This window comes from Salmo salar, chromosome 12, assembly GCF_965601325.2.
Source record: "Salmo salar chromosome 12, fSalSal1, whole genome shotgun sequence".
Classification (NCBI taxonomy): Eukaryota; Metazoa; Chordata; class Actinopteri; order Salmoniformes; family Salmonidae; genus Salmo; species Salmo salar.
The window spans coordinates 69,082,792-69,204,687 of NC_138302.1; the positions used below are offsets into that span (position 1 = coordinate 69,082,792).

Consider the following 121,896-nt stretch of genomic DNA (forward strand, 5'->3'; position numbering starts at 1 on the left):
CTGTCATTCAGGGTTGTGTGAATAATTCATAGTTATTGGAGAAAAGCTGGACTGAGAGGAGAGCGTGTGTCCATCTCAAGTCCCTGATGTGAGTTTTTAAGCTTACAGAAGTCACAGGGGTCTCTCTGTCAATACTGTCAGCCTAATATCTCCTGTCCATTCTCATTGACAAGGCAAACACACACAAACACACACACACACACACACACACACACACACACACACACACACACACACACACACACACAGTCATGCATACAGATACAGTGGTACTCTGTAACTCAGTTAGTAGAGTATGGCACTTGCATCACCAGGATAGTGGGTTCGATTTCCAGGACCACCCATACGTAAAAAATGGAAGAACCTATGACTGTATGTTTCTTTGGATAACAATGTCATGTATTATTATTATATTATACCACACACACACACACACACACACACACACACACACACACACACACACACACAACACACACACACGTTGGACCTGTGACTGTGACAGGCCATGCTGTCTGCATCTCCTCTCAGAGTCAGGGGAAGGAAATGGAGAGGAATGCTAAGATCTAGGAGAAGCCAAGCATACAGATTCATTCTGGGAGGGGGGGGGGGGGGGGGGGGGGGGGTACGTCTCTAACAAACTCTCTTTCTTTCTTTCTTTCTTTCTTCCTTCTCTTCTTTCTCTCCTCACCATTCTCTCTCTGTCTGCAGAGACCGTGTGTGTCAGCCAGCCAGGCAGTAGAGCATCCCATCTGTCTCTCTGTCTCTCTCTTCCTTTTTCAACCTCTCTCTCCTTTTTCCCTTTCCACATCCTGGTCTTTCTCTCTCTCCTTTTTCCCTTTCCACATCCTGGTCTTTCTCTCTCTCTGCTCTCTTTTCTCACTCTCTCTAACCCCGTTTTCTGTCTCTGTGAGTCCTTCTTCGCATTATTTGGGCATTTAAAAGTTCCACATACTTCCGTCCCTAAACGTTGAGGAGGAGAGAAAGGCAGAGAGAGGGTATGGAGGTGTTCAGTTTGGATGTAAGAGGTGGGAGAAGGAGAGAGGGAGAGGAAGAGAGAGGGAGAGGAGGACTAGTTTAATTGGCTCAAAGAGATGGTCCTAATAAGGCAGAGAGAAGGATGTGGAGAATTCCAATGAGTGGGAGAGAGGGATAAGGGAGGGATGGGAGAAGGGAGAGAGGGATAAGGGAGGGATGGGAGAAGGGAGAGAGGGAGAAGGGAGGGATGGGAGAAGGGAGAGAGGGATAAGGGAGGGATGGGAGAAGGGAGAGAGGGAGAAGGGAGGGATGGGAGAAGGGAGAGAGGGAGAAGGGAGGGATGGGAGAAGATTAAAGCAAAACTGGGGCCTAAAAGACCCGAGAGATGGATAGAGAAAATAGGTGAGAGAGAGAAAGGCAGAGAGCAAGAAAGAAACCGTCCTGGTGAGTGTGTCCATTTGTTTACAAGTTCTCCTGCGGCAGGTGTCAGCAGAAGAAGGAAGAAGAAGAGAGAGGAGGGAGAGAGAGAGAGAAGGGAGAGAGAGCGATAGAGCGAGAGAGCGAGAGAGACATCGAAGAAAAAAGGCAATTACCCAGGCCGGTTTGGAGCGTTTTGTTTTGTTTGTGGAAGCAGCATTGTGTGTCTGGCCACTAACGAGGCCCACCGAGCTCGTTAATAATAAATTGGGGAGAAGGTGACTAGAACAGGAGAGGAGGGGAGGACATTCAGGCTGAATATGGTATCACGGTGTGATGTTTGATATCTGAGCACACACACGCACATACGTACAAGCATACAGGTAATTGCCAAAATAAAGGAAACACCAAAAATAAAGGAACTGCTTAAGGGCGTTGGGCCACCACGAGACAGAAAGCTTCAATGCACCTTGTCATAGATTCTACAAGTGTCAGGAACTCTATTGGAGAGATGCAACACCATTCTTCCAAAAGAAATTCCATCATTTGGTGTTTTGTTGATGGTGGTGGAAAACACTGTCTCATGCGCCGCACCAGAATCTCCCGTAAGTTTTCAAATGGGTTGAGATCTGGTGACTGAGACGGCCATGGCAAATGGCTTACATCGTTTTCATGCTCATCAAACTATTCAGTGACCACTCGCGCCCTGTGGATGGGGGCATTGTCATCCTATGGGGGCATAGCCATGGTAGCCAAAATAATGTCCTGCTAGCATTTTTATACATGGCCCTAAGCATGATGGGATGTTAATTGCTTAATTAACACAGAAACCACACCTGTGTGGAAGCACCTGCTTTCAACATACTTTTTATCCCTCATTTACTCAAGTGTTTTCATTATTTTTACATACACGCATGCACATACACGCATGGGCGCGTGCATACAGACAGACAGACAGACAGACAGACAGACAGACAGACAGACAGACAGACAGACAGACAGACAGACAGACAGACAGACAGACAGACAGACAGACAGACAGACAGACAGACAGACAGACAGACAGACAGACAGACAGACAGACAGACAGACAGACAGACAGACAGAGAGACAGACAGAGAGCTTTTCCCAGAGCATATTGTACTCAGACTTTAGTTAACCTGTTATAAAATGTGTCTTACCTGTATGTGTCTATTCCCCATCCATTGTTTTCACTCTCCTACTCCTTTATCTCACACTCATCCCCCTGCCATTCCTTCCCTCATTCGATCGCTTTCATGCTGTGGGGCTGAGAGGAGAGAGGGGGGATTTAAGCTGGATTTGCTTCTCTGGATCTGATGAGACAGCTGACCACCACGATAAAGACATCCATTCCCACTCTCTCTCCCATTCCATATCCTACAGTATGTAATGATATAGGGGTTTGTGTGTATGCTCTGTGTAATGCCGCATGGCCACCGTTCGTTCTTCTACGTTACAGTAAATACATGGATAGCTGTTGGTAGGTACCGTGGAGTATACACCTCTCAACTTATACAGCATGGAAGATCAATTTACAGCTTGAAAATGGACTTGAAACGGTGTGTGTGTGTGTGTGTGTGTGTGTGTGTGTGTGTGTGTGTGTGTGTGTGTGTGTGTGTGTGTGTGAGGGGGGGAGAAAGAGAATTATTACTCCCCTCACAGTGGTGTCCAAATGAAGCCCCTTAGATTCCTCCAGATTTACACCCCCCTGAGGAGAGAGGGGGATCAGACAGTCTGCTAGAACCATGGATCATTGAGGGGTGTGTGTGTGTGTGTGTGTGTGTGTGTGTGTGTGGTTGTTTCTAGTTGATGGAGGATGGGGGAGCCAACCATAGTGACAGTGATGATATGACTACTTCTCCACAGTTTTACCTTCAACTGTTTTCACACTCTCCAACCCGTCCTACTCTTTCTCTTCTCCTTCTCTCTTCAACTGTTTTCACACTCTCCAACCCGTCCTACTCTTTCTCTTCTCCTTCTCTCTTCAACTGTTTTCACACTCTCCAACCCGTCCTACTCTTTCTCTTCTCCTTCTCTCTTCAACTGTTTTCACACTCTCCAACCCGTCCTACTCTTTCTCTTCTCCTTCTCCCTTCAACTGTTTTCACACTCTCCAACCCGTCCTACTCTTTCTCTTCTCCTTCAACTGTTTTCACACTCTCCAACCCGTCCTACTCTTTCTCTTCTCCTTCTCTCTTCAACTGTTTTCACACTCTCCAACCCGTCCTACTCTTTCTCTTCTCCTTCTCTCTTCAACTGTTTTCACACTCTCCAACCCATCCTACTCTTTCTCTTCTCCTTCAACTGTTTTCACACTCTCCAACCCGTCCTACTCTTTCTCTTCTCCTTCTCTCTTCAACTGTTTTCACACTCTCCAACCCGTCCTACTCTTTCTCTTCTCCTTCAACTGTTTTCACACTCTCCAACCCGTCCTACTCTTTCTCTTCTCCTTCAACTGTTTTCACACTCTCCAACCCGTCCTACTCTTTCTCTTCTCCTTCTCCCTTCAACTGTTTTCACACTCTCCAACCCATCCTACTCTTTCTCTTCTCCTCTCTTCAACTCGTCTTCTGCATTGGGACCTTCCTCTCTCCCTCCGTTACTAGGTGCTGTCATATGGAGCAGTCCTCTATCTTCGTCAGTGTATCATACTGTAGTTAAAGGTATTGGGCTGTTGTTTATGTAGCTGTCTTTTTTGACACTCCCATCCCCAATGCTTCCTTCTATTTCTCTCTCTGTGTCTGTTTCTCACTCTCTCTTTATTTTCTCTCTCTCCCTTTATTCTTTCTCCCTCTTTACTCTACAGTATATTCCTCTCTCTGTCATCCAGTCTTTCTGCCTGACTTCTGCAGACACTGGGAGCAGTCTTATTTGGAAAAACAAGCTTGTATTCCTCCTTCCAGCCATTTAGCCTTTCTCTTTCATGTCTCCTTTCATTTCTCTCCTTTTCCTCCCTCGTTCCTGTCCATCCTAACAAAGAGGACGTGAGATGCATTTTGCCCCTGGCCTGCCTAGTTGCTTATTTATTTGCCTTGCGCAAAGGTCTTACTCCCCTCCTCCATCTTTGTCTCTCTCCCTTCCTCTCCCTCTCTCCTCATCTCTGTCATGATTTGAGATGTGTCTTTTCTAACTGTCTGTCAATGAAACAGATCATATTATTTATAGAACATTCTACAGAGCTCCCTACAACTAGATGTACTGGTGCCTATTGGGCAGTTCAAATGGTTGATTGGGGATCCCTTTGCTCAGGAATGTGATAGTTTCTCTTGAGTGTGTTCTGTAATTTAGTATTTTGTTGTATTTGTAAATTGTGTATATGCAGTACTCCCTTGTAAAAGAGACCTTGGTCTCAATGGGACTAGTGATTAGAGGTCTTCACGGGTCCAAAAAGTTGGACCCGTTCCGAAATGAATCCGTGGCTTTCCCACCCAACCTGATATGCATAAATACATTTAATGGACCCGAGTACAGTCAGACGAATTCAGAAAAGGCCGTGGAAAAACAGACCCGTGCCGGTTCGGATCCGAGAGATCTGTTCAGATCCAAGAGATCTGTTCAGATCCAAGAGTAGAAAGAGATTGAAAGAAACCTCCTACCGGACGCTGCCAGCGCCATCAATAAACAAGCAATATTGGCCAAATGATCCACAGTTATGTGTATAGGCCTAAGTGTCCACTGTATTATATTAATATATAAAATATAAATATAAGGGAAGAGAAGCTTAAGCCTAGCCCTGGAGCGACCGAGCTAGAGATATGTCGGCGCCATGTTCTCGACACCGACATGCATTTCTTTATACTTGTCAGATACTACTGCTATACAGATATAGCATACAGAAGGAGGTTAATTCGTAAATTTTCGATCTGAATATTTTTTTTCTAAAGATAAGCATGATATTGTTAGATTAAAAACCTCTTTGGGATAGGCGTACCACTAGCGCTCGGCCTCGACAACATCCGGTGAAATTGCAGAGCATATTAAACATTCATGAAAATACAAGTGTCATACAACATTTAAAAGCTTAACTTCTTGTTAATCCAGCCGCTTCGTCAGATTTAAAAAGGCTTTATGGTGAAAGCACACCATGCGATTATCTGAGGACAGCGCCCCGCACACAAAAGCATTACATACATTTTCCAACCAAGCAGTGGCATCATGAAAGTCAGAAATAACAATAATATAAATCACTTACCTTTGAAGATCTTCATTGCAATCACAAGGGTCCCAGCTACATAACAAATGGTCCTTTTGTTCGATAAAGTCCTTCTTTATATCCCCAAAAAAGTCAGTTTAGTTGGCGTGATTGACTCAGTAATCCACCGGTTTCCCTCGTTCAAAATGCATACAAATGAATCCCATAAGTTACCAATAAACTTCTTCCAAACAAGTCAAACAACGTTTCTAATCAATCCTCAGGTACCCTGATATGTAAATAAACAAAAATCAAATTTAAGACGGAGAATAGTATGTTCATTACCGGAGATAAATAACGAAGTGCGCGCCCTCACCGGAACACGCTACAAACACTACAGCCAAAATGGGAGCCACTTACAAAAACTACAAATTCTAGCTCATTTTTCAAAAAACAAGCCTGAACCTCTTTCTAAAGACCGTTGATATCTAGTGGAAGCCCTAGGAACTGCAATCTGGGTGGTATACCTTTTATATTCCCAATGACAGCCATTGTAATCAGTGGTGAGCTGAAAAAAAAGATTCTGGATGGATTGTCCTCAGGTTTTTGCCTGTCATACCAGTTCTGTTATACTCACAGACATTATTTTAACAGTTTTGGAAACGTTAGAGTGTTTTCTATCCAATACTACCAATTAAATGCATATCCTAGCTTCTGGGCCTGAGTAACAGGCAATTTACTTTGGGCACCTCATTCATCCAAACTTCCAAATACTGCCCCCTATCCCGAAGAAGTTAATTTGGCCAAAGAAAATGGGTCAACAACAAGAAAAGACAGTTTCAACTTAAATTTGCCAACAAAAATGTATCAACAAAATGAAACAAAACACTTTTTGCATATATAAAGAACTGGTTTCGATTCTTAAATCAGCAAAGACATACAATAATAACAATGATAAAACAAATTATAATAAATACAAGTTAGAAAATTGCATCGAACATGAATAGCGAGGTCCACATATAGTCTAATTGAGCATGCCAATGTTCTTCTCATCATTGGCCACTAAAACCTGTCCCGACATTCCCCTTTTAGGCTTCTTTTCACCATAATCTAATTATGGTTAATTTTACTTAAATGAAAAAGGCCTCCATCTTTACAAACAGCAGCCTAGGTCAAGGCTTATTTTACTCGCTCTCTCTCTCTCTTCAGCAGCAGGCACAAGTGACTTGAGCAGCCGGAACCAGTTTCAGCTGGACATAAGCTATACGTTTTATTGAGTTGCAATTGCCTGACACAGTTAACAAGCTCACACAGTTCACATCGACTCACACACATTACATTTACATGGGTCCATTCAGGTCCAGTCAGTAAATCAATTTTAATTGCGCATACCCGGAACTTGTGGCAATTATATCAGACCCGACCCAGATCTGAGACAAAAGTCTGAATTTAGGACCCGGACGGGTCCTGGGTAGGATCTCGGAATTTCGGGTCTGTTGGACCCATGAAGACCTCTGCTAGTGGTGTGCAGTTTGCAAATTATTCGTTCTTTTTGAATGTCTATTTTTAATGACTCGAGAGTCATGCGTTGCTTGTTGTCGGGAGCTCTGTAGATTGTTCCATACATAATATCATCGGCTTCATTAACAAACAGTTAGAAAGACACACCTCAAATCATGACCGCGAAGAGGACAGAGGGAGAGGAAGGGGGAGAGAGAAATAGTTCATTTTAGTTGTTCATTTGGTCTGCAGGCTGCAATGAGTCCTGCAGCAGGATTGATACACGCTCCAGAGACGTGTTCCGACTAACAACTACCTGTCATATATTACGCCTGTAGGAAAATAGATCATGCTGAAGGCAGCATAGAGAAGAAAAATACATGTTTAGAACAAATAATTGATTGCATGGTGCAGGAATAAATGAAATTAGTTAATTATTGAATGTTATGATGGACACAGCTAATTGAACCAAAGCCTACAGTTGAAGTCAGAAGTTCACATACACCTTAGCCAAATACATTTAAACTCAGTTTTTCACAAGTCCTGACATTTAATCCTAGTAAAAATTCCCTGTCTTAGGTCAGTTAGGATCACCACTTTTATTTTAAGAATGTGAAATATCAGAATAATAGTAGAGAGAATGATTTATTTCAGCTTTTATTTCTTTCATCACATTCCCAGTGGGTCAGAAGTTTACATACACTCAATTAGTATTTGGTAGCATTGCCTTTAAATTGTTTAGCTTGGGTCAAACATTTCAGGTAGCCTTCCACAAGCTTCCCACAATAAGTTGGGTGAATTTTGGCCCATTTCTCCTGATAGAGCTGGTGTAACAGAGTCAGGTTTGTAGGCCTCCTAGCTCGCACAATCTTTTTCAGTTCTGCCCACCAATCTTCTCTAGGATTGAGGTCAGGGTTTTGTGATGGCCACTCCAATACCTTGACTTTGTTGTCCTTATGCCATTTTGCCACAACTTTGGAAGCATGCTTGGGGTCATTGTCCATTTGGAAGACCCATTTGCGATTTAGCTTTAAATTCCTGACTGATGTCTTGAGATGTTACTTCAATATCTCCACATAATTTTACTTCCTCATGATGCCATCTATTTTGTGAAGTGCACCAGTTCCTCCTGCAGCAAAGCACCCCCACAACATGATGCTGCCATCCCTCGTGCTTCACGGTTGGAATGGTGTTCTTTGGCTTGCAAGCCTCCCCCTTTTTCCTCCAAACATAACGATGGTCATTATGGCCAAACAGTTCTATTTTTGCTTCATCAGACCAGAGGACATTTCTCCATAAAGTACGATCTTCGTCCCCATGTGCAGTTGCAAACCGTTGTCTGGCTTTTTTATGGCGGTTTTGGAGCAATGGCTTCTTCCTTGCTGAGCGGCCTTTCAGGTTATGTCGATATAGGATGCGTTTTACAGGTACACTTCCAATTGACTCAAATTATGTCAATTAGCCTATCAGAAGCTTCTAAAGCGATGACATAATTTTCTGGAATTTTCCAAGCTGTTTAAAGGCACAGTCAACTTAGTGTATGTAAACTTCTGACCCACTGGAATTGTGATATAGTGAATTATAAGTGAAAGATTAGAAAAATAACTTGTGTCATGCACAAAGTAGATGTCCTAACCAACTTGCCAAAACTATACTTTGTTAACAAGAAATTTGTGGAGTGGTTGAAAAATGAGTTTTAATGACTCCAGCCTAAGTGTCTTCCCTGTGGCTCAGTTGGTAGAGCATGGTGTGTGCAATGCCAGGGTTGTGGGTTTGAGTCCCACGGGGGGCCAGTACAAAAAAAAAACACATGACATGTATGCATTCACTACTGTAAGTTGCTCTGGATAAGAGTGTCTGCTAATTGACTAAAATGTAATGTAAACTTCCAACTTCAACTGTATACAGCCTCCGCTTAACAAACTTGAACTTGAGAATGAATCATTTGGGGTGTTGCAGTTCTAACAACAGTGTGCTTACAACCCTCATGTCAGTCAAACAATGCATTCTGCCAAGAATGGTTCACAATCTAGTCCAGTTGTGGACACAACTAGACCTTGTTTCAAATGTTACGTCTGTGTGTATTAGGCTGTATTACTACTGTGTGTGTATTTGTGTCTCTGAATGTTAGGCTCTGTCACTGTCTGGTGAAAGAAGGTGATGTGCTGTTAGAGTAGGATACATGGTGGAGCCTGGAGGGCTGTAACTCTGAATGTCTGTCCTGCCCCTACACCTCCTTCCCTGGCTCTGGAACCAGTGTGAGGAAAACATTTGTAGTAGCATTACTTTAAATGATAGGTATATACAATTCTGTTACTCTGGTTGTGTAAGTTGCTGTTTTCACATAACTCTGTACCTAATCCACCACGGCTGTGCACATCTTGTGTTCTTACCCCCACCCTCTGTACTCTGAAACAGTTCTTAGTACTCGCATGAGAACACAGAGGACTCTGAATATTTGGCCACCTCATCCAGTAGATATCTGTTGGTTTGACACATTGAGACAGTTGTGGTGGAACCAGCCATGACTAAGCATTTACAGGTCTACTATTTCAGACCTCTGTTTGTTTCTGTATGTCAGAGCTCTCGGCCCAACACTCAAGAGTGTGGGGTCAACCAGCCTCATTATTGCAGAGCTCTCAACAAATCACTTACGGGTGGTTCGTCGACCAGCTTCATTATTGCAGTAATTCGTCGATATCAAATAAAGATTGATTGTTTGAAGAATTATCCAAGTCTCTACCACTTGATTAGAACTTCCACGACATTCTTGGATACGAGGATGAGATATGTAACTTCACTTGCTGACCGCTCCTGAGGACCTGGGTAAACATGCACGGGGGATTCCAAATTGGGATCTCAGAGAAGACGCACTCCTGAAGGAGCAGCTGAGATCCGTCTAAGAATCCAAGAGGCAGCAGGGTGGGTGGATACCATATCCCGAACATAGAAACATTGAGAGAGGTGAGCTTGGACAGTTCTCAATAGTTTAAGCCCCTGTTTTAGGGTACGCCCAGAGCGTGGATCTCCTAGTGGGGAGGCCATGGCTGGGGTGGCTAGCAGGACTGGGCTGAGTTGATAAGAGTGTTTTTAAGTGAGTTAATCCTTAAACATAATTGTTTAACTAGACAGTTGAGGGCTAACCAAAAGTCCAGGGCCATGGCTGCTTGATCTCAGCAGGACTGATGAGGTTGTGTAAGAATAAAAGTCCAGGGCGTGAGTTTCTCCTGAGTGGGTTTCTTTGCCTGGTGAGTTCATTCCTACTGTGTTTTTATTGGTGTTTTTAGTTGTGTTTGAAGGGTATGCCCTGGGTTACATTAGTAAGGTGTTATTGTGAATGTTTCCCTTTACCTGGTACATCTCCTTTGGTGGAAATTGGAAAATATGAATTAAGACTGGATTTCTGGGAACATGTTACAAACTTAAGTAGAAGACATGGGTACTCAGTAGGCAGTTTTGCATATTTGTATAGGAATAGAAGACGCTACACTACGGTGATTGCCGTGGGTGATGAGCCTGTGTGGAGACAACACCCTGCATTTGGACCTTTAATAAAACAATATTTTAACGGGGACACAACTACTCCCCTATGGCTCGGTAGAGTCTAGTTAGCAGAAGAAAAAATAATTATAATGACTGTTTTTTTCTGTTTTTGTGTTTTCTGTGTTTGTGTGAGCGTAAAACAGGAACCATGGGAGCACAAGGGAGCAAAGGAGACGGCCTGCCAAACCCCCTGACGGGACCCCTGAAGGTTATGGCAGATAAGTGGGGAAGGGACGTTCTGGACCAGGTGCAATTGTGGCATAGGGAAGGGTTTTTTCCATTGACAGGGACACTGAGTGTGACAATGTTAGAAGAAGTAAGGGGTGGACTAACAGAACATGAGGGAAAGAAAAAGGAAAAAGGGATAAAATAGACTGGGCTAAATTTAGGAAATGGGAGAGAGAGGCAGAAAGGCATACAGAAAGACAAGACCCATTTAGGGGTCTGCCGCGTCAGAACATGGCAATACAGACTGAGGGGGTAGATAGGAAGGGGAAAGAAGAAACCGTGAGGAAGAATAGGAAAGATGATGAGAGAGAGTTTCCCCCTCCCTACTCTTCTCCTCCTAACCTCTACCCAGTGTTGCCAGTGGACGATGGGCTGCCCCTCCCTCCTCCTCCGCCTGCCCTGCTGGACCCCCTGCCACCTACTGCACCAGTGCTTACGCCCCCGCCCTTACCGCAAGCCACCTCCCCGTTGACAGATGTGGTTGCCAAACCACTCACTGGCCTGGTAGACATGATGGGAGGAACTCCAAAGCTGTCAAGAAATAAAGAAGTTGCTGTGGGAGCCAGAGCAAAGGAAAGAAAGAGCATTAACCCCTTCCCCCAGATGGGAGGTCCGAGCAGCTCGGCTGTGGAGGACGACAGCGACACATCACAGTCGGGGTCAAAGTCATCTCCTCCCCCAGTGAGTAGAACCAGACTACAGAAGAAGTTGACACTAGAGAGGAGAGGCAGGACACACATTTTAACAGCCTGTTGTGTGGATCCAAAAGACGTGGAAGAAGAAGGAAGAGAAGGTGATGACCCAGAAGCTACAAGCTGCTCATTTGACTTTCTACCAATGCCAGGTGCCAGCTGAAGGAGGGGCTGGGAAGGGTCATGGGGGTAAGACTAAGCCGGGAAACTGTTTCACATGTAGGCAACCCAGCCATTTCTCAGCTCAATGTGATCAAGCACTTAAGACTGGAGCTCAGATGGGTGGAAGAGGTCGAGGCAGGAGTGGACCAAGGGGCAGAGGAGCGCCAAGGGGGGCCCCTAGAGGACATGGGCCAGCAGGAGCTTCAGGACTGTGGCATCCCCCTGCCCAACACCATGGCAAACGCCACCAAACTAGTGGCCTGGGCCACCCCTTCAATCTCGGCCTCAACAGCAGTGACGGCCCCAAGAGGGCCCCCATGGAAGAGGCCGACCTGGGCCTGTTATACTCACAGACATAATTGTAACAGTTTTAGAAACATTAGAGTGTTTTCTATCCAAATGTACCAATTATATGCATATCCTAGCTTCTGGGCCTGAGTAGCAGGCAGTTTACTTTGGGCACGTTTTTCATCCGGACGTCAAAATACTGCCCCCTAGCCCAAAGAAGTTAACAACAAGATAAGCTTTATTTTGATGTATTGCACTTGTGATTTTATGAAAGTTAAATATTTATAGTAATTTAATTTGAATTTGGCGCTCTGCAATTTCACCGGATGTTGGCCAGGTGGGACGGTAGCGTCCCACACCCCCTAGAGAGGTTAACCCCTGCACAGAAAAAGCTCTACCTGTTTGAAGATAGTACTCCTCATGTGTCCCTTGCAAAATCAGACAGAGTTGAGCGGGCGGATACTGGGGTATAGATGAAGGGTCTGATGGGAGCTACAGATTGGGAAATGCATCCAGATGGGTCAGCATCTTCACCCAGCACACTAACATTTTGTTACCCATTTAACTGGGATACTCCAGTTGAGAGGGGTGTACATGGACTTGACCAACCTCCATTCGCCAAATACATCATGCTTTTGAGTGAGGACTCACCCTTGTTGAGGGGTCCTGACTGCTTATGGCAGTGTGATTTTGGGAGAATGAAGTGGGTGGAACATCTTGTGGTAGCACCTAAAATCACCCACCGGCCCTCCAAAGCACAGTATCCACTCAATCAAGGGTATTCAATCAAGAGTATTACCCCTATCCATGTTTATTTGGTAGAGAAGGGAGCGTTAGTCCTGTGTCCAGAGTCACCTTGCAATACCCCTATCTTGCCAGTAAGAAAAGCCTCAGGGGATTGGTGTTTTGTTGAGTTTGCCAGTTAAAACCTCTTACATCTAGACGTTCCGCTAGCGGAACACCTGCTCCATTATCCAATGATGGGCGTGGCGCGAAATACAAACTCCTCTAAAATACAAAAACTTCAATTTTTCAAACATATGACTATTTCACAGCATTTTAAAGATAAGACTCTCCTTTATCTAACCACACTGTCCGATTTCAAAAAGGCTTTACAACGAAAGCAAAACATTAGATTATGTCAGCAGAGTACCAAGCCAGAAATAATCAGACACCCATTTTTCAAGCCAGCATATAATGTCACCAAAACCCAGAAGACAGCTAAATGCAGCACTCACCTTTGATGATCTTCATCAGATGACAACCCTAGGACATTATGTTATACAATACATGCATGTTTTGTTCAATCAAGTTCATATTTATATCAAAAACCAGCTTTTTACATTAGCATGTGACGTTCAGAACTAGCATACCCCCCGCAAACTTCCGGGGAATTCGCTAACATTTTACTAAATTACTCACGATAAATGTTCACAAAAGGCATAACAATTATTTTAAGAATTATAGATACAGGCCTCCTCTATGCACTTGATATGTCCGATTATAAAATAGCTTTTTGGTAAAAACACATTTTGCAATATTCTAAGTACATAGCCCAGGCATCACGGGCTCGCTATTTAGACACCCGGCAAGTTTAGCACTCACCATAATCATATTTACTATTATAAAAGTTTGATTACCTTTTGTTGTCTTCGTCAGAATGCACTCCCAGGACGTCTACTTCAATAACAAATGTTGGTTTGGTCCAAAATAATCCATCGTTATATCCGAATAGCGGCGTTTTGTTCGTGCGTTCCAGACACTATCCGAAATGGTAAAGAAGTGTCGCGCGCATGGCGCAATTCGTGACAATAAAATTCTAAATATTCCATTACCGTACTTCGAAGCATGTCAACCGCTGTTTAAAATCAATTTTTACGCCATTTTTCTCGTAGAAAAGCGATAATATTCCGACAGGGAATCTCCTTTTCGGCAAACAGAGGAAAAAAATCACAAAGGCGGGGGCGGTTGGGTCAGGCGCATAAACCCAGAGTCCCTTGATCGGCCACTTGAGAAAGGCGATAATGTGTTTCAGCCTGGGGCTGGAATGACGACATTCTGTTTTTTCCCGGGCTCTGAGCGCCTATGGAAGACGTGGGAAGTGTCACGTTAGAGCAGAGATCCTTAGTAAAAGATAGAGATGGAAAAGAAGTTCAAGAAATGGTCAGACAGGCCACTTCCTGTAAAGGAATCTCTCAGGTTTTGACCTGCCATTTGAGTTCTGTTATACTCACAGACACCATTCAAACAGTTTTAGAAACTTTAGGGTGTTTTCTATCCATATCTAATAAGTATATGCATATTCTAGTTACTGGGTAGGAGTGGTAACCAGATTAAATCGGGTATGTTTTTTATCCAGCCGTGTCAATACTGCCCCCTAGCCCTAACAGGTTAATGAGGCTGTCTATGTTTGTGCCCCAGTGGTTCCCAACCCAACTACACTGTTGTCAGCAGTTCCAGCCACAGCTAATTGGTTTTCTGTTGTGGATCTGGCTAATGCATTTTTTTAGCATTCCGGTTGCACCAGAGTCACATTTCTGGTTTGCCTTTTTGTTTCTCGGGTGCCATTATACGTGGACGGTCGCGCCTATGGGCTTCACCGAATCCCCCGCAATTTTTTCAGCTGCATTAGTGAAAAAAAGGTTTTATTCCCCCGGAGGGGAGCACTCTAATACAGTATATTGATGACATGTGCTCTGATTGATCTCTGAGACCTTGGAGACGTGTGAAACTGACACAAGAGCTCTGTTGACTATTCTAGCAGAGAATGGCCACAAAGTATAAAAAAATAAGTTGCAACTTGTCTCCCAAACTGTAAAGTACTTGGGACATGATATCACCAGGCAGCTGGGTCCAGAGAGAGCAATTCTCTGTCCCACAGCCTGTTACCAAACAGCACATGATGTCATTGACTGGTATGGCAGGGTATTGTAGGGCATGGCTGCTTGACTATGCTGAGGTTGCCCAGCCTCTCTCTGACCTCATCTATGGCCACAAAATGGCTATGAATGACAAGATAAAATGGACCCCTGAAGGGCTGACTGCCCTGATGAAACTGAAACAGCTCATGACTACCTCTCCCTGTTTGGGTCTCCCTGGCCATTCTAAACCTTTCAATCTGTTTGTGTGTGAGAAGAATGGTTTCATGTCACCTGTGCTGACACAAGATCATGGGGGGAAGCAGAGACCAGTGGGTTACTATTCTAAGCAATTAGATAGTGTGGCGAGAGGTCTGGTTTGTTGCTTGAGAGCAGTGGCTGCGGCTACTGAAGCTGTACTTGCATGTGCTGACATTGTGGCTATGTGGCAACTAACTTGGCATGTTCCTCACGTTGTTCATGCTCTCATCTCACAGACTAAGATGGCTCATCTGACTTGAGCAAGGCTGCTCCACTATAAGAATGTGCTGCTAACCATGTCTCATGTAACCCTGAAAAGATGCACTGTGTTGAATTCAGCTACATTGTTGCCAACTGAAGAAGAAGGAGAAACCCACGACTGCACAGCTCTAGTTGAGCTTGTCTCAAAACCAAGGTCAGACTTAACTGATGTCCCTTTGTTGAATGCTGAATTGGACATTTTTGTAGATGGCTTGGCTCAGAGATCTGAGAAAGGGAAACTATTGGTTGTGTATGCAGTAACCACAGCTGCAACCACTCTTGAGAGTGCTACATTTCCACCACATCTCTCAGCGCCGGTTGCAGAACTTCTTGCACTCACAAAAGCTTGCATACTGGTGAAAGATAAGTCAGTTACTATCTACACTGATAGCCAGTATACATTTGGGGTAGTACATGCTTTTGGTACATTGTGGGAACAGTGTGGGTTCCTCACATCCTCTGGGAAAACTATTTCTCCCTCAAAATAACTTTTTGAAAGCTATTCTTCTCCCTTCTGCAATAGCTGTATGTCAATGTTTGGCTCATACTAATTATTTTGATCCTGTCTCCAAGGGCAACGCAATGGCTTATTTGGCAGCCAAAGCAGCAGCTGTGTCACTCGATTTGCCTGTGTTGGAGATGATTGTGGTTCCTGTTCAAAATCTCTTCTCTCCTACTGACATCTTTGACTTGCAATCCTCTGTAGGTCCTGTCGAGTTGAGGAAGCAGAAGAGGTTGTGTACATATGACAGGTTGCAGAAACTGAGGTTGGATCCGGCTGGGCTCCCAACCCTACCACGTTCGTGTTTTTCCTACCTGGCAAAGTTTGCACATGGCCAGGACCATGTGTCAAAGGGGGGAGTGGTAGATTTTGTAAATCATTTTTGGTTTGCACCTGGATTTTCTGTGTTTGCTGAACAATATTGTGCAAAATGTGTGATTTGTATGAATAACAATGCAGGAAGGAGGATTCCCATGCCTGTGTCTGCCCAACCCCAGAAGGGCAATTTGAACATGTGATGATGGATTTCATTGAGTTGACACCATGCCAGGGGTACAAATACTGCCTGGTCAGACCCTTAAAAGGAAGATGGTGAAACTCATGGCAGAGACTGGCCTCCCCTGAGTCACAGTAATGCCCCTGACACTGATGTTTATGAGAGGGCAAGCCCACAGGATGACTGGGTTGGCACCTCATATGATACTGACTGGCAGACCTATGAGAATGCTAAACACCCCTTTCCCACAGAACAAGCTGACCCTGTTGGTCTGCGATGATGATATGGTAAGTTACTGTACTGCCCTAAACAATGTTCTGAAGGCTATTTTTCACAGGGTGAAAGCAGCATTGCCTCAGCCATTGGTGGGGATCCTGTCCCAGCTACAGCCAGGTGATTGGGTGGTGGTCAAGGATCTGAGGAGGTGGACTGGACCATTCCAAGTATTGCTGACCAATCCAACCACTGTTTGTGTGTCTGAGAGGTCTACGTGGATCCATGCCAGCCACTGCCGGAAAGTGCCTCACGTTCCAGCTGAGGATGTACCAAAGATGAGCGACTGCCAGGTGCAGTCTAGATGGCCATGGGAGGACCAGGACCAGACTCTACGCATCATGTTTGTTGCTTTCGTGCTCATCCTCCTCATTACAGCTGGAGTATGGATGCAGGGAACAGGCAAACAACAGAGAGCAGAAAAGCTGAACTCAACCAACTTGACCAACTTGACCGCAGTCCCATGGAGGACTTAAATAACAGCCACTCTCGCCCCTCCTGGGGTGAAGCCCCCTCACAGGAAATGCTCTTTCTGCACCATCTCCATGATTGGGAGAACACTGGGGTTTTTCACCTGAATCACACTGCTCTAGCTATTAACCTGACAGACTGGTATGTGTGTGGGCATATCCCCTTAGCTACCACAGTAGGGGTTCCATTTAGGGGGGTAGAAGTACATGAGCCAGTTTGGGTATACTACTTGGCCTGGAACCACTAGTCAGGGGCTCCAAAACCTGCTCTGAGTATAGGCAGGCTGAGTTCCCTAACATACATTTTACTGGCCCATCCCCATTGGTATTCAGCAACTATACATGGAGTAGGAAGAAGGTAAACGGTAGTAACCTGTTGGGTACTTCCCCACCCTTTATGAAGGTTGTGAAAGGAGGGCTAGCACGGATGTGCCTGAAGAAGAATGCAATGGTTAGATTATTTGACGCAGGTAACTGCTCATGTGCCTCATTCTGCCTGCCTTCCTCGGAGGCCTCCGCTAACCTAGCATACTGTAAATTTGGCAATATGTCTGGATTAGTAATGCTGGATTGGATGGATGCCCCGATGGGGTATAGCTGGATCTGTGGTCATAAGAGCTGTCCTTGGTTGCCACGTGATTGGCATGGTTCTTGTTATGTGGGTGTGCCAGTACCAGTGATCACGTGTATGACCGCACGTAAGGTAGGAGATGTGTTAACGATATCCCATCCGACAGGTAGACGGGGGAAGCGCTCACCTGAGAAAGTGGCAGTCTCACCTCTGGATATGTTTTTCAGGGGCCTCCTGCCCTTGTATGGAACTGTTCCTAATGCCCACGAAGTTAATAAGTTGTTTCACTTGCTTAGTAAATGGATTGCTCTGAAAAGAGAGGGGTGGGACCCTTTTGCAGCGCTGAAGAGTATCTTTGTGGCATGGGGAGCTACAGTGTTTCACTGGTTAATCTATGGGGAAGTTATCTTACTGGTAGTCATGGCAGCAGTAGTGTGTGTTAGGAAGATCTGTGCGGAAGCAGTAGATCTCACTCTTAACATGGCACTGGTAATGGGCAATGTGGGTGCTAGAGTGGTGCCTAATGCAACAGTGGATGGTCAGTATATGAGTGACTTTCCTGATCTTTTCCCCATTTCTGACTATCTGGAGGATGAGGGATTGCTACAGGCCAGTGCCCCTCCTCTGGATGTTGAGTCTGGGGAACCAGTGCAGGTCATGATTCATACTGCATGCACAAAATGCCCTAAGAAGGGTTTCTGTTATTGGTGCAGGAAAGGATGGAAAAAGGTGATAAGCATTTGCACCATGCTGACCCCTTGAACTGAGCTAGATGCCAGAGAGATGACTGTCCTATCTGTTGTGATGAGGCCTGTGTTTAGACACTGGTTCTCCTGTAAGTTAGGGAGCTTTTATTATTTCTGTTCCTTATTTCTGTATTTTCCCCAACAATGTATTATTCTGTATGATTAAACATGTGCAAGTATGTGTTGAGGAATTAACCTGTTGGGGCTACAGGTTAGCAATGAACCCCGAGTCGGGATTGCTAACAAGGCTGGAAATTCAAAACATCAAAAATCTAATAATTTCAATTTCTCAAACAATCAACTATTTTACACAATTTAAAAGATAAACATCTCCTTAATCTAACCACATTGTTCGATTTTCAAAGAGGCTTTACGGCAAAAGCATAAAGTTAGATTATGTTAGGACAGTACATAGCCACAAAAGTACAAACATCCATTTTCAATTCAAGGTCAGGCGTCACCAAAAGCAGAAACCAGCTAGAATTATGCACTAACCTTTGTCAATCTCCATCAGATGACACTCCTAGGACATTATGTTATACAATACATGCATTTTTTGTTCCATCAAGTTCATATTTATATCCAAAAACAGCATTTTACAGTAGCGTGAAATTCAGATTTTTTCTTCTCTGAAATGCTTCCGGTGAACATAACAAAATTACTATTCGAAAACATTGGTAAATTATAATATTGTCATTCAAAGAATAATATATTATCATCTCGTAATTGCTACCGAATGGCCAGATCTCAAAATAACTTTACTGGGAAATCACATTTTGCAATAAACGGGGTGCTATGCTAAGAACAATAAGCTATGCTATACAGTTAGCATCATCTAATATCGATAATAACATTGTAAATATCCCCTTACCTTTGATTATCTCCATCAGAAGGCACTGCCAGGAATCCCAGGTCCGGAACAAATGTGGTTTTTTTTGACAAAGTTCATAATTTATGTCCAAATAACACCAAGTAGTTAGGTTCATTATGCTCCCACAAAACGTGGTGGGGGGGGGGGGGGGGGTGTAAAATCACGCCGAAAAGCTAAAAAAAAACTAGTAAATAATCTATTTACGTTCGTTCAAACATGTCAAAAGTTGTTTAGCATTAATCTTTTGGTCCATTTTTAACGTTAAACATCAGTAATATTTTCACACAACCTATCCTATGTCTAGATAAACAATGATGACAAACTCACGCTTCTCAGATTTATGCGCAGGCGCAAAAAAATGAAGTGATGACATGTCAACTTCTTTGCATTCTAATTTGCTCTCTGTTTATCATAGACGCTTCAAACAACTTTATAAAGATCGTTGACATCTAGTGGAAGCCGTAGGTGTTGCGAAATGAATCCTTTCTCACTATGGTATCTATAAAACAATGACACTAAATAGTACAGTCACAAAATTCACATTTTTTAAAATCTATTTTTCACAGGTTTTTGCCTGCAATATGAGTTTTGTTATACTTACAGACACCATTCAAACTGTTTTAGAAAATTCAGAGTGTTTTCTATCCGAATGTGTTAATAATATGCATATCCTAGCTTCTGAGTTGGTGTAGGAGGCAGTTAAAAATGGGCACATATTTTTTTCAAAATTTCTCAATACTGCCCCCGAGCCCCAACAGGTTTTAAGGTCGTAAACTCAGTTTCCCAACGGAGGAAGCTTACATGGAAATAAGACACACGACATTTTGATTCTGGTTTTGATTTTCTATTTTTCTTATTTTTAGTAATTCATATACTCTGCAACAAATGTTTGTAAGATTTGCCATGTTACTGTTCCTATCTTTCCTGGAATGAACGTAGTCCCTTTGTCAAGGTTGTGCACTACTGGTATGAAGTCAGGTGCAGGAGAGCAGTGAGTTGTGATCAGGCGCACTTTATTTGTGTCACGTCCTGACCAGTAGAGGGAGTATTTGTTATTGTAGTTTGGTCAGGACGTGGCAGAGGGTATTTGTTTTATGTGGTTCGGGGGGTTATGTGTATGTAGAGGGGTGTTGTATTTATGTGTTCCGGGGTTTTGGTGTATGTTCTGGGTTTTTGTGTTCTAGGTTTCTAGTTTGTATATTTCTTTGTGGTCTGTGTGGCTCTCGATCAGGAACAGCTGTTCATCGTTGTTCCTGATTGGGAGTCATATTTAAAGTGCTTGTTTTCACCTGTTTAGTTGTGGGTAGTTGTATTTTGCACTGCTGCGTATAGCCTGTAAAACTGTCGTCTGTCGTTCTTTTTGTTTTCTTCGTGTTCACTAATTAAAGAAATATAATGATGAACACGCAGCCCGCTGCGCCTTGGTCTCATCACTACGACAGCCGTGACAATTTGGCAGAAGCACAAAAGACAGATGCAACTGCGTCCAAAATCCTCCAGCCACAGGTAAAAGTAAATAAGCGCGAAAACACTCACAAATATACAAATGTATGACAAATACATACAACGGGTCAAAATACGATACCCGGGGGAAAAACCAGTCTGGCACATCACACTAAACACGTAACAAAACTATTTCCCACAAAGACATGGGGGGGAACAGAGGAATAAATACATGCAGTGTGATTAGGGAATGTAAACCAGGTGTGCAGGGAGCAAGACAAAACAAATGGAACAATGATAAATGGAGCGGCGATGGCTAGAAAGCCGGTGACGTCGACCCCCGAACGCCGCCCGAACAAGGAGAGGAGCCGACTTCGGCGGAAGTCGTGACACCCCTAAGAGGGAAATGTGGGATAAAAATTAGTATTACTTTAAATGATAGGTATGTACAATCCTGTTACTCTGGTTGTGTAAGTTGCTGTTTTCACATAACTCTGTACCTAATCCACCATGGCTGTGCACATCTTGTGCTCTTACCTCCACCCTCTGTACTCTGAAACAGGTCTGTTTCAAACAGTCTCTCCTTATCCTCTCCTCTATTCTAGGAACAAACAGTTCTTAGTACTCACATGAGAACACAGAGGACTCTGAATATTTGGTCACCTCATCCAGTAGATATCTGTTGGTTCGACACATTGAGACAGTTGTGGTGGAACCAGCCATGACTAAGCATTTACAGGTCTACTATTTAAGACCTCTGTTTGTTTCTGTATGTCAGAGCTCTCAACCCAACACTTAAGAGTGTGGGGTCGACCAGCCTCATTATTGCAGAGCTCTCAACAAATCACTTACGGGTGATTCGTCGACCAGCTTCATTATTGCAGTAATTCGTCGATATCAAATAAAGATTGATTGTTTGAAGAATTTTCCAATTCTCTCTCACTTGTTCAGAACTTCCAGGACACCAGGTCTTACCACAGAGGAGGGTCTCTCAATCTGCCGAAAGGCCTAACCTAAACACACACCCGCACACACCCAACCGCACACACCCGCACATACACCCACGCACACACACCTCTTGGGTGGGTAGATGAGAGCTGAGTGGACCAGGTCAGATCAGATTGCGTCTATTCCCTCTTCCCCCCACCCCTCAGTATACCTCTATTCCACTGTCCCTCTTTGATGACATGAAAATCCCCACTGGTGCTCCGTCTGACCTCCTCCCTCAGGGCTTCCTCAGAGTGACTGACAGCTGTCAATCAAAGTCAAGCCCTCAGCATTACAAGGGAAGAGTTGATGGACAGCCTGAACCCCCCTCTGGTGTTTCCCTGTCAGAACTGTTATCATTGTCTCATTGTTCTTCTCTTGTTTATTGTTAGGTGACCACTCATTCTATTGTGTGGCTCTGGTACATTTAAAAACATTATCATGTTAGAGTAATAAAGCATTCTATCAATCCACAGCATAGACTACCAGTATGTTGTTAAGTCTGATGGAAATTATTTAAAGGACAGTCACTTATTTAGTAGACTGTTGTTTGGTAACAACATTCCCGAGCAACAGTAAAACATAGTGAAATAGTAGCTATACAATTATTATTATTCAACTTTTCCCTCCTGAATTCAGAACTATTGCTATTTTAATCAGAATTACCAGCTAGCAGCATAGATATTGAATAACAATTGAACATGACATCAATCTAAGCCTGATTGTGTGACATGTTAGTGATACTCTCATTCTTCTCATGGCTGCCAATGAACATCAAATGTTTACTGCTAATGAACATCTCCATAAGCTTTGTAGGAAGTATGTAATTAATTAGGCCTTAATTGGACTTGACTGCCATAATCGTGTTGAGTGTGTTAACTACCTGGTCATTAACTATGGGAAACCGGGATTGAGCTATTGTGGTCTGTGCGTGTGTGAATGTGTGCGTGCGTGCAAGTGTGTGTGTAATGTCAGAAATGACACCAGGACCAGCTCTGATCCATAGACTGGTTCTGCTTTGATCAATTGGACCTGTGTGTGTGTGTGTGTGTGTGTGTGTGTGTGTGTGTGTATGGTTTGGTCCAAACCTCCTGCTGGTCCTGATGAAGACGAATGGGCTAACAAGACATTTCAGAATTCCTTTTTAGAAGGGGGAGGGTGAGTGCATTGTGAAAGTGGGACGGGGGATTTATTGTTTCTTTATCGTTCTGACCAGTGGATAGCCATTGCCGTCTCATGTTCCCTCCCCAGTTCCTCCCAGCACCCTTGTTCTTTAATTACAGTTCCAACCAAGTCCTTATTAGCATCGACATACCAACCATCGTGCATCATTGTACTGGGGAGTTGGGGTGCGATAGGGGTGTCTAAAAGGGGGTAAGGGAGGTGGGGGGACCAAAATGTCACAGGCATGTTGATTTTTCATTCCATTACTTCTACACTGCCTGGGAGAGGGAGGGGCGGGGGGGGGGGGGGGGGGGTGACGGCCAGGAAGGAAAAGACGAATAAGGGTGTGATTAAGGTGTGTAGATGATGGGAGCGAAGGATCAGGGATGACAAATGGAGAAATGGAGAGATCCACGGAAAGAGAGGAGGGGTGGGGGGGAGAAGAGACATTAAACGGTGTGGGAGACCTAGAGGTGGGGTGGGGCGGGGCCCAGTGTTTAAACATGATGAATTAATGAGAGAGAAGGGGAAAAGACAGACTGGAGGGAGAAGAGTGCAGAATGAGAGGAGAGGAGAGGAGAGGTTTTCAAAAGGAGATTAGAGGAGAGGAGTGCAGAAGGAGTGCAGATGAAAGGAGCAGAAGGAGAGGAGAGGAGAGGGAGGAGAGGAGTTTAGAAGGAGAGCAGAGGAGAAGAGTGCAGGAGTGCAGATAAGAGGACAGCTGATGGAGAGGAGAAAAGAGCAGAGGAGATGAGTGCAGAAGGAGAGCAGAGAAGATGAGAAGAGAAGAGAGGAGAGGAGTTCAGAAGGAGAGCAGAGGAGAGGAGAGCAGAAAGAGAGCATAGAAGAGGAGTGCAGAAGGAGTACGGAGGAAAGGAGAGCAGATGGAGAGGAGAGGAGGGGAGGGGAGAGGAGTGGATAGGAGTTCACAATGAGAGGAGAGGAGAGGAGAAGTGAGCAGAAGGCATGCAGAGGGAGAGGAGGGGAAAGGAGAGGAGAGAAGTGGATAGGAGTTCACAATGAGAGCAGAGGAGAGGAGTGCAAAAGGAGTGCAGGTGAAACGACAGCAGAAGGAGAGGAGAAAAGAGCAGAAGGAGAGCAGAGGAGAGGAGTGCAGAAGAGAGGAGAGCAGAAGGAGAGGAGAGCAGAAGGAGAGGAGAGGAGATTAAAAGGACAAAGAGGGGGAGAAAACAGTGACAAGATAGATACAAAGTAGAAGGGACAGTATGACAGAATTAAAGAGAGAACAATAAAACTAAGGGGTGGAGGAGTGTGAGAGAGGGATGACTGAGTTATTATTCAAAACATATATTTGCCTGTTAACATTAAATACACAATGAAATTAAACCCCTGTCCAGGTACACACATTAACTCTGAACTCTGCTGTCTCACTCTACTGTGAGAGAAATAGAGACAGAGAGAGGAGGGGGACCATACATCTCCAACATGATTTATCACCGCATTGTCATTCCCAGAGAGAAGAGGACAGGAGAGTAGAGGAGAGCAGAATGAGAGCACAGGAGAAGAGTGCAGAGGAGAGCAGGAGAGGAGAAGTAAGCAGAAGGGAGGGAGGAGAGGAGAGGGAGGAGAGGAGAGGGAGGAGAGGAGAGGAGAGGAGAGGAGAGGGAGGAGAGGAGAGGAGTTCACAATGAGAGCAGAGGAGAGGACTGCAGGAGTGCAGGTGAAACGACAGCAGAAGGAGATGAGAAAAGAGAAGAAGGAGAGCAGAGCAGAGGAGAGGAGAGGAGTGCAGAAGGAGAGGAGAGCAGAAGGAGAGGAGAGGCGAGGGGAGAGGAGAGGAGATTAAAAGGACAAAGAGGGGGAGAAAACAGTGACAAGATAGATACAAAGTAGAAGGGACAGTATGACAGAATTAAAGAGAGAACAATAAAACTAAGGGGTGGAGGAGTGAGAGAGGGATGACTGAGTTATTATTCAAAACATATATTTGCCTGTTAACATTAAATACACAGTGAAATTAAACCCCAGTCCAGGTACACACATTAACTCTGAACTCTGCTGTCTCACTCTACTGTGAGAGAAATAGAGACAGAGAGAGGAGGGGTGGCCATACATCTCCAACACAATTTATCACCGCATTGCCGTTCCCACTCTGAAATATCGGCCTATTAAAACATTCATTGAGTTGATTAAACTGCAATAAAATCTAACATAATTTGTACCGACAGTTTCAGGGCCTGATTTATTAGTCTGGCGCTTTGTATCCTCTCATATCCCACCCAGTCCTGCCGCTGTCAGAGACCTTTCACACACAGGATAGCAGTGGGGAAACAGCAGATCTTGCTGCCACCCATTGGTGGCTTTAGAGTGCTGCAGCTGCATGCACTGGAACCCAATAGCCTGTCTATTGGAAGCAACAGACAGATTACACTGAGTGTACAAAACATTAGGCACACCAGGGGGCGGAAATCCCGGGGGGGACGGGGACCCCCCCATCCTGGGAAAAATATGATTTGTCCCCCCCCAATATATCACTGAAACATAACTATGTAATTTAAATAATACGCAATGAAAGCAATTGTGCTGATTATAGACACTTAATAGCGCGTTTTTAAGTTTCAAAAGATTGCGACCCCCCCACCCTTTGCCTCACAATGGTTTGATCCACTGCTAGTTCCTTAGTTGGCAGGTAACAGAGGGGTCGTGTCTACTGTCTGAAAGGCACTCAATGCACGTAACTGCCATGAGGTTCATCCAGTCAATCGCACACACACACTAGCTGAATATGCAGAGCTAGTGCGCAAATATTAACTATTAAGCTAGCTAGTACCTATTCCATTTATGTGGCGTCGTCAAAGATGGAATCTTTGCTATCGTCAATTTATTCCAAGATCAGCATGCAGATGATGTAAGTTAGTGCTTCAAAGTCCCTGTGATAAGGTTAGCGATAAACTGAAGTCCAAACTGAACAGAACTACACTCTCTTCTACCATTGTCTTAAAACCTCTTGAGGATACCCTAGGATAGCGCATTTTGAAAAAAAATCGTTCCCATTTTCAACGGCCTACTAATCAAACTCAGAAGCTAGGGCATGCATATACTTATTATATATGGATAGAAAACACCCTAAAGTTTCTAAAACTGTTTGAATGGTGTCTGTGAGTATAACAGAACTCAAATGGCAGTCAAAACCCCGAGACCGATTGAAACAGGAAGTGGAATTCAGAATTGTGGACTCGACTTCTCATCTTTCCCTATAAATCACACCGTTAACCATGGTTCAGTGAGCACTTCCTATTGCTTCCACTAGATGTCGCCAGTCTTTTCACAGTGGTTTGAGCCTTATACAGTCGAAACTCAGTGAATGAGACGCGTTGGAAATTGGTCACAGGGGATGGGCCATCACCATTATGACGCCGGCGGCCATGTCTACCCCCACCTTTGGAAACGGTTTTAAAGGCAATGAAATCATCCCCCTCGAATCTTATTGGCTCTCTTGGTGTTACAGGCCCTGAAGATTAATGTTTTACAACGTTTGACATGTTTGAACGAACCTACAGGCGGGAGAATCTCATTTTATCCGGAACTTCAGCCCTGCGCTTGGAGAGAGCCATAGGACGCGCTACCAACAGCAGGCTAATGGAATGTGAAGTATGGACTTTTTGACCGAAAATACATCTGTTGTGGACCTGGGATGCTTTCTGATGAAGACAACTAAAGGTAGGCGATTATTGACAATATTATACAAGATGAGATGTGACATGCGATTGTTTCCAAGATGGCGCCGAGCTCTGTATATTAGCTCATTTTCTGAGTATCGCATCTCCTTTTATCGCAAAGTGTGATTACCCAGTAAAGTTAATTTAAAATCTGGTATGACAGGTGTTCTCAAGAGATATTCATCTATAAATGTTAGATTGACAATATAAATTTAAAAAATCGTTATCGGATAGTAATTTAGGGAATTGTAGCATTGTTTACCGGGACGCATTTGAGGGGAAATTATTTAGTCAACGTCAGACGCCGATGTAAAATGCTGTTTTTATATATAAATCTGACCTTTATTGAACAAAAGAATGCATGCATTGTATAACATGATGTCCTAGGGGTGCCATCTGATGAAGTTTGTAAAAGGTTAGTGCTGCATTTAGCTGTTTTTTGATTACATGTGATGCAAGTGGTTGGTCGGAAAATGGCTATGAAGCTGCTTTTTACGATGGACTCATCTAACATAATCTAATGATTTGCTTTTCCTGTAAAACCTTTTTGAAATCGGACGACGTGGGTCGATTCAGGAGAGGTGTATCTATAAAAAAAATATATATATATTATATATATATTTTTTTAAATTATGATATTTTTTTTATGCTAATTGGCGATATGATTTTTCGCTGGATTTTGATCCCGCTGACGGGATGAGACGCTGGAGAGGCTAAATATATTTAATGGTCTCGTTGCAAAAGCTAAATTGTCGCAAGGGAACTTTCATTTATTTATTTTATTTCACCTTTATTTAACCCGGGTAGCAAAGATTATAGCAAACACCACTGAAACTGAATTGGTGCTCGCTAGCTTTGCAAATTCAGCTATTGTTGGAAGCCAGCCAATATGAAACAAACTATTAAAATTACAAAAGGTTGCAGCATATGTTGTGTAAATGGTGAACTCATACAGCTGTCAACTCAATCCGTTTCACATTTGCTAGCTACCTTTTAGATCGAAGCCCAAATAGAATGATTGAAGATGATAGAAGCCCATCTCCTACTGTAAATAACCTACACACTGTGTGTGTGTGTAGCCACCCAGCCAGGTAGAAAAATGGCAGAAAAATAAAAAGACGGACATCAGAGTATTTTTCAATACACCAAAACGCATAGTAAGAACCCTAGTAGCCTAATATCTCAAAGACTAGTTGATAAAATGTTCATAAGAAAGAAATGAAATTCTAATGGAAATGTTTCACAATGATGTCATTAGGCAGAGCAGGCAACAGATGGCACACAGACAGCAGAGTTTGGGACAGACATGCAGGGACAGACTGGCAGAGACAGGGAGTCTCAGGTAAGTTTGTTGAGTCTTTGTTTGGCAACATTATGAAAGGTTCTCAATTTTTTTTTACTTGTAAAATAGGAACATAATTGGAAAATGCCATGGATACCCCCACTCTCAACTTAAACTGGTGACTGAACTAAGATTTGTTAAAGGCAATGGTATTGCTGTTGTGATTAGTTGTGTAGTTTTGGGTACCGGTAGTCAGGAGTACGGCAAACACCTTATTTCTTTGGTTCCTCAATATACATTTACCATATTACAATGTAGGCTATGTGTTACAGCACTACTTTTGGTGTCCCCCTCAGGAATTGCTCTTGAGAAAATGTCATGTAATTGTCCCCTCCAAAGTTGATATCAGATTTTCGCCCCTGAGGCACACCTGCTCTTTCCATGACGTAGACTGACCAGAATGGTCCACCACCCAAAGGACATCCAGCCAACGTGACACAACTGTGGGAAGCACTGGATTAAACATGGGCCAGCATCCCTGCGGAACACTTTAAAACACCTTGCAATCCATGTCCCAATGAATTGAGGTCGTTCTGAGGCCAAAAGGGGGTGCAACTCAATATTAGGAAAGTGTTCCTAATGTTTTGTACACTCAGTGTATAAATGTTTTAAAAAAAAAATCTCTCTTTGGACAGACGCATGTTACATAACTGGTATCGTGTAGGATGTGACTACTGACAAGAAACCTTTTCTTCTGGTGAGCAGATTTTTTTGTCACTGATTATTTGAACAAATCCTGATTTCGAAGATGTTCGCATCGGAAGAATATTTTCTAACACGTCTTCATCCAGAATTGAATCGAGCGTCTGACACAATTACGCCTGATTTTAGTTTCTGTGATTATGAAAATATTAGCTACTAGGATCGGTGTTGAAGAAAACCTCATAAGCATATTTATCGTAGTATTGCCAATTTCATGATTAGAAATATAGTAATTTAGCCGACGGCCTAACAGCTGAACCGCTTGTCTTTTGCACTTGTTGCCTCAATTAATAAAATAGCAAAATAAATGTTTTTGAGTGCAACCTCTCTACCAACAACTAGAAATGTGATCATGTACTACGGTTGTTCATGATATAGAGCTTGTCACATTTATGGCCAGCCTAAGCCTAAATACTCACCAAGTCCATTACATTCATCCCACTTAGCCTTGTCTAAAAGGGCTCTAATGCAACAACATACTGTACATACAGTGCATTCGGAAAGTATTCAATACTTTTTTATATCACATTTACATAAGTATTCAGACCCTTTACTCAGTACCTTCTTGAAGCAGCTTTGGCAGCGATTACAGCCTTGAGTCTTCTTGGTTATGACGCTACAAGCTTGGCACACCTGTATTTGGGGAGTTTCTCCCATTCTTCTCTGCAGATCCTCTCAATGTATGTCAGTTTGGATGGGGAGCGTTGCTGCACAGTTATTTTCAAGTCTGTCCAGAGATGTTCGATCGGGTTCAAGTCCGGGCTCTGGTTGGGCCACTTAAGGACATTCAGAGACTTGTCCCAAAGCCACTCCTGTGTTGTCTTGGCTGTATGCTTAGGGTCATTGTCCTGTTGGAAGGTGAACCTTCACGCCGGTCTGAGGTCCTGAGCGCTCTGGAGCAGCTTTTTATCATGCATCTTTCTGCTCTGTTTATCCTACAGATGGCGACCGAAGTCAGCCTGCATGCGCCCGGCGCGCCACAAGAGTGCAATGGGACAAGAACCTTACCCGGCTGGCCAAACCCTCCCATAACCCGGACAACTCGGGGCAAATTGTGCACTGCCTCAATGGGTCTCCCGGTCGCGGCCGGCTGCAACACAGCCTGGGATCGAACCCGGGTCTGTAGGGACGCTCTAGCACTGCGATGCAGTACCGAAGACCACTGCGTAACTCGGGAGGCTTGACCTCTATTTAGAGTCTCATAGAAAAGGGTCTGAAAACTTATGTAAATAAGGTATATCTGTTTTTTATTTTTAATACATGTGCAAAAATATTTCAAAACCTGTTTTTGCTTTGTGATTATGGGGCATTGTGTGTAAATTGATGAGGGGGGAAAGTATTTCATCCATTTTAGAATAAGGCTGTAACATCACAAAATGTGGAAAGTCAAGAGGTCTGAATACTTTCCGAATGCACTGTATATATTCAGAAATGTATTCATTAACATATTATTGAAGGAAGCAGGTTAAATTGTTAGGTGCTGTATACAGTTGAAGTCGGAAGTTTACATATACTTAGGTTGGAATCATTAAAACTCATTTTTCAACCACTCTACAAATTTCTTGTTAACAAACTATTTTTTTGGCAAGTCGGTTAGGACATCTACTTTGTGCATGACACATGTCATTTTTCCAACAATTGTTTACAGACAGATTATTTCACTTTTAATTCACTGTATCACAATTCCAGTGGGTCAGAAGTTTACATACGCTAAGTTGACTGTGCCTTTAAACAGCTTGGAAAATTCCAGAAAATTATGTCATGGCTTTAGAAGCTTCTGATAGGCTAATTGACATCATGGGAAAATCAAAAGAAATCAGCCAAGACCTTTTGTAGACCTCCACAAGTCTGGTTCATCCTTGGGAGCAATTTCCAAACGCCTGATGGTACCACGTTCATCTGTACAAGCGATAGTACGCAAGTATAAACACCATGAGACCACGCAGCCGTCATACCGCTCAGGAAGGAGACGCGTTCTGTCTCCTAAAGATGAAAGTACTGTGGTGCGAAAAGTGAAAATCAATCCCAGAACAACAGCAAAAGACCTTGTGAAGATGCTGGAGGAAACAGGTACAAAAGTATTTATATCCACAGTAAAACTAATCCTATATCGACATAACCTGAAAGGCTGCTCCGCAAAACCACCATAAAAAAGCCAGACTACGGTTTGCAACTGCACATGGGGATAAAGATCGTACTTCATGGAGAAATGTCCTCTGGTCTGATGAAACAAAAATAGAACTGTTTGGCAATAATGACCATCGTTATGTTTGGAGGAAAAAGGGGGAGGCTTGCAAGCCAAAGAACACCATCCCAACCGTGAAGCACAGGGGATGGCAGCATCATGCTGTGGGGGTGCTTTGCTGCAGGAGGAACTGGTGCACTTCACAAAATAGATGGCATCATGAGGAGAAAATTCTGTGGATATATTGAAGCAACATCTCAAGACATCAGTCAGGAAGTTAAAGCTTGGTCACAAATGGGTCTTCCAAATGGACAATGACCCCAAGCATACTTCTAAAGTTGTGGCAAAATGGCTTAAGGACAACAAAGTCAAGGTATTGGAGTGGCCATCACAAAGCCCTGACCTCAATCCTATAGAACATTTGTGGGCAGAACTGAAAAAGCGTGTGCGAGGAAAGAGGCCCACAAACCTGACTCAGTTACACCAGCTCTGTCAGGAGGAATGGGCCAAAATTCACCCAACCTATTGTGGGAAGCTTCTGGAAGGCTACCCTAAATGTTTGACCCAAGTTAAACAATTTAAAGGCAATGCTACCAAATACTAATTGAGTGTATGTAAACTTCTGACCCACTGGGAATGTGATGAAAGAAAGAAAAGCTGAAATAAATCATTCTCTCTACTATTATTCTGACATTTCACATTCTTAAAATAAAGTGGTGACCTAACTGACCTAAGACAGGGCATTTTTACTAGGATTAAATGTCAGGAATTGTGAAAAACGGAGTTTAAATGTATTTGGCTAAGGTGTATGTAAACTTCCGGTCTCTCTATCTCTCTGTGTGTGTGTGTGTGTGTGTGTGTGTGTGTGCGCGCGCGCACGGGCAAGTGGGTGTGCAACCAGGTCAAATGATGTTCTGTGGAGAGGACCTTAATTGACCCCAAAGCTAATAGGACAGAGAGAGAGAGAGAGAGATACAGAGAGAGAGGGTAGAGAAACAAAAAACTGAAATGTTGCGAAAGTTTTAGCACACAATCATATTAAAATGCAACCAAGTGAGTTAAGTTATTTTAATTACTGTACATAAGTTATTTTAATTACTGTACATTTTTCAGGAAGGTCTGATGAAAACCGTATAAATCCATATTTCCCAGCATTAGTTCTCTGTGGTTAGGAGTGGAAGTGTTGTGTTCAGAGCTGGGGGTCTATTGATCCACATGCTTTATTACCCTACACTGGGAGTGTTAACACTGTCCAGGAAGATGGGAGGGGAGGATCACCTGGAAATGGTGCTATCGATCTCGGCTCGCTGCCACGGGAAAGGCTTCTATGACGGAACATCCTCCAGGGATACGTGGGATCGGGAATATCTACCAACAGAGAACAGCGCTGCACAGGGGACACACAACACATCTGGCATGTGTTGGGTTTTTGGGGTCCGAAGGGACATCTAGTATTTAGTCTATGTTATGTGGGTTTTTGGGATGAAGGGACATCTAGTATTTAGTCTATGTTATGTGGGTTTTTGGGATGAAGGGACATCTAGTATTTAGTCTATGTTATGTGGGTTTTTGGGGTGAAGGGACATCTAGTATTTAGTCTATGTTATGTGGGTTTTTGGGGTGAAGGGACATCTAGTATTTAGTCTATGTTATGTGGGTTTTTGGGGTGAAGGGACATCTAGTATTTAGTCTATGTTATGTGGGTTTTTGGGGTGAAGGGACATCTAGTATTTAGTCTATGTTATGTGGGTTTTTTGGGGGAAGAGTTTTGTGGTGTCTCAGCTAGCGTCCCATATGGTACCCTTTTCCCTAAATAGTGTACTACTGTTGATCAGGGTCCATAGGGAATGGGGTGCCATTTGGGATGCAGACTCATGTGTCATGTCTGCATCGTTGACCTATTCACTGTCCAGACACCATGATGTGACCTATTGGCTTATTAGTTGTCATAACAAGTGCCTCGGTGCAATTTACCGTTTCATCATGGCCTGTCTTAACATATTGTCATTCATTTTGTAAGTTACTGCCTTTATATTGCACATGGTGAAGTAATGCTTGACAGCATCCAAAACAACTGGAACAAAAGAGCGTGCCGTATAACACATCAAGACAGAATGTCACATGTGAAACATGATCTCACAAAATTGATTCTGTACATTGTCCAACTTCTGCAAATTCTGCAGTGTAAATATACAGACCAGGCTGCACCTAGAATTTATATAATATGGAACATAGTATGGAACCCCCTGGAATCAAATTAGTATAATCATTTAATCACCATTTTATTCATCAAAGTACGTGACTTCAAATCAAAAGACTTCTGGGGTTTTTGCATGGGCTGCATCTCATGCCACTACATCCGCCGGTGTCGGCCATTCGGCTCTGTGGTGGAAAACGGCAGACTTACCAAGGTGTTTGTGAGACCAGGAGACATCCCGGAAACAGGTCTTCTAACAGAAACTTCTGAACAGCTGAGACACTTATGAACATGAACGTGTCATCCGTTTTGCTCTATGACGCCCACCAGCTTCACAATACTGGTCCAAAGGTCATCTGGTGAATGTGCAGTAAAAATGACATCATAGGTGGACGGGTCATTCCACTACATAAAATGTAATGAACAATTCCTTCGCTATCTCTCAGATATAAGAAACATACTTCAAAACATACATCCTTTTGATTTATTTTTTGACTATTTGTTTTTCCATGCATGAATGTGTTATTCAATGTATTTCTATAGGCTAATAGCAGTAAGACCAAATTCAATGTTTCATCAAATCCTTTTTTAATATATATGTTTTAAGACTTACAAGGGTCCTAAAATTGTAAATCAATTAACTAAATGGGCCATGGTATGAGCATCGTAAAACAATTCCACATGTTAGCTTGTTGTGGAACTTGTCGCGAGTCAATGAGAAGCGGGAGGAGGACGGTGCCAGGCGCAACACCTGGTAGACACCAGGGTCATAATCAATCAAATGGACTGAAACATTACTTGGACTTGTCCAAAAGAAAGCACTCGTATTCATTTTCCATTGCACATTTTTTTTAAACTTTTTCCATTGTGTGCCCTGATGAATACAACCCCGTTCCTCTGGGGTCATGTGTGGAGGGTGGAAACCCTGGCAGACTGACAGCCTGGCTGGCTGGCTGACTCTTATACTGCAGTCACCCCATACCTCACTGGACTCCAGGCCTCTGCTATGTCAGGCTGCTCAAGCAATCCACTGTCAGAGCCAGTTTGCCCTCTGCTGGGGTGAGTGGAATCAACAATGTCAATACTGTCTCAGTCTATTCCACAGATAAACAACAACCCAAATAGACACTTAAACACTGCTGTATCATGGTGCAACTGCTGTCATCATGGTCAGCCCATCCCCAGTTCAAGCAAACCCCTTTGGCAGGCCAGGCATCACCTGAAGCATCTGAAATCCCCAGGATAATGACTCTGTGATGAAGTCAACTGACTCCTGTTTTTTTTATCCTTCCAGTGCCCAGTCAGTGCACGGTGCCCATCGCAGTGACATCAAGACTATTAATACAGATTGTCATGTCCGGAGGTGTAAAGAGGCTGTGGCAGGAGGATGTTGGACTTATGTGCACTGGTGGTCCGCTGGGGTCTCTCCTTTGGACTGGTGACCTTCGTGGTCCGCTGGGTTCTCTCCTTTGGACTGGTGACCTTCGTGGTCCGCTGGGTTCTCTCCTTTGAACTGGTGACCTTCGTGGGGCTCTGGGTTCTCTCCTTTGGACTGGTGACCTTCGTGGTCCGCTGGGTTCTGAAGGCGGTCCGTCTACGTCCAAAGGCCACCTCAGTTAAAGGTAGGTATCATGATGTTAGTATGTGGTGGTGAAGGTTAGAATCTGTCTGTCTGTCTGTCCGCCGGGTTTATGAACAATGTCTATTTGTGTACTAGAATGTAAAGTATGTGTATTTTTGAATTGGTAGGTCTATGACTACTGTGGCAAACCTCTTCAAAGTTAGGAGCGTTTGTCACAAATTAAGTGGGAAACTGTCACCAAAGTCAGCCCAGAATGAAAGTTATTTCGAACATGACAGTACCTGTGTGTTTGTTTCGCTGTCCTGGTCCACCCAGGCCGCAGGTAAGGTCAAGGATAGCAGGTTTCGGTACACAAATCTGGTTGTCGGTAGGTCCAGGTCTAAACGCCAACAGGTAAGTCCAAAACAGTCCAGCTCGTACACGGTAAATCCAGCCAATGTAGATTGTCTCTTTCTCTATGGTTCATAGATCCTTCCCGCCCTCTCTCTCTCTCTCTCTCTCTTCCTGTTTTTTCTTGACCTTTTATCTGTGGGTCGGCTCCACCTTCTGAGGGTTCCCCTTGCTTCTGGGAATTGTAGTTTTGGCAGTCGGCCATTTTGTGATTTGTAGTTCTGATCGGGGTGGCCATTTTAGTGATCGGGCAGAGCCCGTTTATTAGTTCTCACATATCTGCCATTTATCACTCGACCCCCTTCTTTGCCACACTACGTATGTCTGTGCATGTGTGTGGTTAGTGTGTACCACAGGAGGCTGCTGAGGGGAGAACGGCTCATAATAATGGCTGGAATGGCGCAAACTGAATGGCATGTATTGATATCGTTCCACCCATTCCACTCCAGCCATTACCACAAGCCCGTTCTCCCCAATTAAGGTGCCACCAACCTCCTGTGGTGTGTACGTGTGGTGGTTGTACAGTATATGTACAGTACGTATCTCTGTACTATACCATTTGTGTTGGGTGTCTGTGTTCTCTTGTTGGCAGGCCTTGGGATGACTAGGCAGTTTTACAGTAATGACAGCAAGTGGTGAGGGGGTAAGGGTAGGGGAACTGCACTTCATAGATAGCAGGCTTGTATCCCAGTCAAGCTCAGACATCCTGTGTCTATTTAAAGATGACTATTAAATAGTCTAGGACAGATTTGTGATATGGACATGCTGACTGTACTGTACATTCAAGTATATTATACAGTATGTTTGTATCAGCATATTAAAATATATTGAAGTAAACAATCTACAAGTACTTGCAATTGTCTCAAATTAGTACCTTTATTTTTGTGGTTGTATTTTTGTTACATGTCTCTATTTGGACTTCTATTGCTATTTAATTCTTAGCTGAAAACAAAGACTGTCTTGTAGTACATGAGTAAGTACAGTTTATGGACTCCTACACACACTGCAGTCCACAGACAGGGGAGGTCCTCCTGAGTTACTCCTCCCTCATTGCTAGTAAACACAATAGACACACATCTCAGATCAGATCTGCTTCCCATTGACTGACCCACTGAGACCCTAACAGCACATGAATAATCAAACAGTTATGAACCATTCTGGAGCATGCACACAGACTCACAAATGCACACACACACACACACAGTGGGGTAATGTGTCTACTTTCTATGGTGGCTTTCTATGGTAACTAATGAAGTGGAGGGTGTGAACCACTGAGACAGACAGACATGATAATGACTGGCTTGACACACACAGATAGGGTGTGTGACGACATTAAAACACATACACCGTCTTCAAAAACAAAGCATGGGTTTTAGAAAACTAATTTGGAAGTGGGAACAGTCAAAATAAATGCTAGATAGATTTGTTGGCGGTAGAGAAGGCATATCAGGTGTATCGTGACTCGGGAAAAGACCCAGATGCAGACATAGGAGGCAGATAGTTCGAATTGCAGGCAACAGGCAGGTCGAGGGCAGGCAGAGGTTTGCAATCCAGGAGAGTCAGGCAGGTACAGGACGACAGGCAGGCTCAGAACAGGAAGACTAAAAACGAAAACTTGAGAAACAGAAAACGCAGGTATAAATACACAGGGGATAATCGGGAAAAATGGGAGACACCTGGTGGGGGGTGAAGACAACCACAAGACAGGTGAAACAGATCAGGGTGTGACAGGGTGAGATACTTAGTTGATTCTTCCAGTGCATAGCACCATCTGATGTAATGCATTAGTCATGGTATTAGCTATTTAGTTAGTTAGCAATTAGGAAAAGTAGAACACTAAATGATGTCTATTGTGGGAGTAGTGTATTTATGCATGCATTTAGAATAAATTAAATGTTTTATTTCTAGCTGCTTTAATGTTTTTACCACATGTTATCAAAAGACGTACAGTACATTTATGCTTCAATTGATAGGAGTTTGATTTGAGGGTACCCATTCATTCTTTCATACACTCCCATACACTCTCATTACAGTCACCTCTCAAGTTAATTCTCAACAAAGATCTCTATTCTAACAAACTCTCATCCATGCTATGTATTGATAGGCTCGGTGTAGCCTTGGACAGCCTATTCTGTGATTGCTGCCGACCAAGCTTATTTATTTGTATGAAGGCATAGGCTGTGACGGTGGTTAGTTTTATAATTAGTTTAAAGTGAAGAGAGGTGTGTGTGCATGTTTTTGCACGCAAGTGTATGTGCGAGTGATAGGGTGTGTGTGTTCTCATCACGCGCATGCATCAGATTCCTGCCAAGCAGGGTGGTGGATAAACTGTGTCCCACTGTCCCATCCAGTCACTTTCCCAGTCAGGCAAGCAGGGAGAGTGAGGGGAGAGGAGAGAGACATTCTACTGCACTATACCATACACTATAACAGCAGGGCTACCAGGATCAAGGCTAATTCTTCTCTGCTGTCTTTTCCTTCCTTCCCTTATCTGGTCACAGGCAGTTCCAGGACCATGGCACACCCTAAAGACCACAGCAAGATGGGCATCGGCCGCTCCATCGCCGTGCTGACCTCTGGAGGCGATGCCCAGGGTAAGTGGGGCTGGGCGGACCAGGGCAGGTGGGTGCCAAGGGACTGTTCGGGGGAAGCATCAGTTACAGGGGCAGACAGTCCAAGGGAGGGCAGACAACCCAGAGGCTTGTTGGTAATCAGCAGGTGGCTGTGCCGGGCCAGAGTTATATAGGTCTGTGGGAACAGTTCCCATGTGGGGGCAGCAAACAATGAGATATTACTTTAAGTCAACAATTCCCATAATTCCCATTCATGCTCAGAGCTTGTCAATGAATTTGGAGTAGGGAAACAGTGGAGTGTAGAAAGGTAAAGTAAGAAGTGATTTCTAAACGTAATTTGTGTTGTCTGAAGTTATGGCTGGAATTCAAGTGTGATGCATAGACTGACTGGACTACAGAAATGCATACATTTTTGTTGACAGTCAGATGAGTCACAGCACATATACCGTACCGTAGCTCAACTAATAGAAAACATGCCTCTTATTTGTGTGGTTTAAAATTCAACTGTGTTGACGTTTTGTTTTCAGTCACAGTTCCAGTCACACAGTTTGCCACAGCCACCACCACGGCCGAATAAACTGTAATGATTGTGGAGTTCTGACATTAAAAGTTCATATCGTGTTGGTGGCTGTGATATCACATTATTGAACATATGAGACGTCTTATATGGCACGTTAGCTTCACATAGAGACCCCTTCTCTCGGTTGTCACTGAGATATCTTATCAAGTTCAAAAAAGGGCAACGTGAAGTCTTCCATCCGAGGAGGTTGCCAGGGTCACCAGAGCATTTGCAGTGGGTGTGTCACAATCTCTCCTTCCTTTTGAAGTGTGCACTCTTTCACTACTCCCCCAAATGTAAAATCATTGGATTGGTGTAGGCATGGGTAGAGGGAGTTTCCTTATACCAATCATTTTGTTTCAAATCGAGGAAGGGAAGTGAACATGCGCACACTTTCGGAGAAAGGAAAGATTATTGGGATGCACCCAACAGTCTTCCCCCTGACCTTTAACTGGATGATGAATACCTCCCCTTTGACCTTTTGGGATGTCTGCCACTGACCCCACATGACCTTCTGATTGGAGCCTGTGTCAGGGAGCTGTCTGCCTTTCTGAACTTTACATCATTATGGAGCTGTCTGCCAACAACTAAGTGGCTCTAGTTGGCTAGCTGCTTTTCAGGGTTCTCTCCATGTTCTCTCTTTTATTTCATGTTTTTTCTTTCTTGTCTTCTTTCCATATTCTGTACATACACCCTGGCTACTCTGTCCTTTAAATATTCACCCATATCTTTCTCTTTCCCTCTATTTACCTCTCTTTCCCTCCCGCTGTCTCTCTTTCCCTCTCGTTCCTTCTCGTCTCTCTGTATTTTTTGAAGTGGTGCTAATTTTAGAGGCGTGACCTTTGTCATATGACATGGAGAGGAGGAGGAGGAGGAGATAAGTGGGCCGCCCTATCCCTCCCTCATATCCCTCCTCAATCCTCTTCCTCCTCTTCCACCTAAACCTTTTTCTCTCTCCATCATGTTGAAAGGGGAGACACTCTTGGCACCTCAATACTATCCACATGTGTTGCCCTTTAGAGTGGAGCTGGTGTGTTGAGACAGTGAGCTAGTTACATTTCCTGTCTTCCCTGTCTGCCCTACCCACCCAGCCTGCCCTACCCACCCAGCCTGCCCTACCCACCCACCCGGTCTGCCCTACCCACCCACCCTGTCTGCCCTACCCACCCACCCTGTCTGCCCTACCATACCTGTCGTCTCTGTCTGCCCTACCCCGTCTGCCCTACCATACCTGTCGTCCCTGTCTGCCCTTTCAGTTCCCTGCTAGTTTACTGACACAGACACACAGGCAGTTGCAACTACATGCCCAGGAGAGCTTGAAAGTGTTGCATTGTCATCCCAACTGTGTGGATGTGACAGGTGTGCTCTTCATTATTCCACTATGCTATGCTATGCTATGCTACGCTATGGTTCCCCATCAGCCATACATCCTGACCATGTGAATTCACAATAAAAAACTCTGGACCCTAGTACATAATGATTATTATGAACTGGTATATGTACACATTACAATTTTTTGTTCAGCAAAATCACTAAAATGAGACAATGAATCTGTTAAAGGTCCAATGCAGCTGTTTTTATCTCAATATCAAATCATTTCTGGGTAACAATTAAGTACCCTACTGTGATTGTTTTCAATTAAAATTGTAAAAAAAAAAAGAACCAAAAATAGCTTCTTAGAAAACAGAAATTTCCCAAGCAAGAATTTTGCTAGTACTGTCTGGAAGTGGTCTGAGTGGGGAGAGGAAAACCAAAAATTTGCTGTTATTGGGTGCGTTCATAAATTCACTCTGGTTATCTACTCCGATTTCCGAGCACTCTTGTCTGAGTGTGCCAGAGCGCAGAATAACGCGCAACACCTGTTGAGTATGCGCAACACCCGTTGAGTGTCAGTAAACGTCGGAATAAAAATGAATTAAATTGTTGCCAGCAGCACAGTTACAGTCACTAACACTCTAGATAAAATTAAAACCGCCTGACCAGCTCTTCTAGGGTGATTTAAAATAGTCAGAGTGAGGTTTCTCTCATTTGTGTCTGGAAGTAGCTAGCAAGCTAAGTAACTTTAGCCAGTTATCTTGGTTGCTTGACTGCCGCTGTGAGGTCAGAACGCTCGGATCAACCCTACTCCTCGGCCAGAGCATCCAGTGTGCGCTCTGAATGCTCCGAGATCGAAATGCTCAGAATTTATGAACAGGCAATCTGACAACGCTCTGAATTTCTGAACGACCCAAAGCACACTCTGACACACTGGAGGCAATTTACGAACACACCCATTGGTTGAGAGGTTTGGAATTCTCTTTCTTATTTGTCTATTAACTAATTCACTGCATGGTGATGTCACCATAGAAGGCCAAACTACATCCCACCAAAACATGCTGAAATTTCAGGTGGTCTATTCAAACAGCTCTTACACTAAAAGGGCATTATCTTAAGTTTCAGAATTTCACAGTATTATTCCAAAATCATAAATATCTATAAAACACAGGAAAATCTTTTGACTGCACTGGGTCTGTAAGAATGAAGTGATACAGTGGAGAGATATACTATATATACAAAAGTATGTGGACACCCCTTCAAATTAGTGGATTTGGCTATTTCAGCCACACCCGTTGCTGACAGGTGTATAAAATTGAACACACAGCCATGCAATCTCTATAGACAACCATTGGCAGTAGAATGGCCTTACTGAAGAGCTCAGTGACTTTCAATGGGGCACCGTCATAGGATGCCACCTTTCAGTTTGTCAAATTTCTGGCCTGCTAGAGCTGCCCCGGTCAACTGTAAGTGCTGTTATTGTGAAGTGGAAATGTCTAGGAGCAACAACGACTTAGCATCGAAGTGGTAGGCCACACAAGGTCACCCAGGCGGGACCGCCGTGTGCTGAAGAATGTAGCACGTAACATGTGTCTGTCCTCGTTTGCAACACTCACAACCGAGTTCCGCCTCTGGAGCAATGTCAGCACAAGAACTGTTCGTCGGGAGCTTCATGAAATGGGTTTCCATGGCCGAGCAGCCGCACACAAGCCTAAAATCGCAATGCCAAGCGTCGGCTGGAGTGGTGTAAAGCTCGCCGCCATTGGACTTTGGAGCAGTGGAAACACGTTCTCCGGAGTGATGAATCACGCTTCACCATCTGGCAGTCCAACGGACTAATCTGGGCTTGGCAGATGCCAGGAGAACGCTACCTTCCAACTGTAAAGTTTGGTGGAGAAGGACTAATGAGCTGGTGCTGTTTTTCATTGTTCAGGTTAGGTCCCTTAGTTCCAGTGAAGGGAAATCTTAATGCTACAGCATACAATGACATTCTAGATGATTCTGTGCTTCCAACTTTGTGTCAACAGTTTGGGGAAGGCACTTTACTGTTTCAGCATGACAATTCCCCTGTGCATAAAACGAGTTCCATACAGAAATGGTTTGTCAAGATCAGTGTGGAAGAACTTGATTGGCCTGCACAAAGCCCTGACCTCAACCCCATCAAACACCTTTGGGATGAATTGGAACACCGACTGCGAGCCAGGCCTAATCGCCCAACATCAGTAATTCTGCCTCACTAATGCTCTTGTGGCTGAATGGAAGCAAGTCCCTGCAGCAATGTTCCAACATCTAGTGGAAAGCCTTCCCAGAAGAGTGGGGGCTGTTATAGCAGCAAAGGGGAACCAACTTCATTATAATGCCCATGATTTTGGAATGAGATGTTCGCTGAGCAAGTATCCACATACTTTTGGTCATATATTGTAGTTTCTAACGGGCATACAAGCCATTGTGATGGTTTACCTTAACCTTCGTCTGGGGTTCTGACCTGTTATGGTGAAGTGTAAGTACACTGAACAAAAATATGAACGCAACATGTAAAGTGTTGGTTTCATGAGCTGAACAAAAAAGATCTCAAACATCTTCCATACTCACAAAAACCTTATTTTCTCTCAAATGTTGTGCACAAATGTGTTTACATCCCTGTTAGGGAGCATTTCTCCTTTGCCAAGATAATCCATCCACCTGACAGGTGTGGCATATCAAGAAGCCGATTTAACAGCATAATCATTACACCTATGAACCTTGTGCTGGGGACTTTAGAATGTGCAGTTGTGTCACACAACAATGCCACAGATTCCTCAAGTTTTGAGGGAGCGTGCAATTGGCATGCTGACTACACGAATGTCCACCAGAGCTGTTGCCAGAGAATTGAATGTTAATTTCTCTACCATAAGCCACCTCCAATGTCGTTTTAGAGAATTTGGCAGTACGTCCAACCAGCCTCACAACCGCAGACCACATGTAACCATGCCAGCCCAGGACCTCCACATCCAGCTTCTTCACCAGCGAGATCGTCTGAGATCAGCCACCCGAACACCTGATGAAACTGTGGGTTTGCACAACCAAAGAATTTCTGCACAAACTGTCAGAAACCGTCAAAGGGAAGCTCATCTGAGTGCTCGTTGTCCTCACCAGGGTCTTGACCTGAGGGTGAGCGGTTTGCTGAGCGGTTTGCTGATGTCAACATTGTGAACAGAGTGCCCCATGGTGGCGATGGGGTTATGATATGGGCAGGCATAAGCTACAGACAATGAACCCAATTGCATTTTAACAAAGGCAATTTGAATGCAGAGAGATAACGTGATGAGATCCTGAGGCCCATTGTCATGCTATTAAGCTGCTGCTATCACCTCATGTTTCAGCATGATAATACATGGCCATGTCGCAAGGATCTGTAGACAATTATTTTAAGCTGAAAATGTTCCAGTTCTTCCATGGCCTGCATACTCACCAGACATATCACCCATTGAGCGTGTTTGGGATGCTCTGGATCGATGTGTATGACAGCATGTTCCAGTTCCCACCAATATCCAGCAACTTCACACAGCCATTGAAGTGGAGTGTGACAACATTCCACAGGTCACAATCAACAGCCTGATCAACTCCATGTGAAGGAGATGTTTCACGCTGCAGGAGGCAAATTGTGGTCACAAGAAATACTGACTGGTTTTCTGATCCACACCCCTACCTTTTTAAAAGGTATCTGTGACCAATAGATGCATATCTGTATTCCCAGTCATGTGAAATAAATCTTTGAAATTGTTGTTTGTAGCCTGTTTAGCTTCCATCTAAACCAGTCACTCAGGGAGGGACTAATCTGGCTGGTGTTTCAAATCAAATCAAAATGTATTTGTCACATGCTTCATAAACAACAGGTGGAGACAAACGGTGAAATTACTTACGGGTCCTTTTCCAAAAATGCAGATTTAAAAATACAAATAGAAATAGTGACACAATAAATAAATACACAGTGAATAACAATAACAAGTCAAAATAAAATGGCTATATACAGGGAGTACCAGTACAGAGTCGATGTGCAGGGGTACGAGGTAACTGAGCTGTAGCAGCAGCGTGTGTGAAAGTGTGTGTGAGTGTGTGGCGTCTCTATGCATGTGTGTGCATGTTATTAGTGTGTGTGTCTGTTGGGCTGTCTGTTTGTCAGTATGTGTGAGTGTGTGGTTAGAGTCCAGTGTGTGTGTGCATAGAGTCAGTGCAAGACAGTTAGTTAAAAAAAAGGTCAATGCAGGTAGTCCAGGTAGCCATTTGATTAATTATTTAGCAGTCTTGTTTAGCAGTCTTATAGCTTGGGGGAAGAAGCTGTTCAGAGTCCTGTTGGTTCCAGACTTGGGACACTGGTACCATTTGTCATGCAGTAGCAGAAAGAGTCTAGGGTCTTCCTCTGACACCGCTTGGTATAGAGGTCCTGGATGGCAGGGAGCTCAGCCCCACCCTCTGTAGCGGCTTGCGGTCGAGTGCCCTGCAGTTGCGGTACCAAGCAGTGATTCAGCCAGTCAAGTTGGCTGCATCCCCTATATAATCATTCATATGTTAAGTTTGTAGCACACAGTATGCCAACTTAATCATAGCAGCTACACTGTGTTGTGTGTCATAGTTCAAAACCACCTGTGCAGGTGGGACTGTGTCAGTGATGTTCTAACAGCCACTCTGTGCTGCAGGTATGAATGCTGCTGTGAGGGCCACAGTCAGAGTGGGCATCTACACTGGGGCCAAAGTCTACTTCGTTCATGAGGTTAGTACCTGACTTGTATCCCCCCCCCCCCCCCCATCTCATCAACCATTTTATGTTACCCATTAGTCTATAACTGTTACTATTCCCCTTTTTTGATTATTATAGTCTACAGCAATCAAGGAATTCCTAGTCGATCCCCAAACATTTCTGTAGAAAAGCCAACAATATAAAGGGAATTTCTTTGTATTTATTTTTTGGATCTCTTGGCGGTAGGTGCACTTGATTCAGAAGCCCTGCGCACCGGGAAGGCAAAGTGTTCCCATTTTGAACCATTTCATTCAAACTCAGCTTACCCAGCAGACAGAGAGATCTGTGCTGGCCAATCTTATAGCTCAAATTACAGTGCCTACAGCTTCCACGACCCAGTCCATAGCAAAGTTTGATACTAGCCTACATTACATTTTCTTTAACTTTTAAAACCATGACCAGAGAGAAACTGTCAAAGACTACAGCTAAGAGCTGCTGTTTTTATGAGTGAATTCATGTCAGTTTTTATTCAGCACTGTCAATACTGTTTTTATTCAACACTATTACAAAACATAAAATGTGTGGAAAACCGTCTAGACTTCCGGGATACTCAAATCAGTATGGTATGTTATGTTTGGTATGGTTACGTTAGACAGATGGTTACTCAAGTCAAAAGTGAAAGGATAGGCTGGATAGGTGTATAATGCGAACGTCTAGCAACCCGAAGGTTGTGAGTTTGAATCTCATCACGGTAATTTTAGCATTTTAGCTAATTAGCAACTTTTCAACTACTTACTACTTTTTAGCTACTTTGTAACTATTTAGCTAACCCTTCACTTATCCACATCCTTAACCCTTTAAGCTAACTCCTAAACTTAACCCTAACCTTAACCCTAGCCGAGCTAACATTAGCCACCTAGCTAGAATTTGTAACATATCATACGTTTTGCAAATGTGTAACATATAGTACGTTTTTCAAATTTGTAATATATTGTATAATGTGTAAATTCCTAATATATGATATGAATTATAATTCATAACATATCATACGAAATAGGTGGTGGACATCCACAAATTAATACACACCATACGAAATGTAACATATCTTACTAAATGGAGTATCTTGGATTTACAAATAGAATAATACAAAATCCATGATTAGAGGGGACAGGATGTAAACCAACAGAGCTACGGACAGCAAGGCCTGGATTTGAGAAAGGTGATCTGGAATGAGCCTCTTACAAACTCATATTCCTTTTTCCTTGCCTGTTACCTTACCGTAAAGATCTGTCAGCTAAGGCACCTCAGTTACCTTGGGTTTCACCTTAGATCCTCCCGTAACTGTGAGTGACAGGTTTGTGTGTTCGTCTCCAGGGTTACCAGGGTTTGGTGGATGGAGGTGACAATATCAAACCTGCCACCTGGGAGAGTGTGTCTATGATGCTGCAGCTGGTGAGCACACATACAGTATACACACACACGTGTGCACAGGCACACACACACACACACACACACACACACACACACACACACACACACACACACACACACACACACACCACTTTATCAAATTACCTCCCCCCTCACTCTCCTTTAGTTTCTGACCAAATGTGACCTTTCAGTGAAAAGGGTGGGATCCATCCTGTGTAACATGAACTGGTCCTAGATCAGTGACCCTCTAGTCAGTAGGAGCTAGTCAAATGCCAGGGTTCACTGGATTTAATGGGATTCAGAATGATAGGCTGGGGTTTCACCTCCCTCCTTTCCTCCACTTCCCTTCCTCCTTCCCTCCCCCTTGGTCTCTCTCCTTCTCGCTCTCTCTCTCTCTGACACACACTATTCCTGAACCACAATCTCTCTCATCCCTCTCTGCCTATATCCCACATCCTGTCCTTCTCTACTTCCTCCTCCATCTCTCCCTCTTATTTAGCCCAACTGAATGTGTTCTGTTGGCATGTTGTCTCGTCTCAGGGTGGCACTGTGATTGGCAGTGCCCGCTGTATGGACTTCAAAGAGAAGTGGGGGCGTCTGAAGGCCGCCTGCAACTTGGTCAAACTGGGCATCACCAACCTGTGTGTGATCGGTGGTGACGGTAGCTTGACTGGTGCTAACCAGTTCCGTACAGAGTGGAGCGAGCTGCTGGCTGACCTGACCAAACAGGGTGAGATACCTAGGCCACCAACAAGACTACATTACCAAGCACCCTTTACTCCAAAGCACCCAACTATCATAAAACATAATTTAACCCACTACACTTACGTAACTCTCCCAGTCACTTTTTAGATTATCCTAAGAGGGGGGATTAGGTCATTATTCATTATGATCTTAAAGCCAAAAATGATCCCAGATCAGCACTACTAGTCATAGACAATTTGTGAAAACTGGCCTAAGCATCTGTACAGTCTTTGAAATATGTGGCTCCTTATACTGTAATTCAATGCCTCCTTGTGGACCCAAGTAATTTATCCAAAGCAACTTAGAATAGTGCTTGCATACAGTTTGATATGGGTGTGCCCAGCGGGAATTGAACCCACGACCCCAGCGTTGCAAGGGCCCTTCTCTATCAACTGAGCCACATAGGACTACAAGTAGTGCATTAAATGTGAGAGCTGACTGCTAGTTTGTGTGTCCACCACCAGGTAAGATAACGGCGGAGGAGGCTAAGCGTTCTTCTCACCTCAACATCGTGGGCATGGTGGGCTCTATAGACAACGACTTCTGTGGTACTGACATGACCATTGGCACTGACTCCGCCCTGCACCGCATCATAGAGGTGGTGGACGCCATAACGACTACTGCACAGAGGTACACACACACACACACACCAATATTAAGTCATTTGTAAGCATCAGTAAATCATGATTTTTGGGGGGATTCTTGAGTTTTTCACATATTTCTGTTGACAGTCACCAGAGAACCTTTATCCTGGAGGTGATGGGCAGACACTGTGGGTGAGTGCCTGACTGTGTGTGCATGCGTGTGCGTGTATCTGTGCGCACGTGTGTCTGTGCGTGCTTGTGTATGTATTAACATTGCTGTCTGTCCTCACAGCTACCTGGCCCTGGTGACTGCTCTGGCCTGCGGTGCTGACTGGGTGTTCATCCCAGAGATGCCCCCAGAGGACAACTGGGAGGAACATCTGTGCCAAAGACTGATTGCGGTACCACACCTCCTCTCCTGCTCCCTCTATCCCTCCATCCTTCTATCCCTTCCCCACCTCTTCTGATTGAGCCTCTATCTTTTTGTCCCTCTCCCTGGTTTTCTCTCTCTCTTCCTCATATAATAACACACGAAACAACGTTCTCTCTCCGTCTCTCTCTCAGCAAAGGGAGCGTGGTTCTCGTCTGAACGTCATCATCATGGCAGAGGGAGCCCAGGACCGTAAGCAGAAACCCATCACCTGTGACCAAGTCAAAAATGTGAGCGATGGCATTACACAGTCAATTGAAGTTGTCCCTAACCACTGAAACAGGTAGTGTCCCAAACGGCACCCTATTGCCCCAGCCAGAGTCCGATATGTTTCATCCCCCTAATGGTAAAGGTTATAAGGGGCTAGGGTAATATCACCTTTGATCAATTGTCTCGCTCTGATCTGACAGAGGACTGATGCTGTAATCTCTCTGTGTCACTCTGTACAGCTGGTATCCAAGAAACTTGGCTTCGACACCCGTTCCACCATCCTGGGGCACGTACAGAGAGGTGGCACCCCCTCTGCTTTCGACAGGATCCTGGTAATCCATCTGTCTATCACCACTTTGTGTCTGTTAATCCGTCTGTCTGTGCCGGTATTGTTTTTACTCTGTTGTCTACTCTTTCTTGACCTTCAGGGTCATTTACATAGCGTCTATAATGTTCCTGCTATGATAATCGATCCTTCATTCATTCATTCATTCTCTCCCTCCATCCCCCAGGGTAGCAGGATGGGTGTGGAGGCTGTAATGGCTCTGTTGGAGGCCACCCCAGAAACCCCAGCCTGTGTTGTCAGTCTTTCTGGGAACATGGCCATCAGGCTGCCGCTCATGGAGTGTGTCCAAGTTGTGAGCTATACACCTATGCCACATCAAACTGCATTATTTCCTCTCTTATTGCTGAGAAAGCATATTATCGACATCGTCTGTTAAAATGTCTTCCTCTCTCTATTGCCCCCCCCCCCTCTCTCTCTCACTCTCTCAGACTAAAGATGTGACCGTAGCCATGGCTGAGGGGAGATTTCAAGATGCTGTGAATCTCAGGGGAAAGTGAGCCTTTTATTTTGCCTATTTTCTTTCCTTCTTCATTTGGACTTAGTAGTGAGATGAAAACCATTGGTCATTTTCTTGTTTGTAGGAGCTTTCAGAATAACTGGAACACATACAAAATGCTGGCTCACTTGTCCCCTCCAGAAGTGAAGGTGAGTAACTGTATCATTTTCATCAGGTTCTTTTTCTTGCTATCTTGGTCTGATATTTGGGCAACCTGGTTGCACATTTGAAGGCGTTATAGGGTTGCACCCAAAATACATCCTCTCTCTGTCTTGTTCTCCCCCTCTCAGAGCAACATCAATATTGCCATTGTAAATGTGGGCGCCCCCTGTGCTGGGATGAATGCTGCAGTGCGTTCAGCTGTCAGGACTGGTCTCATCCAGGGACACCAGATGCTGGCTGTACACGATGGCTTTGATGGCCTGTCAAACGGACAGGTGAGACATTCCACCAGGAAAGATGCCCCTGAGGATTTCTTGTAGTGGACAACTTGTATGTTATTTTACATCTGATCAGATGAATGGCATCATCAGGAGCGTCAGTTCATTGCCAAGTTGAGCTCCATCTGCACAACTCAACACAAATAACACACACACACACACACCATACTAATCTCTCTTTCCTCTTCCCCAGATTCAACCTATCACTTGGGCTGAAGTGGGTGGATGGACTGGGAAGGGAGGGTCCAATCTCGGTACCAAGAGGTGAGACATCTCCACAGAGCACACGCACCAATGCTTAGGGCCAGGGAAAGCTCACAGTCGTGTGTTTAGGAGGAACCCAGGGTCCTACTAAGAACAATAGAAACCTCTATTGATATTTAACTCTCAATGTTTCTCTTCTCTGGTGTGTAGACACCTGCCAGGTAAAAACATTGAGCAAATCAGCCTGAACATTGCCAAGTTCAACATCCATTCTCTGATCATCATCGGAGGCTTTGAGGTGAGGATCGAGGGGTTCGTTCAGAGAGTATTCGGATGGTACACTATTGATTGAACATATTCAGTGAACATAAGCACAACAGTTAAAAACGAGTATCATGAATATTGTCTTGTCTGTTGATGCCTAGTCCAGATATACATGGTATTGTGTGTCTCCTTGTCAGGCATATCTGGGTGGTCTGGAGCTGGTAACAGCCAGGGAGAAGTACGAGGAGCTGTGTATCCCCATGGTGATCATTCCCGCCACCGTCTCCAACAATGTTCCCGGATCAGACTTCAGCATCGGCGCTGACACTGCCCTCAACACCATCACCACGGTAAGACAAACACACATGAAGGATTCAAACATTTCAAAGGACAAAGATATCTGGATGGATATGAAAAGCACCTTCTCGGTACAGCAAGGCTGCCCATGACCGCTGACACAGAGCATTACCTTGTTAGCTACTTTGCCTTTGTCCTATGCAAGCCTGCATTCTGAAGGCCACGTACAGTCAGCCTATGTATATGGGCGAGACTCCCAAATATCAGCACCACAAGTTTGCACTGATAACTAAGGCTGTTCAGGCGTGACACATGGAGATGCTATTTCAGTAACTTAGCAACAAAGGTCTGCTCCATGTAGGAGTCAAAAGAGCAGCCTACTTCCAAAATATGCACCTCCCTCCGGCCTTCCCCACAACAACAATATTTGGCATATTTGGGATACAAGAAAACACCTTATTATCAAACTAGCCTCCTCTGACAGGAGAATGTTTGTGGGACACACACACTTTTACATTTTAGCAGACACTCTTATCCAGAGCAATTAGGGTTAAGTGCCTTTCTCAAGGACACATCAACAGATGTTTTAACTAGTTGCTCTGGGATTCAAACCAATTACCTTTTTGTTACTGGCCCAACACTCTTAACTGCTATGCTAACTGCTAGGCTACCTGCCTAACATATGACAATACCCAGATACACAGCCCTCCTCATACTAGCCTTTCTTTCTGTCAGACTTGCGACAGGATCAAGCAGTCTGCTGCTGGCACCAAGAGGAGAGTGTTCATCATTGAGACCATGGGGGGATACTGCGGCTACCTGGCAACCATGGCTGGCTTGTCATCTGGGGCTGACGCTGCCTACATTTATGAAGAGCCTTTCCATATCCGTGACCTGGAGGTCAGGGGGCACACTGACAGAATAACAAAGATGGATGGATGCTGTGTTATATTTCAAACACAAAAAATGGGGACATTGGGATGTTGAATCATCTGTTGTATTGTTTTGTTGCAGCTGAACGTGGAGCATCTGATAGAAAAGATGAAGACCTCAGTGAAGAGAGGTCTCATTCTCAGGTAGATGTGCTCTCCTCAAAAACACATCCTTGTCTGATATCCCTCAGACATTATCGTTCTCTTGTTTCTCTTGTTACCGCAAATCCTCCTCCTGCCCACAGGAACTCTAATGCCAACGACAACTATACCACACAGTTCCTCTTCAACCTGTACTCAGAGGAGGGCAAGGGCACGTTCGACTGCAGGATGAACATCCTGGGACACATGCAGCAGGTCTGATGGACACTTCTTCTAACTGTTTAATGGGCTCAACTCTAAACCTGTAGTAATATAAGGAATCAGTTCATCTATATATTCATATGGAAATACATCTCTCTCACCATCTCTCTCTCTTTCTCTTTGCTCACCACCAGGGTGGAACCCCCACTCCCTTCGACAGGAATTTTGGCACCAAGATGGGAGCCAAGTCTGTCCTGTGGCTGACTGACAAGCTGAAGGAGTGCTACAGACACGGTGAGGATAATTTCGTATTTTATTAGGATCCCCACTGCAAAGCAGCAGCTACTCATCCTTGGGTCCACACAAAACATGAAACATAATACAGAACACTAATAGACAAGAACAGCTCAAGGACAGAACTACATCAATTAAAAAAGAAAGGCACATGTAGCCTACATATCAATACCAAAACATACACACAAACTATCTAGGTCAAATAGATGAGAGGTGTTGTGCCGTGAGGTGTTGCTTTATCTGTTTTTTAAAACCAAGTTTGCTGTTCATTTGAGCAATATTAGATTAAACTAATTTCTGTGCAATAATGGCTCCATATAATACTGTACGCTTTCTTGAATTTGTTTTGGATTTGGGGGACTGTGAAAAGACCCCTGGTGGCATGTCTGGTGGGGTAAGCGTGTGTGTCAGAGCTGTGTGTAAGTTGACTATGCAAACAATTTGGGATTTTCAACACATTCATGTATCTTAGAAAAAAGAAGAAGTGATGCAGTCAGTCTCCTCAACTCTTTGCCAAGAGAGACTGGCATGCATAGTATTTATATCAGCCTTCTGATTACAATGAAGAGCAAGACGTGCCACTCTGTTCTGGGCCAGCTGCAGCTTAACTAGGTCTTTCCTTGCAGCACTCGACCACACAACTGGACAATAATCAAGATAAGACAAAACTAGAGCCTGCATCTCCTCATCTTTACAACCATTGAATCTATATGTTTTGACCATGACCATTTACAATCTAAGGTAACACCACGTAATTTAGTCTCCTCAACAGACACACCATTCATAACCAAATTCAGCTGAGGTCTGGAACTTAGGGAATGCATTGTACAAAATACAATGCTCTTAATTTTAGAGATGTTCAGGACCAGTTTATGACTGGCCACCCATTTCAAAACAGACTGCAACTCTTTGTTAAGGTTTTCAGTGACTTCATTAGCTGTGGTTGCTGATGCGTATACGGTTGAATCATCATCATACATGGACACACATGCTTTGTTTAATGCCAGTGGTAGGTCATTGGTAAAGATAGAAAAAAGTAGAGGGCCGAGAGAGCTGCCCTGCGGTACACCACCCTTTACGTGTTTGACATTAGAGAAGCTTCCATTAAAGAAAACCCTTTGAGTTCTATTAGATACATAACTCTGACTCCACGATAAGGCAGAGTTTGAAAAACCATAACACATATGTTTATTTCAACATTTACATTACATTTAAGTCATTTAGCAGACGCTCTTATCCAGAGCGACTTACAAATTGGTGCATTCACCTTATGATATCTAGTGGAACAACCACTTTACAATAGTGCATCAAATCTTTTAAGGGGGGGGGGGGGGTTAGAAGGATTACTTTATCCTATCCTAGGTAACAACAACAACAACAGGTTATGGTCAATAATATCAAAGGCTCCACTGAAATCTAACAGTCCAGCTCCCACAATCTTCTCATTATCAATTTCTTTCTTTCAATCAATCATCAGTCATTTGTGTCAGTGCAGTACATGTTGAGTGCCTTCTTTATAAGCATGCTGAAAGTCTGTTGGTAATTTGTTTACAGATAGCATTGAATTTGGTCAAACACAATTCTTTCCAACAGTTTGCTAAGAGCTGGCAGCAAGCTTATAGGTCTGCTGTTAGAACCAGTAAAGGCCACTTTACCACTCTTGGGCAGAGGAATTAATTTGGAGGAAAAATACTTTCCTCTAGGCTCAGATTAAAGATATGACAGACAGGAGTGGCTATAGAGTCAGCTACCATCCTCAGTAACTATCCATCTAAGTTGTCAATGCCAGGAGGTTTGTCATTATTGATCGTTTACAATAATTTTCCACCTCTCCCACACTAACTTTACAAAATTCAAATTTGCAATGTTTTTCTTTCATTATTAGTTTTTTATGCATGAATATGACGGCTCACTGTTCGATGTTGGCATTTCCTACTTAAGTTTGCCCACTTTGTCAATGAAGTAATTATTAAAAGAATTGGCAACATCAAATGGCTTTGTGATGAATAAGCCATCTGATTCGATTAAAAGTTGGTTGAATTTGTCTTTTTCCCATCGTTTCATTTACAGTACTCCAAAGTTTTTTATATCGTCATTCTTTATATCATTGATCTTGGCTTCATAATACAATTTCTTCTTTTTTTCTTGTTTAGTTTAGTCACATAATTTCTCAAAGTCAGCCAGTCAGACGTGCAGCCAGACGTGTTAGCCACTCCTGTTGTCCCATCTCTTTCAACCATACCATTTTTCAGTTCCTCATCAGTCCAGTTCTAACTGCATGTTTATCAATAATAGGAAGAAGCAATTGAATAAATGCATAAAGTGCAGTGTCTAAATGCTCCTTATTAATCACATCAGACAAAAAATATTTTTGACATCATCCACATAAAGAGTCACAGCAAAATATTTTGTATGCTCTCTTGTACACTATTTTCAAATCAAATCAAAGTTTATTTGTCACGTGCGCCGAATACAAAAGGTGTAGACCTTACAGTGAAATGCTTACTTACAGGCTCTAACCAATAGTGCATAAAAGGTGTTAGGTGAACAATAGGTAAGTAAAGAAATAAAACAACAGTAAAAAGACAGGCTATATACAGTAGCGAGGTTATAGAAGTAGCGAGGCTACATACAGACACCGGTTAGTCAGGCTGATTGAGGTAGTATGTACATGTAGATATGGTTAAAGTGACTATGCATATATGATGAACAGAGAGTAGCAGTAGCGTAAAAGACGGATTGGCGGGTGGTGGGTGGCGGGACACAATGCAGATAGCCCAGTTAGCCAATGTGCGGGAGCACTGGTTGTTCGGCCCAATTGAGGTAGTATGTACATTAATGTATAGTTAAAGTGACTCTGCATATATGATAAACAGAGAGTAGCAGCAGCGTAAAAGAGGGGTTGGTGGGTGGCGGGTTGGTGGCGGGTGGTGGGACACAATGCAAATAGTCCGAGTAGCCATTTGATTACCTGTTCAGGAGTCTTATGGCTTGGGGGTAAAAACCGTTGAGAAGCCTTTTTGTCCTAGACTTGGCACTCCGGTACCACTTGCCATGCGGTAGTAGAGAGAACAGTCTATGATTGGGGTGGCTGGGGTCTTTGACAATTTTTAGGGCCTTCCTCTGACACCACCTGGTGTAGAGGTCCTGGATGGCAGGCAGCTTAGCCCCAGTGATGTACTGGGCTGTACGCACTACCCTCTGTAGTGCCTTGCGGTCAGAGGCCGAGCAATTGCCGTACCAGGCAGTGATGCAACCAGTCAGGATGCTCTCGATGTTGCAGCTGTAGAACCTTTTGAGGATCTCAGGACCCATGCCAAATCTTTTTCGTTTCCTGAGGGGGAATAGGCTTTGTCGTGCCCTCTTCACGTCTGTGTTGGTGTGTTTGGACCATTCTAGTTTGTTGTTGATGTGGACACCAAGGAACTTGAAGCTCTCAACCTGCTCCACTACAGCCCCGTTGATGAGAATGGGGGCGTGCTCGGTCCTCCTTTTCCTGTCGTCCACAATCATTTCCTTAGTCTTGGTTACGTTGAGGGATAGGTTGTTATTCTGGCACCACCCGGCCAGGTCTCTGACCTCCTCCCTATAGGCTGTCTCGTCATTGTCGGTGATCAGGCCTACCACTGTTGTGTCATCTGCAAACTTAATGATGGTGTTGGAGTCGTGCCTGGCCATGCAGTCGTGGGTGAACAGGGAGTACAGGAGGGGACTGAGGACGCACCCCTGTGGAGCGCCAGTGTTGAGGATCAGCGTGGCAGATGTGTTGCTATCTACCCTCACCACCTGGGGGCGGCCTGTCAGGAAGTCCAGCATCCAGTTGCAGAGGGAGGTGTTTAGTCCCAGGATCCTTAGCTTAGTGATGAGCTTTGAGGGTACTATGGTGTTGAACGCTGAGTTGTAGTCAATGAATAGCATTCTCACATAAGTGTTCCTTTTGTCCAGGTGGGAAAGGGCAGTGTGGAGTGCAATAGAGATTGCATCATCTGTGGATCTGTTTGGGCGGCATGCAAATTGGAGTGGGTCTAGGGTTTCTGGGATAATGGTGTTGATGTGAGCCATTACCTACCTTTCAAAGCATTTCATGGCTAGGCCCAGCTTTTGGAACTTTGGCTTTCCTGGATATAGCCTCAATTTTGTGATCACTGTATCCAATGGGTACAGCTTTGGTACAAAGCTATACAGTATTAATAAAAATGTGATCGATACATGTGGATGATCCTGTCCCTGTAGTGTTTGTAAAACACCCTGGTTGGCTGATTACTAACCTGAACCAGATTACAGGCACTGATTACAGTGAGAAGCTTCCTCTTGAGCAGACAGCTTGATGAAAACCAATAAATATTCAGGTCCCAACAAACTTTTCAAAACAACATACCGAGCTCTCCCTTGTTCAACAGGAAGTGGTTCCACACTCCCATCTGGAACCAAATGTCTTTAAGCTGATGGAAATGACTTAATTCCTTCAATCACCTCGAGCGAATTACTGTCTCCGGGGGGATGATGATGTAGACAATTACATTGATGGAAGCCACAATATATCTGCAATATTAAAGCTGATCTAACGTCTAAAAATACATTTTTCAAAAAGCGAATAACTCTTCCTTGCTCTCATCAACAAGCACAATGCCCTCTTCTGTGCCCACTACCCTTGGCCTGGTCCTAGATAGGTGTTTTATCCAACTCCTCTGACTATTGTTGTCCTGCTATAAGAGATGAGCTGGATAAAGCCCATACAGACAGGTCTAGGACCAGCCAGGCTACTGCCCTCCTATGTTGATGCTTGCCCTCTTTGTGTCCCCAGGTCGTATCTTTGCTAACACACCAGATTCTGCCTGTGTGCTGGGCATGAAAAGGAGATCCCTGATCTTCCAACCCCTGGCTTCCCTCAAGGAAGACACTGACTTTGAGTAAGTCCTAATCCTCCCTCTGTTTCCACACCTCCTTCTCTTTCTCTCCTCCTTCTCTTTCTCCCCTCCTCTCTCTTTCTCTCCTCCTCTTTCTTGTTTGTGACTCTTCATCGTGTGTTCCACATTGAGTTCAGCTGTGTTTTAATGATGAGCAGTGGTAGGTAAGTGCTGTTGTTTGTAAGTATGTGTCACGACTTCCGCCGAAGTCGGTCCCTCTCCTTGTTCGGGCGGCGTTCGGCGGTCGACGTCACTGGCCTTCTAGCCATCGCCGATCCACTTTTCATTTTCCGTTTGTTTTGGCTTTGTCTTACACACCTGGTTTCAATTCCCCAATTACTTGTTCATTATTTACCCTCTGTTCCCCCATGTCTGTTTGTGAGTAATTGTTTATTGTATTGCGGTCCGTATTTGTGGCCTTGTATTTATACGACGTGTATTGTTATATTATTGAGTAAAATTGCTGTCATTACTCATATCTGCTGTCCTGCGCCTGACTCATTTCACCAGCTACACACAGACGCATTACAGTATGTGTCAATCCAATCAGAACTATTGAACCAGCCCAGGTTCCTTCTATCATTTATCTTATTATTCTTCTTCTGTTTCTGGTTTTCTTTTTCTGATCCCACTGTTATTCTCCTCCTCCTTCACACTCCTCCATTCTACCACCCTTTCCCCTCACTCCATGCTTCTCTCCTCCCTCCACAGGCACCGTATCCCAAAGACTGAGTGGTGGCTGAAGCTGAGGCCCATTCTGAAGATCCTGGCCAGGTATGAAGCTGTGGAAATAGACACCTCTGAGGCGGTTACCATGGAGCACATCATCAAGAAGACAGGCGAAATCAAGGGGGGCAAAATGTAAACAAACCAAATAAACACACACAACCTCACATAAACACATACATACACACCCTTAGTCTTGCACCTAGACCCGCCCGCACTTATGAAAAGAAAGGAACCTGAGGATCTGTCTTTTTCAGCCATCTATTTCCTGTGTGAGGGGTGCAAAATCCACTTGTCATTTAAATCTGGCTGGACTGATTGCTTTCATTTTAATCCTGTGACTCTTTCATACTCTTGCTTGTGCCTGTCGTTTTTACCCATTAACATTACGACCGTGGAAATGTTTGTAATGACCTGTCAAACACATCCCGGTAATGGCTGAAAGGGGCTCAATGGAAAACATTGTATTTCCGTTGAATCTAGAAGAACGCTAAACTTTGTCTGAGACTAAACGCATAGTCTCGACACTTGCATCACAAGAAAGAGAAGAAAGATAACTTTATTTTGATTGGTGTACATTTTGTGCGGCACTGAAAAAAGTTATAATTTAATACATTTGAAAAGTTTACAAAAGAGATGCTCTAAAATGAAAGCAATTTCCGAAAAGGAACACTCGGATTATAGAAATACTATGTCTGATCTCGCAAACGATGTAAAGTATGTATAGATAGGTGTAATCTATTCTAAGACATATTGCAATTTGACAATAAATGTAATACCTGAATTCCCACCAAATCCCTGAACTCCATTATTTGTCCTTGCCAGTAAAAATGTTATGTGCTATAATTCAGTCAATATATAATGGATACATTTTTTTCAAACGGTTTGGAGTATCTTCATCCATTGTCCAACTGATTGCATTTATTGGAATTGTTTTTAAACCCTTCTAACAATTTTGTTAGTAACTAGTAGTTAGTTGCTAGTAACAGTCAACCATTCAGTCAACTGATGGGTGTATCATGTCAGTACAGTACTAGTGGTTATGAGGAAAAGACTGTACATACAGTTTGTTGTGTGGAGCTTTGAACTATCCTACATCACAGAAGTCATTCTGCAGCTGGCATCCCTTCAACAATACTGTGCAGATCTCTCAGCAAAGTCAGAGTCTAACACATCTGAAAACCACAAACACCCACAGTGTTCTGTTTCCTGTGTCTGGTGTACTGCCTTCTCCCCTGTTTGTATGGCAGAACAGTTTAGAACTTAATACTTCTTTCTTCCATTGAAACTGAACTAGGACATGTAATAAAACATTATGTTTAGTTTTCTGGACTATTTAAAATTTGACATGATGAAAGATCATTTCGAAATTTACTATGTTTATTGAAAATAAAAAATATTGAATGTTTAGTGATAAAAGGGTATCAATGTATCGCAAAGAAAATCTAACTCATTTTGTGATGCTTTTTACAACAATAACTTCATTATCTTTTATTAAATTATGCCTAATAGGCTGACTAAGTACAGCCTACCCCAATAATAAAGTTGTTATGCATTTAGTAATTTAATAAATACAAAATGTAAGGTGTGGGCAAAAAGAATGATTCAAGGCTAGATGGTCCTACACTGATTGGTAACAGAGATGATTATGACTGACAGAAGAAATGAAGATTGTAAGTCGCTCTGGATAAGAGCTTCTGCTAAATTACTAAATTGTAAAATGTCAAAATGTAGACCGTGGCACCTACTGCAAGTTCCCCCGGTTTCTGATGTATGAATCATGACAGCGCAACCATGACCATTTCCCTATTTACTCTTTCTCCCTTAGCTACAAATGTTACTGAGTGTACTAAAGGAGTGTGTGTACATAATAGTATGTCCTCTTTGGGGGGAATTCAGACCAGAGTTACACGCACGTAAATGGAAATGAATTCCTTTTTATACCTCTTTTCTTTATAGGGGAGTGGGGTCTGTTGAGCCATTTTTTACATTCAGCATCACTCTGTCAAGGGAAATATGGTATTCTTTCTAACAAAGATATCTACATATATTTCAGGATGTTGTGTATCCCTGGAAATAATCAGAATTCATGTAAACATTACAGTTTTGAAAACATAGCTTGTCCAAAAAAAGTGGTCTCTTGGTGCAACTTACCCTGGGTAAATTGATCCTCCGGACAGGGAGAGTTAAGCCACCTACAAATTTCTGTGCTGAATGAAATATTACCACTACCTTTTTAAAACTATCTTTATTTCCCAAACACTATTCAACACCATCACAATCGCTGTCTTTTAATCATTTTAAGCATATTTTAACACAGCACCAATGACATTATCTCTCCATCCAAACTAAAATCAAAATGGTGCATATAGCTATATCTGCAGTACCACCTAAAAAAACACTGTACTTTTTAAAATACTTTATCATGGGCCACGCCGTGTTGTTACATCATATCCCAGCAATAATGCTTTGCATTACGCCTGGGAAGAAAACACTTAAATTTGCTTAACTTACCCCAAGGCAAACATTTTGACTATATTAGCCCACACAGCTACAAGGATGCATTTTCATGCTAGGTTTAGGACATTGAAGCTTATAAAGACCCCAACTGTTAAAATGATCTACTTTGGTTTAGATACAAGCATCATGAAACCTCTAACACAATAGATTAATTTTACTCTGGCCTAACTTCCTTACCACTCTTCAGACTCCATGAAATTATGACCTCTTCCTAAATATTTGGTCAAATTATACATTTTGTGTATGGTTTGCTTGAAACAAGGGTGGCTTAACATACCCCTTTGGCTCAATTTACCCCAGTCTCCCATATGCATATTCTGACATTGAATTTAAAGGGGGCTGAACTTCCTGATTTAGCCTCAGTTTCAATTCTCCTCATTAGAAAATGCAACTGAGAACAATTTGTGTTTTGGAGACGTGCTTTGGTGTGGGTGTCTCTAGTGTGTGTTTGAATGTGGGAAGTGTTTGTACTTTCACTCTGCCAAAACAGTACACAGTTACAGTCTAACCAGGTCTTGTGTCTGGAAGTAGCCTAGACTAGCTAGCAAGCTAGCCAACTTCTTTTGCCAATTAGCTTCAGCTGGCTGAGTGAGACTGTGGCAAAATTGGTTTGACTTTGGATAGCCTATCTGTGGTGCTAGTCAATAAATTACACAATGTAAATGGGACAATATTTTCATGTTGTACACCTTTTAGTTGTCTCATTAAATGCTTTCAATATGTGTATATGCATTTCTAAAATGTATGGTTGGTTTGAGGTTAAGTAATTGAAATGTGGAGCTATTGACATTTTTAAATAATATTGTGTAATTTACTGATGGTCCATAACTAGCCCCATAGGGAAATCGAATGTCAAACCAAATTGACCGTGGGCATTATGATCTGGCCGCATGCAGCTGCGCTCCGGATTGATGATTACTTGGGCGCTGCCAACTGTGGGCAGGATTTAAAGCCCAACTCAAAGAGAAAACTGTTACAATACCCTTCATTCCATGACATACACATTTTTCCTAATTATCGCCAAATCTCCGTTTTGGACCAGACTGACTTTATGACCAAAATGATCCTATTTACACTTTGTAGTACATGTTGACACTAAAATATTTTTTTTTGACTCATATCGATGCCACATAGACCGTTTTGAAAACAATAAGTTGCTTATTACGTTCAGTTGCTCTTAAAGCATGGGGAAACGCTAGTGCCAGCCAAATATACGTTTTGGATGGAGACTTATCCACAGGAAGTAGGGGTGCTGAGGGTGCTGCACCCCCTTAAAAATCAGAATAAATGTATATATATCTATATCATTTTATTTGAGGAAAAAATATTTATTTACAAAAGTAGTGCACTGAGCCTTTACTAGTCCTGTATTAGCGGACCGATATAGCCTTCTGTAGCGTGGGCAAAAAAAAATACTGATTTTCTTCAGTAATTATCAGTTGGAGGGCCGGTCAGGCGCACATTTCATAAGGTCACAAAGGGGCCATTAAGTCTGAATCGGCCCCTTTGTGACCAAAGGCTGTCACCCAGCTAGTCAAACAAGCTGCAATATTTGATCTGCGGTCTGTAGTTTGTGTTAATCAACGCCTGACCCATTTCAGACACCAACCAACTTCCTTCCCAGAACATCTGTAGCGTGTTTATGAGAGAGAGAGAGAGAGAGAGCGAGAGAGAGAGAGCGAGAGAGAGAGAGAGAGAGGAGAGAGAGAGAGAGAGAGAGAGAGAGAGAGAGAGAGAGAGAGAGCAAATCCTTAATGAAGCCCATAGATGTGAGGCTATGATGCCCTAAAGACAAGTTCTAAGCAGGCCTTGAAATGTATGTGTAATGTATGTACAGTAGGTGGATGAACGTTGGGTGTACAGTAGGTGGATGAACGTTGGGTGTACTGTAGGTGGATGAACGTTGGGTGTACAGTAGGTGGATGAACGTTGGGTGTACAGTAGCTGTGGATGAACGTTGGGTGTACAGTAGGTGGATGAACGTTGGGTTTACAGTAGCTGTGGATGAACGTTGGGTGTACAGTAGGTGGATGAACGTTGGGTTTACAGTAGCTGTGGAAGAACGTTGGGTGTACAGTAGCTGTGGATGAGAAAGCAAGTGTTTGTAAGCGTAAGAGTGATATTCAAATCACTACAATTATTTATTACGATCATAACAATATTGGAAGCTCCAGGGAACGTTTCTGAATTAGAAATAAGGTTTGGTTTAGCTTTGAGTTTAATTTCTCACATTAAGGAGACGTGGCTCAAAATTATTTAGTGATTCTTTTTCTCCTTATCGAAGAGGATCGACTACAAAAACATGACAAAATGAACATTGTGGGGTGTGTGGTTGACAACTTGTGAGAACTCAAGGGGAAGTGGCCTGTCTGCTGTGTTCTGTGCCTGCCTCCTGCTCCCTGTCTTCTCACAACTCTCTCTTGACTTTCTCTTTCTAGAAGAAGACTCTCATCCACTCTGTCTATCGCTCACTCCGTTTAAATCCTCAGGCAATGGTTGGGATCTTTATATTAGGGACCTTTCTCTTGTACTGTGTGGGACAGAACCAAATTCAAGGTAAGTGCATTCCCATCTACAACTACTAGTCAGGGTTGGGGGTATATCATTTTAATAGAGGAATTGACTTGAAATTCTTATTCAATAATTACAAAGTGTAATTTATTTCCAATGGTGTTTTTGAAATCGTTGAGTAAGAATTCACTTCTGGAATTGACAAGCATTGACCCCAATCCTGGTACTGGTACCTGGCACAAGGCAGACATGGGTAATGGCAGGTCCGTTATGAGAGCAGTATTTCCCCAATATTAATTTAGCAAACCATAGGCGAAATTGCCACGGGGAACAGGCCCTTGCTTTAACGGTCAACTTTGGGCACGAAAACAGTCCAACTTTCAAACAGAAATGGGGTGTGCCTTTGGTGGTTCATCAATGTGTCTTTCTGGTCATGGGCGCCACAACCAACGTAGTTAGTTCGTTAGCTAAGATAGCTACTTGTAGCTATCCAGTAACTCCTCCAGTATGTGTTGACGTCATTTCAGAGGATTGGTTTTTGGACGGAAGCTGTAGAGATCGTTAAGAAACACAGGAGGTTGGTGGCACATTAATTGGGGAGAACGGGCTTGTGGTAATGACTGGAGCGGAATTAGTCGAATGGTAACAAATACATCAAATACATGGTTTCCATGGTTTCCAGGTGTTTGATACCAATTCATTTGCTCCGTTCCGGCCATTATCATGAGCCGTCCTCCCCTCAGCAGCCTGTGGTAAGAAATGGCAAATACCTTATATTATTCATCCATTTACTTTAAGCGTTAAATTACCTGGTATGACGGTGTATTGATCAATTAAACAGTTTAAATACTTTTTATTTAGTTTTACGTTTTTGCCCAAAGTCAACCTAAAAAAAAGTAACTGTCCAGTGTTTCCAGATTTCTATAAAATATGACTTATCCTTAATTAGAATATGAGTGAAATAGTTTTCTTTCCAAAAAATTGTAATTAAGTATGTTAAAAAGCCGCTTTTCTGTGTTAGAATGGTGTGGTAGTACCCCAACAACAGGCTGGTGTGGGCGTTTACCGGTCATTAAAAATAAATATGCAAGTAGACCCCTGATTGGTCAGCTCACATCATCTTCTATGAGGAAATGGCAAGCATTTTTTAAACAATCTATTTGAGATATATGTTTTGTTTTCCTCCAATTTATGCTTTGGCCACAAATATGAGTATAGGGTCAACAACATTATTTGGGTAGGAGTTAGCAGAATATTAACTTTTAAAGTGAGATTTTCACCAGAGAGTTACTTTAAAACTGCAACATTTTCTCTCAGCCTCATGGCAAAATGTGTAAAGTAGCAGGAAATTAACTTAAAACTGCAACGTTTTCTCTCAGACTCATTACAAAATGTGAAGAACAACATTATAAGACTGCACATTTTTCTCTCTGCCCCATGGAAAAATGTGTTGAAATGCAGGAAATTTGCTGTTTTTCCCCAAAAAATAATCAGTTAGGGGGGCCTTCCACTTATACTTCCACGTATACTTTCAAAATCCCCCTCTACATCCCCCTCAACATCCCCCTCAAGAGAGGCATAATAGAACTGCAGGAAATGTGTTTTAAAATGTCAAACAGAGGGGGTATCACCTGGATCCACCGTCTACTGTTCATCCACCCCAATATGTACACCACAATTTCGCCCTTGTAGCAGACCCTCCTAGACCTCTGCTGTGAATTTGTGCCTGAGAGAGTCAGGGATCATTACTGATGTCACTGTTGTGTTTGGTGTATCAGGGGTCCCCCAAGGATGTGTGTCCCAGCCCTCATGTTCAGCTTGCCTGAGGAGCCCTGGATGTGCCTGGTGCAAACACAAGGTCAGCTTTATCATGCATCATCTGGCTTGCTGCTGCTACCTCATTTCTTTGTTTCAAACTGTTGCATGTTTTATCCTTGAGTGTTGCTATACTTTGGACTTGATTGCTTTGTGAGTTGGCTTCTCTGTGGACAAAATGTGGGACAACGGCATTAGGGAATTCACACTGTAGGAGCTACTTACAATAGGATCAAATACAATTATTTGTCACGTGCGTCGTAAACAACAGGTGTAGACTAACAGTGAAATGCTTACTTACGGGTCCTTCCCAACAATACAGAGAGGAAAAAAAGAAGAAGATAAACAAGGGGAAGTGGGTCTTCACTGCAGACTGAATGGTGAAAATCTTTTGCAACTTGGGTGAGATCATAGACAATGATGTCCCATCAAGCTCATGTAAGATTATGTGGATGTTATATTTTCAATAGCTTCTACAGTTTAGCAGACATTTTACTTACAGTTATGGGTTGAATTATACAGGACCTTAAATTTAGTGGTGGAAGAGATCACGTGACGTGTCAAACACTTAAAAAAAAAAAAAAAAATCCTGACCTCCTGGTGATAAGAGGTGTGAAAGGTTAGATTGACGGAAAGCCAGTTAGGTCAAGTGAATATTTACATTTCTCCTTCACATTGTCATACATTTAGAGGAAAAGTTATTTTCCAATCGTTTCGTTCTGAACATATTTTTGGTTCTGTTCCACTGTTCCGAAGAGCAATATAAAGTTCTGAACCATTTTAAACCAAAAACAAGTAAAAATGACATTTAGCTCAACATTAAATTACTTCACCAATGGATAGAGCAGCTTGCTATGGAGCGGGCAAGCTATGTACATACATTGGACAGACAAGTGTAGTGTAGAGTATAACATTCGAATGAAATTTTGCGGGTGAGGAGAGTGCTGGGCATGAAGCGCTGGGCATCTTGTTGTTATGACATGCGTTATCTGAATTAGGCCCACCGTATTATACCTACGGAGGAGCGGCTTCTATGAAGGAACTTTGAATGTCTTTGAACTTCAGAGAGTTGGCTTAACTAACATTGGACCAGAGCTAGCCGTTGATCATGACTCTCAGTTCCATTACATTACACATAATGCCACCTAGAATTTTCGAGAGCAAGACCAGAGCTAACTAACAAGCTTGTGTGTGCAGAGCGGCACCATAATTAAAATAAAAACACGTCTTACCTTTTTGTAATTAATAAATCCAATGTGAAACGTGAAAACTATAGTATCCTTAACTAGCATTGAAAAGATAATCCATCGTTCTCTAATTAAAAATCTCTCTACCTAATTTCTGAATCACACCTGTAATTGTCAGTAGCTACAGTAATCTATGCATGGTTCGGAGGGAGGGGAGGGGCAGGTAGCCTACACACACACACACACTGGCAAAGATTTTCAGCTGGCAGGTAGACACTGGAATAAGTTTATGAGTGACAGTGAGGTCTTTGTGTAGGCAATTTGTTGCATGTTTTGTGGGACTATAAAAAAATGACCGGAACGTAAAATTACTTTTCTGATCCGGAACAGTATATATCACTTTTGTTTTCATTTCTGATTCTATTCCTAGAAAAATGTCATCATTTTCAGGTTCTTTCTGTTCCCTGAACCGGCTCCAACCCCTGGTTATAAGTGTTAGAATATCTTCTCTTTCTAGATCCTCAACCATTTATACTAGTTTCAAAATACAGACGTATGGCACTGCATAGGTTCTTCACCATAGCACTACTCAAACAAAGTGTAGTGGCTAGGTTCTAAGATTCCAAAAGGCCACTTCTATAGACCAGACCGGGGTTCAAATACTGTTTCAAATATCTCAATTACTTTCACATACCTTTTGAAGCAAATATTCAGATATCTTTTATTTGAAGTTGAATATTATAATGTATTTGGAAATACACTTGGAAAGTTTTTGAAAATACTCAAATACACTGACTCAAATACACTCCCATGCATTTAACCCAGGTTTTTGAAAATAGAATTTGAAGTAAGTATTTGACAATACTCTCAATTACAATTTTTTATACAAATAATAATTCCAAATACTCAAATAAAAGTACTTGTTGTGGGTTGTGTATTTGAAAATGCTCAATGTTTTTATATACATACAGTGGCAAGAAAAATTATGTGAACCCTTTGGAATTACTTGGATTTCTGTATAAATTTGTCATCAAATTTGATCTGATCTTCATCGAAGTCACAACAATAGACAAACACAGTCTGCTTAAACTAATAACACACAAATTATTGTATTTTTGTCTATATTGAATACATAATTTAAACATTCACAGAGTAGGTTGGAAAAAGTATGTGAACACCTAGGCTAATGACTTCTCTAAAAGCTAATTGGAGTCAGGAGTCAGCTAACCTGGAGTCCAATCAATGAGACAAGATTGGAGATGTTGGTTAGAGCTGCCTTGCCCTATAAAAAACACACACAAAATCTGAGTTTGCTATTCACAAGAAGCATTGCCTGATGTGAACCATGCCTCGAACAAAAGAGATCTCAGAGGATTTAAGATTAAGAATTGTTGACTTGCATAAAGCTGGAAAGGGTTACAAAAGTATCTCTAAAAGCCTTGATGTTCATCAGTCCACGGTAAGACAAATTGTCTATAAATGGAGAAACAAGAATGGTGTCCATGGGAGGACACCACGGAAGAAGCCACTGCTGTCAAAAAACATTCCTGAAAATCTGAAGTTTGCAAAAGTGCACCTGGCTGTTCCACAGTGCTACTGGCAAAATATTACACACAACACTATGTGCGGAGAAAAAAGGCACAGCACACCAACATCAAAACCTCATCCCAACTGAAAAGTATGGTGAAGGGAGCATCATGGTTTGGGGCTGCTTTGCTGCCTCAGGGCCTGGACAGCTTGCTATCATCGACGGAAAAATGAATTCCCAAGTTAATCAAGACGTTTTGCAGGAGAATGTTAATTCTATCTGTCCGCCAATTGAAGCTCAACAGAAGTTGGGTGATGCAACAGGACAACGACTCAAAACACAGAAGTAAATCAATTACAGAATGGCTTCAACAGAAGAAAATACGCCTTCTGGAGTGGCCCAGTCAGAGTCCTGACCTCAACCCGATTGAGGTGCTGTGGCCTGACCTCAAGAGAGCAGTTCACACCAGACATCCCAAGAATATTGCTGAATGGAAACAGTTTTATAAAGAGGAATGGTCCAAAATTCCGCCTGACCGTTGTGCAGGTCTGATCTGCAACTACAGAAAATGTTTGGTTGAGGTTATTGCTGCCAAAGGAAGGTCAACCTGTTACTAAATCCAAGGGTTCACATACTTTTTCCAGGTATTTCCAAAGGGCTCACATACTTTCTTGCCACTGTATATAATTTTTTTAATGTTTAAATAATATAATTTAAAAGTATGCATTACGGTGTCTGTAATAGAATAAATGTGTCATTAACTTATGTAGAGATTAATAAATGCATTTCTATAGCTTCCCTCAAAAGAATTACAATGGAGGAAGAGTACCAAGATGGCTGCACGGTGGCTTCAATGCATAATTGATTTGAACCCAGGTCTGCTATAGCTGCTTTTACAAAGACTGGTTCCAACACGTTTTCCCCATTTAAAGACTTAAGAGAGTTATTGTTCTAGTTGCAATTCAAATGTAATTTATTACTCACAAAAAGGTCCAGGTTTGTCACACAGATTCCAGTTGATGAATGGTAAAACAAAGCAATAGATCCTGGGTCTTCTAAACAGATTCCAGATGATATTGATGAAGTCAAAAATGTATAATGCACAAAAGTAAAAAGGACGAAAAAAAGATATACATGAATGATTAAGTAAATGGTTCCAACGGTTGAAAACGGTATGTCTTCCGCGTCTTCCATTCAGATTTGTAACAACTTTTCCAATTAAAAAATACTCATCTCAAAACTGGACATTTAGCAGATATAGTCTGCAAGGCTTTGTAGTATCAAGGCCTTGATTATACATATCATAGGTTCTGGTCCTCTTTAAATTATTTCAAAAAATGTTCCACCACTTTTTCATAAGAATTGCCATAACATAAGCTTTTATGGTAAAAACAAATAAATACAGGTGCCTTAAAGTGTTGGTCCCGTGTTTCATGAGCTGAAATAAAAGATCCCAGAAATTTTCCATACACAAAAATATTATTTCTCTCAAAATTGGTGCACAAATGTGTTTACATCCCTATTAGTGAGCATTTATCCTTTGCCAAGATAGTCCATCCACCTGACAGGTGTGGCATATCAAGAAGCTTTGTTGAACAAAAAGGTTTGGTACCCTTCCCCAAATCTGTGCCTCGACACAATCCTGTCTCAGAGCTCTATGGACAATTCATTCTACCTCATAGCTTGGTTTTTGCTCTGACATGCACTGTCAACTGTGGGACCTTATATAGACAGGTGTGTGCCTTTCCAAATCATGTCCAATCAATTGAATTTACAAAAGGTGGATTCTAATCAAGTTGTAGAATAAGCTCAAGTATGATCAATGGAAACAGGATGCACCTGAGCTCAATTTCTAGTCTCATAGCAAAGGGTCTGAATACGTGTGTAAATAAGGTATTTCTGTTTTTAATTTGTAATAAAATTCCAAACTTGCCACATTTTATTGATAACTATCAAGTAGTTTACTAACTTTAGGTGTCATAGATCAGAAAAAAATATGTCAGTTTACTCATCCAGAGCTAAGCTTTAACAACGTTGCTTGGTATCCATAGGATATAGTGTATTTTTCATTTCAGAGAACTATCGCTTTAACAAATGTGTGATGAACATGAATTAATATATTTGATGTGTTTAGAAAGAAGGAAGGGTATTCTCTTTATTTAATCATTAAATGTCTGTACTTATCTATTGAAATTGAAATAATTTGAACATTCTGTGATAGAACCTTATGTCTGAACCCAGATTGACATTTCAGAGCCATAAGGTTCTACCTGCGATTGCACACCCTAAAAAAACGTATGTCCAAATGTCTTAAGATTTTGATACTCTGTACTTTGGGTACCTAAAGGTAAGGACCTGAATGGGTTATGAAAGAAGAATTCACTCCAAAACCTCTGAGATCTGGGATATCAAAACTTTAATGCTCAATATCTCAGAACTATGCTTTGCGCAGTCAGAACCTTATAGTCCCATGGTCTCGAATCATCAGTCATGTATCACTATCATTGATCCTTCATTAGACATCAGAAAGTAGGACAGATTTTATCTCACGCTTATTTTGCTTAGATTTTTAAAGATTATCAGTGAGGCTCTTGCTTTATTGTTTCAAGTTAATATTTCAAGTCAGCTGTCAAATCCCACTGGGCACAGGTGTCAGTTCATCGTTTATTTCACGCTGTTTAACATCATTTCATTGAAATGAATGGAAACAACGTTGAATCAACCAGTGTGTTCCCAGTGGATTGTCTTGATTAGAATCAGTGAACACACTGTCTTGCTTGGGTGCTCATGTCTTATACAACATGTGTATGTTCTCTATCCTGCTCTCAGTTTGGGGTTGAAAATTGAATGGTGTATTGTTCTGCTCCAGCGCTCTGTGGTTTCCTAAGCTAGTCGTGCAACTGATGTCAGACTCACTTCCGTCTTTCTATTCTATTTCCACATGCATTTCCTGTTAATTTCTGTGGTATATATTTTAGTGAAGATATTGGTGATACATTCAAATGTTTGTTGGCTTTGACTTTAACTCTGTCATTTCTCCCTGCAACCAAAACCCTCTTCCCCAAAGCAACAGTCTAATCTATAGGTCCTATCTATAATAATGACATGTCCTATGTATCTTTAAAGATAATAATTATACAGAGATGTACCCCCATCTGTTGGATTGACAGCAGGCAGACCCACATGATAATCTGGCACCCCACGTGTATGAGTCAGTGTTTTATTTTCTCTATCCTTAGTCCGACACACTGAACTAAGACCATAATACACATCCTCCTGACAGGACTTCCTGAAGTCTGGAGAGTCCAGTGAGCGGAGGTGTGACACTGCTGAGTCTCTGAGGACCAGGCGTTGTGAGCAGATGGACATCATCAACCCCCGATCAGATCCAGTCTTTCTGAAGAACAATGATCTCAGCAGCAACTCAGACAATGTGGTCCAACTTAAGCCACAAAACCTCCTCTTCAAACTCAGAGTTGGTGAGAGTTATATGACTCTTCCTAAAAGGAAGTATTTCCCAGAATACAAACAGGGACAGGTCTGAAATCTGAAATACAAACAGGGACAGGTCTGAAATACAAACAGGGACAGGTCTGAAATCTGAAATACAAACAGGGACAGGTCTGAAATCTGAAATTCAAACAGGGACAGGTCTGAAATCTGAAATTCAAACAGGGACAGGTCTAAAATCTGAAATACAAACAGGGACAGGTCTGAAATCTGAAATACAAACAGGGACAGGTCTGAAATCTGAAATTCAAACAGGGACAGGTCTAAAATCTGAAATACCAACAGGGACAGGTCTGAAATCTGAAATTCAACAGGGACAGGTCTGAAATCTGAAATTCAAACAGGGACAGGTCTGAAATATGAAATACCAACAGGGACAGGTCTGAAATATGAAATACCAACAGGGACAGGTCTGAAATCTGAAATTCAAACAGGGACAGGTCTGAAATATGAAATACCAACAGGGACAGGTCTGAAATATGAAATACAAACAGGGACAGGTCTGAAATATGAAATATGAACATGGACAGGTCTGAAATATGAAATATGAACATGGACAGGTCTGAAATCTGAAATTCAAACAGGGACAGGTCTGAATATGAAATACCAACAGGGACAGGTCTGAAATATGAAATACAAACAGGGACAGGTCTGAAATATGAAATATGAACATGGACAGGTCTGAAATATGAAATATGAACATGGACAGGTCTGAAATCTGAAATTCAAACAGAGACAGGTCTGAAATCAGAAATTTGTGGTGGTGATTTATGATTATTTTTGAAGCCGCGCAAAGTAATAGAAATAACGACATCATGTGAAGTATTGTAGTGATGCATGTATTTGCAGTTGATAACTGTTCTAGCTGACCCGTTTGTTTCAGGAGTCCCTCAGACCTTCAATGTGTCATTCAAGAGAGCCGAGGGCTACCCCATAGACCTGTACTACCTGATGGACCTGTCCTTCTCCATGAAGGACGACCTGGACACCATCAAGAACCTAGGCCAGGACATCCTCTATGCGCTGAAAAAAGTCACCCAGAAGGTTCGCATAGGTGAGTGCTGAGGAGACAGACTTTTGCAGAAGATAGGATTTCATGTGAGGATTTCAATCAACTGTGTGTAGTCATCCGACTGTGCCACCTCTCCTCATCCTGTCCATCTCTATCCCGCTCCTCTCTCCGCTGTCAGGCTTCGGCTCATTTGTAGACAAGGTGGCTCTGCCATACGTCAGCCAGGTGAAGGCCAAGAAGAATAACCCCTGTCCCAACCGCCTGAACACCTGTCAACCTGCCTTCAGCTTCCAGAATATTCTGAGACTCACAGAAGACGCGGACAAGTTCAAGACCAGGGTCAGCGACCAGATCATCTCTGGAAACCTGGACTCCCCCGAGGCAGGCTTTGATGCAATCATGCAGGCAGCTGTCTGCCAGGTAGTGTCATACATAACCAAACACAGTCACCTCCACTTTATAGATTGGAGGCAAGGATGTCTAGAACATCCATATTTCTTTTTCTATGGGTTTCTCCTTCTTTCTCTCTCTCTTTACTCTCCCACTCTTACTTGCCTCACACCATCTCTGTCACTCTGTGTCTCTCTCTTTCCTTCCAGAGTGTGATTGGTTGGAACAATGTCACCCGGATCCTGGTCTACACATCAGATGACACCTTCCACATTGCCGGGGATGGCAGGCTGGCTGGTATATTCGAGCCTTATGACGGCATGTGCCATCTCAATGACACTGGCTTCTACGATAGCACTAAATATGTGAGTTATCAAGAGAGGAGAAGGGTGATCAACACTTAGAAGCCGTGAGCTTGTTTCAGTGATAGGGGCTAACATTTATTGCAGGAGAACTGGGGTACTACAATGTCTTTCTGTGGTTATTTACTCCACTTCCTGTATGTGTCTCAGGACTACCCTTCGGTTGGCCAGCTTGCCAGGGTCCTGGCAGCCAATAACATCCAGCTCATCTTTGCTGTCACCGAGGACAGTGTTGCTGCCTACAAGGTCAGAACTGACAGGAGAGGTTGTTTGTAAGAGCAGATTACAAAATGTCACAAAATGTTTAAAGGCCCAATGCAGTCAAAAACATGATTTCTCTGTGTTTTCTATATATTTCCACACTATGAGGTTGGAATAATACTGTGAAATTGTGAAAATGATGATAATACCCTTTCAGTGAAAGAGCTGTTTTAAAGACCACCTGAAATTCCAGGCTGTTTTGGTGGGATGAAGTTTTGGCCTGCCTGGTGACATGAATTAATAGACCAATAAGAAAGAGAGTTCCAAACCTTTCTGCCAATAACAGCTAGTTTTCATTTTTCCGTTCCCCACTAAGACCACTTCCAGACAGTCCCAGCAAAATTCTTGCTTGAGAAACTTCTGTTAGCTAAGAAGTTATTTTTGTTTCTTTTTTACCATTTTAATTGAACACAATCACAGTAAGGTACTTAATTGTTACCCAGAAATGCTTTGATAGAGATAAAAACAGCTGCCTTGGATCTTTAACCTCAGTATTTATGCCTCCTCCCATCTCTCTCTATTGTGCCCATACCTAAACACACACACACACACACACACACACACACACACACACACACACACACACACACACACACACACACACACACACACACACACACACACACTTCTCTAGGCATTGAGTAAACTAATCCCTCAGTCAGTGGTGGGAGTCCTGAAGAACGACTCCAGCAACGTGGTCCTGCTCATCTCAGAGGCCTACAATGTGAGTATCTCAAGCTTAGAATACAGTTAACAAGCTACTGCAAAATGGCGAATGGCTGCAATGACAAAAAAAGAGGAGTGCTTTATTTGAAACAGAGATGCTGAAAGTGGAAATAAAAGCATGTCTGTGGTTATGCTCATGAGTCACACTGCAGACTAAAAGGGTAGAACTAGCTCTCATACGTATTTTCATTGGAAACCATGGCATCATGGTTACCTACTGATGTATATAGTGTGTGCTGGGTTCTCACAGGTCTAAAAATAGGCTATGGCAAATTATGTCTAAATCTTCCTAGTGAGGACTTCAAAGGTTTCATACATGATAGACCTACATTTCTCTAGATAGGAGTATGTTAGAAGTAGAGAAATATATACTACTTTTGCAAATGCATAACTTACAAACAAAAGTGGCTTTGCAATGAAATGCCATTTATTGGACACATGGACGTACATGTAACATCATCAGTTGTTCTATCTAGTAATGCATATCTATTCACAGAACCTGTCCTCCACCATCTTACTGGAGCACCATGAAGCTCCCTCAGGTCTGGACTTGACCTACAGATCCCACTGCACCCCTGAAAAAGGGGACAACACCCCATGGCAGAGGAGGGGCGAGTGCATGAATGTCAAGCTCAACCAGCAGGTCTGGCACAAAGCAGGGGCGGGGGGAGTGATCATAATGTGAATAACAACAACAAAGCTCATGTCTTCAATGGATTTAGTCATGTAACTTGGACTTATAGACTTATTAACCCCTCCCTTGCTCCCAGGTCAACTTCACGGTAAGCCTGAACATTTCAACATGTCTGAAGGAGAAGCAGACGTTTTCCCTAAAACTGCAGGGCATCAGCGAGACCCTGAAGGTCTCTGTGGAAACCTTGTGTGACTGTGACTGCCAAGACAGAGAAGAGCAGTCCTCACACTGCAATGAAAATGGAACGCTCACCTGCGGCATCTGCAGGCAAGTCCTAAAATTATGACTGGAACTCACAGCACCTCCTGTTTGGTGAGATAGAGAACTGTGCTTACAAACTGCACAGAGTAAGGGAAACCGCTGCAGTCTGCAGTCTGACTGTTACCACAGGGCAGTAAACTAGTTTCTGTAGTCAAAGAAATGTATCAAAGATATACTGTATGTTATCAAAACTTTAGGTGATTTAAGCCAATTGTTCTCCAGAGAAAGTGAATCCAGAGAAAGTGATTAAAGTGTTGTTTAGATACTGATGAGTAGGAATAGGAGTCTTCTCTGATCACGTAACCTGACCAGAAACAACTCCTGGCCCAAAATAGACTATAAGTATCAGAATATCCCCTGGCTTTTCATAGTTTTTGTAAAATACTATGCCCTTTAGCTGTGATGAGGGTCACCTGGGTCAGAGGTGTGATTGTGAGCGGCCTAAGGACATGACCTCTGCCGACTCTATGGCCGCAACATGTCGCCAAGACAACTCCTCGCAGCTGTGCAGCGGGCATGGGAGCTGTGAGTGTGGAAAGTGTATCTGTTGGGGCACCCACCACGACAAATTTTGCCAATGTGATGACAACAGCTGTGCCCGCCACAACAACATGCTCTGCGGTGGTGAGTAAACTCAAACAGTTAGTTCCTGCCATGCATTTTGATTGGCTGAAGAATGTGTTCCTTAGTTGTATTTTATTGCAGCCCACTTTTCAGCCGTGTAATGTCTTCTGCAGGTAATGGGCAGTGTGACTGTGGAACCTGTAAGTGTAATGCCAACTACACAGGCTCTGCATGTGACTGTTCCACACTCACCGACCAGTGCAGGACTGTTGGGAAGCTGTGCAATGGCCAGGGAACATGCCAGTGTAACCAGTGCCAGTGCACCAAAGACTTCTTTGGCATAAACTGCTCAAAGATTGCTGACGCATGCCCAAAATTCCTGTGAGTACAAGACAATAACTTAAAGTGAGTTTGGATTGAGCTTCCAGGTTGACAAAGCTTAGGTCTTAAATAGTGACCGTACAGCAACAGTTTACTTTTGCTACAATAATGCAGTGTGTGTGGGGGGTTGGTTCTTCTATCCTTGTGGGGACCTAAAATCCCCAAAAGTCCCCACAAGGATAGTAAAACAAGGAAAATTCTCCCTCGTGGGGATATTTCCCACATCCGCATGAGGACAAAGGCTATTTTAAAGATCAGGGGTTAGGGTTAGGGTCAGGGTTAGAATTAGGGTTTGGGTTAGAATTAGGGTTAGGGTAAGGGTTAGGAGTTAGGCTTAGGATTTGAGTTAGGGTTACGGGTTAAGGTTAGGTTTAGGGTTTAAGGTCAAGATCAAGGTTATGGTAAGGGTAAGGGTTAGGGTTAGGTTTAGGGTTAGGGGTTAGGGAAAACAGGATTTTGAATAGAAATTAATTTTAGGTTCCCACGAGGATAGAACAACAAAATGTGTGTGTGTACCTTCAGCGTGTCTGTTAACCTGTCTTTATGTCCAGGGAATGTGTGACATGTGAATTGAACAATAAGAAGAGTAGCGGCCTAATGAGTAACTGCAGCCAACTCTGTGGCTCAGTCAAGCTCACTTGGATGAAGGGACCCCAGGAGTTCCCCTGCAGTAAAGACACCATCTCCTACAAAGTAGAGCTGTTGCCTGATGGCAACATCCTGATCTTCTACGCAGATCTGCCTCGTGAGACCTTCAATTTATCTCTAATCGTCATCCTTTATTTTCATTTTATGTCCGAATGTTTTCACTTCTTCGGATCTCACTGCTCATTGGAGCAATTTATAATATTACTAGCGTTTAGGCTCACCTAGAAAAGACTATTCCTATGATGTATTTGTTCTGCCCTATACTGCTATAGTTGTTTGATCTAATATTGTTTACATTAGACAAAAGGTTTGTTCAATATTTGAAGCTGTATTATAATTGGGGTTTTCCTTACCACGTGACCTGACCAGGGAAACTGGGGCTCAGTCAGGACACATGTTCTACAACAAACGCTTCCTCTCCACATTTCTGGCAGGCTCTATTGACAGGACTTACGTGATCATCGGCAGCTCTGTGTCCAGCATCATCTTCATCGGCATCGCAGTGATCCTCATCAGCAGGCTTATGCTAGAGTTCCACTACCGGAGAGAGTATGACAGCTTCCTCAAAGCAAAGGAGGCCGAAGTCTGGGAAGATGTGAGAGAAAGAACAGCACACACATGACAATGAATCACCATGACATGAGATAGGCTAAATGTCCCTGCAATAACTGGTTGCTTGTCATAACCAAATAACTTTCTATTATTCTCAGTCTCATAGTTTTTTATATGAATAGTGGATTTCATCATTATTTGGGTGAATGTGTTTGGTCTTCTTATGGTTGTTTTGTATTGATTTTAAAGAAAATAATCAACTTAATGAGTCTTTAATGTAAGATTTGTAAGGTTAGGTGTTGAAATTGATTGTTGATAACATGATGCTCCCTCAGTACTAAACTTCTCTCTTGTTTGGTCCTTTTATGTTTCAGACAAAAAATCCCTTGTTCCAGGATGCCACGACCGTGGTTATGAACCCCATGCACATACAAGAGGACTGATCCAAACCATTAGACTCTAAAGCCAACAAACACTTCACTTCCAGAAAACCTGTGATCTACTGTAATAAGTGAAAGCCAGACCATACTGTATGCCGATCATAACTTCAGGGAACCGCAAGAACCGTCTGTTGCTAAGAGGATCAAAGACTTAGTCATGAGAACATTACATTCTATTTCCCTGTATTTCAAGTCCAATACGTATTTCAGTTATGATTTGCAGCACGTTTATTCCCATACTCACTTATTGGTTATCTTCCATTTGATTGCTTCCTCTTGTTGTACAGAAGTAGTAGTGAGACCACTCCACTCTCTCTCAACTTTCAGTCTTTTTCTCATGATAAAGTCCCCCATCTCCTTATGTCCTCCTTCTCCTCTGCATTTGTCTGTTTATTTAAACATTTGATAGTTAAAATGTTCTGAAGTTAGTATGAATTATTAAGTCTTGTGAAGGGTCATTCCTTTTTAGTCTGTGCATATAGTTTGTGTTGCATTATATTCCGTTTTTCTTAATGAATTATTTTCGAATTATTATCAGCTGAATTATATTTCAAATGATTCTCTGTACAGTGTATTAATTAAGTAGGCCTATGTGAACACTGTGTGATTGAAATTATATAGTACCGTTTTTAATTATATCAATTATAATAAAATAATTTGTCGTGTAATGAGCAGGCAATAAAGAAGGAAAAAACATGAACCAGACGAATGTCAAAATTATTATTAAACTAAGATTAGTCTCTCGTCAGACTCCACACCGGCTATGAGAAATAAGTGTTAAAGCACTGTGCTGAACAATTGGCTGGTGTTTTTACAGACATTTTCCAATCCTCACTCGACCAGCAACACGTGCCAGTATTGTGGAAAAACTCAATAATTATACCAATTCCTAAAGCATCTAATCCCTCTGTGCTGAATGCCTACCGCCCTGTTGCCTTGACATCCTTAGTAATGAAATGCCTTGAGAAAATTGTTGAAGTCATATTCTCAGTGTCACCCAGAAGCTTCTCGACCCGTTTCAGTTTTCCTATCAGCCTAGCAGAGGAGCTGATGATGCCATTCTTACCCTCCTTAACATGGTCTATAGACATCTAGAGGGTGCCAAATCCCATGTCAGGGTTCTGTTTGTTGACTTTTCTTCTGCCTTCAACACAATCCAGCCCTACATTCTGGCACAGAGACTCATTCGGGACTTCTCCTTAGATGGGGGGCTGGTTTTGTGGCTGTTGGACTTCCTGAGCCAACGCTCACAGCGAGTCAAAATAGGTCCCCACGTGTCGGATACGCACAATACCAACACAGGCTCTCCTCAGGGATGTGTTTTGTCCCCACTCCTGTACATATTGTACACTAATAGTTGTACTAGTTCCCATACTGACAGACACCCCGTTAAGTTCGCTGGTGACACTGCCTTGATCAGCCTGTTGCATGATGACGAGGAACATCATGGCCCGGTCCTAGATGACTTTGTAGAGTGGTGTGAGGAATCACACTTGGTCCTCAATACCAACAAGACCAAAGAGATGTGCATAGACTTCAGGAAGCGTACAACACCTACCTCTGCAACATCAATCAGAGGTCAGAATATAGAAATTGTAGAGGAATACAAATATTTGGGTGTCCTTTTGGACAATAAGCTTCAGTGGAGTAAATGTACAGACCTGATCTACAAAAAGAGCCAACAGAGACTGTACTTTCTCAAAAAGCTGGGATCTTTTAATGTAGACTGTACTATATTGACTATATTGACAAATCTTTTATTGAGAGTATTTTAACTTTTTGTATTGTTTGTTGGTTTGGCAATGCCACTGTCAGCCAGAGAAATATGTTGAGAAGGATTATTACCACAGCAAGCAAGGTACAGTCAGGCCTGGATGAGATCTTTAAGGTCAGGGCCCTCCGTAAGGCTCACAAAATCATTTTAGACCCAAGCCACCCCCTCTACCTGGACTTTGAACTACTCCCCTCTGTGCGCAGGTATAGGGCACCCCTCAGCAGGAAAAACAGAACTAGACAATCATTTGTGCCAGGTGTGATATCCCTCCTAAATAGCTCAGGCTAATGTTCCTATCGACTCAGTAAGGCCAGCAGGCTAGTCTTTTTTAAAATGTTTTCTTTCTTTATTTATTACAATTATTATTATTTTTTTATTATTATTGGTATGTAACTGTAATGAAAGTTGTATTGTCAATTTTGTTTTGTATTTAAACGCCACTTTAAATGTGTACATGACACTGCAACAAAATTTCCCCATGGGGACAATAAAGTCAGTAAGTAAGTATGAGAATGACCTAAACAACTGATCTCTCTGTTACATAAAGGAGGAAAAAACATGAACCAGACAGATGTCAACATTTTTATTAAACTAAGATTAGTCTCTCGTCAGACTCCACAGCACGTATGAGAATGACCTAAACAATTTATCTATCTGTTACATAGACTATACAGTATTTAGAATTCTGCTGCTGCTGCTGGGTATTTTGGAGATGAAAATACATTTCTATATGAACTAGCCTACATTAGGAAAGGAACTCTGTCCCTACCTCACTCTCCAACCACTGTGCATGAATTGTGAAGAAGTTCAGCAACTTGTGTGCAGTTGAAGTTGCCACCATCAAACAGGTGAGGATTCTCTCCCATGGGTGCAAGGTTCCATTTAAGGACCATTGAACACTATTGTTTTCACTATATATTCTACCTCTTGGTGATGTCATTTGGACACACAATGTCAACTTTCACTGCTATGCAGACGACAAAAAGCTGTACATTTTGATGAAACATGGTAAATCCCCAAAAAGCCTGTGTTTCAGACAATAGGAAGTGGATGGCGACAAATGTTTTACTTTTAAACTAACGTAAAACAGAGATGCTATTTTTAGGTCACAAGAAACAAAGAGATCTGCTGTTTGATCTGACAATAAATCTTGATGGTTGTACAGTCGTCTCAAATAAAACTGTGAAGGATCTCGGCGTTACCCTGGACCCTGATCTCTCTTTTGACGAACATATCATGAATATTTCAAGGGCAGCTTTTTCCATCTTCGTAACATTGCAAAAATCTGAAACTTTTTGTACAAAAATGATGCAGAAAAGTTCATCCATGCTTTTGTCACTTCTAGATTAGACTACCGCAATGCTCTACTCTCCGGCTACCTGGATAGACTACTAAATAAACTTCCGTTAGTGCTAAATACAGCTTCTAGAATCTTGACTAGATCCCCCAAAAGAAATCATATTACTCCAGTGCTAGCCACTCTACACTCTAGGGTTGATTTCAAGGTTTTACTGCTAATCTACAAAGCATTACATAGACTCGCTCCTACCTATCTCTCCGATTTGGTCCTGCCGTACATACCTACACGTACGCTACAGTCACAAGAGGCAGGCCTCCTTTTTGTTCAGTAGAATTTCTATGCAACCAGCTGGAGGCAGGGCTTTCTCCTATAGAGCAAAATTTTTATGGAATGATCTGCCTACCCACGTGAGAGACGTAGACTCGGTCTCTTCAGTAGGTCCTATGATTGAGTGTAGTCTGGCCCAGGGGTGTGAAGATGAACGGCAAGGCACTGGAGTGACAAACCGCCCTTGCTATCTCTGCCTGGCCGGCTCCCCTCTCTCCACTGGGATTCTCTGCCTCTGACCCTATTATTGGGGCTGAGTCACTGGCTTACTAGTGCTCTTCCATGCCGTTCCTAGGAGGGGTGCATCTCATTGTGCCAGGATTTTTTCGCTATACTCGACTTGAGTGGGTTGAGTCACTGATGTGATCTTCCTATCCAGTCGGACAGAGGAAATTTTTGTGGGCTATACTCAGCCTTGTCTCAGGGTAGTAAATTGGTGGTCTGTTGATATCCCTCAATGTGATGTGGGGGCTGTGCTTTGGCAAAGTGGGTGGGGTTATATCCTGCCTGGTTGGCCCTGTCCGGGGGTATTGTCGGACAGAGCCACAGAGCCATAGGCGACATGGGCAGCCGCCCAGGGCGGCATCTTGCCGAGGAGGCACGGGGTGCCCGCACAAAAAATATTGGAATGGTGATAATTGCACAATCGTTTTTTTATCGCTGATTTGCACGTCACGCCAATGATATCATGTCACCGCGTGGGACTGTGGGTCAATTAACCTTGTCGGAGTGGGCGCCCTGATTCTAGTTTGTGAGCTCGGCAGGCTACTGCCTGGGATGGTCTCCCACTCAGAAGTACGAGATGGGGAGGGGGCGGGGGTAGGTTGACCTCAGGTCTCCCCACTGGAAGCCGAGGTAGGGGGAGCGGGGGAATCTATCAAAAAGTGCACCTCTAACTTTGTACAGTACTAATGCAATTAGTAAAATTAGTCACACTACAAAATGATACCAAATAAAAAACAGTTCATTCATAGTACTGTGAATATATAGTTTCACAGACATATTGTTGCATTTTTTTCTGGTTTGTGCGAAATCGTGAAGAATAATATAAAACCAGTCTGCACACCACCAAGGTGAATTGGTTTAGTTTTGACTATTGGTTGACAGTGTTGGGGGATGGGTAATGTATTGATGCTCGAGTGCCAAATCAACACAAATTTGTTCCGATTTGTCTTTGTTAATTCTTTTTGATATTTATGAGTCTTATTGTTGTATATTATGATATTTATATAGTTTAAAATGTTCTGATTATTTATTTGTGTTGTTCCAAATGTCTGAATAAAAATGACAGTTAGTGCAGAATGGTGCTAACTATGGCGGGGGTTCGCCCAGGAAGCCATACAAGCTAGAACCATCACTGGCCGGGGGGCTAGGGTCAGTCTGTCCTATCTGGTGAAATTCTCCTGTCTTATCTATGCTCCCTCTAATTCTCCTCTCCCTTTCTCAATTCCCCCCCCCCCCCCCCCCCCCCCCCCTTCTCCTGGAGGACCTGAGCCAGAGGACAATACCTCAGGACTACCTGGCCTGATGACTGCTGGCTGTCCCCGTCCCCAGTTTCCTCTGTTTTGCCTGTGGCTATGGAACCCTGATCTGTTCACCAGACGTGCTACCTTGTCATGCTGCGGCTCCAGTTTCAACTGTTCTGCCTGTGGCTATGGAACACTGACCTGCTCACCGGACGTGATACCTTGTCCCGGACCTGCTGTTTTCGACCCTCTCCCTCTCTCTTTCTCTATCTCTCTGTCCCTCCCTCTTTCTCTCTCTACCCACTTGCTGTCTCAAACTCTGAATGCTCGGCTATGAAAAGCCAACTGACTTTTACTCCTGAGGTGCTGACCTGTTACACCCCTCTACAACCATTGTGATTATTATTTTACTCTACTGGTCATCTATGAATGTTTGAACACCTTGAAGAACGATCTGGCCCTAATGGTCATGTGCTCTTATAATCTCCACCCCGCACAGCCAGAAGAGGACTGGCTACCCCTCAGAACATGGTTCCTCTCTAGGTTTCTTCCTAGGTTCCTGCCTTTCATGGGAGTTTTTCCTAGCCACCATGCTTCTACATCTGCATTGCTTGCTGTTTGGGGGTTTTAGGATGGGTTTCTGTATAAGGACTTTGTGACATCTGCTGACGTAAAAAAAAAGCCTTTATAGATGCATTTGATTTGATTTTGATTTGGAATGGCACCAAAATGGCTGAAAAATGCATTGGCGCTGTGATGGAAAATGCTATATTGGTGCTTTTCTATTTTATACATTTGTGTGTTGAGCATAGTGTTTGCAACGCCAGCATGGTGTGTGCAACGCCAGGGTTGTGGGTTCGATTCCCACGGGGGGCCAGTACAAAAAAAAATGCATGAAATGAAATGAATGTATTCCCTACTGTAAGTCGCTCTGGATAAGAGCGTCTGCTAAATGACTAAAATGTAAATGTATGTTTGTGCTTTTCTAATAACCGTTTTCTGTGTTCATGGAAGTGACTGAACGAATCCTCACTATCAGTGTCTGTAATTTGGCAGTACGCCAAGAACGTTTTTTTTTCTTCACCTTTATTTAACCAGGTAAGCTAGTTGAGAACAAGTTCTCATTTACAACTGCGACCTGGCCAAGATAAAGCAAAGCAGTGCGACACAAACAACAACACAGAGTTACACATGGAATAAACAAGCGTACAGTCAATAACACAATAGAAAAAAAGAAAGTCTTTTCAGTGTGTACAAATGGTGTGAGGAGGTAAGGCAATAAATAGGCCATAGTAGCAAAGTAATTACAATTTAGCAGACCTTGTTTAGAGAAAAGGATATCTCAGTTTCAAGGTCTCAGCTTAGAGCGTAGAAGCCTCGTGAGGTTGTCATGTCCTGACCATAGAGAGCTCTTATTTCTATGGTAGAGTAGGTCAGGGCGTGACTGGGGGGGTTTATCTAGTTTATTTATTTCTATGTTGTTTGGTTCTAGTTTCTGTTTTTCTATGTTTTTTTTTTTTGGATGATCCCCAATTAGAGGCAGCTGGTCATCATTGTCTCTAATTGGGGATCATATTTCAGTAGTTGTTTTTCCCACCTGTGTTTGTGGGAGATTATTTTGAGTTAGTGCATGTTGCACCTCTGTCGTCACGGTTTGTTGTTTTGTTTATTGTTTATTGTATGTCTTGCATAGTTTCACATATTAATGAAGATGTGGAACAATACGCACGCTGCGCCTTGGTCTCCTTCCTACGATGAACGTGACAGAATCTCCCACCAACAAAGGACCAAGCAGCGTGCCCATGAGGAGCAGGGATCCTGGGCCCGGGAGAAAAGGGAGTGGAGGACATCCAGGACCTGGGAGGAGGTAATGGCGAGAGAGGAACGTCGACGATACGATGAATTAGCATGGCAACGACGGAAGCCCGAGAGACAACTCCAAAAAGAAAATGGGGGGCACACGGGGAGATTGGAGGGGTCAGGGTTTAGACCTGAGCCAACTCCCCATGCTTTCCGTGGGGAGTGTGTGACCAGTCAGGCACCGTGTTATGCGGTGATGCGCACTGTATCTCCAGTGTGCATTCATAGCCCGGTGCGCACTGTGCCTGCACCCCGCATTTGCGAGGCTAAAGTGAGCATTCAGCCAGGACGGGTTGTGCCGGCTCAGCGCTCCTGATATCCGGTGCATCTCCTCGGTCCAGGATATCCTGCGCCAGCTCTACGCACTGTGTCGCCAGTGCGCCTTCACAGCCCAGTGCGTCCTGTGCCAGCGCCCCGCACTTGCCGGGCTAAAGTGAGCATTCAGCCAGGACGGGTTGTGCCAACTCTACGCTCCAGACCTCCAGTGTGCCTTCACGGTCCAGTATATCCTGCACCGGTTCTACGCACCAGGTCTCCAGTGCGCCTCCACAGCCCAGAGCGTCCTGTGCCTGCTCCCCGCACTCTCTCTGAAGTGCGTGTCCTCGGTCAGATACGTACTGTGCCTGCTCCTCGCACTCTCCCTGAGGTGCGTGTCACTAGTCCGGTGCCACCTGTACCGGTCCCACGCATCAGGCCTCCAGTGCTCCTCCCCAGTCCAGTACGTCCTGTGCCTGCTCCTCGCACTCGCCCTGAAGTGCGTGTCACCAGTCTGGTGCCACCTGTCCCGGCTCCACACACTAGGCCTCCGGTGGGCCTTCCCAGTCCAGAGCTTCCGGTGACAATTCCCAGTCCGGAGCCTCCTGAGACGGACCACAGCCCGGAGCCTCCTGAGACGGCCCACAGCCCGGAGCCTCCTGAGACGGCCCACAGTCCAGAGCCTCCTGACGGAGCCTACTAACGGAGCCTCCTGAGACGGTCCACAGCCCGGAGCCTCCAGCGATGGTCGGCAGTCCAGAGCCTCCACCGATGCTGGCGGATCCGCAGGATGAGAGGGTTCTTCGTCCCGCACCAGAACCGCCACCAACACTAGACACCCCCCCTAACCCTCCCTTTTGGTTTCAGGTTTTGCGGCCGGAGTCCGCACCTTTGGGGGGGTACTGTCACATCCTGACCATAGAGAGCTATTATTTATATGGTAGAGTAGGTCAGGGTGTGACTGGGGTGGGGGATGGGGGGGGTTATCTAGTTTATTTATTTCTATGTTGTTTGGTTCTAGTTTCTGTTTTTCTATGTTGTTTTTTTTGGATGATCCCCAATTAGAGGCAGCTGGTCATCATTGTCTCTAATTGGGGATCATATTTAAGTAGTTGTTTTTCCCACCTGTGTTTGTGGGAGATTATTTAGAGTTGGTGCATGTTGCACCTCTGTCGTCACGGTTTGTTGTATTGTTTATTGTATGTCTTGCATAGTTTCACATATTAATAAAGATGTGGAACGATACGCACGCTGTGCCTTGGTCTCCTTCCTACGACGAACGTGACAGAGGTATTGGTCTGTCACATGCATGACCCGGTATTGATCAGTCACATGAATGAAGCAAACGTTAATGACGGATTCATTATGAATATGCTAAATCATGCAAATATGACTTGTCTGCAGTATATAAGAGAACTAAACAGGACTGCCCCGTTAGAGCTTCTGACAGACGTTCACTATGGTGCATTAAGTTTGTTTGAACCTCTCTAGCGCGCTGACAATAAACAATGATTCATTTAAGATTGACTTCGCATGTCCCTGTGTAAGAATTTCCACGACAGTGCCCTAAACCAGGGTGGCAGGTAGCCTAGTGGTTAGAGCGTTGGGCCAGTGATCGAAAGTTGCTGGATCGAATCCTCGAGCTGGCAAGGTAAAAATCTGTCATTCTGCCCCTGAGCACCTGTTCCCCAGATACCGAAGACATGGATGTCGATTATGGCAGCCCCCCGCACCTCTCTGATTCAGAGGGGTTTGGGTTAAATGTGGAAGACGCATTCAGTTGTACAACTGACTAGGTATCCTCCTTTCCCTAAACCCCCTTCTTCCAATGGTCTGTACTCGGTTACTCCCTTTCATTGACTTAAGAGCAATGGTATAATCATGGTTGGAGGCAGTTCCACCATATTCCTTACACCATCAGTCCATTCATTTTAATATTTTTAAGCCCATGAGGGTGATTGTATGAGAGCTTACTTCGACTTAGGGGTCAAGGGTATGCTTGTGTCCTGATTGTCCACCCTTCTCCCAAAGTGTGCACTGCCATGGATTTTAAAACGACGGAAGCTCCCTTTATAGCCAATGACTACACAAATCCAATGTTTATAAAGAGTGGTGAATCGGGACACAGATAGTCATATTCACCCTTCATTTGCCCTTGACCCTCTTAGTGCATTAGACTGACCTCTTCTGGAATAGCTGTGCCAATAGTGTTTAGTCTAGTTCTGGTTTTCCCAAACTCAGTCCTGCCTGTCTAGTTCAGTGTTCCTAATTCTTGGTCCTAATGGGAAACAGTGTGTTAATTGTCATTCCAACCTGTGCTATAACTACTTAATAAGTGAATGCTTGGAGCGTACAGTTATTGTACAAACAATAAAAAAGTAGGGCATTTGAATTGTGACTAGTGCAATTGACACGAGTTGTACATAATCAGTTTTAGGCTTCCACACATGTTAACCATTGCATAATATGCACTACTTTTTCACAGGTGGTTCCAGTTGATGACCTGTCTCCATAGCTGAGAGAAACTGAGGAGGAATATCACTTTGCCCCCAATACTGCTACTAATGTTTCTAACTGTACTGATGAAGAAGAAAAGGGCAGACTTATCCATTGTTACTAAACTATGTTCAGTCAAATTGACAGTGCCACTTTGTTACCAGAAACTAGTCACATGTTCAATAAGGTATTCTGCAAATAGAATTACAATACAAAAATGTTCTTGCTCCTCAGTGAAGTTCTGCCAATCGTATGTTGGAAACCCTTATCAAGGAAACCTAGTGGAATACTTTGTGTGAATTGTAACATGTTTCTTGAACACCAGTGATTCTAAGGACAAGTATAACTGTGCTACCTGTATAAAAATGTCTCTATCACAGGTCGCTAATAAAATAATTTGTTAATTGTGCAGACTGATTGCTATGGGCATGACAAATCAATGAACTAATTAAACACTGTTATTGGCTATTATACCTCAACTTCCAGTCGTCATTGGCAAGGAAGAAGTCAATATGCAGTATAGCAATACCCATGGCTAGCAGCTTTCACAGTATTGAGTCAAGCAACAGCTTTACTGTTTCAGAAAATATGCCACAGTGCTGGAGGGGCAGAGCAGGAGGTGGACTTCATATCTCCTGATACCCTGACGATGCACACCAACACTATTTGTAAAGACTGTCTCACCAAGGATGACTACTAAGACTGTAAAGGCTAAAGGTGTCCTTCTCCCTCACAAAATCACTGTGTGCCAAAAAAAAAGTATTTTAATGTGTTCAACCAGAATGATTGCAGTAGGTTATGTCCATCTTCTCAAAACAAATGCAATGAACACATACACAGAGCATTAATATAACTCCCTCAGTTACAGTTTTTTTCAATTGTTTAAGCACAATTTTGAAAACAGGGCCCGGTTTGTCAAAACACTACACACAATTAGCACAACCCTACACCAAAGTATCACAACACTTCAGATCATTTGCAAAATGGAACACTTGTCAAAACTATACACGACTTCATAAAAACAATATTTTGTTACTATACAAAACACACATTTCATATGACTTCAGTCTTTTTGAACCAGTTACACACTGCGGTTGCTAACCTAAAACACTTTTAGCAAGTCTAATTGTCAGTGATTAGAGTACTGTAAATGAAGTACACAGAGAAAGTGCAACTATACAAACACTACACAAGACCAATGCTGCAGACTGAGGAAAATATCATTTATTTCTCTCCATATACCCAAATCAGTCAACATGGAGAATCACAACAAAACATGTCCCAGTTTTCATGCTACTACAGTAGTGTGCATAACACTGTTAGCTCAGCAAACAGACAAACGTAAAATACTGTATCCAGTACAGGTTACCATTACAGTAAATAACAACCATAAAAAATTATCTGAAAAAAAACTGACAATATTGTACAGAAAATACTACAGTAAACATACTATACATTATCTCTTCGCCTAGCTGGATCTGGCCAGAGAATTTCATCAACATCACAAGCAATATCCTCATTAGCAAGACAACGCGGGAAGAACCGTCTTGAATGTTGAATCCATCCTTGCACAGCTGCGGCGTCGACTTGGTCACAGGCGTCCTCCATGGCCTGAATGAGGGGTACCTGAGCCTGGGGCTGTAGATCGTAAACCTTCCACTGCCATGCAGAGAAAAACTCTTCGATAGGGTTTAGAAACGGAGAGTATGGTGGAAGGTATAGTACTGTCAACTGTGGATGGTGTTGAAACCAGTTCTGGACCAAAGCAGAGCGGTGGAATGACACATTGTCCCAGATGACAATGTATTGCATCTGGTGCATTTCATTACCTGCTGTGACGATGTGGTGCAATCGGTCCAAAAATGCGAGAATGTGAGGTGTGTTGTAAGGGCCCGTTTTGGCATGACGGAGGAGAACCCCATGCTGTGAAGTGGCAGCGCAAAGGGTGATGTTACCCCCACGTTGCCCTGGGACATTGATTATAGCCCTGCGGCCAATGATATTTCTGCCTCTCTTTCTTGCTTTTGTGAGGTTGAACCCTGCCTCATCAATATATATGAATTCATGCAGGATTTCCGCAGCATCCATCTGCAAAACTCCCTGAAATACAGTGAAAGACAAGATTGTGTAGTTCAGGATAGGTCTAGTATACAGTCAATGTAAAAAAAGTCATGTGTGCAGTATGCAACATTACAGTGCTAAAGTGAACAATACAAACCTCCACATACTCATGCAGCAGCTGTTTGACCCTCTCTGAATTCCACTCAAAAGGCACTTGATAAAGTTGTTTATTACTGAAAATGGCATGGTCACCGATAATGTTGGCTTGTAGTTCTCTGAGCCTGATAGCATTATTGGCCAAAACCATGTTTATTATCTCTCTCTTGTTCTTGCGTGAATATGGGCCCCCTTCCTCCTTGTCGTTCCCGACCCTCAATCCTATATAGAGAATAATACATGTAACTTACTGTACAATGTCACAGGAAGGGGTATCACAAGTGCTGATATGGTGCATACAATAAGTGGCTGATTACTGTAGCTGTAGACAAATCTTTTACCTGTTTTCCTGTCGAAAAGTCCTTATGACAGATGCCACTGTATATCTGCTAAGATTTGGCTGAACTCTCAGTCCAGCCTCTCTCAGCGTCAATCCGTGGTTCACAACATGGTCCATAGTGTTGCACGAATGTCATTTGATAAGTTTGGTCCTCTTTTCTTTGTGCACGTTCTCCTCCTGCTTCAGGTCTTCCTCGACCTCTGGCTCCTTCTCCTCTGTGTACTCCTCCTCTCACCCTCACTCTCACTCTCACTCTCACTCTTCTTCTGACTCCTTCCATTTTGGTTGAAGGCAGGTGAACCTACCTGCTGCATTTTTATAGGGCTTAAACCTGATTGGTGTGTCTACAATTTAGCAATCATGTGTTTGTGGACCTGATGGCTGTGTTTAACAGATTGGCTCATAGGTGTAGTAATGTATAATGTAATGTCTGATGTATACAAGTGTGTTTAGTGTTTTGCAAATCACTGTGTGTAATGTTTTGCAAATCGTGTGAAGCTGACAATGTGCTTACAGTTGTGCAAATCTAGCCTTGTGTTTTGCTCCTTGAGTGTAAGGTTTTGCTAATTGTGGGAAAAGTTACATTTTCGTGTGTAAGCAATCGTAAAAAAACTGTAAACTACAGTACCTCCTATGGATTCAGGCAGGGTTCCCACGAGTTACCACAGCCACAAAGTCAATATTTGCGATATTGTAAAAATGTATTAGAACAAAAAAGTGATTTAATTAAAGAGGATAAATTGAAGAAATGGGCGGGGTTTATGACTTTGTGGCTGTGGTAACTAGTCAGGTAGCATTCCCATTGTGATTGGTCAAATCTTATTGACAAATCTGTAGACGTTATACTGAATTACATTCCTTGAACTACATTACCCAGCGAGACTTCCGTAAGTATGCGGATATGCAATTTGATTGGCTAGATACTTATTTTAAAATACAGTGCGCGAGTTTTCGCCTTTGAGTGTTGTGGTTGTCATTTTACTTTTTTACCTTTTAAGATAAATGTTATATGTAATATTTTAGCAACTCGTTAGAACTGTCAAAGCAAAGGAAGTAGTACAAGACAAGAGGATAAATTGTCGGTTTAACGTGGTAAGTAGCTAACGTTAGCTAGCTTGCTAACGTTACCGTTAACTGAGCTGCAAAACTAGCTAACGTTATTCACTAGCGAAAATATGCATTCATTTGTTTTGCAGATATGAAGATGAAGTGCTTAAAGGTTGACGAATACATAAAACGGACAGCTTGTCCAAAAGAGACAAGGGTTCTACATGAAGAATTAGAGGTGAGTGTGTTTTAGCTAACGTTAGGACAATTGGCTAACTAGCAAACGTTAACTGTTCATTTTAGATAGTTTACTAACCACTGTAGCTAGTTAATCTTTGCAGCTGACCTTGCCCTGTAGTGTGGCTACTAACTAGCGCCTGCTTGGTCTCAGTGGACTCCGTCATGATCCGTAATCTCTCATCGGTTAAATTTAGTTAGTTTGGTAGGTGTAAAATATCCACCTAGCAATGTTCTGACTATGGATAATAAATGCCTCGGCTGTGGCCAAAAGTTTTATTTGTATCATTTGTCCTGTATTTCCTACAGACTTACATGAGAAATGGACCTGGGCCACAAGGTCGAACATTGTATGACCGAGTTATCAGGGCCTGTAACCACCAACTTGGAGTTGGGCCCCCGGACAGTGACCATATTGCTGGACTCATAAAGCTGGTGGAGCTTGCACTCAGGGGGTATGACATCTCAGGGGAGCTCGGTGTGCAAAGCACCCCTTTGTATATGGAGAAAATCACCTTTCATGTACTCAAGAAACTGGGCTCCTTGGGAGTGTACCATCCATGTAGCTACTTGGGAAGCCTACTCTACCAGAGGTTGGCTCCAGCTCCACAGGTAAAGGATGGATGATAGAGTACTAGTACAGTACTTCCTATTATAGTAACTGTAGTCAGCTGTTTTTACATCATCTGTGATTGTGTCTTCTCAATCTCTTGTTGAATGTGTCTTCCTTCCTCTTGTGTGCCCCATAGACAGAAGACTACTGTGTGCTTGTACGCAGCTGCTTTGCTGTACTGTGGAATGGACTGTCTGCAGCACAAGACGGCGCCTGCCTAAACCCCAGGGACAAATTCTGCTGCCAGTTGCAAGCCCTGAGCTTCCTGCTGCTGCTGGACAGGGAGAGAACCTCAGTCCCCTCCTGCTCCAAAACCCCCATGTACGTGGAAGACGCCCTGACTGAGTTTGAGAAGGGCTGTGGGAGCCTGACTAAGGAGGATGCCTCCTTGATCTTGGAGGAGACCCATCGTCATCTCCTGTCCCCCTGGGCTGGGGGATGGGGTGGGGATGGGCAGCCTTCGGGGAGGCCCTGCCTCTCTACACTCTGTGAGGTGGTGCTGATCACCTCAAAGCTTCTGTCTAAGGCAGGTTTCTGGAGCCTGGCTGAAGGGCTGGTGGGTGGAGCCCTGGGAAAGGTCAGGAACTCTACAGACGGCCTCAGCCCAGCTCTGGTGCTTGGCAGGCTGGCAGTAGACATCCACCGTTCCATGAGCTCTGGAGTGGAGAGTGGACAGGCTTTTACAGAGTGTGCCCGGACCCTCCGGTCTCTCCCTAACACCCTTGGGGACCGGCAGGCCCATGTGATCCTGGAGGGGTGCAGTCTGGTGGTATGGGCAGTGGAGGCAGGGCAGAGCAAGGGGCTAAGTGGAGCTGTGCTCCTGGCCTGGTTCTCATTTCTGGAAGAGCATCAGGAATTCATGCAGAAGAGATTACAGAAGGTTAGTGTCATTCACTCATCATTGACCAGAAAAAAATATTAGGGAACATCTTTGCTGTCAATGATGTTTGACAAATGTTACTGTGTGTGTGTGTGTCACCCTGGACAGGACTTGGGATCACAGTCTGAGGAGAGCCGACTTCAGCAGTCCCTATGCTTCAGCATGTACCAAGGCTTTGTGTTTTCTTATGAGAGCATGCTGGCCTCACAGGTAAGGAGGGTTTCACCCCAAACTAGTTTTATCCTTAAGTTACAGAGGAGTACCGTTTCAGTAGCTGCTGGTCATTGGGTGTTCACATTTAACTCGGGTCTCGGGTTTAGCCCTGGTCTGTCAGTGTAGCTAGTAAAGATATTTAAATTTGTCATGTGCATTATTTGACTGTTAACACAATATATTAAATAATGTTTTGTAGCTGGAAAATACTGAGACACTGAACAGAGTACTGCTGTACTGCCAGGCAACAGCTGGCCGGATGATGACTGAGTTACGCAAGCTGCCCAGTGACAACATTCTCATCAAAGCAGGTATACTAACTCTGATTTCTCATTTTTACAGGCTTCTCACCAGAGTGCACTGCAGACGTTGTGATAACCATTAATTGCTCACCATATCATTGTATGCTCTTGTGAATTTCTGCCTTTGACATTAAATCTACATTATAGATTATTATAATAATATTTTCCCACTTGCTTCCCTATCTGACTCTGTGTCCCTTCATCTCCGCAGTGACCGCGGTCAGTAACCTGGTGTGTGGTCTTTATAACCGTCGGCTATACGACCAAGCCTTCACCCTGGTGGAGATCCTGTGCCAGGAGCTATACAAGAACTGCCCCCCCTCTCTGTCTGTGGACAGGGTAAGATACCCACCCGCTAGCTAATTGGTCCACTGTGTGTGTGTAAAGTGTTGGTCCAATGTTTCGTGAGCTGAAATAAAAGATCCCAGAAATGTTCCATGCAAACAAAAAGCTTATTTCTCTCAAATTATGTACACAAATTTGTTTACATCCCTGTTAGTGAGCATTTTTCCTTTGCCAAGACAGGTGTGGAATATCAATAAGCTGATTAAACTGCATGATCATTACACAGGTGTACCTTGTGCTGGGGAAAATAAAATCCCGCTCTAAAATGTGCAGTTGTCACACAACACAATGCCACAGGTGTCTAAAGTTTGAGGGAGTGTGCGCTTGGCATGCTGACTGCAAGAATGTCCACCATAACAGTTGCCAGAGAATGTAATGTACATTTCTCTACCATAACCCACCAACATAGTTTTAGAGAATTTGGCAGTACGTCCAACCAGCCTCACAGACCACGTGTAACCACGTCAGCCCAGGACCTCCACATCTGGCTTCTTAACCTGCGGGATCGTCTAAGACCAGCCACCTGGACAGCTGATGAAACTGACGAGTTTTTCTGTCTGGAATAAAGCCCTTTTGTGGGGAAAAACTCATTCTGATTGGCTGGGTCTGGCTCCCACCCCTGCCCAGTCATGTGAAATCCATAGATTATGGCCTAATATATTTTATTTCAATTGACAGATTTTCCTTATATGAACTAACTCAGTAAAATAGTTGAAACTGTTGCATTTTATTTTTGTTCGGTATAGTTTTTGGTGGGTGGATGGCTTTTATGTAAAGTGCTTGGAGAATTGCGAAAATTATTACAAATGTAATTTGTTTCTATTATGTTGTCTATTATGTTGTCTGAATAGTTATCTATTTCCCCTTTAGTTGAGCCGGGCCTTCATGCTGGCGGTGCAGAGCTCGAGGCGTGGTAGTCATCTGGAGCGGGCGCTGGACTGGGTCATCCTGTGGCTGCAGACCCTGGGGCCGGGGGAGCGGCTCACTCAGCACATGACTGAACCTGTGTCCCTGTGGGTCAGGACCAAGGCTGATGCCGCCCGGGCTGGTCAGGAGGACACACGCCTCAGGTAGGCTACACTCGGAGACGTGAACGAGCCATGAGCTCTCGTCTTCACATCAGAAATTCATTATCCTTCACTGGACTGCTGCTAAATAGCATAACTGCTTTTGGATTTTCTATGCATATATGAGCTTAAGTTGAAGGCTTTTTCTGACATTGCCACACAATTTAAAAACAAATACTATTTGTCTTGTTTAAAAACATGCATTTTCTTCTTTCTGGGTACTCTGACAAGGAGATGAATGTATATATATCTCACTCACTCACTGTCAAAAGTTTTAGAACCTGCTCATTCAAGGGTTTTTCTTTATTTTTACTATTTTCTACATTATAGAATAATAGTGAAAATGTCAACTATGACATAAGATATGGAATCATGTAGTAATCGTAAGTATTAATACAAATCAAAATATATTTTAGATTCTTCAAAGTAGCCACCCTTTGCCGTGACAGCTTTGCACACTCTTGGCATTCTCTCAACCAGCTTCACCTGGAATGCTTTTCCAACAGTCTTGAAGGAGTTCCCAGATGCTGAGCACTTGTTGGCTGCTTTTCCTTCACTATGCAGTCCAACTCATCCCAAACCTTCTCAATTCGTTTGAGCTCAGGTGATTTTTGGAGGCCAGGTCATCTGATGCAACACTCCATCAGCCTCCTTCTTGGTAGCCCTTATACAGCCTGGAGGTCCTGTTGAAAAACAAATGATGGTCCCACTAAGCGCAAACGAGATGGGATATAGCTGCAGAATGCTGTGGTAGCCATGCTGATTAAGTGTGCCTTGAATTCTAAGTAAATCACAGTGTCACCAGCAAAGCCCCGTCACACCTCCATGTTTCACGGTGGGAACCACACATGCGGAGATCATCCTTACCGCTTACTCTGCATCTCACAAGGACATGGTGGTTGGAATCGGAAATCTCATTTACCTGACTATTTGTGAAACAATCACCCTGACTAACTCTTTAGTCATATCACAGTTTACCTATTTGCTTATGGTTTTGCCTACACCTAGTGACATGCTTTTTAAATTAGATGAACCAAAAATATTCAATTTTATTTGGAACGGCAAGCCAGACAAAATTGAAAGGGCCTATTTATGTAACGAATATGAATTCGGAGGGCAGAAATTATTAAAGCATTAGACCTCTCACTAAAGGCATCAGTCATACAAAAGTTATACTTAAATCCAAACTGGTTTTCTAGTAAATTGTTAGGAATGTCTCATCCTATGTTCAAGAATGGCCTTTTTCCCTTTATTCAGATTACACCTGCTCACTTCCGGTTGTTTTGAAAAGGAAATCATCTCAAAAAGATCGTTATTTTTTTAAACAAGCTTTAGAAAGTTGGTTGCAATTTCAGTTTAATCCACCTGAAAAGACAGAACTTATAATACAACAAATATTGTGGTTGTACTCAAATATACTAATTGATCAAAATAAAAACTTATTTTTCAAAGAAATGTTTAAAAAAAGTATAATTTTTGTGAATGATATCATAAATAGGACTGGTGGAGTGATGTCACACATGCAGCTAACACAGACATATAGAAATGCCTGCTCTACCCAAAATTACAACCAATTAATTGCAGCATTACCACAAAAATGGAAGAGGCAAGTAGAAGTGGAACAAAGTAAGGAACTTGTATGTCGGCCCTGTATTAAAGAACATAAAGGGTTAAAGAAAAGTGTTATAAATAAAAACGTATACCAATTTCATTTAAGGACAAAAAAACTGACAGCTGTGCCATATAAATTGCAAAATAGTTGGGAAGAGATTTTCGATGTACCCATTCCATGGCACATGGTTTATGAATTGATACGCAAAACAACGCCGGATTCAAAACTTCAAATTTAATTTAAATTCCTATACAAAATTCTTGCAACCAATAGAATGTTATATATATATGGGGGATACAATCTTTTGCTGTGAGGAGGCAGTCATTAGATCATTTTGGGGGGGGGGGGGGGGGGGGTATTGTCCATATGTAGCTCGTTTTTGGTCACAGGTCCAGGAATGACTGAAGAATTGGAACATTTGCCTAGAACTAACGCTGCAGATGGCAATACTGGGTGATTTGAAAAGCCAAAGTCAGTCAATCAATAATATAATAATTATTTTAAAAATGTATGGCAAATTGAAATCCAAAATGGATGATGTTGAGAGATGGATGGAAGAGGTTGAATGGAGCTGAAGGGTGGGACTAATAACAAGATAACCAATGTAAAACATACGGGGTCTGTAAATGTATATAGGTTCAGAAGTTTTGTGAAATAACAGTTATAAATAGAAATCAAACTGGATGGACATCAGAAATGGAGGAAGGACTAAAAACAAACAAAATGACGGCGGTGCAGTTGCCGTACCAGGCGGTGATACAGCCCGACAGTATCCTCTCGATTGTGCATCTGTAAAAGTTTGTTTTTAGGTGACAAGCCAAATTTCTTCAGCCTCCCTGAGGTTGAAGAGGCACTTTTGCGCCTTCACTACGCTGTCTGTGTGGGTGGATCATTTCAGTTTGTCTGTAATGTGTACGCCGAGGAACTTAACTTTTCATCTTCTCCACTACTGTCCCGTCGATGTGGATGGGAGGGTGCTCCCTCTGCTGTTTCCTGAAGACGACAATCATCTCCTTTGTTTTGTTGACGTTGAGTGAGAGGTTATTTTCCTGACACCACACTCCGAGGGCCCTCACCTCCTCCCTGTAGGCCGTCTCGTCGTTGTTGGTAATCAAGCCTACCACTGTAGTGTTGTCTGCAAAATTGATGATTGAGTTGGAGGTGTGCATGGCCACACAGTCAGGGATGAACAGGGAGTACAGGAGAGAGCTGAGACCACACCCTTCTGGGGCCCCCAGTGTTGAGGATCAGCGGAAATGTTTCCTACCTTCACCACCTGGGGGCGGCCCATCAGGAAGTCCAGGACCCAGTTGCACAGGGCGGGGTCGAGACCCAGGGTCTCAAGCTTGATGAGTTTGGAGGGTACTATGGTGTTAAATGCTGAGCTGTAGTCAATGAACAGCATTCTTACATAGGTATTCCTCTTGTCCAGATGGGATAGGGCAGTGTGCAGTTTGATGGCGATTGCATTGTCAGTGGACCTATTGGGGTGGTAAGCAAAAGAAGAGAATTCTCTTGGAAGATAATGCGGTCGGCATTTGATTGTAAGGAATTCTAGGTCAGGTGAACAAAAGGACTTGAGTTCCTGTATGTTGCTGTGATTCCACCATGAGTGTTAATCATAAAGCATACACCCCCGCCCTTCTTCTTACCAGAAAGATGTTTGATTCTGTCGGCGCGATGCATGAAGAAACCGGGTGGCTGTACCGACTCTGACAACATTCCGAGTGAGCCATGTTTCCGTGATACAGAATGTTACTATCTCTGTCTCTCTGGAAGGCAACTCGTGCCCTAATTTCGTCCACCTTGTTATTTAGAGTTTGGACATTGGCGAGTAATATGCTCGGAAGCGGTGGATGGTGTGCTCACCTTCTGAGTCTGACCAGTAGGCCGCTCCGTCTGCCTTTCCTGTGGTGACCATGTTGTTTTGGGTCATCCTCTGGGTTAAGATCCCATGTCCAGGGTGGAGGTCCGAACAAAGGATCCTCTTCGGGAAAGACGTATTCCTGGTCGTAATGTTGGTAAGTTGAGATCGCTTTTATATGTAATAACACTCAAAACATTTCTGGGCTAACAATGTAAGAAATAATACATAACAAAAACAAATAACTGCATAGTTTTCTAAGGACCTGAAGCGAGGTGAACATCTGTCAGCTTCATCAAGGCAAAGGGTGGCTACTTTGAAGAATCTCAAATATAAAATGTTTTATGATTTTTAACACTTTTTTGGGGGGTTATGACATGATTCCATATGTTATTTAATAGTTTTGATATCTTCAATGGAATGATTAGGTGTGTCAACTTTTGACCGGTACTATACAGTTGAAGTCGGAAAATGACACACTTAGGTTGGAGTCATTATCTCATTTTTCAACCACTCAACACATTTCTTGTTAACAAACTATCGTTTTGGCAAGTCGGTTAGGACATCTACTTTGTGCATGACAAGTAATTTTTCCAATTATACGCAAGTATAAACACCATGGGACAAAAATAGAACAGTTTGGCCATAATGACCATTGTTATGTTAGGAGGAAAAAGGGGGATGCTTGCAAGCCAAAGAACACCATCCCAACCATGAAGCATGGGGGTGGCAGCATCATGTTGTGGGGGTGCTTTGCTGCAGGAGGGGCTGGTGCACTTCACAAAATAGATGGCATCATGAGGGAGGAAAATTATGTGGATATATTGAAGCAACATCTCAAGACATCAGTCAGAAATGTAAAGCTTGGTTGCAAATGGGTCTTCCAAATGAACAATGACTCAAAGCATACTTCCAAAGTTGTGGCAAAATGGCTTAAGGACTACAAAGTTAAGGTATTGGAATGGCCTTCACAAAGCCCTGACCTCAATCGTATGGAAAATTTGTGGGCTGAACTGAAAAGGTGTGTGCGAGCAAGGAGGCCTACAAACCTAACTCAGTTACACCAGCTCTGTCAGGAGGAGTGGGCCAAAATTCACCCAACTTATTGTGGGAAGCTTGTGAAAGGCTACCCTAAACGTTTGACCCAAGTTAAACAATTTAAAGGCAATGCTACCAAATACTAATTGAGTGCATGTAAACTTCTGACCCACTGGGAATGTGATGAAAGAAATAAAAGCTGAAATAAATCACTCTCTACTATTATTCTGGGATTAAAGGTCAGGAATTGTGAAAAACTGAGTTTACATACACCTTAGCCAAATACATTTAAACTTCCAACTTCAACTCTATTTAAACTCAGCAAGAAAAGAAACGTACCTTTTTCAAGACCCTGTCTTTCAAAGAGAATTTGTAAAAGTCCAAATAACTTCACAGATCTTCATTGTCAAGGGTTTAAACACTGTTTCCCATGCTTGTTCAATAAACAAATAATGAACATGCGTCTGTGGAACGGTCATTAAGACACTAACAGCTTACATACGGTAGGCAATTAAGGTCAGTCATGGAAACTTAGGACACTAAAGAGGCCTTTCTACTGAAAAACACCAAAAGAAAGATTCCCAGGGTCCCTGCTCATCTGTGTGAATGTGCTTTAGGCATGCTGCAGTGAGGCATGAGGACAGCAGATAATACAATTGCACTGTCTGTACTGTGAGACAGCTGATGTCCTGTAGCGCTGTCTGTCCTCGCAGTGGCAGACCACGTGTAACAACACCTGCACAGGATCGGTACATCTGAACATCACACCTGCAGGACAGGTACAGGATGGCAACAACTACCTGAGTTACACCAGGAGCGCACAATCCCTCCCTCCAGCATTGACTGTCCGCAATAGGCTGGACTGAGGGCTTGTAGGCCTGTTAGGCAGGTCCTCACCAGACATCACCGGCAACAATGTCGCCTATGGTCACAAACCCACTGTCGCTGGACCAGACATGACTGGCAAAAATGCTCTTCACTGAGTCGCAGTTTTGTCTCACCAGGGGTGATGTTCGGATTCCGTCATGGTCTGGGGCGGTGTGTCACAGCATCATTGGACTGAGCTTGTTGTCATTGCAGGCAATCTCAACGCTGTGCGTTACAGGGAAGACATCCTCCTCCCTCATGTGGTACCCTTCCTGCAGGTTCATCCTGACATGACCCTCCAGCATGACAATTAGTTGGTTGACCGATTATGATTTTTCAACTCCGATACCGATTAATCTTTTTTTTTATTGGTATATATGTGTAATACTGAATGAACACTTTTATTTTAACTTAATACATCAATAAAATCAAATTGGTCTCAAATAAATAATGAAACATGTTCGATTTGGTTTAAATGCAAAAACAAAGTGTTGGAGAAGAAAGTAAAAGTGCAATATGTGCCATGTAAAAAAGCTAACGTTTAAGTTCCTTGCTCAGAACATATGAAAGCTGGTGGTTCCTTTTTAACATGAGTCTAAAAATATTCCCAGTTAAGAAGTTGTAGGTATTATAGGACTATTTCTCTCTATACCATTTGTATTTCATATACCTTTGACTATTGGATCTTCTTATAGGCACTATAGTATTGCCAGCCTAATCTCGGGAGTTGATAGGCTTGAAGTCATAAACAGTGCAACGCTTGAAGTATAGCGACGAGCAGTGCTGTTTGAATGAATGCTTACGAGCCTGCTGCTACCTACCACCGCTCAGTCAGACTGCTATATCAAATCTTAGACTTAATTATAATATAATAACACACAGAAATACGAGCCTTAGTTTCCAGATTTGACCATATTAGATGACCTATCATTTCGAAAACAAAACGTTTATTCTTTCAGTGAAATACGGAACCATAAGTCTAAATATTGCTGTTACATTGCACAACCTTCATTGTTATGTAACATTCTGGCAAATTAATTACGGCCTTTTGTTAGGAACAAATGATCTTCATACAGTTCGCAACGAGCCAGGCGGCCCAAACTGCTGCATATACCCTGACTCTGCTTGCACAGAACTCTCACCCCAGTATCACATTCATCTTCTGCACATCTACCATTACAGTGTTTAATTGCTATATTGTAATTACTTCGCCACCATGGCCTATTTATTGCCTTAACTTACCTCATTTGCACTCACTGTATATAGACTTTTCTTTTGTTCTACTGTATTATTGGCTGTATGTTTGGTTTATTCCATGTGTAACTCTGTGTTGTATGTGTCAAATAGCTATCCTTTATCTTGGCCAGGTCGCAGTTGCAAATGAGAACTTGTTCTCAACTAGCCTACCTGGTTAAATAAAGGTGAAATTATGGTTATGTACACCTTGGTGCAACGACAGTGCTTTTTCGCGAATGCACTTGTTTAATCACCTGTTTGGCGAAGTAGGCTGTGATTCAATGATAAATTAACAGGCACCGCATCGATTATATGCAACGCAGGACAAACTAGTAATATCATCAACCATGTGTAGTTAACTAGTGATTATGTTAAGATTGTTTTTTATAACATAAGTTTAATGATAGTTAGCAACTTACCTTGGCTCCTTGCTGCACTCGCGTAACAGGTAGTCAGCCTGCCACGGAGTCACCTCGTGGAGTTCAATATAATCGGCCATAATCGGTGTCCAAAAATGCCGATTTATCGACTGTTATGAAAACTTGAAATCGACCATTCCGATTAATCGGCCGACCTCTAATGACAATGCCACCAGCCACACTGCTCGTTCTGTGCGTGATTTCCTGCAAGACAGGAATGTCAGCCATGGCCAGCGACGAGCCCGGATCTCAATCCCATTGAGCACGTCTGGGACCTGTTGGATCGGAGGGTAAGGGCTAGGGCTATTCCCCTCAGAAATGTCTGGGAACTTGCAGGTGCCTTTGTGGAAGAGTGGGGTAACCTCTCACAGAAAATCTGGTGCAGTCCATGAGGAGGAGATGCACTGCAGTACTTATTAATGCAGCTGGTGGCCACACCAGATACTGACTGTTACTTTTGATTTTGACCCCCCCCCCCTTTTGTTCAGGGACACAATATTCAATTTCTGTTAGTCACATGTCTGTGAAACTTGTTCAGTTTGTCTCAGTTGTTGAATCTTATGTTCATACAAACATTTACATATGTTAAGTTTGCTGAAAATAAACACCGTTGACAGTGAGAGGACGTTTCTTTTTTTTGGTATGTGTGCACACAACCGTTCAAATATTTGGGGTCACTTAGAAATGTCTTTTTTATTTTTTTTTGAAAGAAAGAAAGAAAAGCAAAAATTGTCAATTTTTTTTAAATAACATAATTTGATCAGAAATACATTGTTAATGTTGTAAATGACTATTGTAGCTGGAAACTGCTTTTTTTAAATTATGGAATATCTACAGAGGCCCATTATCAGCAACCATCACTCCTGTGTTCCAATGGCACGTTGTGTTAGCTAATCCAAGTTTATCATTTTAAAAGGCTAATTGTTAGCACAGCAATTGTTAGCACAGCTGAAAACTGTTGTGCTGATTAAAGACACAATTAAACTGGCCTTCTTTAGACTAGTTGAGCATCAGCATTTGTGGGTTCGATTATGCTGGCCTTCTAGGCAGAGTTGCAAAGAAAAAGCCATATCTGAGACTGGCCAATAAAAAGAAAAGATTAAGATGGGCAAAAGACCAAAGACACTGGAAGTCTGCCTAGAAGGCCAGCATCCCGGAGTCGCCTCTTCACTGTTGACGTTGAGACTGGTGTTTTGCGGGTAGTATTTAATGAAGCTGCCAGTTGAGGGGCGTCTGTTTCTTAAACTAGACGCTCTTTTTATTTTTTACCTTTATTTAACTAGGCAGGTCAGTTAAGAACAAATTCTTGTTTTCAATGACGGCCTAGGAACAGTGGGTTAACTGCCTTGTTCAGGGGCAGAACGACAGATTTGTACCTTGTCAGCTTGGGGATTCAAACTTGGAACCTTTCGATTACTAGTCCAATGCTCTAACCACTAGGCTACCCTGCCGCCCCAATGTACTTGTCCTCTTGCTCAGTTGTGCACTGGGGCCTCCCACTCTTTCTGTTCTGGTTAGGGCTAGTTTGCACTGTTCTGTGAAGGGAGTAGTACACAGCGTTGTTCGAGATCTTCAGTTTCTTGGCAATTTCTCACATGGAATAGCCCTAATTTCTCAGAAGTAGAATGTAGATATTCCATAAAAAATCTGTAGTTTCCAGCTACAATAGTAATTTACAACATTAACAATGTCTACACTGTATTTCTGATCAATTTGATGTTATAAAACTAAAATTTCTAAGTGACCCCAAACTTTTGAACGGTGGTGTGCATGCATGCATGCATGCGTACAGTGCCTTCGGAAAGTATTCAGACGCCTTGACTTTTTCCACAAAAAAAAATAATCCTTAGCAATCTACACACAATATCCCATAATGACAAAGCGAAAACAGGTTTTTATAATAAAAAAATAAACATTTTCTTATTTACATAAGTATTCAGACCCTTTGCTATAAGACTCGAAATTGAGCGCCGTTGCGTCCTGTTTCCATTGATCATCGTTGATGTTTCTACAACTTGATTGATTCTACAACTTGATTTATCACCTGTGATAAATTCAATTGATTGGACATTATTTGGAAAGTCACACACCTGTCTATATAAGTTCCCACTGTTGACAGTGCATGTCTGAGCAAAAACCAAGCCATGTGGTCAAAGGAATTGTCCGTAGAGCTCTGAGACAGGATTGTGTCGGCACAGATCTGGGGAAGGTTTCTGAAACATTGAAGGTCCCAAAGAACACACTGGCCTCCATTCTTAAATTGAATTAATTTGGAACCCACCAAGACTCTTCCTAGAGCTGGCTGCCTGGCCAAACTGTGCAATCGGGGGAGAAGGGCCTTGGTCAGGGATTTAAAAATATTTTGAAGATGAATACATAATGCAGAGGACTAAAGCTTAAGAGGGAATTAACGACCAATGGAAATAGTGTTTTTGTAATAGGGAATTAATGCTCAATTAGTATAGAGACATGGGAGGAATTTGTCTATACATTGAGCCTGAAATAGGATACTTGTTATTTGGGCATTGGACCAGTTTTATTGCAAGGAATTCTAATTGGTCAACCATGGTCTAGGGTTGGGTTATAAAACTCCATCCTGTCCCTCTTGTTCTGTGGAGAGAATCACTGAGGACAGTGAGAATGAACATCTTCCTCTCAGCGTAACATCTATGATTTTGTTCTCTTTGAATATACCTATTTTTCTCCCACTGATTTGCTTTGGGGTCTGTGTTATTGAAGAGTAACATCAACTTCTAACAGGCTGGCGACCAAGAACCCGATGGTCACTCTGACAGAGCTCTAGAGTTCCTCTGTGGAGATGGGAGAACCTTCTAGAATGACAACCATATCTGCAGCACTCAACCAATCAGGCCTTTATGGTGGAGTGGCCAGACGGAAGCCACTCCTCAGTAAAAATGCACATGACGGCCCACTTGGAGTTTGCCAAAAGGTACCTAAAGACACTCGGACCATGAGAAACAAGATTATCTGGTCTGATGAAACCAAGATTGAACTCTGGCCTGAATGCCAAGCGTCACGTCTGGAGGGAACCTGGCACCATCCCTACGGTGACACATGGTGGTGGCAGCATCATGCTGTGGGGATGTTTTTCAGTGGCAAGTACTGGGAGACTCTGGTTCAGAGAGCTGCTCCAGAGCGCTCAGGACCTCAGACTGGGGTGAAGGTTCACCTTCCAACAGGACAATGACCCTAAGCACACAGCCAAGACAACGCTTAAGTGGCTTCGGGACAAGTCTCTGAATGTCCTTGATTCGCCCGGACTTGAACCCAATCGAACATCTCTGGAAAGACCTGAAAATAGCTGTGCAGCATTGCTCCCCGTTCAACCTGACAGAACTTGAGAGGATCTGCAGAGAAGAATGGGAGAAACTCCCCAAATACTGGTGTGCCAAGCTTGTAGCGTCATACCCAAGAAGACTCAAGGCTGTGCTCGCTGCCAAAGATGCTTCACCAAAGTAATGAGTAAAAGGGTCTGAATACTTGTAAATGTGAAATTTCAGTTTTTTTATTTAATACATTTGCCCAAAATTATTACCTGTTTTTGCTTTGACTTTATGGGGTATTGTGTATAGATTGTGAGAGAAACAAAACTATTTAGTCCATTTTAGAATAAGGTTGTAACCTAATGAAATAGTCAAGGGGTCTGAATACTTTCCGAATGCACCGTAATCCGGTACACGCTTTCAGACTCCAACCATTTCTACACAATGTTTTCATCTTAGGGAAGCCTGATGAGGATCATTTACTTGTGAATGTTTGATAAACTCCTCTTTACCTCTTAAGAGACCCCATTAGAGTATGACTGTCCCTGTGCTGTTGTGTTGTCAGGACCCTGCGTGATGGCTTTGGGCCTGACGTTCCTGACGAGGGGGTGATGCTGTGCCTGTTGGAGGAGGAGCTGCGTGCCTACAGGGAGGTGGCAGGGGACAGCACTCAGGAGCGCTACAACACCCTGTGTGACTTGCTGGACATCTGCCACGAGGACAGCCACCACTCACACCTGCGTGCCGTCTACCTGTGTGAGATGGCCCAAGTGGTGTGCTTCCAGGACTTCAGTGAACAGACAGACTGGTAGGACAAAGGACACTCTACTGTGGAATGGCAATACTACTGTAACTAACTTATTCTGCTTCAGATGGACTGATAGGAAACAAATACTACTCAACTGTGGAATGCTAATGCTATTAATATAACTTACACTGACGTGCTTTAGTAGTTCTTCAGCAGTTTATTTTTGTTGCCTTGCTGTGGCAGCTCTGCCGTTGATTTTACCCACGAGGCCCTGAGACTGCTGGAGGAGGAGCCAGAGACGGAGGAGAATGCTGATAGGCTGAAGGACGACAAGGCCCACGCCTCTCTGTGGCTGTATGTCTGCACCCTGGAGAAGAACCTGCAGGAGGTGGGTGGTAATGTGTTTCAAGAGATTTCATGTCTCATTATTCATGACATCTAGATTTCACCCCCTTACATTTTAATCTTAAATTTGACATTGAAATTGCTAGCCTTTGTTTCTTGTATATTCTCAGTTGAACAGATTACATGTGGTTCTAGATGTTTTGATAGCCTGTTTATTGATTCGCTGTTATTTTTATATGAACCACTCTTCCCTTGACCAGGCCATAGATAAGGAGAAGAGGCTGCAGAATGTGCGGGAGCAGGCAGGGGGCAACAACAACCCTGTGCAGACCAATGACATAGATTATGAGGACAAGCAGAAGCAGCAGGACAGCAACCTGGTGTACGAGGGCCTGCGCTTCAACCTTGCTGCTGAGAGCAGTAAGAACCTTCTTTCACTTCCCAATCAACCTTGTCCAGTAGAGCTCATTTAGATTGACCTTCACTGTACTCTTTACATTGTATGTATTTGGCTCATACAACCTGCAGTTAGAATCCACCACAAGTGCCTATGCTGGATTCCACTTCCCATAGTTGTCATTGTATGAGTCTATATGGCGGCTTGACCATTGCGGTTTCCCTCCATTCCTTTTTCTCACTCAGTAACGAGAGAATTACTCACTGTGTGTGTGTGTTTCTCTACTCAGAGTTGAGCCAACCTCTTGACAAGGCTCTGGGGGAGTGGGCCTCTCTACTGCAGAGGAACGAGCTGCCCTCTGTAAAGAACCCTAAACAGACCTGCACCTCCATTGCCCTCACTGCTGCTCTCTACAAACTCATGGGCAAGGTAACACTAACACCTGAAGCTTCTACACACTGTAGTCCTTGACAGGGCTAGTATTTACTTTCTAGTATCTACTTCCTATTCCAGCCCATCTGACTGGCCCTACATATGTCCATCTTCCAGTGTATTCCATTAACGCCAGCCGTCCGCTAATCAGCCTGTTATGGATTCATTTTCAGCCGTCTACTTTTTCCACTTCATATTAACTAGGCTACCTCCCTTCCTCAGAACAACCTGGCCATGGACTCTACTAAGCGTTCCACAGTGATGCTGGCCATGTTGAATCCAATGCTTCCCACAGTTGTGTGAAGTTGGCTGGATGTCCTTTTGGTGGTAGACCATTCTTGATACACATTGAAAACTGAGTGTGAAAAACCCCGCGGTGTTGCAGTTCTTGACACACTCAAACCGGTGCGCTTGGCACCTACTATCATACTGTTTAAAGGAACTTAAATCTTTTGCCTTGCCCATTCACCCTCTGAATGGCACACATACACAATCCATGTCTCAAGGCTTAAAAATCCTTCTTTAACCGGTCTCCTCCCCTTCATCTACACTGATTTTGAAGTGGATTTAATGAGTGACATCAATAAGGGATCATAGCTTTCACCTGGTCAGTCTGTCACGGAAGGAGTAGGTGTTCCTAATGTTTGTGCACTGTGTAATACTTCAGTCTATCATTTGAAATGTTTTCAGTTTAACATTGAATTTACTTTAAAAGATAATGTAGGCTATTTGTCATTTTTTTCTGTTGTAATAATACGTAATTTGAAGAACAAACGTGGCAGTTCATATCTTGAAGTAAACTGTAAATAAGACTTCAATCTCACGAGAAAGGTCATCTCACTATGAAAATCATCCTGATCATATAGGCCTAGACCCAGAAGCCACCAAAATAGAGCTCCTTCGGCCAAATAGTTTTACCTCTGTGGGCGCCTGGCTGGCTACTTTTTCTATTTGACTGGCTACTCTGTAATTGTGGAAAACACTGATCTTCCTCTCCTAGCCTCTGCAGGCCCTGGAGGCCTACCAGTTGGCTTCTGGCCTTTCCCGTCGCCTTGGTGATGCTCAAGGCCATGCCTCCTCCCTGTGCCACTCTGCCAGGCTGCTGCTGGAGCTGGGTGCCCCTGAAATGGCACAGGTAACCCACCTGCTGATTACATGTTTACGTTTGAAATTGTAAGCAGTCAGGAACGTCATGTAGTGAATGTTACCCTTAGATACTGTGCTCCTTTGAAATGTGTGTTTGTTGTTTTTAAAGTTTCAATATGGTATGTGTTTTAGGCCCAGCTGGAGGAAGCAGAGAATTGTCTGACCCCCGATCCCAACACTGGGGGCCCCTCCCTTCTCTCTGTGCTGGCCAAACTGCTGAGGGCTCAGCTCTGCTACAGCAAAGGACAGGTAACACACACAGTATTAGCCACATTACAGAGGGAGCTCACAAAGCGACAGCACAAGTGTTGCTACCATCTGAGTCTACCCTAACCCTTTTTTGTCATGAGTCATCCGTTAACTCTATCCCCTTCTCTCTATATCTCCCCAGGTGGCGCAGGGTGTGCCTTACCTATGTGAGGTTCTGACAGAGGTGGGAGAGCAAAGGCACTCTAAGAGCTGGTACCTGCTGCGTGCCCGGGCACTACAGACCAGTAGTGCCTACCTGAGCCTGGACACAGCCGCACTGCCACCGGCACTGCGCCAACGCATCACCCAACATGGTCTGCACCCTTTACTACTCTGACCCTACTCTGTCTAGACCCTTCAAACTCAACTCTGGACCTCAAAGCCAGTTCCACTGCATTTGTTCATTGTTCCCCTCTTATCAGGGCTGATTTAGACCTGGGACACCAGATGTGTGTGCAATTAATTATCGCGTAGAACAAAAAAACAGCAGGCTCTGGACCTCGTAACGTCTAAACTGATAGATGGCATGTCACGTTTCATTTGTAAATGTCACTGTTTTTTGTGTATTATTGAAGTATTTCCTTGATAAATGTAAGGCTAAGGGCACTACGTTTAGCCGTTTGTCATGTTAGTGTGTGACCCCGCACATTGACTCGGTACTGGAACCCCTTGTATATAGCCTCGTTATTGTTATGTCATTTTATTGTTATTTTATTTTTTACTTAGTAAATATTTTCTTACCTCTATTTCTCAAACTGCATTTTTGGTTAAGGGCTTGTAAGTAAACATTTCACGGTAAGGTCTACCTACACCTGTTGTATTTGGCACCTCTGCCAAATAAAATCGGATTGGATTTGACTGTGTGTTGCAGGGCTGAAGACCCCAGACACTGCCCTGTATGAGAGCCTGAAGCTTCTGTGTAGTCTGCTGGTGACTCTGGTGGGAAACGGCCTGTATGGAGCCTGCAGCAGCACTGACACACGATTCATAGACCAAGGTACTGTACGGCTGGCAGCTTCCACTTGTTCTGAAGGGTTAAATATATTTCTCAGTGGGCCTCAAGCTTTTGATAGTTGCCTAAATTAATGTTTTTTATGGTGAACGAGCGTTGCACTTTTTCAAAGATTATCACATTTTTGGGGGGGTTGCACCTTGACCTGCGTTGATTGTGTTCCCTCCACTTCTTGCCATCAGTGGCCTTATAGCTGTTTGGTGTCAAATCAACATGACCCAGATAAAGCTGTAAGACTGATCTACTCATGTCTTTGTACTTTCCCACACGCCCACCATAACCTACCATGTCAGCCCCATCTGAGGTAGATGCCATTCTATCATCTTTGACCTTTGACCCTCCCCTCCTAGGTGATAATCTGGTGTTGAAGTGGCAGCTGCTGTCTGAGCTGCTGGGCTGTTCTATGAGAATGGTGTCGGTGAGGAGCAGCAGTGGAGCCGTCCACGAGGCCAAGCTCCAGTGTCTGGAGGCCCTCAAACTGGCCACCAAGCTGCAAACCCTCAGCCAGTAAGTGTCTCTCTGCTTCCTCCACTACAGGCCTATCCATGTTGTCATTTTATTTTTAAATCATCACTGTATGTCTAATAAATCAATGTTTGTTTATTTAGTGACAACTCTAAAATGTTTTTTTAATAATTTATTTCCCTGAGCCTCCAGTATTGATCGTGTAGGCGTTAGGAAACAAATCTGAAGATATTTCCAAACTCAGCCCTAATTTGGTTTATAGGATGGTCTAGAGCCCACTGCCTTACCCAGATAAACAGTCATTGGTCTATTATCAGATCATGATGTGGGCCATATGTTCCATCCCACCTGAACAGGCTAGAATTCCAGGAATTCTTTCAAACAGCTCTTACACAAAAAGGCATTATTTTCATTTTCATAAATTCTGTGTTATTTTGACCTCTTATGGTGGAAATATAATTTTTTTAAACTGGAAAATCATGTTTTTAACTGCACTGCCCTTTGTATGCGCATAATATACAATAGATTTTGGGTGTTTCAGAAACTAATATTGTGTGTGTTTGTAGGTGTGCCGAGCTGCTGGTGATAAAGGCTGAGCTGGAGCTGATGAAGGGGGAGAGGGAGGAGTGTGGCTTTGACTTGGACAAAGTCAGGAACCTGCTGGAACTCTGCACCGGTACAACTTTACTTACATATTCCAATGACTGTGGATTATACATAATGTTGGTTGAAGCATTTGAGTCTTGCTTCCATTCTTTGTAACAATACCACTGTCAACCCTCTTCTGGACTCCTCTAGACTTTACTAATGGGGCGCAGAAGGCGGAGGTGAGGATCCAACCGAGGAAAGGCCGTCCGGCCCTGAAGCCAGGGTCTCCCCTTCCCAGTGGTGAGGAGGACTGTAAGGCCTTCCTGAGCACCCGCTGGTTCCCCAAGGAGACCATCGAGAGGGACCTGGCCAGCTCCCCTCCCCTCAAAGCCAGGGCCCAGGGCTGGCTCTCTTCCCTGGGCCATGTGGCTGACTGCCAATGCCCCTGCTGCTCCGAGCCCAGCCTGGGCCGGGTGACTGCTCGTTGGGCCACCACACAGGCCGACCTGGCCCTCCAGCTAAGCCCCACTGAGGTCCGAGCCAGTCGTAACCTCCACCTGGCCGCTCTGGCCCGCTGCAAGAGCATCACTGTCAAGATGGCCACAAAACTGACCAAGCTCTTCCCCCTCAAGACCCTCCCACCCAAACCCTGTTTACTCCAGGACCTGGTGGCACGTGTGTACCTGCGCATTGCCATGTCGGGTCTGGAGCTAAGGATGGGGAAGGCTGCAGGTACCTTGAAAGTCCTAGAGGCTGGTTTGGCGTTCGTGGCCTCCAAGCCCTCTCCGGAGCTGGGGCCCTTGAGGGCCAGGCTGTTGGGGGCCAAAGCCCAGGTCTCCTGTCTGGCCCTGGCCACCCAGATAGACTGCCCCCCTGAGGAGCTTTTTTCTGCAGCCTGGGCCTGGAACCCTCCACCCAAAGGAGCTGTGGAGGTGGACCACAAGCCTAAAACACTACCCCCACCTCCAACCCCGCTTAAGAAGTCCAAAGAACCAGTGGTCACAGCTGCTAAAGCTAAAGACACCAAGAAGACCAAAGACCACATCCCCAAGATCAAAGTGAGTTTCTCCTCCACCAAGGGCCAAATGTCTCAGGTCCCCAAAACACCTGTGGTGGTCAAACAATTCAGGGCCAAATCGTCTGTGGGGGAGCTCAAATCATTTGATTTCAACACAGAGGTGCCCACAGTGGCATGCACCCCTGTCCAGAGGGTCAAGGCTCCCTCCTCTGCCAGGCGAGGAGCAGCCAAGGTCACCGCTAATCTGCCCTTCCAGGTCTATGAGGAGCTGTCACCGTCTCAGGATAAACCACAGCCTGTACCTGCAGCCCCCAAACGCACCAAGAAGTCTCGCTTTAAGGTACAAATAGGGGACCGGCTGCAAGACCAGATTATTCGAATCTATAGTTATAATGAATGGATTGTATGCACGGATGAAAATTGGTATGGTGATTTACTTATTAGTGTGGGTGTTGGCCATAGACGGTGCAGCCAGGTACTAATTTTTGTCTCTTGGTATAGGTGGAGTTCAGTGATGAGAGTGACACTGAATCCAACCCCAAAGTGGAGCTCAAAGAGAAACCTGTGGTCTCCAAAAAGCGCATCACCTCCACCAGGGCACTCTGTGCCCCAAAAGAAGTCTCAGCCCCTGACCCCCCAGCAGAGAAGGCCCCTCCTAAGAGGGGCAGGAAGAAGGGTGCTGCCGTCCCCCTCTCCTGCACCTCCTCTGAGGACGAGCTGGCCGCCTCTGTGTCATCCTCCTCCCAGTCTGCCCCGGCCAGGAGAGGCAGACCCAGAAGACAACAGCCTGGGACAGGGGGACACAGTGAGGCGCCAGAGAGGATGAGGACCATTGAAGAGGAGATGGATGGACTTAATATGGACTCCAGTATCGAGGAGCTGAGGGCGTCAGACACCGAGACTGAGGAGACTGGTGCAGCCAGTAAGAGTATTTCATGTTGCGTGTGTACTCCATAGACTAGTACTGCCTGCCTTCGCATTCAGTGGGCATCCAGGTCAAGCTCTAAGGAATGGGGTCTTGTATTATACTGTAATTCAATAACTTTTTAACCAATGGTATTTTGCTTATTCTCTGTCTTCAGGCATGGTGTTGGACAGCCCAGACACAGACTTTGAGGTCCTGAGGAGAGACTTGTGTGGTGATAGAGAGCGAGACTGTCTGTCTGAGCTAAGGCGTGAGGGTCACCCAGGGGGGGCCCTGCAAGCACAGGCCCACCTCCCTCACTCTAACACTGGGCCTGGTGAGGCTGCTGGCAGCACCTTGTACAGTGACAATGAACATGGTTTTAGGGTGAATAGGAGTGCTCAGTTTGAACCTAACCCTCTTTCCCTTGTTCTCCTCTCGCTGTTCTCTCCATAGACGGTCTCTCTGTGGAGGCAGTGCAGTCTTTGCTTCGCTCCGCCTGGTTGGCCCTGCAGCATTTCCCCCCGCCCACCCTCTACCCCCGCCTCTGTGGCCTGCTGGCCCTGTCGCTGGGGCAAAGGGATTCTGTCACCACGGCGATGCTCCACGTCCAATCCCTGGGTGTGACCTCCCGCCATCACATGACACGGCACCTGGCCAATCGCCTCAAGTAAGTCATCCATAGTTTCTCTGGTTCAGGCTGAAAACGACTCCTAGGATACCCCTACTATAGTCACAGATCTGAAGGAACTGGATACATGTAGGTCTAAACCTATAGGAGGCTAGGTGGAGAAATCAACATGTTGCTTACATCAATCTGTCTCCCCCCTTGATTCCTTTGCTGTGTCCCTCTTGTAGAAAGCTGAAGAAGAGTTCGTCTGAGCTGGCAGACAGACTGGGTTCTCTGAGTCTAGAGGAGCCCTTGAGCCAGACTGGGAACCCTATAGAACAGAGGCTGTCCCAGCTGGAGGAAATCTTCTCCTTCCCCACAGCTGAGCCCTCTGTCTTCCCACAGGAACACTGCCAACAGTTCATCACACAACTGCAAGACCTCCCCACCGGTACCACTGGCAGATTTCAATGTTTTATTGTGGCAAGAAAAAAATGTAGTTCATTTATTTCAGTTAAATAACATTGGTTATCAGGGTTAACTCAGTATTTTGTGATGGAAATCAAGTTGTATTTTGAAATGTGGCAATATACTCCCTATTAGGATTTTTTCATGCTGGAAGATTAAATGTAATTGACCATAACCCTGACGTCCATAGCCTGTGGATTAGATGGACTGCAATGGATGTGTGGTGTTTTTCTAGTGGCAACAGTGATGTGGTGATACTTTCTGTCCCCTCTTTAGGGGTGACTGTGTGTGTGCTGTCTGTGCTGGGGGTGCACCCAGGGGAAATGGGGGACACCGTCCTGCTGTCCCGGCTGGAGAGGGACTCCTATCCCGTCACCGTCCGCATCCCCACGGCCCAGCGAAAGGTAGGGTACCCACCCACCCCCCAAGCACACACATTTCTATTATCCTTGTATTCTCTCACTCTATTTCTCTCTCTCTCTTCTCGCTCTCTAAACATTTTCAAATTTTCTCAACCTACACTTTATGTTTAAACGCATGCATTGTGAGTGACTTCTGTCTTCCCTGTGTATCATCAGCACCCTATGAGCTGGCTGGTGCAGGAGATGGACAGTGTTCAGAAGGAGCAGAAGGCTGTGAGCTGTGTGTCGGAGAAGGCCAAGTGGTGGGAGGGGAGGAGGGCCCTGGATGCACGCATGGAGGTAAGACTCGCTCAGACTGGTGGGAAGGAAAGTACATCTGCGTTTGGGTGAAAAGAGATCACGTAAAATGAGAGAGGTTATGTTGCTGCAAGAAGCATATTCATTCCAAAACATATGTTGAAGGAATGCTTATACTGTAGGTAAAATTGAAGGTGGTTATGATAAAGTAAATACAAAATGGTGTGGTATTGATTACATCTCTTTATCGTAATGAGAGAATTTTGGTATGTCCCTAAACATCCCTTTTTGTCGCTCTCCCTCACTTTCTCTCGCTTTCCTCAGAGGCTGCTGGAGGAGATGGAGGGGTTGCTGGGCTGCTGGCGGGGGCTCCTCCTACCCCTGACCTCTGACCCTGAGCTGTCTGTCCAGGCCAAGCACCTCCAGAAGACCCTCGCTGCCTGGGGGGCACAGACCTCAGAGGAGATGCTGAAGGTGCTGCTTCCACATGCCTTCCCATGTATATCATAGATATCACGTTTGTCTATAAAGCCCTTTTTACAACAGCAGTTGTCACAGTGCTTTCACCATAACCAGGCCATGACTCCAAAGAGCATGCAGAGGCACATTGGCCAGGAAGTACTAAAATAACTTATTTTAACCCTGTGTGTTCCAGGCTGTGCTGTCTGCCTCTCCTCTGCTTTCCCAGTCCCAGCTGCAGTGGTTTGCCCAGGGAGTGTGTGTGGAGCAGGGGAAGCAGTGTGTGGACCTTCTGCAGACCGCTGCAGCTGTACTGGCAGAGAGGCCCGAGCCAGAAGGCCACGTGGTGCTCATCTTGGACAAGGTCGGTTTCTCTCGCACTAGTCTTGCACACAAACACTTTCTCCCCACTCTATCCAACACTCAAATCAACTCTAGTGTGCCTAGCAAGATCAACGTACAAAGAAAAACAATGCACACTCTTTGTGTAGAGGAGGATTGGGGAGAGTCTTGCATAACGTGAACACATTGCCTGTGAGTGTGACTATTGTGGTAAAGCCAGGTGTAATGTCAGTCTTGTCCTCTCTGCAGTACCTCCAGAAGTTGCCATGGGAGAGCATCTCCTGCCTCAGGCCTTGCTCTGTCACCCGCATGCCCTCTCTACACTCACTGCTGGGCCATTGTGCTCTAAAAGAGGTCAGACCACACACCCATTTGGCCCAAATTTATTCCACAAAGATTAGTTGTTAAAGTTGAATACTGATGCCTGCATGTCTCCCCTGGCCCTCAGTCTGACCCGGATTGTGTCCTGAATGGAGGTGTGGACCCTAAGCAGGTGTTCTACGTGCTTAACCCTGACGCCAACCTGGGAGACACAGAGGAGCGTTTCAAACAGTCGTTCACCAGGTGAGTGCAGCACCAACAGCACTGTTTGAGGGCTTTAATTGTCTTCCTCATCTGTGGCCTTTAGAATTTGATGAATCTCTGACTCTCGCTCTCTGTCCTAAGTGAACAACATTGGCAGGGTGTGTGCGGTGTGGCTCCTGACCCAGATCAGCTGCAGGATGCAGTGACTGCCAAAGACCTCTACATGTGAGTCTAGAAGGAAGTGAAGTGTCCTGTTACGGAGAAGAGATATTAGTTATCGTTCACCTGTATGACAGCTAAGCATACCCTACCAACATGCCTTTTGGCTTAGTTGTCAATTAATTGCCTTATTACACAAACAAATGTACTTTAACATGAAGCTTGACTGTCTTTTTAGTGTGTGTTGTCCACTTGTCTTGCATTATGCTAGCTGTGAGATGCTTTGAATTGGTGTCACAATTCACCAGATCTTACTTCACTTGTTTCTAATTACTTGGGTGCTGAAGAGTCTGGCTCACATGCCTCTCACTGTCTCTGTAGTTACGTGGGTCATGGGGCGGGAGCGCGGTTCCTGGATGGGCAAAGGATCCTGAAGAAGGAGATGAGAGCTGCCTCCCTGCTCTTTGGTTGCAGCAGCGCTGCTCTGGCTGTACGAGGGGAGCTGGAGGGGACAGGAATCATCCTCAACTACCTCATGGCTGGCTGGTAAGACTGGTGCGCACACACCTGTAAAGATTGAGACACCATGCTTTCATCTCTTATTTTTTTCTTCTCAGAAATCAATGCAAATGTTATGCTGTAAGGGCATTTCATGTGTTCTGTTTTACTGCCATACACTTGACTAAAAGTCCTAGATTAACTTGCCTGTCTATCTGTCTCTTCTCTGGCCTGCAGCCCATTGATTCTGGGGAATCTGTGGGATGTGACGGACCGGGACATTGACCGCTTCACCAAGGCTCTGCTGGAGTCCTGGCTGTCTGCAGGTCCTGGGGCTCCACTCCTGGACCACATGGCCCTGTCCCGCCAGGCCACACACCTCAAACACCTCATAGGGGCAGCACCCGTGGTCTACGGCCTCCCCATCCATCTGCGCTAGGATAAGAGGACATCTCGCCAAACACACACAAAGCCATTGATCCCCAACACATGAAATGGATATGATTTTAAACTTGTCTGTATTATCTTCTTCACCGGGCTGCTGCCTTAAATGGCAACTAATGTTGGTGATCCTTTTATTTTGGATATGGTGAATCGTTTGATATATATTAATGTATTAAGTCATGCTTGTCAATAAAATTAAGTATTTGCCAAACAATCCCTGTGCTTTGGTGTTAAAAGGAATTGCATTTATGCTCCCGCTCAGTAGGGGGCAGTATGTCACATCTGCACCTTTGCAAGGGAAGGGCGTTTATTCAACCTGGAAATACTTGTTCTGGAAGGGTCATTTCTCACATTTTCTATCATGGCGGTGAATCTGACAGAGCTTTCTCTTCCTCAGTTGGAGGGACTAAAGACTCAACTTGAGCAGGTAACACGGCGATATTGACTCTTTCTAGTCGTAGTTGAAATGTAGCCTCAAACTGAGGACATTTTCTATTAGCCCAAGTGTTTGCTGGTCCCGGCCCAGCTGATTAGCTAGCTAGCCAGTCATGCCATCTGAGTTACGTTAGCGGTTCCATATGTAGCTTTTTTTGGCGTGCTTAATTTACTTACCTACTGCAGTGCTTAATTTGAGCAGGATCCGGCATCTCTCCCTTTTGGACTGTTTTGTACCTCTCACTTTTTGCAATGTAAGAATTATGCGATCAAAGTTAATTCAAGTAAGTACTTTTAATTCTCCTGCCCCAACAAAAAAACGTAATATGAAAAGGTACAGTTTCAGCCCAGGCCTAATATTCTAAGAGTTGATTCGGTTTGGGCCGGCCCGGGTTTATGGTTTGCGCAACATTGTAACCTATGTTTGAGACCAACGAGTGGCTGTGTGAGAAGCGCGCCAGTATAAATAACTAGAGTTAGATATATCTATCTGCACTGATAGACATGAGTTGCAGCCTGCAACTCATCTCTCCAGCTTTGCACTTAATTTACAGTGCAATCGGTAAGTATTCAGACCCCGTTGAATGTTTTCACATTTGGTTACGTTACAGCCTTATTCTAAAACGGATCAAATAAAAGCTAACTCAGTCTACACACACTACCCCATAATGACAATGCGAAAAAGTGTAGAAAAAAATATTTTAAATATACCTTATTTACATAAAGCATTCAGACCCTTTGCTAACTCGGCTGCATCCTATTTCCATTGATCATCCTTGAGCTGTTTCTACAACTTGATTGGGAAAAACTATTTATCCATTTTCGAATTAGGCTGTAATGTAACAAAATGTGGAAAAAGTCAAGGGGCCTGAATACTTTGCGTATGCACTGTATTTTCTTATAGAATCATACCTGCGCAAAGAGTCCTGGAGGAGCTGCAACACCCTTGATTAATTGAAATAAATTTGCCAAAGTTATAGGCTACTGCTGTGTTCAGAAATAAATAAAATAATTCAGAATGGCCTACTATACCATGACAAGGCCTATAATTTAGCCACAAAGGATCAATAGCTTTTTTTTTTTTTTTTTTAAATAGCCTAGTTGTGAATTGTATCCCAATAACAAGGAATAGCCTACAGTCAGGAACGTGTGGCAAATGTCAGTGAAAAAAAAAAAATGCATACAAAACAGGCCTTTCGCAGTATTTCAAATACAATCGAGGGGAAAAAGGTTGGAAAGTAAATGGCTCCTGCAGAGATGAGAAGACCATCTATGTTGTAGGCTAACAAAATATTTGATCAACTTCCAAATATTGTTTTACAAAAGAGGGACCTTTGTGCCAAAAGCCTATCGGCCATCACCAGCGGGAGCTGCGCATCATTGGGCGAGTCAGTGAAACTGGAAAGCATTTTTAGGACTAATTTCCTCCTTGATGGATTCAAGATACGGTAGTTTTTATTGATCTCATTTTGACAGTGTCAAAGTAGCCTGCCATTTCAATTATTTGTGTAGTATTAAAAAAGATTATACCAAAGTCTCCAGTTATGTAAAATGACGTAGAATTGCTTGAAATGCATTTATTAAAAAAGCAAGATTTTTCCTGGATCCTAGGCTACTAAAAATGTTCCCAATGTGTGTAAATTCTGTAAGTGCGTCTACTGCTCTATTCCACTACGCAAATGCGATGATATGCATGCAATGCTTTATTATAAAGGTATTTTTTTTCGTGCATTCCGGTACCTCAGAACTCCCCCAGGTCACCCCCCCCTCTCTCGCTCACTTTTTGTTCCGGTACGTCCCGATTTACAAATTAAGCACTGCCTACTAGCAAATACTAGCCTGCCTTTCTATTGGTCTTATGTAGTGCCTGCCACATTTTACAAGAAAGTGTTCATAATTGAAATAAGTTGTCTCCATTTATTGCCAGCATGCTTGCTACTCTGGTAGCCAGTTTGCAGCACAATGCTTGCTAATAATCATGTTTTGGAACGCTGTCAACTAGTGTTCATTCATTAGGAAACAAACTTAGCATGATCTCAGATTCCACATTTTGGTCCTTTATTTCAGGCCAGTATTCGTATAAGCATTCAATGCAATATATTTGGGCCAGGCGTACTTAGTTCATCAATGGTCATTAATGAAATTACTGCAAAGAATGTGTCTGGTGTCTGTCTGATAAGTTGGATCATCAACTGGTTGTTCCATGTTTTGCAGGAGACAGAGTTTTTGACCTCTTCTATAGGTCAGCTCAAAGTTGTCCAGACGAAATATGTAGAAGCTAAGGACAGTTTAAGTGTCCTTAACAAAAGCAATGCAGGTGAGCTGCTCAAACTACCTTGGTTTGTAATGGCCTTTTTTTTGTAACTTTATATGCATTGTATGCTTTTGTTTTGTAGCGAAGCTTTTACAGATACAAAAATAAATTGATTGAAATTATCTTTGCAGATCTCACGCCACATTAGTGTTTTGAAAGTATGATACACTTAAATTGATAACTTACATTTTACCTTTATTTTTTCTGTTCCTTCTTTTAGGAAAAGAATTGCTGGTGCCCCTCACAAGCTCTGTATCCTTATGTTACTGATCGGAGATGCCAAAAAACAAGGGTTTCGTTAGACTTTTTCATTACTCTACAAACATACCAGGAAACACATTTTCTCACATTCAACATACTTGATGACTAATTTGAGATTGATTGAAAGTGCATTGTTAAATACAGTATTTAATGTAAATGGGACCACAGCACCTTCTCTGCCATTATATTGTTGCAACCTTAACCCAGTGTTTCTTAATCCTAGTCCTGGGGACCCGAATGTGGTGCATATTTTAGTTTTTTCCTTAACACTACACACCCGATTCAAATAATAATCTTATTATCAAGCCATTGGTACTGGGTCTGAGTGGAATCGGGTGTATAGTGTATAATTTGCACCCCTTTGGTTCCCCAGGACCGGGATTAAGAAACTGCATTTAACCCAATACCTAGTCCCACTGTGGCGATGCTTTCCATTAACTGTAAAGCATAGCCACATACATTTACATAGAAAAAAAACTAAAAGTCCCTTGTCTGTCACAAATGTTGAATGAAATTAAATTTGAACTTACTCTGCCGACTGCCCGTGGGGTTGATCCTTCAGTGGGCAGAAATTTTTGTCAAAATATCCACAGGAAAATATTATTAAACAGACTTCAAAACGTGGGTCTCTGCGTGTGGCAGTCAAGATTTGTTTGCTCGTGATCGTGACCTAAAGCACGTGCACAAGATGAAAGTACATGCACGCGATGCATGCAAACTAACCGAAGTCTTGCAGGTGTTTACATGGTTTTTACTCATGTGCCAGGTGAAATTTCAACGGCAGTACCAACACTCTAAAAAGTTGGGTAAATCATACATTCTTGTGAAAATTGTATACAATTTGGACTCACTGAAAGACCAACCACACAGACAACCGGTAGAGTAAGTTGAAATGTCATTTTATTCAACATTCTGGCTTGTAAGAAATTTTGACTGTGTACCATGAGATGGTATCACAGTCTGACTTTTCTTAGGAAACCCAATACCAAACGACCTCGTCAAGATGTTTGGTACATCTTGGTGTAACAGTTAAGGTGTTGGCTTGACAGTCACTGGAACCAGGTCCCGTTCGTGGCTACCCCCCGAATTCACTACATTTGTGTCAGAAGTGGGATGGTGCCTGTGAGGCCATTGGGGAGACGTGTTCACATGAGGGACTTGGTATAGAGAAGCGTGTGGACATGCTCTCCCAAAGTTAGGGGGTAGTGTCGCGACCTTAACCCAACACTTAATGACATCGTCAAGAGGTTTATACATCTTGCCATAGCTGTTAAGGTGTTGGCTTGACAGTTTCTGGACCAGGGTTCGAGTCTTTGTGGGGGCTACCCCCAGAATTCGCTATAATATCTTCAGTATGCTTTAATAGTATTGTTGTTGAAGTTTCCTGTTGTGTTCTTTAACATCACTTGCTATTAGATGTACGTCCCTGGAACACTTAATGACGTGGAACATGTCTTAGTGGATGTGGGGACAGGATACTACGTTGAAAAGGTGGGCAGAAAAGTAATTGATAACAAATTGCTAATATCCTTCATTGTACAGTCAGTCGACTCATGATTTGCACTTTTGGGTAAGTACTCTGTTTATAGTTTTCCAGTCCCAATTCAATTTGGTTCCATTTAATTGCTCTGTCTGGGCAAGGTTATCTTCCAACTTAGTGTATGCTGACATGTCCCAACCCTTTGCATTTATCAGGGTTGTGTTCATGAAGGCACACTGTAGCAACGGAAAATGAAAACAAGAATTTGTTATTGGGCAAATTCTGAATGATACATCCTAATTTTTCTGTTTTGTACTGTTTTTTTTCCCCAGTTTTCGCACCTACTGAACATAACCCATTAGTCAGTCGACTATTTGATTGAACACTCCTGTTCCATATACCGTAAATTCCGGACTATAAGCCGCAACTTTTTTCCCACGCTTTGAACTCCGCGGCTTAAACAATGACGTGGCTAATATATGGATTTTTCCCGCTTTCAATTTTTTCCCCCAAAAAAACACATTCTGTGACGTGCTCAGTTTTTTGGCGGCATGAAGCTTTCATTAGACCCATGAAATTGCCGAACGGGTTAAGGTCAAACAACTTTTTTGTTTACTGTTTAGATTAAATCGAGCGCTCTCAAACTTCCCATCATTCTGATTACGGTAGTCATTTTGTCACCCTCATCATGGCAAAGACACGGGGAAATGCATATGATGCAGCTTTCGAGTTGAAGGCGATTGATCTGGCTGTTGGAAAAGGAAATAGAGCTGCTGCACGGGAGCTTGGTCTTAATGAGTCGATGATAAGACGTTGGAAACAGCAGCGTGAGGAATTGACTCAGCGCAAAAAGACAACTAAAGCTTACTGCTAATTTTTTGTTAGAAGCCGTGTTTCGTTAAAGCCTGTGTAAAGTTCATTTGTTTCAATGTACCGGTAGGCACCTGCGGCTTATAGACATGTGCAGCTTATTTATGTTCAAAATAATATATTTTTTTAAATTCAGTGGGTGCGGCTTATATTCAGGTGCGCTTAATAGTCCGGAACTTACGGTACAGTACATTCAGTGGTGGAAAAAGTACTCAATTGTCATAAAAGTCAAAGTATTGGGTTTTAAATATACTTAAGTATCAAAAGTAAATGTAATGGATAAAATATACGTAAGTATTAAGTATACATTTCAAATTCCTTATATTAAGCAAACCAGACGGCACCATTTTCTTGTGTTTTAAATTTACAGATAGCCAGGGGCACACCAAAACTTAAACATTTTAAAATGAAGCATTTGTGTTTAGTGAGTCCGATAGATCAGAGGCAGTAGGGATGACCAGGGATGTTCTCTTGATAAGTGTGTAAATTGGATCCTTGTCCTGTCCTGCTAAGCATTCAAAATATGAGTACTTTTGAGTGTCATGGAAAATGTATGGAGTAAAAAGGACATTATTTTTTTTAGTAATGTAGTGAAGTAAAAGTTGTCAAATATAAATAGTAAAGTACAGATACCAAAAAAACCTACTTAAGTAGTATTTTAACTTAAGTACTTAACACCACTAAGTACATTTTAATTGCATGTTTGTACAAATATTTGGAAATCTCTGAGTTTGAGCCTCATTTGAAATATCTCTGCAGAATGTCAATGATACAAAGGAGTTTTTCAAGCGCAAAATAGACTTCCTCACCAAGCAGATAGAGAAGATTCAGCCGGCTCTGCAGGAGAAATATGGCATGAAACAAGGTAACACACACACACACACACACACACACACACACACACACACGAATACACACACACGTTTGTATTATATTAAGTATTTATGTTAAATGCAATAAAACCTCACTTGTTTATGTTGGTCATTCCTTCCTGTCTTTGTTCTGTTTTCTAGCTGTGATTGAGGTGATGAACATTAAGATCCAACAGCTTCAGAGTCAACAGGCGTCACAGTCAGGGACCACCAAAGCCTGACCAGTTGAAGATGGAGCTTACACCAGTCTGCTTTGGTTCTTCATGATTGGGGGGGTTGAGTTACTGAAAACAAATTCTGCATGAACTGTTAATGGGTTGAGCCGGGATAAAACTGGGCGAAAGACAAAAATGTACTCTAAAACGCAGAACCTAAATTTGTGCCAACACTACAATGGTGAAGGGCAGCCAATGTTAATGTTGTAACAAACTCTCCTGGAAAATTTGAGTATTTTATTTTGATTCAGTTTATGTTCATTAGCTGGGTTGCAGAAATATAACTGAAATGTAGGTATTTATTTGTGTACCTTATGTTCTGTGTAGTGGTTTTTGATGCTTGTGTTGCAATAGTGAATTTGAATAATAAAATAGGCTCCTCTGGTCATTGCCTCAGATTATAATTTCTGATGACATGAAGTCTGCAACAGATGTTTTGAATGGAGAAAAATATTTGTGCCCTCCTATAATACGTGTATTTCAGATTTTGCTCAATGACTATGGTTCACTGAAACACAGTGCTTAATTTGCAAATCGGGAGGTGCTGGTGACCTGCGGAGTTCTGAGGTACCTGAACGCATGAGATTTTTTTGGTTGAACCTTTATAATGAAGCATTGAATGTATATCATCGCATTTGCGTTGTGGCATAGAGCAGTAGAGTAGAGGCATTTACAGAAGTTGCACACATTGGGGGCGAAAATTGTAGCCTAGCGTCCGGGAAAAATCTTGGCTTTTATGAACTAATGTCATGCAATTCTACGTCATTTTACATGAATGAAGATTTTGGTATAATCTTTTTTTTAATACCGCACAAATAATTGAAATGGCAGGCTACTTTGACACAGA

At 43.3% G+C, this 121,896-nt stretch overlaps 4 protein-coding genes across 5 annotated transcripts; all 4 read left to right on the plus strand.

Moving 5' to 3' along the window:
- Nucleotides 1–37,301: 37,301 nt before the first annotated feature.
- Nucleotides 37,302–57,508, plus strand: pfkmb (phosphofructokinase, muscle b). The gene is made up of 22 exons (XM_014132739.3): nucleotides 37,302–37,536; nucleotides 44,065–44,138; nucleotides 45,480–45,557; nucleotides 46,077–46,266; nucleotides 46,745–46,910; nucleotides 47,012–47,056; nucleotides 47,157–47,265; nucleotides 47,429–47,524; nucleotides 47,744–47,836; nucleotides 48,017–48,142; nucleotides 48,279–48,343; nucleotides 48,432–48,495; nucleotides 48,637–48,783; nucleotides 48,980–49,050; nucleotides 49,201–49,288; nucleotides 49,452–49,604; nucleotides 50,287–50,451; nucleotides 50,566–50,627; nucleotides 50,729–50,840; nucleotides 50,981–51,080; nucleotides 55,885–55,990; nucleotides 56,699–57,508. The coding sequence occupies exons 1-22, from the start codon at nucleotides 37,458–37,460 to the stop codon at nucleotides 56,850–56,852; spliced, it is 2,343 nt and encodes a 780-aa protein (XP_013988214.1). The 5' UTR covers nucleotides 37,302–37,457; the 3' UTR covers nucleotides 56,853–57,508.
- Nucleotides 57,509–61,554: 4,046 nt separating this feature from the next.
- itgb7 (integrin, beta 7) lies at nucleotides 61,555–76,775 on the plus strand. Its single transcript, XM_014133044.3, has 15 exons — nucleotides 61,555–61,789; nucleotides 63,523–63,602; nucleotides 69,558–69,753; nucleotides 70,668–70,838; nucleotides 70,975–71,216; nucleotides 71,396–71,551; nucleotides 71,699–71,794; nucleotides 72,444–72,533; nucleotides 73,032–73,178; nucleotides 73,306–73,496; nucleotides 73,888–74,114; nucleotides 74,228–74,435; nucleotides 74,987–75,180; nucleotides 75,518–75,678; nucleotides 76,010–76,775. The coding sequence occupies exons 1-15, from the start codon at nucleotides 61,726–61,728 to the stop codon at nucleotides 76,076–76,078; spliced, it is 2,292 nt and encodes a 763-aa protein (XP_013988519.3). The 5' UTR covers nucleotides 61,555–61,725; the 3' UTR covers nucleotides 76,079–76,775.
- Nucleotides 76,776–89,018: 12,243 nt separating this feature from the next.
- On the plus strand, nucleotides 89,019–114,816 carry espl1 (extra spindle pole bodies like 1, separase). The gene is made up of 32 exons (XM_014133043.3): nucleotides 89,019–89,202; nucleotides 89,307–89,395; nucleotides 89,704–90,006; nucleotides 90,144–90,887; nucleotides 90,996–91,097; nucleotides 91,300–91,411; nucleotides 91,614–91,741; nucleotides 92,618–92,817; nucleotides 103,700–103,942; nucleotides 104,126–104,270; nucleotides 104,488–104,647; nucleotides 104,914–105,053; nucleotides 106,057–106,191; nucleotides 106,335–106,451; nucleotides 106,594–106,765; nucleotides 107,323–107,448; nucleotides 107,814–107,970; nucleotides 108,495–108,604; nucleotides 108,727–109,874; nucleotides 110,036–110,456; nucleotides 110,617–110,775; nucleotides 110,895–111,108; nucleotides 111,297–111,499; nucleotides 111,793–111,920; nucleotides 112,095–112,217; nucleotides 112,500–112,649; nucleotides 112,831–112,998; nucleotides 113,226–113,330; nucleotides 113,425–113,540; nucleotides 113,643–113,726; nucleotides 114,042–114,206; nucleotides 114,396–114,816. The coding sequence occupies exons 2-32, from the start codon at nucleotides 89,309–89,311 to the stop codon at nucleotides 114,595–114,597; spliced, it is 6,567 nt and encodes a 2,188-aa protein (XP_013988518.1). The 5' UTR covers nucleotides 89,019–89,202; nucleotides 89,307–89,308; the 3' UTR covers nucleotides 114,598–114,816.
- Nucleotides 114,817–114,903: 87 nt separating this feature from the next.
- On the plus strand, nucleotides 114,904–121,435 carry pfdn5 (prefoldin 5). Of its 2 annotated transcripts, none has more exons than XM_014132914.3 (6): nucleotides 114,904–115,029; nucleotides 117,252–117,354; nucleotides 117,572–117,603; nucleotides 119,029–119,103; nucleotides 120,722–120,827; nucleotides 120,976–121,435. In XM_014132914.3, exons 1-6 carry the CDS (start codon nucleotides 114,964–114,966, stop codon nucleotides 121,053–121,055), a joined length of 462 nt encoding a protein of 153 aa, XP_013988389.1. In that variant the 5' UTR covers nucleotides 114,904–114,963; the 3' UTR covers nucleotides 121,056–121,435.
- The last annotated feature ends 461 nt before the right edge of the window (nucleotides 121,436–121,896 follow it).

Excerpts from the sequence above, each read along its gene's own strand:
- espl1 (XM_014133043.3), top strand. The coding sequence starts at position 89,309 with ATGAAGATGAAGTGCTTAAAGGTTGACGAATACATAAAACGGACAGCT. Across the intron at positions 108,605-108,726 it reads CCTGCTGGAACTCTGCACCG|ACTTTACTAATGGGGCGCAG; the intron begins GTACAACTTTAC and ends GGACTCCTCTAG. Across the intron at positions 113,331-113,424 it reads GCCATTGTGCTCTAAAAGAG|TCTGACCCGGATTGTGTCCT; the intron begins GTCAGACCACAC and ends CCTGGCCCTCAG.
- pfdn5 (XM_014132914.3), top strand. The coding sequence starts at position 114,964 with ATGGCGGTGAATCTGACAGAGCTTTCTCTTCCTCAGTTGGAGGGACTA. Across the intron at positions 119,104-120,721 it reads CAGGATACTACGTTGAAAAG|AATGTCAATGATACAAAGGA; the intron begins GTGGGCAGAAAA and ends ATATCTCTGCAG. Across the intron at positions 120,828-120,975 it reads GAAATATGGCATGAAACAAG|CTGTGATTGAGGTGATGAAC; the intron begins GTAACACACACA and ends TCTGTTTTCTAG.
- pfkmb (XM_014132739.3), top strand. The coding sequence starts at position 37,458 with ATGGCACACCCTAAAGACCACAGCAAGATGGGCATCGGCCGCTCCATC. Across the intron at positions 44,139-45,479 it reads AAGTCTACTTCGTTCATGAG|GGTTACCAGGGTTTGGTGGA; the intron begins GTTAGTACCTGA and ends GTTCGTCTCCAG. Across the intron at positions 49,051-49,200 it reads TCCAATCTCGGTACCAAGAG|ACACCTGCCAGGTAAAAACA; the intron begins GTGAGACATCTC and ends TCTGGTGTGTAG.
- itgb7 (XM_014133044.3), top strand. The coding sequence starts at position 61,726 with ATGGTTGGGATCTTTATATTAGGGACCTTTCTCTTGTACTGTGTGGGA. Across the intron at positions 70,839-70,974 it reads CACCCAGAAGGTTCGCATAG|GCTTCGGCTCATTTGTAGAC; the intron begins GTGAGTGCTGAG and ends CTCCGCTGTCAG. Across the intron at positions 74,115-74,227 it reads CAACAACATGCTCTGCGGTG|GTAATGGGCAGTGTGACTGT; the intron begins GTGAGTAAACTC and ends TGTCTTCTGCAG.